This window comes from Dermacentor andersoni, chromosome 3 (assembly GCF_023375885.2).
Source record: "Dermacentor andersoni chromosome 3, qqDerAnde1_hic_scaffold, whole genome shotgun sequence".
NCBI classification, from domain to species: Eukaryota; Metazoa; Arthropoda; class Arachnida; order Ixodida; family Ixodidae; genus Dermacentor; species Dermacentor andersoni.
Window position 1 is genome coordinate 4,109,676 of NC_092816.1, and position 127,825 is coordinate 4,237,500.

Below are 127,825 nucleotides of genomic sequence, written 5' to 3' on the forward strand. Positions count from 1 at the left end.
GCCGAAATCACGGCTTGAGGGTCCTGGGCATTGCAGTTACGGGTAGAGTTGGCGATATGTCTGATAGCGGCATCAAGGCGAGATATGCAAGTTGTACCAGTATATAAATTTCTGGATCCGCTGTGTTTAAGATGCCGGTTGGAAGCTTTCGCATTATTCCGGCCGTTGCATTCGAAGGAGTTTTCTACGTGTAAAAAAAAATATTTTTACATGTTTCGTGCATGAGGCTGTTTCTTTTGTAGCATTCATATAAAAAAATTGAATGCGACTGACACCGATAGCTGCACTCAACTATAGAACACTATCGACGCGTAGGTTAAAAAAACTTTTTTTTTTCTGAAATAATTGTGCATCTGAGCAAAGTCGGCATTTCTACTTATCGACACTTCCCTCATTCAACCTAGTGATAAGGAGTTAACAAATTGAGCAGATTGGTTTTCTACCTCATCATAACATATGTCAGCGGAAAATAAATGTTCACCTGCTACAGAAAAAAAAGTATTTTGATTCTTTTTTCTTCAGGAAGATGGACGTTATAAGAAAAGTTACATAAGCAAAGGGTGAATAAATATTGAGAACAAGTGAGTTCGCTGATGGTCCAGTCGGGAAGGCGCGTTATAACATCTGCTGATTGCTTGACAGCTTAAGGGCTGAACACAACAAAAGTTGGTCATAGATGACGTCCGCTGTTTTTCTTTTTTTTAATGAAAAGCATATTGTATATACACAATCTGATTCAGAACAAGTGGAAGCAAGGTTAACATGTCTAGAGAGTGTCACGGGCCTGGGTGCGGGCTTAGCAATTCTAGACGAGTTCACTGAATCTTTGCTGAATGAAAAAATATCTCATATAAGCTGAAGGATTGCAAAAGAGAAACCAATTGCGACTACGGCGCAGCAGAAAGGCTTTGCATATTCGTTTGCATTTGCATATACATAGACGCTTGTATTATATATATATATATATATATATATATATATATATGTATATATATATATATATATATATATGTATCTTGTGACGCAGCAGTTGACACTACATTTATTCCGAGTCGAAGATGCGGTGAACCGATCACGCCCACAGCACGGACCACACTCGAGAACTAGCGCCACAAGCGATGATAAAGAACCCCATATGAACCCCACATGATGATGACCATGTATAGATGACAAAGAATAGCTTATAAATGGCACATAGTTATAAATGGTTTTCCGAACCAAAACAACCGGGGAAGACCAAGGGCTTGCAGAGGGGCGTATTATGTTCGGTTGGAGCGTGTCGGTGACGTTCTCGTCAATGACTTTCCTCTCGGCTAGCGATACGCGATATGGTCTACGGCGCATGATTAATGTACCATCTGTCTCTATCCGATGCGTCGTAATCGAAGTCTTTCCCAACAAAGTTGAATGCGCGTCAAACGAAGCTTCATGCTTTTGGAACAAAGCAAGCAATTGTTGTGACTGCGAAGGTGTCAGGTCGGAACTGATGGCAGCTGCAAGGGCTGAAGGAGATGCGGCCCGTCCGGTACAAGGAACTTTAGAGGAAGCTAGTTTAAAGGAAACAACAGATATAGACTCCGATTCAGTGGCGCAAGCCAATGTAGTGCCTTTAGGGATGAGAATCTTTTCGGATGTCGGGTTTGTAGCGTAGAGAAGTGCAGAGCCATGATCAAACCTAACAAGCCCTGATGCAAAGGCTATTCCTCTTGCGAGACAGCGTGCAGATGGTAATACGAGCACGTCGCCGCAGTCAATCACATCAGACGTGATAGTAACAATGCTTTGGTGTCGAGGAGGTAGCGCGGTATCTTCTGCAGCAAGCAAGTGAAGTGGTGCGTCATCTGCATGAAGTGAAAGGTCGTGGCGGTCATGTGGAGAACGCTTTGCCCACAGCAGATGGAGGCGGAGGCCGTAGAAAGAAAATCACATCCCAATATTAGCTGCTGGGCACACGAACTTAGCACTGCAAATTGTACGTAATGCAGAAGTCCATCGATGAAAATACGAGCAGTGCACATGGCGATAGGTCGAATGGCGGCCCCTTGAGCAGCGAGTAGCGTAGGTCCTTCATAGGGGGTCGTAACTTTCCGAAGTCGCGAACACAATTCAAGGTGAATGACTGAAACACTAGCACCAGTGTCTATTAAAGCTTCTACTTGTACACCTTCTACTCCAACCAATGTCACATTGCACGGACGCGATGGAGGAATTTCTGTCCTCCCTCGCGCGCGCCAGGTTGAGCCGCGATCGTTGGCTCCCCTCGCGTGATTTCACTCGCACATACAGCATACAGCACACGGCGCGCGGCGACGGTGTTATCGCTCTTTGACTTTATACGGAACACCACGGCGACGGCGACAGCAAAAATGCACCTGCAGTGTTTGTATAATTGATATAGCAATAATAAACGGCTGCGTTTGCTCACAGCTATGACCAGCGGGTCACCTGCGTTTTGGCACGCATGCTCTTGCTTGAAAGTACGCTTATATTGGGTGGTCTAGGCTTAATTGAGAACATTCCGCTTATACTTATACAGAGGACGTTCTGTAAGACTTGACCAAGAGTATAACTTGACATGTTGCCAGTGACGTAACCAGGTAGGAAGCACACCGGGCAGGCCCTCCCCTGTCCCCCCCCCCCCCCCCCCCCCCCGCACATTTTTTTTTTTTTTTTTTTGCCGAGGTGAACCAGGTCTCGGACCAGGGAGTGCCTCCATGTTCCCCTGAAAAAAAATTTTGGCTACGCTATATACTGCATGTTGAGTATAACTGCATAGTATAACTAACTGAGCTTCACATACAGTATTCAATGTGCTCTATCAGCTATTTTTTTTTGTTTTACTATTGCAGCTCCATAAACTTCGGCGCATTCGGTTACCTCGTGGCCCATGAGATGTTGCGAAGTATTATGTTCAGTGGTGAGTGCTCCCCGTCGACACGGGGTTGTTTGTTGTGCGTGTTTGCTAATATATTAAGGTAATCAAAAGGTCGGAAAGCTCCTAGGCTCCTTATCACATATCATGTGCATTAAAACGTACGTGTACCAGTATTTTAAACAAAAAGAAAGACCACTCATGACTCGCCACGGTGCTATTTGCTGCACCTGATCCTGATCGGTTGTCATGTGGTTGTTTTCAGGCAGCGTCATAGACATGGACGGCAGCTTTAGCAATTGGCACCTACGGGACACTTCGGCCAAGTTCCGCATCCTGGTGAACTGCTTCGAGTCCATGCTTCGCCGCACCTTAACAAATGAACTTATGAGAAGGGTACGACACACCTCATCATAATATGGCATATTGTGTGCTTAAGTCGATGCGCATTCTTACGTTTACTTGAGACCACATACTACAGGCTGCGAGAATAGACATTTTTAGTTGGGCGTCCGCTGCAGCTCTGCGTACGTAAGAAATCTGTGGAGGCGACAGAGCGCATGCGCAGCACGCGGGAGCACTCACGGTCTCTTGCGTGCGCCCGCAGCTTTTCAAAAGCTGCGTAGCGTACGCTGCGGGCTCTGTGGGCCTTGCGTGTCCACGAAAGCGCATTTTTCGATACGGCTCTTGCCGAAGATATGACTCCGGCTTATGGTTCGACTTCGTGGCGGCTGATATTGGCTACACAGTTTCAGAAGCTGACATATGACGGCGCATAGTAGCACACTACCGGCGAAATAAGGAAGAAGAATGCGCTTGCTGCGGTAAAGCTAGGGCAACGATATAGCATGTTTTATTAGAATGTGAACATATCTGCCCAGCGGTCAAATTAGGAACCACTGGCCTCCTTGAAGCCCTTAGGTTCAGCGAGAGCAGGGGGAAACTAAACATGTCCGCAATAGAGATTAGTAAGAGGCGATTGGCAGATTGGTGGAAGAAAAGTAGGGAAACGACAAACAAGGGAGGCGTATAAGAACAAAGTTCACACTGGGGGGTTCAGAAAGTTCGGTTATGGGAATTCATCGTGGTTTTTGTTTTCTCCTTTTCTTTTTTAACACAGGTATGTCATTAGGCAATAAAATAACAAGAGCTTGGTGGCGCAAACCACCGCCCCTTTCCAAAGGGGTCGCTCATAACATCCATCCATCCATCCAACCATCAGGCGCCTGCGCGTGCAAGTCAGCAATCCCCTTCTCAACGTTTGCGTCCGGCCAACTATTGCTGTTTCGTGCGCGCGCGCGCCGCTATGTACGCACGACCTCGCGCGCTGCGTACGTGGGTGGTTGCGGACGCCCAATTAAACTGTTTATTGTTTCTTCCATGCACACCGCGCAATCTTGTGCTGTCGAAGGAATCGATCCTGTGACAGCTCGCCGAGCATGAACGCTGGCTTGCCACCATGGGATATCACAGCCCTGATCAGACGCTTTCCAGCGTGGCTGTTGAAGGAACAAGTTTACCGAACTAAGCCACGTATAACATACGAAAACTAATATCGCAAGAACCTCTGGGATGCACATAGCTTTTTTCCGTTTCCGGTATTCACAGAGCGATGCAGCCAGTGCGATGGCCTGATCTCTCTGAATATGCAAATAAGCAACCATAGTCACAATTGACTCAGGTTACTCTTCTGAGCATCGGCGAATTCCACCCTGTCGTCAGATTCTTCAATGACGGCATGTTGGGCCATAGCTGACAAGATGGCGAATTCGACAGTATTCCAGAAGAGGGCCTTCCCAAGCAAACGATAAAAGCGGATTGAAACTTGGCTGTTTCTTCGGCAAGGCATCGTCCGCTGAAAACACGCCTAGAATCAAGGCTAACGGTGACGTCAGAGCTCATGCGCTTTCTGCAGAGATCGGCCAAAAGAGTGTGGTATGAAGCAACTTCCTTTAAACAATCATAGCTTGTTACAGGCGCTTCTTATCATATTATGCAGAATAGCTTGGCATAGTGCCGGTTGACTGACGGAAACCAAATGCGCAGAATGAAGCAGCTTCTGCACGCCTTCGTCTGTTCTGTGCCTCTACTTCACTGCAGGAGGACATGTTGTCGGAGTAGTGGGTGCTTGCTTGGGGAAGCAGTAGTTCGCGCAACGGCATAACCGCAAATGAAGACACGTGAGCACATATCACAGCGCCTAGATATGATGACTCTACGTATCCTTCTTTTCCCCAAATAAGGTGGCCCCCTATTTAGGGCGATTGCAGGAGTGGGATACAAGTACAAGCACAAAATGAAAGAAGGAATAGAAAATAAAGTGCTACAATAAATATGGGTTGGTATATTGTGCACATAATCACTCGAGTGCCTTTACAAAATCTGACAGTGACACTTCACAAACAAAACCGGGCATCTCGTTTGATCACCCGACAACATGTGGGAAATAACTATGCTTGAAGTTGTTTGTGCGCGCAAATAAATGGTTCAGGTTGTGGCATCCATGGGGAAGCACAGACAGGCACGAGGTGTTCATCAGCGGAGATTTGACAAGATAAGTCATATATGTAGAGTATGTTTCCAGTTGAAGAGGGCAGCAAAGGAAATGGAAAAGGGCCAATTACCTATGCTCGACCAGCACACTGATATCTTATCCTTGGACATAGCTTCTGGAGCTACTGAAGGCTTCCTTGAGTTCTGTCGTTCTCCTCAATAGTGTTATGTCCTTGGTTTATTCCATAAGGCGAGTGCTATTCAATCGAGGCAAACCATGAGCTGTGGTCATCGTCGTTGTCTTTGCTGACCCTGATCCACTGATGTGGTGCTGCTACACGATACTAAGTAAACTGTGACATCAGATTTGTAAGTGCTCTAATCAGCAGCACATCATCATCTAAATAATCCTTCATAAAGTAAAACACAGTGTTGTTTAGTATGCGGAATCTCTTCATATGCGTCCAATTCTTCTACTCTGGAAAGCTGGTCTGTCCCCTTAGTGTAGGCTGAGACCATAAGCTTCACATCAAGCACTGCGAGTTCCTCCGTGACATTAAAGCACCGGCCTGCCATCACTTCGTCACCATAATCAAGAGACTCAGTGAAATCTGCCACTAGAACAAGCGGCTTGTCAACAATTTTTCCACTTCAGCACTCTGAAGTACAGGAGATAAGCATTCTTGGCAAAGTTCCAGTAACCCTTTGTCTAATCTTTATTAGCAAGCAACCTACTCAGGTTGCTTGCTCCGCGCCTTTTTGCTGTGCAGTTGTTTTATATCGGCGAATTTCTACGGAATATCTACTACTTATATTGCGACAACCTGTGGATGAAAGGCTACGTCAAATGGCGCACTATCCGTGTGATTTTGCGCTCCCATTACGCTGAGCTACTGCAATGTTTTGGTCGCAAGCTGTGGCCGCTTCATTTCATTTCATTTATTATCACCTTGAAGGCCCAAAGGCATTACAAAAGGGGGGGGGGGAGTAACGTTTCGTTCGTTCTCTGTCCTCGCTTCACCGTTGGAACTTGAAGCTTCTCGGACGATGATCGGCAGTTGTTGATCAAACGCAGGCAGGAAGCGATGAGATCAGATGTACAAGAAATATTTATAGGTAAACTTTTCTATATACATGGCAGGTAAAACAAATACATTACAAACTTGAACAATTGAGAAACAAAGTCTCACTCTTCGACTGTCTCATCGACTGTTAGAGCCCAGACTCGTTTTAACGTACATAGTACGGAGGCTCACTGATCTATCAGCAATCCTGACTTCAGCCAGGTCTGAGGGACAGTATGTCGTCCCGATTTTTATAGCCCAAATATACAAAGAAAAAAAGGCGGTAGGGCCGTTGGCCCGTCCCACAGGTTCAGTTGCCAATCAGAGTCAACCGTTTGTTAAGCCACAACCCACAGGGATGGGCTTACTCTTAAAAATAAACATATTGAAAAACAAAGCTCTTTTCCTTCTTCCCCAAAACTCCGTTGCCCTCTCGTTTCTATGTAGTTAGTGACGGGCTCAGCAAAACACGCCAGGCCCGAACAAGTTATCGCTAGACCGCCTCAAATCCCAACGGCGTCTAGGCCGCAAATGTCTCGGAAGCAGGGGCATCGACACCACGTAGTGCCGCTGTACTCAAAGTTTGGCCGTGTGGGAGACGGATGGCCCTCCTTGTCCTGCAAACTTATTGTCTGCAAGACAAAGTTCTCCGAGTGCGTGTTTACAAGACGCCGCCGTCCGAATGCACTCTTCACGTGTGCACCGCATCCCTACAGCGTGCACTGTAAGCTGGCCTTCGACACCACACAGGCAGTCGCACCCAACAACAAGGCTGGCGATTGCGTTCCGGACGCGCGGCACGGGGTCAAGGTTGCTAAGCCCTTCTTAACCTCGGCGGCGCCTCCAACTAGTCAGGTACTCGGGCGCCAGACCCACAATACCGTATACAGCGGTCCCTTTCAAGGCTGGTCTGTGTGGACTTGTGTGACCGTCGGCGGACTGCCAACACCCTGCGCACAATACCGACTTCCCGGAATCGGCACTCGCCCTCCTGGCGCCTGCCGCGACGCGTCACCCAACACCGCGCGGTCCCAGCAAGCAACTCTCTTATTAACTTCTTGAATAAAATGTTTCTACCACCACCACCACCCCACATAACACAGAAACGGTTGCCCCGCTGACATGGGGGGGGGGGAAGTGCACCCCCTCTCTATACACACAGCACGTGGCCGATTCGTGACACTTAAGAACACGAACAATCAGAGCGACCTTACACGTCCCTCCTAAAGAGTATACTGGGCTCACAATGTGCCCAGCTATCCTACAAGAGCCAAAGGGCGCTGTATCCTAGAATTTAGGCTCTGAAAGTTCCATCAAAGAAAATTGACATATGCTGCCCAACACGGGTGCTGCGGAGTCCGTAAGGAACAGGCAAATGAACTGAAAGGACCACGAAAAAAAAACAATTTTCTCACAGCGATAAAAGAAAAGGGCGAAAGATCAACACATTCATGGCAGTGAGCATGCAAAAGAAATACTCACGTATGTACAGGAACACTCCAACGCACTGCACGGTACAACAGCAGAAAAGTGACATATGCAGGTTATATACATATACAGTATGTCCACAGTCTTATAACCCTCACACACATGGACGACAACAACCACAAAAAGTTCCATCAAGGCTGAACTGTCCCACGCACACGTCCTTCGGGTGAACGGGAACATTCACGCCTGTCCCAGCTGGCATGGCTGTTTTTGTCTATCCTTTCTTTTCTGCTCTTTACTCGATTGGCTCCCATGAACGATTCGAGAGCCTTGATAATGCATCAGCATTGGCGTTACATGTTCCTTTCCGGTGACGCACCGTTACATTGTAGCGCTGTAGTGAAAGCGCCCATCTTGCTAACTTGGCCCCCTGCGGGGTGCTGGTTGTCAAATATGACAATGGGTTATGATCAGAGACAACATTCACCACTGCTCCGAAAAGCCAGCAGTCGAATTTCTTGAGTGCCCAAATAATAGCAAAGGCTTCTCTCTCTATAGTCGACCAGCGCGCCTGTGTCGTGTTAAAGCGATGGCTAGCAAAAGTGATTGGCTTTTCTTTTCCGTCCGCTGACATTTGAGCTAAACAGACACCGACCGCCGTCGCCGACGCATCAGTGAATAACCAGTACGGCTGATGAGGCTCAGGAGTGTTCATGGCGACAGCCTGACAGAGAGCTAACTTTAGACTTTCGAACGCGCACTGCGCATCTTCCGACCATAGAATTGATTTAGGAACCCTTCGCCTTGTCAAAGCTGTAAGCGGGCTCGCCACGTCAGCGTAGTTTGAGACATAGTCCCGATAATACCCACAAAGCCTCAACAGACTTCGCAACTCTTGCTTTGTGTGAGGTGGCACAAGGCCTTCTATGACAGCTGTCTTGGTTGCCCGATCTGTGTCAAAGAGGAGTACTTGGTCCCCGACATTAAATTCTTTAGTCCATGCCCTCCTATTGTAAACGTCAACATATTTGCTCTGGCACTCGGTGCCTGTCAACTCAGCTACACTCGCGGCTAGTTCTAGTTGCTCCCGCCGCTGCTGCAAATACTTGGCAGGTTTCTCTCTCAGAGTTGAGGGCACCGCGATTTCACCCGTCCAAGTTTGTTGCACTATTGATAGGGGCCCATTTGGGTTTCTACCGTACAATAGCCCGAACGGCGCCACCCCGGTGGTATCATGCGGCACATCGCGATAAGCCCACAGAACAAATGGGATGAGCTTGTCCCAGTTTCTTCGGTCCCGCTCCATTACATGATACAACGTATTTTTGAGGGCTCTGTTCCATCTCTCAACCACTCCGTTGCTCTCAGGGTGTTCGGCAGTGGAAAACCTGGGTGAACAGCCCAGTTTTTCTAACATTAACCGTGTCAGTTGAGATTTAAAGTTAGTACCTTGGTCTGAACAGATCGTTTCCGGCACTCCAGTACGACTGAAAATCTCCAGTAAAGCCTCGCATGTGTCCCTCGCTGTCAGGGATCGGAACGGGACATCCTGACTGCGTCTTTCTTCTGGTAGGACCAGTTGTCTGACTTTTGACTCCCGATGGAGAATCCCAATGGTACAAAAGTCCGTCTGACACGAACATGCCAGCTTTGTCGTTTCTCGCATCATTCCAGGCCCTTTTTAGGCTTTCATCGGCAAGCTGAGCAGCTCGAAATTCCTCCCGCTGACTGGGCACCCCAGTGACATCTGGTATGAAACTATTCTCTTGCAATTTAGGGATTTCATCTGTCGTTTCTTCGCAACTTAGACCACAGTCTGGCTCAGTGTTATCGACCATTTCGACTGATCGGACCGCAACGGAATTTGCTACCCGCGGAATATTTTCTCGTCCAAACTCCTCTTTTTCCTGCGCCTGTAGTAGTTCCCAATCTTCCTTTGACAGCAGGCAGTCAACCCCCTTTGCAAGTTCGTCTGTAACCGCGCACACCAGATCGATCCTCTGCGGTTGTATCGAAGCCCCCAGGCGATGCATGCCTACGGGCAGCGTAGCTAGGTTAGCTCGAACGCTATTTCCGAATGCCGACTCGAGTCTTACTGTTCCTGATGACTCCTGTAAAACGACGGGCAACATACTTTTACGGACGACCGTTATCTCACTACCTGTGTCCAACACAGCTTCCGTTGCTATATTCCCGCACATGATAGGGATAATGTCCAGCTTTGATCTCCCTGAACTAGCATTTTGAGCTAAGACTTGTACTCTAGCACTTAGCACCCTTTCTTGCTCTGGTGGAGGTTCTTCACTTACAACAGCAACCTTCTGTACCCTTTGTTTTTGCACAGTCGGCGCCTTCCCCTGCTGTTCTTTATTTGAAGCTTTTGGGCAGTCTCTGGCTAGGTGACCCTGTACCTGACACACGTGGCATTTTAAATTTGTCCTCTGCGGGCTAGCTAGTTTTGCGTGCTGCAGCAATGAGGCTGTTGCGGCTGGCTTAGTTGCTCGTCCTTTTCTTTTAGCTTGCTCGAAAGTCTCGAGCACTTTCGCCACCTCCACTGGCCTAAACCAATCTTCGCCTTCCCGCAAAAGAACATATTCAAGGGCTTCTGAGCCTATACTGGCTTTCATACGGTCAGCGACCATAAGCTCCGTCATAGCTTCTTTTGTGTTTGCATTTCGAGATTGAAGGTAATAGGCCAAGTAGGTTCTAGTGCGGTACGCGAACTGAGCCCAAGTTTCCTCCTTTCGTTTAGATGCCTTTTCAAACCTCTCCAAGTATTTAGCTGGCGTGAGCTTAAGTTCATCTAATACCGCCTTCTTTACAGTCTCATAATCTCTACATTCCTCGTCATTGAGGCCACGCAACAGATAACGGACCCGCTCGGCCAGCGCAGGCATGATCAAATGTACGCGGCTGTGTTCTGGTACTTGAAAAGATGAAAACAACTTTTCAACCTCATCAAACCATATCGGAACGTCAGCGTCACACGACAACCGGTATGCCTTAAGCACTTTAGCACATTGTGATATTCCATCCGTGCTGGCACGGCGGAGATCGCTTCCTTCCGACACCGAAGGCGGCCTGCCCGACTGCTCAAGCTCCACTCTCCGTAGAGCAATGCGCTCGCACTCTAGCTGTAGGCGCACCTTTTATAGCTCCATCTCCAGGCGTCTCACCGCCATGGCCTCTGGATCTGTCGTGCTCGGAGCCTGCGAAGCGCCTTGCGTCTCACTATCCATTTCAGTATCCGACGTCTCAACTCGGTCTCTCCGACGCGTTGTAGTTCCTGCCGTCTCTGACCCTCTCTTTGTTCAGATGCCGTATCAGCGTTTACGTCAGCCTCAATCGCATTTGCTGTTCTGCGCGTGAACACCATTAACCTCACTAAACAACAGCCATGCCAACCTAGACAAAACGCAAGGAATCCCGCTCACCCGTTGCTGCTGGGGGCGCCGCCTGACGTCCTCGTCCAGATGAAGTGCAACCCTTGCGGAATTGGCTGGTGGCCCTCTGATGCCTTGCGCCTGGCTCGCTGCTCGTTGCTCGTTGTGGGGCTTGCCGATACTGTCGTGCTGCGCCAGTAAAGTTTCGTTCGTTCTCTGTCCTCGCTTCACCGTTGGAACTTGAAGCTTCTCGGACGATGATCGGCAGTTGTTGATCAAACGCAGGCAGGAAGCGATGAGATCAGATGTACAAGAAATATTTATAGGTAAACTTTTCTATATACATGGCAGGTAAAACAAATACATTACAAACTTGAACAATTGAGAAACAAAGTCTCACTCTTCGACTGTCTCATCGACTGTTAGAGCCCAGACTCGTTTTAACGTACATAGTACGGAGGCTCACTGATCTATCAGCAATCCTGACTTCAGCCAGGTCTGAGGGACAGTATGTCGTCCCGATTTTTATAGCCCAAATATACAAAGAAAAAAAGGCGGTAGGGCCGTTGGCCCGTCCCACAGGTTCAGTTGCCAATCAGAGTCAACCGTTTGTTAAGCCACAACCCACAGGGATGGGCTTACTCTTAAAAATAAACATATTGAAAAACAAAGCTCTTTTCCTTCTTCCCCAAAACTCCGTTGCCCTCTCGTTTCTATGTAGTTAGTGACGGGCTCAGCAAAACACGCCAGGCCCGAACAAGTTATCGCTAGACCGCCTCAAATCCCAACGGCGTCTAGGCCGCAAATGTCTCGGAAGCAGGGGCATCGACACCACGTAGTGCCGCTGTACTCAAAGTTTGGCCGTGTGGGAGACGGATGGCCCTCCTTGTCCTGCAAACTTATTGTCTGCAAGACAAAGTTCTCCGAGTGCGTGTTTACAAGACGCCGCCGTCCGAATGCACTCTTCACGTGTGCACCGCATCCCTACAGCGTGCACTGTAAGCTGGCCTTCGACACCACACAGGCAGTCGCACCCAACAACAAGGCTGGCGATTGCGTTCCGGACGCGCGGCACGGGGTCAAGGTTGCTAAGCCCTTCTTAACCTCGGCGGCGCCTCCAACTAGTCAGGTACTCCGGCGCCAGACCCACAATACCGTATACAGCGGTCCCTTTCAAGGCTGGTCTGTGTGGACTTGTGTGACCGTCGGCGGACTGCCAACACCCTGCGCACAATACCGACTTCCCGGAATCGGCACTCGCCCTCCTGGAGCCTGCCGCGACGCGTCACCCAACACCGCGTAGGTCCGTGACCCCACATAACACAGAAATGGTTGCCCCGCTGACATGGGGGGGGGGAAGTGCACCCCCTCTCTATACACACAACACGTGGCCGATTCGTGACACTTAAGAACACGAACAATCAGAGCGACCTTACAGGGGGGGAAATACAAACACGTGTAAGAGTGGTTACGTACAAAACAAAAAAAAATGAAAAATTGCTGATTTTGTATGACTATACAATCAAATAAATATTACGAATTTAAAGAAGTCACATGGCAATACATTCGCGAAAAAAAAACTAGGCGGAAGGGTTGACAAGGGTAGACTATTCCGAGTGGTTTTTGATGGGTTCATGAACTATGTACACTGGGAACAGAAAGTTATTCAAAGTGACTTGTTAGCAATTCACGAACTTTTTGGGGGTCGCTACAGGTAACGAAGTTGTCAGGGAGCGCATTCCAATAAACGATTGTATCAGGAAAGAAGGAAGCGGTCATGGCAGATGAGCGGCCGGGTAAACGTGCTATGGCAGAGCTGCGACTTATGCGAGAGGAAGTTCGCAATGGTGGTTTAAGAAGGTAGTGCCTTGAGCGTGGACTGTAAAAAAAGGAGTGCAGCAAATAAAGACGTGATATGATGCGGCGCGACTTCAATGTTTGCCGACCTATTTATTGCTTCAAGAAAGTACCCGCTGTGGTTGCTCAGTGGCTATGGTGTTAGGTTGCTGAGTACAAGGTCGCGGGATCGAATCCCGGCCACGGCGGCCGTATTTCGATGGGGGCGAAATGCGAAAACACCCGTGTACTTAGATTTAGGTGCACGTTAGAGAACCCCAGGTGGTCGAAATTTCCGGAGTCCTCCACTACGGCGTGCCTCATAATCAGAAAGTGGTTCTGCCACGTAAAACCCCATAATTTAATTTTGCTTCAAGGGAGGGACACTATAGTGTACTGTGAATAATGTCAAGTGATGAAGTGGGTAGCTCGGTTTTGAATGGATTCCAATGATGCGGCTAGGTAATCTTGATATGGATACCTGACAGCGGAAGCAAATTCGAGTTGTGGACAGACAAATGTCACGTACGCCAACGTCTTTACTTCTGGGGATGCCTTTTTAAATATCTTTGTAGATACTCGAGTGAGCGCGCAGCTTTGCGGCGTATTGTTTCGATGTGCGTTATCCAAGAGAGTGATGACGTCAAAATAAAACCCAGGTACTTGTAAGATGAAGTGGTGCTGATGTTGACAGAGCTAATGCGATAAGTGGACTGAAAGGGTCTGCGCTTTCGGGTAAAAGACATCGATTTGCATTTCGATGAGTTGAGAGGCATGTACCACTTTTCGCGCCATGACGAGATGGCATCGAGGTCACGCTGCTGGCAAAGAACATCGTCAGAGGAGTTGACAGTGCTGTAAACTACGCAGTCGTCTGCGAAAAGTCGTAGTTTACAATGTATGCTGGTAGGCAAGTCGTTCACATAGATTATAAATAATAAAGGGGACAGACAGGCGCCCTGAGGAACGCCCGAAGTCACATCGGTAAGAGGTGAGCGGCGATTGTTTGTAAAAATGTATTGTCTGCGCCCGGATAGGAATTGTTCAATCGATCTGAGTAAGTTATTGCAGATTCCAAATCCCGATAGTTTTTGCAGTAAGAGCTTGTGAGGCACCTTGTCAAAAGCTTTTGAATAATCTAAGAAAACGGCGTATATCTGCAGGTTCCTGTCCATGATAAGCAGAATATCGTGAGTGAATTCTGCGAGTTGGGAATCACACGATAAGTGCTTTCGGAAACCACGCTGAAATGGGTAGAAAAACTTAATTGCTTCGAGTTTCATTAGGCTTGAGGCTATGATGTGTTCTAGTAATTTTGAGGGGATGCTTGTAAGGGAAATTGGGCGGTAATTGATCAGGTTCGAGTGGTCACCTGATTTAAAGATGGGCAAGATATTAGCTTTCTTCCAGTCACCGGGAACGGTCCCAGTTTCTAGCGATTGTTTGAATAGTACGCATAGTATTTGTGCTGATACATGGGAGGTGTTCTTCAGAAGTTTACTACTTATACCATCGCAGCCAGCGGAAGATCATGGTTTAAGACTATTGATTAGGTTAAATATGCCCTCCGCGTAAATGTCTAGGTCTGGCATAGCTTGCACTGAAGCAGTAAGTCTGGGCAGGTCAGATACGTTAATGGGAGCAGTAAATACAGAAGTAGTTATTTAGGGCGGTTGCGCATTCATCATTAGGAATAGGTTCACCATGGAGGTCAACGAGTTCGATGGTATTAGATCTGTCTTTCGTGGAGAGCATGCGCCAAAATTTATTTGGATTTGATTGAAGAATGGAGAGTAGATCGTGACTGTTAAATTCATCTTTGGCTTGGTGACCTCCTCAGTATACAGTTTTACGCACGCGCGATACCTTTCCCACGCTGCAGTGTTATTGCTTTGATTGGCTTTCCTACAGAGACGTTTTTTTACGTTTAAGAATAGATTTTACGCGTTTAGTGAACCAAGGGTTATTATAATCTGATTTTGTGACAATAGTGGGTATGTACTTATCTTTTAGGTTTAACATTGTTTTTTCTGAATAGCTCCCAGTGGGAATTGGCTGAGTGTGACGAGAAAGTGGTCTGAAAGTACTGCCAAAATTACTCTAGTCCACTGTTTATAGCCTCATAGTCACCTCTCCGGTAGTCAGATTAGTTTTTGGGTAGATTATTTCTTACTCAATGGGTGACGAATAAGAACGTGCAGGAGACAATGATCACTCAAGCCAGGTATCGCGGTAACGGCGGAAATCTCGTCCGGGTGACTTGTAAGAAGTAAGTCGAGTATGTTATCGCCTCTGGTGGGACATGCTATCACCTGCTGGAGGTTGAAATCTTCTGTTCAACAAATTGTGTTGCTTCCGTATAAAAGGTCCCTGTTGATACAGACAGCATACTCCAGTTAATATGGGGATAATTAAAATCTCCAAAAAGAAAAAGCGGTGCATTCGGCAGCTTGTGTTTAATGTTTGCTAGGGACTGGGAAAGCAAATCAATGAAAGCTTGGTGTTTATCAGGTGGTCGGTAACAGATGCCTAAAACGGTTTTTCTCGTATTGTTATAGACACATTCCTATGAAAGTTCAAGGTTACCATCGTGACATATTAGGTAATATGATAATATCTTTCTAACAGCGATAAGAACGCCTCCTCCCCTTCGGTCTTGTCTATCGTTACGGTATAATGTGAAGTTAGAGTTAGACGTCTATGTCCGAGCTCAGCGACGTTTCTGTTAGCAAAAAGATATCCGATTCTGTTGCTAATATAGCGGTGTAACTGATCTCGCTTTGGTACTGCGCTTCGTGTGTTAGTGAATGCATGTTTAAATTCAATAACGTAGCCAGCCTTTTGGGAGCGGAACTTGAGTTAGTATTCTTGAGGCATCATTTGGTCGAGACCGTGGGTGTAGTTACAGCATTTATGGTTCGCGTGTACGCATGACGCATTGATGGTGTGCATTCCTCAACTTTCGAAGACGCGATGTCATAGAAAAAACACTTATTACCGATATGAAGTTGATCGAAACTGAGTTTCAATGCATATTTCTGAGTTCGGGCGAACTGTAATAGTTTGGATCTAGACGCGCGTGTGGTAGCCTCAAAGTCTTCTCTCATAGCGTAGCTCGTATCCTTTAATTTTCGTCCATGAGACAGAATGTTGTCTTTTGTCTTAAAATGGATGAATTTTACAATGATAGGCCGCTTCTTTGATTCGCAAAATTTACCGATTCGGTGCGCTCGCTCAATAGAGTTGGGTTCTAATTTAATCTTTAGATTATCTACGCACAATGCCAGTATTTTATCTTCGGACTCCTTTCATGACTCACCGTCACAGTCTTCTAATCCTAAGAATAGTAGGTGATTTAGTCGCATCCTATTACTAGTATTTATGCTTGCAGGTTTTAGGGCTGCAATATTGTTGCGCATCTGAGTTGTTTGGGATTTTGCAGAATCATTGCCTGGTGTTTGTCTAGTGCATTCCAGCAGTGTTACGCGTGATTGAAGGGACGATGATATCTTGTCTTGGTTTGCTTGAAATGCTCGTATTTATGCCATTTCTGCTCAAATTGCCTGTAACAAAGGGGCGAGATCGGTAGCATCAGGTGGGCCTGGATTCAATTCGACATCACCTGACAATAACAGCATACGTTCCCAAAGCAGTTCCAAAGCAATCATGTCAATACATTAAGAAATCATAACGCGCCAATTTTCGTGAAAGGGGAATCATCATCATCATCATCAGCCTGGCTACGCCCACTGCAGGCCAAAGGCCTCTTCCATACTTCAACTACCCCGGTCATGTGCTAATTGTGGCCATTTTCTCCCTGCAAACTTCTTATTATCATCCACCCACCTAACTTCCTGCCGCCCTGCTACGCTCCCCTTCTCTTGGAATCCTATCCGTAACCCTTAATGACCATCGGCTATCTTCCCTCCTCATTACATGTCCTGCCCATGCCCATTTCTTTTTCTTGATTTCAACTAAGATGTCATTACCTTGCCTTTGTTCTCTCATCCAATCTGCTCTTTTCTTATCCCTTAACGTTACACCCATCATTCTTCTTTCCATAGCTCGTTGCGTCGTCCTCAATTTAAGTAGAACACTTTTCGTAAGCTATGCAGGTTTCTGCCTCGTAGGTGAGTACTGGTAAGACACAGCTGTTATACACTTTTCTTTTGAGGGATAATGGCAACCTGCTGTTCATGATCTGAGAATGCCTGCCAAACGCACCCCAAACCCCTTCTTATTCTTCTGATTATTTCAGTCTCATGATCCTGATCCGCGGTCACTACCTGCCCTAAGTAGATGTATTCCCTTACCACTTCCAGTGCCTCGCTGCCTATCATAAACTGCTGTTCTCATCCGAGACTGTTAACCATTACTTTAGTTTTCTCAACATTAATTTTTAGACTCACCATTCTGCTTTGCCTGCCCAGGTCAGTGAGCATGCATTGCAATTGGTCCCCTGAGTTATTAAGCAAGGCAATATCATCAGCGAATCGCAAGTTACTAAGGTATTCTCCATTAACTCATATCCCCAATTCTTCCCAAACCAGGTCTCTGAATACCTCGTGTAAACACGCTGTGAATATCATTGGAAAGATCGTATCTCCCTGCCTGACGCCCTTCTTTATTGAGATTTTGTTGCTTTCTTTATGGAGGACTACGGGGCTGTGGAGCCGCTATAGATATTTTTCAGTAAATTTACATACGGCTCGTCTACGCCCTGATTCCGTAATTGCTGCATGACTACTGAGGTTTTGACATAATCAAACGCTTTCTCGTAATCAATGAAAGCTATATATAAGGGTTGGTTATATTCCGCACATTTCTCTATCACCTGATTGATAGTGTGAATATGGTTTATTGTTGACTAGCCTTTATGAAATCCTGCCTGGTCTTTTGGTTGACAGAAGTGTAAGGTGTTCCTGATTCTATTTGCGATAACCTTAGCAAATACTTTGTAGGCAACGGACAGTAAGCTGATCGGTCTATAATTTTTCAAGTGTTTGGCGTCCTCTTTCTTATGGATTAACATTATGTTGGCGTTCTTCCAAGATACCGTACACTCGAGGTCATGAGGCATTGCGCATACAGGGTGGCCAGTTTTTCTAGAACAATCTGCCCATCATTCTTCAACAAATCTGCTGTTACCTGATCCTCCCCAGCTGCCTTCCCCCTTTGCATAGCTCCCAAGGCTTTCTTTATTTCTTACGGCGTTACTTGTGGGATGTCAAATTCCTCTGGACTATTCTCTCTTCCATTATTGTCGTGGGTGCCACTGGTACTGTATAAATCTCTAGAGAACTCCTCAGCCACTTGAACTATCTCATCCATATTAGTAATGATATTGACGGCTTTGTCTCTTAACGCATATATATATATGATTCTTGCCTATTCCTAGTTTCTTCTTCACTGCTTTTAGGCTTCCTCCGTTCCTGAGAGCATGTTCAATTCTATCCATATTATACTTCCTTATGTCAGCTGTCTTACGCTTGTTGATTAACTTCGAAAGTTCTGCCAGTTCTATTCTAGCTGTAGGGTTAGAGGCTTTCATACATTTGCGTTTCTTGATCAGATCTTTCGTCTCCTGCGATAGCTTACTGGCATTCTGTCTGTTACTGGCATTCTGAGCGGTGTCGTGCACCACGCAGGCGTCATTTCATTCCCTTTTAAGTAATGTTTGGTACCGTCCTGTGGCAAGTGACGTAGGCGAGGCGTGGTGTTGCAAGACGGGCACTTCCGTGTGCGCTGGAACTGGATTTCCAGAAGAAAAGGTGGCGAAGAAGGGTTGGTTGGTGTTGACGGCTTCAGTTTCGTTGACAGTAGATGGCGTCGGCAATCGTAACCAGTCCGGTAGTTTGCACGGGAAGACAACTGGCCAGCATAGCAGCACCTGGAACGATACGTGCATCAGCATGGTGTGCCGAGTGGTGTCATGCCCCACGCAGGCGTCATTCCAGTCCCTGTTAAGTAGTGCTTGGAGCGGTCCTGTGACAAGTGACGTAGGCGAGGCGTGGTGCTGCGAGACGGGCACTTGCCTGCGCGCTGGAACTGGATTTCCAGAAGAAGAAGTGGCGAACAAGGGTTGGGTGATGGTGACGGGTTCAGTTTCGTTGGCAGTAGATGGCGTCGGCAATCGTAACCAGTCCGGTAGTTTGCACAGGAAGGCAAGTGGCCAGCATAGCAGCACCTGGAACGATACGTGCATCAGCATGGTGTGCCGAGCGGTGTCATGCCCCACGCAGGCGTCATTCCAGTGCCTGTTAAGTAGTGCTTGGTGCGGTCCTGTGACAAGTGACGTAGGCGAGGCGTGGTGCTGCGAGACGGGCACTTCCGTGTGCGCTGGAACTGGATTTCCAGAAGAAAAGGTGGCGAAGAAGGGTTGGTTGGTGTTGACGGCTTCAGTTTCGTTGACAGTAGATGGCGTCGGCAATCGTAACCAGTCCGGTAGTTTGCACGGGAAGACAAGTGGCCAGCATAGCAGCACCTGGAACGATACGTGCATCAGCATGGTGTGCCGAGCGGTGTCATGCCCCACGCAGGCGTCATTCCAGTCCCTGTTAAGTAGTGCTTGGTGCGGTCCTGTGACAAGTGACGTAGGCGAGGCGTGGTGCTGCGAGACGGGCACTTGCCTGCGCGCTGGAACTGGATTTCCAGAAGAAAAAGTGGCGAACAAGGGTTGGGTGGTGGTGACGGGTTCAGTTTCGTTGGCAGTAGCTGGCGTCGGCAATCGTAACCAGTCCGGTAATGTGCACGAGAACCCAAGGGGCCATCATAGCAGCACCTGGAAAGATACGAGGATCAGCACGGTGTGCCTAGCGGTGTCGTGCCCCACGCAGGCGTCGTTCCATTCCCTGTTAATTAGTGCTTGGTGCGGTCCTCTGACAAGTGACGTATGCGAGGCGTGGTGCTACCAGAAGGGCACTTGCGTGCGTGCTGGAACTGGATTTCCAGAAGAAAAAGTGGCGAAGAAGGGTTCGTTGGTGGTGACGGGTTCGGTTTCGTTGACCGTAAATGGCGTCGGCAATCGTAACCGGTCCGTTAATGTGCACGAGAAGACACGGGGCCAGCATAGCAGCACCTGGAAAGATACGAGGATCAGCATGGTGTGCCTAGCGGTGTCGTGCCCCACGCAGGCGTCATTCCAGTCCCTGTTAAGTAGTGCTTGGTGCGGTCCTGTGACAAGTGACGTAGGCGAGGCGTGGACCTGCCAGACGGGCACTTGCGTGCGCGCTGGAAATGGATTTCCAGAAGAAAAAGTGGCGAAGAAGGGTTCGTTGGTGGTGACGGGTTCAGTTTCGTTGACAGTAGATGGCGTCGTCAACCGTGACCGGTCCGGTAATATGCACGGGAAGACGAGGGGCCAGCATAGCAGCACCTGGAACGATGCGCGGATCAGCATGGTGTTCCGAGCGGTGTCGTGCCTCAAAAAAATGTCGCTCCGCTCTTTCGGTGCTAAGTAGGTGTACATGTGCGACACTGTATGTGCGACGCCTTCCCTGCAATTATTACGCCATATTTCAGTACATGAAGGTACGAGACTTAATGCCTACATACATGACGTACATTTCTTCCGCATGATGACGTAGGTGCTGTCCAGCCTTCGGTGCCAGCTATATACGAAACGGAGTTCTTGCGAAAGTATCCCCGAAAATGACAGACCAAGAATAGTGGGCCAAGTTCGTGCGGACCGGTGAACTGGCACCGCAGTTTGTAAAAAGCATTCTTGTTTTGTCCATCGGCTCGGACACCGATACTCGGGATGGCTAAATGAAATTGGGGTCCATGAAGTGGTGTCGCAGAAATACTTCGCGAGGAGAGCATCACGAAAAACGTTTGATGCAAAGGCAAGGTCCAACCACAGGCATGGGTCGGCAAGGTTCGGAACGCACCGACAAGCGAGCGCGTCGCTTCGCGTCGGTTGGAGGAAAAGGGCACGTAAGCACTGGACACAAGCTCTGACGCGCGCCGACGCTAGCTTCTTGGCTGCGGCACACTTGTTATTTGAGCATTTTGTAGTCAACCATCCAAGTCCGGCCTAAAACAGCCTGCTGGAAACTGAGCTTGAAAGAATAAGTTAGTGATCTGGATGCTCTTTAAGATATAAAAAAACACGTTCGATTAATGAGTGCACGCCGGCCGCAACAGTACTTTTTTACCTTTGAAGTAGCAATAGAGCACAAAATATCGGCATCAGCGCTTGCGCTCACGTCATCGTCTGTCTATGAGGTCGCTTTGCAAGCACATGCACGACCATGTCATATCATATGAAAAGCTGTCGCCCGATTTCATTTCTGGTGGCTCATTGCACAGCCAACTGCGTAAGAAAAAAAATTATTATGGGGTGTTACGTGCCAAAACTACGATTTCATTATGAGTCACGCTGTTGTGTGGGAATTCGAAATAATTTGTGCCACCAGAGATGCTTTAACGTGCACCTAAATCGAAGTACAGGGGTGTTCCGCGTTTCGCTAACTATGTAAGAATTAGGCGTGCAAAGTATCATTGAAAAATTTATATTAGAAATGTTGTCACGTAGTAATAACGGTGAAGAATGATACAGAGTCAAAACTTGGAGTTACAAATTGAATTCTTTTTTGTGCGAATGTTTGCCCAGCAAAACAAATAACACTCAGTCAGAAGGATAGCGATGAGCAAATACGGCGGTAGTCGAAAGTCTGATCTGCAGGTCCAGCGCGTCGGCTTTCATATAGCAGTCGTAGAAAGTTCCAGCGTATTCGCTCGTGCCCGCGCGCTTTCCAGAAACTACTGCATAATTCGTGTCGCGTATGCAGTCAGATTGTACAAGTTTTGTCGACAACAGACAATGGATAGAAGCATTGCTGACATTCGCGAAACTTCCGATACGTACGCGCTCAAACGTGCTTCTCCGTTTTTGTACCGTGGCAAAGGCGTCGTGTGGACAGCTATAGTCTCCGTGTTTTCTTGCGCTGTGTTCTGCACCATGCTCTCCCGGATGTTGCTGTGACCAGGTGGGACAGGAGAAACTAAAGCTCGTGAAATGAACGAGTATACAACGCTGTACACAATTTACCGCGACACGGCACTGGCAACGGACGATGGAAGATCCGCTGGAAATTTCGCCCTCTTCGGCGGAATCGTGCTAGCGTACCATCGCAGGCCGAGCCCGATGCGTTTCAGAATCTGTACAATGAACGCCTTGCAGGTCAGTGATTCCTGCTTTTTTTTTTCATTGCGATAAAGACTTGCCCTTAAGGCATAATTCTTGGAACGTATATGTGTATTATATGAGTGCTGTGAGGCCTGTGTTGTGTATGAATTGAAGTAGTGTTTTGTGGAATCTGTTGTCATGTATCCAGCGGTCATAGCTGGTTGTCACACTGTAGCGGAGGCCGGCTTGCAGTAGGAGACGCGAGCGTTCCGATTGTAAACCCGTACATGTCCATATTAGGTGGTATGCGTCTGTTTCCACCACGGGAACGGCGCAGTATGGACACGTAGCACCCAGTGGTAAATGCGACCAAGGTTGTCCACCTTGAGACAACAGCCGGTGTAAGGGCCACCCCGGCCCGAAGCCTCCTAAGATTCCTGCTTTTGACCGCGCATGGTACATTAGCGCCCACGTAGAACGCAGGCTATCCAAGATTGCATAATCCTGCTTTTAGAACATCGTGTTCAGTAACAACTTGCTTTTGTGCATATTAAAACACGTGTCGCTGAACTGTTGCTTGTTTCTCGCAGTGCTCGTGGCAGCACGAACTCTTTTGAATAGAGCTCGCTCGAGGGTCATACAGACCTGCAGAGGTGTACCACAATACACGTGCTGATAGAGCTTTATGCAGAATATGTGCATTTTCCTGCCATCGGCACCGTGCGCCGGCCAGTCGACGCTTCATCCGAGAAGATGAGAAAGCAGTGTCTGCTTTGACTTATTAGGGACGAATCCTCCCTACTGCAGGCGTATCTTATCTTTGCGCGCGAAAAACGCAGGTAAGTGAATGTTAGCGGATGCGCTGCAAGTGAGCAAGGCTCCAGAGAACGTACTACTGCGAACACATCAAACGGCTGTTCCATGGTCGCACATAGGCCGCGTCTACGCGCATACTTTTCTGCAGTGTGCGGCGGCTATCACAAAACTTTGGTTCCGTGAAGCTTCACTTACCGTGGGAAGGCACCGCAGGCCGCAATGTATTCAAGCGTGGAGTCAGAAATTACGTTCTGCCTCCTCGCCGGCGCGCTGTGGATAGTGACGCGCAGCCACCCGAAATTTGTTCAATAAAGCAGGACGATTCCTCAAGGTACAGCAAGAATATGTGCTGGTGCTCATAAACTCCAGATGTATCGCAAATGGGTCGGCGTACGTTTTTTTTTTTTTTTTTTTTTTTTTGCATATCGCCAGAGGTCTAGCTCGCAAGTCCGTCTGAGAGCCCCAGGAACTCCAAGCAGAGAAGAGCAAGTAGAAGGGAGCGATAAAGGTGACCTTTTTTTAAAAACACGCAAGAACTGCGCAGTGGCTGGTAACTGCGCATGATAATAACAGCTTGGTTGGCTGGGCTGATAAAGCATGTTTATTTTGATAAAAGCCGGTAAGAGCAGCGGACTCGACCTCATGGCCCAATTTGTTAAGTTCATTATGAACTTCTTTCAACGTGACTTCGGCAACGGTAATGCGATGAGACATCGCAATGACATCCTTTGATTTAGGATCGCCGCAGAGCGCGCGTCCGATAATGCCGGTTACGCGCAGCACGGCGTGGTTTTGTGAGGAATGTAAACCGGAGAGGAGAACTGGCCCAACATGATGGCGGAGCAACGCCAACTTCCGGCTTCACTTATGCTATCTTCGGCTGGCCGTTTCTGAGCGCTCTGGAGCGCTCTCGCGAGTGGTGTTGTCTTAGGCTGGTTGAAACGTAGGTTGAAAGAGTGTGCGCGTCCTACGTTTGGCTGGTTCTTCTCGATTACACTCCTCCACCTTCGACTGTTCTGAGGCGCTCCGAGCCCTGTCATCGGAGCAGTTGTCGAGATTGAAGCGTTTGCCGCAACGTCTCGAAGCACAGGCAGGCCCCGCAAACTCTCAAGTTCAACAAATGGCCACAGAGGGCGAAAAAATCGACCGCGCGCCGCTGCTAATAAAACAAGCATAGTAGAATCGCTTCGGGATGCCGATGTTCCAATATTTCCCGCTAGAGGCGCCGTAATAAGCGCAATTGTATTTTACAAGCTTTCTCCTACAATTACCGAAGCATTTTATTACATAAGAAAGAGGGCAAAATTATAATTGCTAATTAGATATTGCACCATTTATTAGTAAGTTTATTCTTTCTTTGTCATTGTAAGCGCAAATAGCGTTCAGCATCATCGATCTTTCACGCGACCTCTGGCCTGGGTTTAAAATTTTTACAGGCTCCGAACACTCTCAAGTTCAACAAACGGCCACAGAGGGCAAAAAAATCGATCACGCGGCGCTGCTAAAGAAACAGGCATAGTAGACAAATTAAAAAGGTTCCCCTGTGAGCGCATTATCTCCCGCTAGAGGCGCCGTAGTAAGCGCAATTTTAACCTACAAACTTTCTTTAACAATAAACGAAGCGTTTCTATTACATCACAAGGAGCACAATATTACCATTCCTAATTTTACATTGTACTCTTTATTACCAATTTTGTTGGTTTTTGCCATTTTAAGCTCAAAAAAGCGTTTAGCGTCATCGACCTCCCACGTGACCTCTGGCGCGGATTTAAAAACGTTACCGGTATGCTCGCGTGCACGGTAGGTATGGATTCTTTGGTTCGTACATCGGTTGGTTATTCCGTGCTAAAACCAGCTTATTGCGCTTCGATATCTCGCGTTATTTAACTTGGGGTCTAAGCCCGAAAGCTAGGTTTCAGTCGTGAGCCATGTGCAACACGTATGCATCGAAATGGGAGCCGGATCCTTCTGCGACTGGGGACGGCAATACCGGTGAGTCGTTTAACATCGCTGCTTCGATCGCTATGTAATATATTCGTCTCGTTAACTTACAGGAGGAGGCAAGTTAACAAACTAGATGCTGCATTACATATGGGCAGTCAGGACCCTCCGTTGCTGTTTCCAAAATAAATTTTCAGTTGCGAGGCCATCATTATACACACATTCACGAAAGAGAAAGCGATATCGGAACGCGCGTCACATTTTTCATCTTGTTGTAGCCGTAGCCATGGGTGACTCAGTAGCCTTATCAATATCTTTTTTCCGGGTCCACCGGCAACTTCCTTTGTTCACAGAACCGAATAACCCTTTGATAAACTGAAGCTAAAGTACTGAATTCAATGTATTAAGCAGTTGCACGCATGATAATTCACCCATATTTCGTACCTCTTGGTTCCAAATGTTCTTGCTCTTCAGTTTGGTTTACCTCAGGACATTTCTTTTTGCAGTAGTGAAGCGGTGCATCACGTTCATGCAGAAAAAGAATGCATCATTTCTAATAGCGTCATGCCTTTCATCTATCTGCTTGTGAAACCAGCAGTGTGATTTCTTCTAGTCTATAAACGAGCGCACAAATGTTCCCATTTGTGTTCTTAATAATACTTCAGCTGTTGACATGCATTGTAGTTAAGCAGACATCAATTTTGTGGACAATAGCAATATTTATTTAACATGCTGCTTAAGAACCCTAGAACGGACACTGTGCATTTGTATGTGTTCTGTAGTCGCAAACCATTACAATATATATGTCACACTTTTTGCATTTCATATTGCAAAATATTGCTTTTTCAATTCCTGATGCAGTCAAAATTTCTGTTCAAGACATGCAGTAATCAGGAAGGCACCAGTATAAAGCAACACAGTCCACGCACTGAATAGAAGCTGCTGCCTGCTACAACAAGGCCATTGTGGGGACTTTGGCTGCTACTGCAAGGCAAGCAACACCTGGTTCAGAAATAAATATGCTTGATATATGCTATATTGGCTTGCTAGTCTTGAGATACATGTCATTTGATTGCAGCAGATATGAATGTTTTTTCATATTTATGGTTCAGTATAATTGGTTCAAACATAAAAGAAAACACTACATGAGTTTGGCTAATCTGTGCTGTATTTCATGTGTCACTGTTCTGCCCCAACAGAGTCTATGCCAAACACATTTTGATCACCACAGGAGCTCCCATCTACACCAACAGGAAGGGGCTGGAGCCGAATCTGCAAGGCTTTTACACCATGAACAAAGAAGCGCAAGCAGAAGAATTTAGATTTAAAGTCTGCAGAGGACTGTGTCAAGACTGAGAAGAGCTTCAGCCACCATTCCATTAGCACAGACATTTGGCCGAGTCATCCAGGTAACTGAAAAAGAACTTTCTAGAAATTCTTCGTGTTCAGATGCACCTGCAACTTCTGACCAAGCACCGACGACGCTGGCCAAAAGAGTTCCGTCAGTTTGCCCTTATCTTCCTGGCCATGTCAATTCCCATTGTGCCAAGTGTAATTTTTTTCTATAGATGCAAGCTTTTTAATTGCCCATTCTCGTTAGAGATCATTCATCCTTATCCAAACATAAATGTCAACCGATTCTTCGCCGATACTTAATACCAGTCACTGCCTGGTAGCGTACCATATCTGTAGCAGTATCTTCTATTGTATGTTGTCGGACACAATTCCTCTCTTGAAATAGCTGATGCAGCATCGACATGTGTCTTGCATTAACCTACGCACCGTGTGCCACGCACCATTTTACTTGATGTTTTTAGCCTTCAATGTTTGCAGAGCAGAGTGCCTTCGCTCTTGAATGCAATCTTTCTCATTTTCCATATTCCTAGTCTCGCTGATGATTGCTCTTCTTCCTCAATAGCCTGGGTTTTTGCGCAAGCTACACTGAAATGATTGATCACAGAATCTGGTTTTGCTGCCCCACTTGGTTGTGGTCACCGTGCTACATTTCTCGGATGTGGGGGCCTGGTCAGTTGCCTTGGTAAGCCGTCTCTGGAGGTAAGCATTTGCTCCTGCAGTCCGCACCGCGACATAGACTCCCAGTATACACGCACCGTGACTGGTGCTCTCCGTTCGTTCTTTCCTGCTGCAGCCATGGGCAAATTGTGTTTGTGGCCTACCTCGGCCATGATGTGCTCAGAACGGAGACCAGCATATGTGCTTACATGGTTCGAAGTGTATGAAGTTGATAGCCTCATGGGTGAAAAGGCCCGCAAAAGTGTCTGTCGAAGGTGATGCCCACGGAACCGATTTGTTCATATTGAGACAAAGTGGGGCACCAAGTGCGAGCCACACGTTAGTGGCACCCGAAAGAAAATCAACGTTCAGGTTGGAAAGGATTTAATGCTAAAATACCGGGTGTCAATGTCACTGTGTTGGTTGCGGCAGCAGATGCCTGCGCCGCAACCAACACTTGCGCTATGTATTCCAGCGTCCTTGTGCCATTCTTGCGCTATGTATCTCACTTTTTATGTATCCCACCAACACGCCCAAACTTCTTCCCTGCATCACCCGATTGCTTCGCAATGCAAGTTGCTCATCTTCAACGGCAACTGTCGGTTCAAACAGATGCGACGCTCTGTCCAATCTGTTTGTACTGCTGGTTGTCGCTCGTTACCAGAACACCACGTGCGACGAAGGCAAGCATTATGCCTGTAAGTAGGCGGCTGAATGTATCCTAAGAAACCCGTGTATGTGAATGCTCACTATTGCCATATGGTTCGTAGCCAATGGATAATGTAGTGTCTGAACACTATGCGTGAATGATTGCTGTTTAATCTCGCTGTTATCTCACTTGGTTATGATCGACTTGTGATGCTACTCGAATGTGGCGGCCTGGTCAGTTGCATTGGGAAGCAGTCTCACGAAGTAAGTATTCTCTCCTGCAGTGTGCACAGCGACATAGGCTCCCAATTTAAACACACCGTGATTCGTGCTCCCCGTTCACCTTTTCCTGCTGCAACCATGGGCAAATTGTGCCTCCGACCTTTTTCAGCCGCGATTAGGCATGAACGGAGACTAGCATGGTTCGAAGTGGATGAAGTTGATAGCCGCATGGGTGGAAATGCCCGCAAAAATGGCTGCCGATGGTGACGCCCACGAAAGCGACTTGTCCATATTGAGACAAAGTGGGACACCAAGTGTGAGCCACACATTAGCGGCCCCCGAAAGCAAACAAACGTGCAGGTTGGAAAGGAGTTAACGCTAAAAGGCCGGGTAGTCCATGTTGCTGTATTGGCTGCGGCAGCAGATGCCTGCATCACCCGATTGCTTCGCAATGAAAGTTGCTCGTCTTTAACGGCGACTGCCGCGGCAAACAGGTGGGACACTCTGTCCAATCTGCTCGCGCCGCAGGTTGTCGCTCGTTACCAGACCGCCATGTGCGACGACGACGGTGAGCCGTTTACGAGCTCGTGTCAATGATTGCAGCGTATCTCGACATGCAAATTTTATTTCTGCTATTACACGAGAAGGCACACTGCTTGTCTTCTGCCAATAAAGTTGCACGTTCTGTTCACTCACTGGTGGCTTGTTTGTGTATGCGTCAGTAGAGGCTATTTGGTCTCCTGGCACTTAGAACGCACCAGCTACGCGGCAGCCAAGGCACTGAGGCATGCGGCATAGCCGGCAGGGCAAGCACGGAGCGTACCAGCGTACGCTACCGGCAAAAAACGGCCATAAGGGATTTTGCTCTAAAAAAATGCACTTCCGTTTCTGGATTGAGCAGCGCCATCTGGCATCCACCTAAGTAAGTTCCACGTGCTGCCTCTGCTTATTTTCGTACCACTGCGGAAGGTACAGTTTCCTTTCTCTTAAGTTGCTTCTTTATTCTATGGCACAGCTTCGCTGCTGCTGGCGACGTTCCACCGTAACCTAGGCAACCTAGGCCACAGCATGCTGGCGTCTCGACGGAAGCTCTTCCCATCCGCGCGTCCGCCAGTTTTTCCGGCAGCGCCGCGGGCTTTGGATAGGCGAAACATTGGACGTTAGTAGTAGTCCCGTGGTTATGCATTTGCCATTTCTTCCTCCGAGAGCTATTCACGCTTTCGGCTTGCGCGCTTGTCCTCTACCTCCAAGTTCGTGGAACGCCGGATCTGCCCGACTCTGCTTCGGGGGATAGAAGCGACCAGTCGAAGATACCATCAACTTCACAAAGAGTGACGTCAGGGCCCCTCCTCAGGTTTTTCCTTTCTCCATGACCACGGTCGTGTCCATGACCATAACAAAGCCGCCATTGTGGCCCGAGTACATGGACGCTGCAGCAAAAGAAAAAAATGAAAGGAAAATAAAAAGAACGAAATACAACGTGACTTCCTCCACACTTTCCTCCACACCTAGCGCGCAGAGAGGGTAGGACATCTCAGTTTTAACAGCGGAGCTGTTTAAGCTTTCGTTCTGCCGTCGAGCGTTACCAGAAAACTCAGCCCAGCTCTGCGCCACCTCGCGTTGCCTAGCAACCACCTCCGCGAGCGCCGGCACCTAGCCACGTAACTTCCACGCGCGTAGGGCGGAGTTGTGCCGCCATAGGCGAGTCGGGCCGGCGCGGGGGCACACCTCTCAACCGTTCTTTATTCTATGTCTCAACTTACAGAGTAAAGCCCGCCCAGACACGAGGGGTGCGAACCGGCCAATTCCAGCGCGAATTTCTGGGCATGAGTTTGGGCACAGCTGTCACGTCTGTGACCTACAAGGAAGCCCGGCGCACGGCTCAGCGGGACTACGATCGACGAAGGACAGCCGATCCTGCCCATCGTGCCGAGGCCGCCGCCGGCAAACGCCGTCGCCGAGCCGAGGATCCCGAGTTTCGGGCCACAAACAGTGAACGCTGCCGACTGAATGCTCGGCGCCACCAGCAATCGGTTCCGCGCCTGCGCGGCACCGAGAACTTCCAACACCAAGCCCGCAAATGCGTGGGAGGTGCCGACGGCCGCTTCCAGCGCGAATTCCTCGGCATAGAGTTCGGGCACAGCTGCCGCGTCTGTGATGGGCTCTGGTTCGACGTGAATCACGGTCAGCTCGGTGCGGAACTTCCAACAGAAGAGCTCTGCCTTGCAAACGCTTCGCGAAGCCTTCCCCGACGCCACCGACCACGACGACGACCACGATGACGATCGGACGTCGAGGACGAGGACCGGATCGACGATGACGACTGGTACTGAAGCACTGTACATAATAAATTGTCATGCACGTACTGTGGCTTCCATGCGTGTGACTTGCTGGCGCTTGTGTGGCTTACCAGCTTGGCCGTGTATGACGTCGCAAAAAACTTGGCGACGCTTAGTATGAGCATAGTTAAGCCATGCATAACCTCGTAAGACAGAAAAACCTAGCAACCCTTGGTAGGAGCCTAGACGAGTCATGCATGCCTATATTTATTTTCCTTCCTCCATGTTTTTGACGCATTGGCGCGCACGGAAGCGTGCCGACGCGTGCCAGTGGTTGGGCCTTAAGGTAAACAGAGCCCTTACTGTCGTCCTCACATGTGTCATATATATATATATATATATATATATATATATATATATGCCATATATACGCAGGTTCGTGCCAGCAGCTTGGCGCTGTCGCAGATGCTCATCCGGGAGCTCGTCATCGGTTCGACCGCTCTGCCAGCCGCTTTCAAGGTTGGTTCACTCTTCTCGCTGGGCCATGACGTCATCTCATGGCGCAGGGTAACGGCGTTATTCTCAAGTTGAACCTCGCGTCACGCAGGTCATCTTCTAAAGTGACAGATCGTGCAATGTTTGCCCGAGTCGCAGGCTGCGCAACTCGTAGCATATGATGTTATACTGCACACTAAGTTCCACACAATGCCCCATTTTGGTGGCGATGGAATGCGTTTATCCATACCGCGCATTTTTACAGCGAAGCTGTGTAGCTCTACCCCCCCCCCCCCCCCTGCATTTGTCGTGTCCGTGGGTAAAAATAAACTCTTTCGTTGGCCGGTCCCGGAGGTAGTGCAATCGTAGGCGATAACTGAAGTGTGCATATACTTCCGAATAACACATACAGTGTGTACTGTAGCAGTTGGGGTCGGGCATGTAAAAACGAGTAGCTGGCCCATGCCGTCGTCCGACTCATCCACACTAGGGACGTCTTTGAAAAGAGGAACATGTACTGGGAACGAGTACTGGGGTCATTTACAGTATCTACATGAAGAGTGGAGAACGTAACGTGTCATCAGTCTACCATGAATGAAGTAAAGCACACCGAGGAGCAGAAAAACGTCTCCTCAATAACCCTGTGTCCTCCCTAGATTCCTAAACTAGGGTGTCTAGAAGGGGCACCCTACCTAAACCAAGGAAAATGCCGTCCAACCTTCGTCCAAGTGGAGCGTCCAAAGTTGTCGAAGGACCCGCGTTGGGAGAGCGAGGGTTCACACACTCACTCCTGCACCTTTGTTCACTGCACACGCAGAAAGGAGGGGAGCCTCGTAGACAGGGGTTGTCACGCTTGACTCAAGCTGGCGCGTCTTGGTTCCTGGGGTGACCCCGCAGTTAGCTGGAGCGTTTGTCAAACGACCGTGACGGTTACCGCTGTCCTCGAGGAATCGCCTTAGAACACCTTTTCCCGGGAGTTTCTTTCTTGCTCCCATTGGTCCTTGAAGGCGGCAGTGAACCAACAAACAATACTCGGTCCGCCAAACGTGCCTCGCCTCGCTGGCGCCGGTAGTCTGTCCGAGGGAGACGCATCGTTAGCTTCACGAAGCGATACGCCAAAGCGGGGCGGGAAAGGCTAGAAGGTCACTATTCTCGCTGGCCGATCGGAACAGCTCTTCCATGCCCCTGAAAATCTCGAGTAGCTAGTGCTGATAACCGCTGGGCAGGAAGAGAACGGCTGGTGGCAAGGGGTATGACTTGGCTCGCAGCAAACAGGGGGGGGGGGGGGGGGGGGGGGTAAGTCCACCTAGTGGACTGTTCATTTCGGCCGCTGCTGATTGGATGCAGCTGTGCGAGAGAGGAGCAGACGAGCGGCCCTAGCCAATCAGCAGCGCCCGAAATGGACAGTCCACTAGGTGGACTCTTACAGTATACACCCGCCCCCCCCCCCCCCGCCCCCCAGCTGCGAAATGCTGACATACACTCGAAAACATCTCACAATGACATGATTACAAAGACGGCGCCGAATAAAACAACACACGAAGAAAGGAGACACGAGATAAGCACTTAGGCGCCTACGTGCTTGTCTCGTGTCTCCTTTCTTCGTGTGTTGTTTTATTCGGCGCCGTCTTTGTAATCATGCTTAACCAACTAGCCCACCAGCACATGCTCAGTCACAATGACAGGCAGCAGCAAAGCGAACCCCACAACACGGCTCTGCGCAGCGATAAAGTAGCGTGAATCTCGCTTTAGACCCGCTAGGCTTCATCGAAAACATGAGTGAAGAAACAACAAACACTGCATTTCACTATGCAAATTTACAAGGAATTTTGTGCCGACAAAGTTAGCAATCATGGATGGAGTCCTGTGAAATGAAAGGGGATTGTCTTGGCTTAACAAAATAAAACAACAACAAACCTTTCTTCGGGTCTCTAAATTTAATGTTTCAAATCAGCCTGCTCAAGCCATCCGCATTGCTATGCAACTTTCCCTTCTTATATCTAATAGAGAAGTTGCACTGTTCGAGGATGAAACTCCATCGGAGCATGCAACCATTTTTTTTTTACATTTTATTAAGCCATGTCAGAGGGCAGTGGTAGGTCTCGAAGATGAATCTCGCTCCGTACAAGTAACACGACAACTTCTGGGCTGCCCAAACCAAACAGGCACATTCCTTCTCTGAAGCGCTACAGGCTTCCTCTCTTACAGTTAGTTTACGGCGGGAATAGAGGGTAGGATGTTCCTCATTATCATCGCCGACCTCTAAGTACCGCCCATTCCCATGACGCTTGCGTCCCACTGAACTATGAATTTCTTTGTATAGTTTGGTTCGTATGAATTTCTTTGCACAAAGCAAAGGACGGGAAACTAAACTTTTTCAAACCTTGGAAAGCGTTCTCTCTCTTCTTATCCCAGTGCTCCTTACTCAGTGCTCCTTTTTGGAGTGCGTTCGTTAGAGGACTTGCTATTTGCGAATAATTCGGAATGTACCGTTGATGATACCCAAAGAGCCCCAAAAATGAACGAAGGTTTGTCTTTGTGCGCGGCTGTGAAAAATCTCCAGTCGTAGCTGTTTTCATCTCGGCCGGCCGTCTCGTGCCCTGGCTGACAACACGGCCCAGACCTGCGAGAAGCCAAACCTACATTTTCTGCCTTCTTCGTTAAGCCTGCTTACCTCAATGGCGAGAACACCGGCTTGAGGTGCGATGCGTGCTGTTCCAGCTGTCAGACAAAATTGCGACATCATCAAGATGTGACAATGCGAACTCCTGCAAATCTTTTAGGACAATATCCATCAGCTTAGAGAAGCTAAACGGCGTGTTCTTCAGCCCGAGCCTAAGAGCGAGAGGGCGAAAAGTGCCAACAGGTGCAGTAAATGCGGCATAGCGACTGGCACTATCTAACAGGGGAACTTGCCAATAACCCCGCACGATATCTGGAGTCAAAATGTACTTAGCAGCGCTGACACTTTCGATTCGTTCGTTAATGTTATGTACCGGGTACAACTGATCCCTGGTGAGGGCACTTAACTTTCTGTAGTCAAAACACGGACTAGCATCCTTATCAGCGGTTTCCACAAGTATTAGCGGTGACGTGTAGTCACTTTCATTTCATTTCATTTATTTCATTTCATTTATTTTACCCTCAAGGTACATAGTACATTATAGAGGGGAGGGACTAAAAGAATTCAAAGTAAACATCGGTAAAAGTAACTCAAAGAAAAAAAATAACAGCAGTAATAATTCCAAATATTGAGTTGACATCTGATGATAATAAACAGAGGTACAGAAGATACAAATACAAATGTGATGTACACAATGGTAAAGAGATTCAAAAAAACATAATATGTACAGTAGATTTACAAAATGCATTGTTAACTTTTTGATCATGATGCTGATGAAAACTGATGAAAACGCTGCAATAGAGAAAGATACATACACATAGGCAAGACAAATGGTAAGTATATTACAAAAGTTCGTTTTCAAGTACGTTTCTAAACATAAGTGGATTAATTATACCTGTTAATGAAAGGGATAAGCTGTTCCAGTATTTGCTAGTCATTGGTAAGAATGAATTTGCGCCCATGATAGTATTGAAATGAGATATGCTTTCTGATTATGATCACGGTGAGAAGAAATGAAATGTGCTGGCCTGATCCAAAGAGTGTGTAAAAAGGTGTTATGATAATAGATTTTGTGAAAAAGAGAAATGCGTGAGTGTTTTCGGCGGTTGGACAAGAGAGGCAGGTTTAATAAACATTTCACGTGTGTTACGCTTGCTGTCCGATTGAAGTTATTTAAAATTAAACGGGCTGAACGGTTTTGTATAGCTTCCAGCGTATGTATTAGTGTTGAATGCCAGGGATCCCATATTGGTGAAGCATACTCAAGTTGCGAGCGAACGTAAGTGGTATATAGTAATTGTTTTAATGATGATGGTGCACGAGAAAAATTTCGGCGCAGGTACCCTAAAGTGCGGTTAGCTTTGGACACGATGATATCAATATACGATTTCCAAGACAAATTGTTAGTTATGGTCACTCCTAAATAACGATACGAGGTGACACATGCAAGGGATATATTAGTGAGAGAATAATTTGGAGAACTAGAGTTAGTACGAGAAACCCTCATAGTTTTGCACTTCTTAATGTTAAGTTGGATTTTCCACGTGCTGCACCAATCAGTTATTTTATTTAAGTCGGTTTGTAGAGCTGTTACATCGCAGTTATTGGAAATTTTGCGGTATATCACACAATCGTCTGCAAATAAACATATCTTTGATGAAATATTAATAGGTAAGTCAATGATGTATATAAGAAACAAAAGTGGGCCCAGGACAGATCCTTGAGGGACGCCTGAGCCGACATGGGCTATAGAGGAAGTACATTCATCAGCAGAAACAAACTGAACGCGCGATGTAAGAAAGCTACAGATCCACTTAAGTAGTGTAGGGTCCATGTTTAAAATGCTTAGTTTGTGTAAGAGTAGAGCATGACACACCTTGTCAAATGCCTTAGCGAAGTCCAAAAAAATACAGTCCGTCGTGAAGCCTGCGTCAAGGTTAGAGTGTAAATCGTTTGTAAATGTGAGAAGCTGTGTTTCGCAAGAGAAGTTTTTTCTAAACCCATGCTGGTGAGGAGTAAAGAAATTATTGTCGTCAAGGAAGTTAATGAGATGCGTGTAGATTACATGTTCTATAATTTTACAAGGTACTGAGGTAAGAGAAATTGGTCTATAATTAAAGGGATTATGAGTGTCTGCGCAAAGATAGCTGGAAATCTGACTACCAGACTGTGTTAATGCAATCTTATTTCCACGTTTGCATTTTACTGCGCTCCAAAAGCGCTTTGGATTGGCTTTTAGTAATAATGGCAGGGTTTTGCTAAAATATGTGTGCTTAGTATTTTTAGCAGTAATTGAGTAGTTAGAGGCAGCGTTTTTATATGCAAGGGAATGTGCAGGCTTTTTCGTCCGTTTAGCGGTGCGAAAAAGGCGTCTCTTCCTATTTGAGAGCATATTAAGAAACCTGTTATACCAGGGGGCTTTATTATCAGAATAAACGCGCTGGAGCGGAACATGCTGACGGACTAATTCTAAAATTTTATTCTTGAACATACACCAATTTCGTTCAACTGATCGTTTAAAAAACTGCGGTAGGAAGTCGTCAAGAAATGAACATAGGCTTGAGTTAATGCAGAAAAATTGGCTCTTTTGAAGTTTCTAATTGTCTTTAGTTGCTTGCATTGATACTGCTGGGGGAATTAAGCGTGAAGTGCAAAATGTCGTGATCACTGAGACCAGGTAAGTGGGTTATCGATGAGACGTTGTCGGGTGAAGATGTGAGCACCAGATCAAGCAGTGAGGCTGAGTGCCGAGTTATTCGCGTTGGTGAGGTGACCATTTGTGAAAAACCGAAGTCAGAACAAAGTGTAATGAACTCATTACATTCAGTAGATGAGGGCTCAGAAAACAGACTGATGGGGGACCATACGATGTTTGGAAAATTAAAATCGCCCATTGGATATATTGGCACTACAGGATAGCGTATTGTTATCTGGTTCAAGTTGTCATACAGGTCATTGCAAAAGGACAAAGGACTTGAGGGTGATCGGTAACAAACCACTATTAGTAGTTTCTTAAATTTTATTATAAGGCAGCACCAGATAATTTCTAAATCTTAAACAACCGGCACACGAAAGCCCTCAAATCGGTCACTGATTGCAAGAAGCACACCACCGCCTACTTTACCGGTGCGATCGCTTCAAAAAACTGCAGATTTATTTCTGCAAAAAAACAACTCAGAATTGGCTACCCTAGATGACAGCCAGGTTTCAGTTAACGCAATGATGTCAGCGTCACAGTCATCAATAATGGCGCACAGTTCGTCCCTCTTTGGCAGAAGACTACGCATGTTCGAGAAGAGCACTGAGCAAGAACACAGCTGAGAACCGCCTCCCCGTTCGTTCCCCTATATTTCTTTTAATGGGAATTCGCGTCCAGAGCGAAGAGTACGAGGGCTGAGGTCGTTCTGTGTGCTATCGAATGCTTCTATTTCAGTTACAGTATTATGAGCTTCATTGTAAACATACGTTTTTCCACCGATAATCAATTTATTGTAATGCAACTTGAATGACTTTTTGTGTTTTTTCCAAATTCGATCAACTTCTTGCAGCAGTGTCTTGTTGCTGGGCAGTAATCTTCGCTTAGGGATATTTTTTTTTTTTCATCCTTTAAAACTTGGCGCTTGGAGAGGACTAAGTCCTTACATTTGTATGTTTCAAATTTTACTATTAGTGGCCGTGCCTTCCCTGTGGCAAATCGCCCGATTCTGTGCGCTCTGGTTATGGTGTTACTTGAAATATCCACTTTTAAAGTGTCGGCGAAAATTGTCAGTATTCTTTCTTCCGACTTGCAATAGGTTTCATCAGCGGAGTCAGGCACATCGTAGAACAAGTTATTCCGGCGAGCGCGGTCTTCGGCGTCGTTTAGTCTTGAGTGGAGTGTGCGCGTGGGCTTTTCGACGCGGACTACGGAATCCCGCACGTCGTCGAGATCTCTCTGCGTTTGCTCAATTGCAAAAGCTTGCTGTTCAACTTTTTCCAATCTGGCTTTTATGTCTGATATCACCTGACAAACTGATTCCTGCTTTTCCTTTAGGTCTGATATTGACGTAACCATAGATTTCTGTAGGGTTTCCATTCTTATAGATCGCTCGTCTAGATCCTTAAGCGTTTTCAAATTTTCCGCCACAGCATTCGAAGATTGCGCTTTTTGCGAACCTGTACTGGGACCGGGATTGCTCTAACGTCACTACCTAACAACAAAAGCAAAGAATAAAAAGGATCGACCAAGGCTTTTGGGCATGGAAGCACGACAAGGAACAGGTCATCAGATTTAAAAGAAGCGTGAGGTAGTTCTGGGAACCTACTAACCTGCACAATGAAGAAAAGCGTACGTAAGCCCATCGTTGTTTTCCTTGTCGTACCACCATGCCCACTGAAAAGCGATGCAGCCGGGCCTGGTGTTATATCCTTCGCCACCAATGCTGTACACGATGTTGCAGCTGCGCAGTCGTGAACATTGTGCACGTGCACGAATGTGCGCATGTGCTGTCTGCCTGTCGGTAGAATGACGGGTGAAAGGTAGGCGAAGTCGTTCTCGCTTTCCAGAAGAGTCGATGCGTTGCCGATGGACGGACCCTGGTGCTGGAAAGCCGTAGTCGAGCCGCACTGCCGTGCAGGTACCCAAGAACTGAAGAACTGCACAATGAAGAAAAGCGTGCGTAAGCCCATCGTTGTTTTCCTTGTTGTACCACCATGCCCACTTTCAGTGGGCTCAATAACTCCCAACTCTAGCATGCGCTCTATCACGGCATCCGTAGTTTCTTTCTGTCGTGGAGACACCCTGTAAGGCATCTTACGGGTTCGGTTGATGTTAGGTCTATTTTATGCGTTATTAGTGTGGTTCTAGATGGCCGATTTATGAATCTATCATGATATTCCCCTAGCAGCCCATTTAGCGCATCCAGCTGCTTGAGTTAAAGAGCGTCCGGGCTTACCGAGGGTTCTACAACTTCTTCCAGGCTGATTTCTGAGCCGGAGGTCGTCTTATATCCGGCTCCTTGATAGAAACAACTCCGCTCCGATCCACGTTGGGCTTCACCAAGTTGCAGTGGTATGTTCTCACCTTCCTGCGACCGGGCACTTTCAGAGCATAATTAGTATGTGAAAGCTTGTGCAGCACTTTAGCGAGTCCGTCCCAATGAACTTCACGCTTGTTCTTTCTTGAAGGTCTGAAGATCATTACTTGGTCCCAAGCGTTAAAAGTTCGAAGCCTCGCATTCCTGTCGTAATAGACCTTGGTGTTCTTTTCTGCCACGCCCATGTTCTTTTCGACTTGTTCTTGTGTTGTACTTAGCTGTTCCAGCAGATTTAGACCAATTTAGCACCACTGTTTGACTCTCTCCTCTTTCCTCCCACATCTCTCAACATTCTCAGTCGGGAATGGAGTGTCCTCCCATACACTAGTTCTGCTGTCGAGAACCCTGTAGCCTTATGAGGAACCGTTCGCAAAGCAAACAAAGTAGCCGGAAGACGATTCTCCCAGTCCTCCTTGTGCTTGTAGCAGAGTGCCCGCAAAACTCGCTTATGAACTGAATGCCATCTCCCTACACTATCTGACTGAGGGTGATAGACGGAACTGAGTGTTAACTTTACCCCGCACTTTTGTAAGAACGTAGAAGTCAGTTAGCTTGTGTATACTGATCCTTGATCCGCCTGAATTTCGGCCGGAAACAGGACTCCGGCGAATACTGTCAAAAGCGAGTCTACTACTTCACTGGAGCTGAGTTCTTTGAGAGGGATTGCCTCCGAAAACTTTGTAGCTGGACACAGCATAATAAACAGGTGCCTGTAACCCGACTTTGTCTTTGGTAGAGTCCCTACCTTGTCTATGACAAGCCGTCTGAAAGGTTCTGACATTAAGGGCACTACCTCTGGTGGAGCTTTCCATGGTTCTCCTGGTTTATCCGAGCGCTGGCAGGCGCCGCATGACCTCACAAAATTGTCTACGTCTTTGAAACAGCTAGGGCAGTAGTATTCCACAAGCAATCTTTCTTTCGGTTTGTTTATGCCTAGGTGTCCAGACCAGTCATTGCCATGACAGAGACCCAAAAGGTCCTTCCCTGCTCTTAGTAGGTATGACTAACCGATCCAGAATCTTGCCCTTTCGGTCTCTGTAGCGCCGATATAACAATCCTCCTTTCTCGTGCATCGTGACATTGCGCCTAGAAATGCCTTCTTTAGCTGTTACATGTAATTTAGCTACGCTGACGTCATTCTTTTGCTCGGCTGCCAGTGATGCTCTGTCCACGTAAGAGCCGACCAGTTTTTTGACACCGGTGAAAGTAAACACCCTGTCTCGCTTGCGAGTGCGCCAGCTGGCGTTCCCTGCAGGCGTGAACTTTGACACATGCCTTGCGATACGCTCTCGTTCAGCTCAAGTGGCAGGATTTCCTCAACCGCTGTTATTGCGATAGCAATTATATTGACACTCCAGGCGGATTTAGGCTGTCACCGTCGCCGTCAGGTTCCGTATGAGTGAAAGCGTGTGAGGGTGCGCCGGCGAACGCGATTCACTCCCGCGTGCGCCAGCGAGGAACTCGGTCCAAATGCGTGCCCTCTCCACAGCACACGTATACAAACTTAGAGAAGGGAAACTGTACCTTCTACAGTGCTACGGAAATAAGCGTAGCGGTGGCGTCGTGAACTAAACTATGCTACCACAGGTGGCGCTGTACAACAGGAAGCGGAAACGGGGTTTTGCACAGTATGGCCGCTCTACCAGGTGTTCTGTGGCTTTACTCATAGAGTTTCCTACAAAATTTTGTAGGAAACTCTATGGCTTTACTGGGTTTTTGGCTGCTGCGCCTCGATCGTGCTCCCGCCAGCTTAGTTGCTGTGTGGCAAACGTAGCGCCTACATATATGTAGGCGCTACGTTTGCCACACAGCAACCAAACTGGCAGGAGCACGATCAAGGCACAGCAGAATACATGTAGCGCTGAGTCATATCGAGTTAAGGCACACTCTGAACTGACTTTCAAGGGCATCCCGAGCGGTTTTTCGTTTATTACGCCGCCGTTACCACGAGTTGTGCCGCCGCGCTCCAGCTGTTGCATTTCGTGTAGGGCTACTGACAGAATGCGGTTTCCAGGTGGCACGATGGCCTCGAATTGAATAAACGCACACGACACCAAAGATTGAGTAAGCCTGAAAATATTTTATTTGCATTCTACAAGTACAACAAAAAGCACACGTCTACGCATCCACACAAACGCGGTTACATAGTCAAGAAATGGCTCATTAATAAGGGTAAAACAAACGCACAAGAAAGAAGACCTAAGCTACAAAACGTACGGTCGGCTGCTAACTATAATAATTTCCCTGTCACCGCGTGTCACTTTTATACAGCATCTTTACAGCACTACCATGCCGGGTATATAGTTTGCCGGAAAGAACTTAACAGCTTCCGGCCGTCAGCTGCCTCTTCCTTACGGGTGTCATAATTATCCTAATCTCCGCATCAACGTCGTGCAAGTCCGCATACAGGTATCTGTATCTGAACCATATGTGCCAGCTTAATACATCTGTAGTGAAATTATGATAACCACTGCGTCTTATCAAACGTATTGGTTTTACAAATGCGCATTACAGCTGACGGAACGACATACTGTAAGTGAAGCACAAGAGAACAAGGACAAAAGGAGGATACAACACTTGAAGAAGAAATGAAGAATTAGTAGGCGTACAGCAAACAAGCGATGACGGAGAACACACAATGATGCATCGGGTGTTCTGTGACATCGGTTTGCGTACTTACTGTGTTATGGAGATCAACGGCATAAAAACGTACCTTCAAGCGTACTCCCTCAACCTCCGCCACATTCATTATGATAATCAACGCCTAAACAAAATGAGGCACTATTTTTTGCCAAGAGTAGACCTTTTACAGCAAGCCTATGTAATGACTCGCAGACGAAACCAGCATGCTTTCGAAAATGTTCTACCGCCGTAGTATTCGAACGCCAACGGCCAGGAAACACATCGATACCATTAGGCTGTCGGCTGTCGGTGGTTAATCAAGTACAAAAACCTTGACGCTATGACTAAAAAGCAGCTTCAACAATCAAATTAAATAAAGATCAACTGTCTATTTGCCTGAGGTAAAAAAACATCCTTACACAGCTCGATTGTTTATGTCAATGGTTTGTGTAAAGTAAAAAATTCAGCATGTTCAGCGCCCCTAGCAGAAAAAGCACAAATTAATGTAAGCGACAAAATTACAGTAGCTCCACTAGCGCGCTTACGCTGAAACACGCCTCGATTGATTTTTCGCCCTCTGTGGCCATTTGTTGAACTTGAGAGTGTGCGGGCCCTGCCCTCTCCTGCAGCACGCGATGCACGGGGGTCAGGCGAGGAAGTAGGGGCGTTCTTTTCCGGCGGCTGCTACAGTGCCTCGATGTCCTCCTCGCCTGCCGCTCCGTGCAGAGCAGTGACGACCACGGCGTCTACTACGGCGTTGGCCATGCGAATCGTGGAACTTTGGCGGACGCCTTAAGGCTGTTTCACATGCTGCGACTGCAACGACGAAAATCGGTGCTGTCGCACGCGTCGCAATGCGATTTTTAGAGGGCTCATTTCACATGATTGCGATTTTAACAATGCGACTGGTGCGACGCCCAGGGTTGCTGACTGCCAGGTTTCGTGGCACACGCTGCATAATTCTTTTATTGTAGTGAATAAAACGTTGACACTATAATATCATTGACTTCTCTTGATAAGAAGCAAATAATATGTACGTTTACTAATTTAAAAACGTTAGTTAAGATTTGTCTTGGAATGCGCGACGGCGGTTTCTGTAGTTCAGTGCGACATCGCGCACGTAAACAGCTGTTCGCAGGTGGTACAGCGCTGTGTGTTGTCTTATCTACCTTCTATGACCGTTTCGTTCTGCCTGCGCTACAACAATCTACAACATGACCTATCGACAAGTTCATATAGCTACCCTCACCGCTTATGCAGTATTCGGAATTCGGCTGCCACGAGGTTCTCGTGTCAGCCCAACAAGATCCTCGCGCTACTCGTGCTCGGCGTCAGCTCCTGGAGAAATGATGCGTGTATATTGCCCGTAATTGCGCTTATGTGGTGCCTGATTCTAGCCATATTCTTGCGCCAAAAGCAACAAGAAGCACCAACCCGAAAGCCCGCGTGTGCCCCTGAACGAAGCCTCAAATGATCTGTGTGATTACTGGACGTGGAATGAAACTTGTGTTGTGAAATTCAACCTTAGCGCTAGCCTGGTTCATCCATCGCCGTGCTTGCGCTGCGAATATATATATGGGAGCCCTCTCTAAACATTTCTAAAGGCGCAAAAGCCGACGCATCAAATGTTTCGAGCAGTTACCGTCACTTTTGTAGAAACCTGTACGTTGTAACACAGCATTATAAAAGACACGCTTCTCGTCCACTTTGTGTCTCGCGCTGGTAGTATACTCGGAACTTCTAACAAGAAGACCATATCAATACGCGCTATTCTCATGCAGGATCCTAGGCCGACGGTAGGCGCACTTGCCGTAGAATTTTTCGGCTTTCTGCTCAGCCTCGCACGCCGCTCACGGTTAGCCTGTCTTGTGGAAATAAATATTATTATTACATTATTAATGTTATAAAACATTATAGTTCCTTCGCAGTAATTTATAGCAATCATCCAGATTTCTTAAGCTAGTCATGCATTTAACATGTATTAGATCAACATTGTTACGACATGCTTATGGGAGTCATTTCAAACTAGGTTGCTCAGCCAGAGAAAGTACAAATGCAAGTCTCAATGTTTATTCCAATTTAATATTCCTAAACAGATTATAGTGGCAGAATTTTATGCCTGCTTGCACTTCCTGCAATTCAATGTTCAGAGCTGGAAAAACTGATTCCTTTTCTTGCTGTTGAAAGGCTGATTCAATGTCGATAGCAAGCTATAATTATTCATTTCGAGAGTGCTAAGCAATTACTATATCTCTAAGCTTATCAATGCGTTTTTGTTCCACGAACACAATTAAGTTTTCTCTCTCCCTCTCATTGACAGCCATGGAATGAAACTGTTCACTTTCATAAGTATCCGGATGCAAACATTCTAGAGTTTGTCCTGAGCATTTGTCGGCATCCTATAGTGTGCATGTTTGTATCAAGTTCTGGTGTTACAATCGCAGTGATCTACACATATTGTTATATTGCAACAAACAAATTTATTTAACTTTGTTTTCAAATCTGCAATGTGGCCATGCAGTAACGACCACATTAATAAGCAAAAAAAAAAAAACTGCAGATGCAGTGTACGTGTTGGAATCTATGCGAAGTGAAGTTTTTGTCAAGTGGTCAATTAAATGCTGTTAAAGTAACTGCAATATATACAATTTGTCTTATTTTCAACATCCAACATGTCATCTTTTGCAAGGTTTGCTTATGCACCGCATAGGTCACAACCTTAATGTCATGTAATCTTTATGCATTACACTGTTCACAAACCATACCGAAATGCAAACGGCAGTTAAAGTACATGCACGCTGCGAGACATCAACACAGTGACGTTTGTTGAGCAAGGAATGGTGTGAGGTGTATGCAGATGAATGAATGACGTGCTTATGTACTTATTTATTTATATACCTCGCAGGCTGCAAGGTTGGAGTATTATGCAAGGGGGAATAAAAAAGTTGTTACAAAAGGAAGAAGGGCACAACATTAAGACAAAAAACAGCAATAAGAGCAGTACCAATACATTGCACCAACTAGCCCAAAGTGTTTTACTGGCACAACATTATACAATACTTAACAATCAATAACAGAAAAAGTTACTGCCCATGCACCCTGTACAGACGGTAAACCAGCGAAGCTGAAACGTGCGGCCCCGGTGTTTATCACTGGGTTAATTCCAATTGTTTATTCAGGTCTTTCTATATTATTGGTTATGTCTGTGTTTCTTAATGAGTTTATGCACATGTTTGGCATGGGTTTATCACATTGTTTATTTGGAATGCCACACATTGCACTTTGCAAGATCACCATCATGGAAAGTGCAATGAGTGGTTCATTGTGTTAATCCAGCGGGCCCATCAAAGTCTTTCTGAATTATGTTACGCACTTGCGTTTTGTAATGCGTTAATCATAATGTTTATGACTCAGTTATGCACTGTAGTTACCAAGTGACACACCGGGCCTGCACATTTCATTTAATTAAATACAGGGACACATTTTCGAACCTATTGGGAAGTCGGAGAGAGACTGCTGCACGCGCGCTCTGCTGCTAGAGAGAAACGACGTCACTATCGGTCTAGCCAATGGCCCACCACACCTTTGCTGCGAGATAATAATGACATCATGATCTTGTCTTAACCCCATCCCTCTCTGTGTCCCTTCCCTGCAATAATACGCAGATAAATGTATGTTTGAAATGCATAAGCATTTCTATGTCTACCCAACATGAAATTTCTCTGTCCATCATGCAAGGCGAATGCAATGGCTCACACCCCCTTAAACAATGGCTCATACCTCTACAGTAGGGTTTTTGGGATCGGACCACGAGTGTTTCGCCTAGGCATATACAGCTTCACTGTAAAAAGAATGAACACCTTTCTGCTAGAGACCAAGACAATCATGAGGTATATAAACAAATGAAAGTTTATTGAACATGCCGAGTAAATGCTGGTTGACAAGCAATAAATCGAATTTACACAAAAAGCAGAAGCAAGATCTGATGTGTGTCCATACTGATCCCAACAGGAAACGCATCCATCTCTGAAAGTGTACCAGCGGCCATGCTGACACAAGATTCTCCCAGTGTCTTTGCATCTACAGCTTCCATGATTTCTCTAGGCAGCCGATCTCCACAGAATGCTAGCTTCTTCCTTTACAATGCACTCTCCACATCTGAGCGTGCATTGTAGAGGAAGAAGCTAGCATTCTGTGCAGATCGGCTGCCTAGAGAAATTACGGAAGCTGTAGATCTAAAAATGCTGGGTTAATCTTGTCAGCACGGCCTCCGTTAGAAATGGATGCATTTCCTGTCGGGAAACTTTTTGCTTCTCCTTTTCGTGTATGTTCAGTCTATTGCTTGTCAGCGAGGATTTACTCGGTGTGTACATTAAACTTTTGGTTGTTAGATCATCTCAGTTTTCTTGTTCGTCCTATGTGTTCTCTGGTGCCATTTGCAGCCAGGCTATTCATATTTTTTTTAGACTGCAACAAGTCACTTTAATGGCCCTCATGATACCTTATAAAATCTTTTATTTGGCCAATGAAGCAAGACTGTACAGTGTGAAGCAGTAAGAACAGGGTACGTTAACTTCTAATTAAAAGGTTTATTGTGAAAATGCAGTGATCTATAAAGGTTACCACAGAGTAGTACAGCAATAAAACCTGATAAAGACTAGTGCTTGATGAAACCAAACATAAAAGCAGGAAAGGGAGAAAATACATATAGATATACAAGTCCAGGGAAAAAAAAACATTGTGGTCACCAAGTGTGCATGTGGCTACCTTCCAGGAAACTCATTTTTTTCCCAATGGCATGGAACTGGAAGAATGTGCTTGCATCAGCAAGCTGTCAGTCTGTCTATTGGAATAACAACAGTGTTTCTTGAAAGATGCTGGCATGCAGGATTGGCAATTGTAATGATTTTTTCCTGCACTTGGAATTTTTCTCTATTTTCTTTCTTTTAGCATTTTTATTTATGTTTGGCTGCATCAAGCACCAATCTTTATCTATCCTTCAAAGATGTATTTCTTTTTCTGGGGAAATCTGTTGTGCTTTAGTTAATAATGAATACACACAAACTCATCTAGTTTTCAGTTATTATGTCGGGCTTATAAGCCCGCTTGTGTCCTGGAATATCTGCATGGCTATGTATCCTGTAATTTAATTTCTGGCCATGTGCTTGCAAGTCGCGTGTCAATCTCCTGATTTTCCTGACAATCTTGTATGATGTGCAGGCCCAGACAGTTTCTGGTGAATCCATGCAGGGTGTTGTACAGGGTGTAATCTGCACTACAAGCGCTGCTTTGAATGCTTTCATTTCAGTTTTTATAGGTGTAGGATGACCTCGAGTGGTACTCACTTATATGGGGTTTAGTTTTATGTAGTGTCATACTACTGTTACACTGCTATTGCCAGATCAGTGTACTATATGTGCCTTATGTTTGCTTGCATCTTCATGATTAGCAACCTCCTCTGTGTGTTTGGCAGTTGCATATAGTCTCCTGGCCTAATTTTTTGCCCCCATATTTCATGATATGGGCCTGTTGTGTTTCAAGTTCAGGTACTCCCGCGGTTGTGTTTCTGAAGGGAGGGGTAGTCATCTTTGCATCTCATATGCTAGTTGGCATAGTATGTTGGGACGAGGTTCTGAGCTCTTGAGACAAAGAATTTTGCTGCAGGCTACAACTCTACTCTGTCTAGGTACTTGTTCGTCAGCTCTTTCTCATAGAGGTCTTCAAGCATGGTAAAGTTGGAAAGACCTATTATTACTACCTGATGCCTGTATTCGATCAGTTGTCTTTTTTTGTGTGCTGCTGGTAATTCATACCGTACTATACCTTGGACACAAGCACAGCATCTGTGATTTTCCATAGTATCCACTCGTACACCCCCATTATTTCGAGATTATTCTTTTCACCAGGTGTGGAAGTTGCGTCCAGGCATTGCATAATTGTTTCACCCACGTGCTGGCTCTGCCGTCATGGGCTTACACTAGCTGAGGATTTGTAGATGTTGACTTGCAGGCATATTTGTCCAGCTATGTGGATCACAATGTGTAATCTGGGGCAGTTCTTGATTCTAGTCTTTTTTTTTTCCGCCGTCGATATGAGCTGACTTATCAGTAAGCGAGAGGCCAGACTGGCCAAGAAAGTCTGCAGTGTTGTTGAGGGCTTGTTGCATCATTCTTGATTTCTGTATAAGATAGCTTTCCCACAGACTGTAATACACCATAGGCTGTAAAGTTTCTTGTAGTATGCCCGCGTTGTTGGTGTGTGTGGGCCAAATGTACCTCCAACTCTCACCTGGAATTTTCTGTCTTTCAGAAATTTACTGTTTAAGTGCTCTACCAGAAATGTTTTTGCTCATCGTTCTTCTTATTAGAGTAGCATGAGGTACTGCTGTTAAAAGCCTCTTCACTCGCTTCATTCCTTCATAAGCGGTATTACACAATGTCCTGCAATAAAGTTTCTGCTGCTTATGGCCCACTCATATCTGCCAGAAGGGACAACCCTACTAGAAAATCCTATTTGTTTTCAAACGGGTTTCATCAAATAGGGTTATGGAACGGGACCCCGTTTGATCCTGTTCAGTCCTGACCTGTTTAAATCCTGTTTATTCCTGTTTAAACCTGACCCGTTTAAATCCTGTTTAAACCTGACCCGTTTAAATCCTGTTTGATCCTGACCCGTTTAAATCCTGTTTAATCCTGACCCGTTTAATCCCGTCCTATCTAACCCAGACCTGTTTGCCCCTGTTCAGACCTATATTTTGCTGCATTCATACCTGGTCCTTTCAGAATGGATTGATGTTGCTTAATATAATTTACTCTTAAACCTATTTTGTACATTTGTGTATTTGCGATCAGCATTGAAGAGAAGTAGATCTGCATTATGTTTGCAACAAGAATGCCACTTTCACATGTAGGTTTGCCTGGTACATTGCTTGATACGAAGATAAACACAATTTTCGGCATAAATTGATTAGCACTACCAACACTGATGTGATACATCATGAACAAGTTTTGTATGACCCACGAGTACGTTCTCTATGTATGACCTACAAGAAAATGCACCCTGAAGAAGACTGTACCTCATTTTCATATTTACTACTAGTATGCAAGTGTAATTCTTGCAGATTTAGTATTTGTTCGATTACTTGTACTCGTTTTAATGCAGTGCTTTTTGTTGTAATGGTTTGTTCACAAATCCACAGTAAAGCGTAATTTTGGGGTGAAAAATGTCAGGCAAAGTATTGGCATGTACTTGTAAGTGAAAAAGACAAGTATACTTTACGTAGGTATTTCTGTACACCAACTTGAGCTTTCATTAAGCCTGAAGTCATCCGGCTTAAAAAAAAGCATGTCATAAATGTCCCAAGCACTGTTTATTGGACCTTCTAACGGTATTTCGATGCATCCAGTCTGCCGAGAGAAGACCGCTGGAGTGGGTTGCTTGGGTGACAGCGAGCAGGGCACCTGAAAAAGTAAAGCCAATAATTTATCTTGACTCATGCAACAGGTTGGCACATAGGCAAATTCGCCTATGTTCCCACAGATAAGAAAGGTTCAGCATTCCGGTCATAGGAGATAATGAATAAATCTTATTGAAAAATATGTGGTTTCATGCAATGCCTATGTTTCAAGGGAACATGGAGTACTGTGGGAGAATAAGCTGTCATAATTAGCAGGCGATTGAAGCAAGTGTTATAGGAAAAAGATGGACACATCGTTTGATTAGCAATAATTACTAGTATTGAAGCAACAGAATACAAACACGAAATACCTTTAAAAACAACACCGACAGGTTGAGATAATAAATTATTCAGAAACTAAACCCTTCTGCCAGCAAAATACCGTAGTGTACTGGCTTTGACATTGCGCTGCTCAGGCAGAGGGCGTGGGATTGAATCCCGGCCACAATGGCTGCATTTAGATGGCAGGGAAATGCCAAAACCCCTATGTAAGGTCTATTGGGTACACGTTAAAGGAGACTAGGGATCCCGCCAACTTGAAGTTATAAAAACCGGGGTAAATTTCGAGATAAGCAAACTCACAAAAGTAGAAGGCGCTGGCCATGCGAAGACCATATAAAGCCTTTTGAGGTAGGTGCCAGCAGCCGCAAAATTTCTTGCAAAAGCGAAATATAGCAGAAGCGGTATTTTTCCGTAGATCACTTTTGCAAGGTATTTTACAACTTGACACCCGACATGTTGGGCATCTACGGGCAACAGCAATTCTTGCACAGATCATAGCAAACACTGTTGCACCTAGGTATACATAGACACATAGGTATAGGTACAGTCGCCGACTGATTTTCCGGACTCCGAAAATTCGGACTTGATTACTCGGTCTGCTTCACGGCACCGCCATTCTCCCCATGAACCATAATGTATAACAACTTCCGAAAGTTCGGTCGCCTTGCAACCTCTCGTCTGATTTTTCGGACACTCCTTGAGCCAACTTGATCGAGAGCACCATGCACCGACTCTGACCGTTGCATGGTTCTACTTGCTGAACGACATTTTTGTTTTGAACGGAGCCTCCTTGCTGCCCCACGAAGTGGCGCTACTGCAAATCCCTGCTCATCATCATCGTCTCTGCCTGGTTTGTAGCTACAGCAGTTCCGGTCTCAGCTTAGTATGCCATGTCAAGACAATCCAGCAGCTGATTTGTTTGTTTCTTCGTGCACGACGCTGCGAGTAGGCCAGGTTTTTTGTTTGTGCAACTGATGTCGGCGTGACGATGTTTGATGAAGCAAGATGGGCCAATTCATTCCACTAATATCTAGAATAGCTACCTGTAAGCACCACCTACCTTTCAACAACATTTGCAAAGCAAAAAACCTCATCCTGAAAAGTCTGCACATGACGACATCGGTAGCATCATCAGCGTGGGGCCTCAAGATAATTCGGCAAGCCAAGAAATTACTGACAGCACGAGTGCAAGCATGCCAACAGGAAATCAGTGGCTGAATAATGCACCTTCTACCAATTGGTAGACAGTGCATTTTCGCAATGCCCTAACTATAGCAGATCATTGTTCAGGAGTTCCCGAATGCACAACTCTATGCCATTTTCACACAGACTCTAGGGAAGCACCTCTGCACAGTTGCAAGAAAAAAAGCTAGATGCCCCAAGAGAAATGAGCCCACTCAAGCCATGGAAGTTGTGTTTACCTTGTCTTCCTACAACTACTCAAAACCTAGGACTGCTGTTTTGCACAAGGGAACAAACGTCAACATTGGTGCCTCGCCCAACACAAGTGGTCTGCGCTGTAGAAGGTGCCATAAGTCAGCCCACAGATAAGGCCCACACCAGTGCTGTCAGTGTGCTGTACAAATTGCAGAAGCACAGCCTACAAGCTTGTCTGCCTTAGTGTGATCGCACCAATGAACGAAAACTAACGAATCAAGTTTGTTTCGTGCCGAGAACAGTTGCCTCATGCTGGCTTGGTTTTTGTGTAGGCATGTAAATAATGAAAAGGCCTGCATCACTATCTCTGAAAAAAAAATCATGTAACAAAGCACGTACAGTACACAGGTGCAGTGTCTATCACATACCATTTCGTGCAGTAGAGGCTACATCGGATAAACCGGCCAATGTATAAATGACTGGCAGCGTGACCAAGCAAACTTGATGCATGGGTCAGTTAGCAGTGGTAGTGCACTGCTCTCGGCGCACATGCACCTATGTTTGAAAGCTGCTTGATCGTGACAAAATATAAAGACAAAAGCGCTGGAGAGATATCTGAGGCTTTTCTTATATGTATGACGAGGAACCTAGCGCTAACTCCCCATGCAGAGAATTACTAGACAGTGAGACTGCTTCTTATCATTGTAAAACAAGTGTCACGCTCACCATGTTTCTGTGCGAACAGCATGTATTCAGATCTATTCTCCCCCTTTCACCTTTTGCACAATATCACTGTGCGAGCAATAATACTGAACTGTTAGTAGCACTCTGTCCTGTTGCCTCCTTTCTTTCCTTGTGAATTGTGTGCTAAATAAGGCTTTTTTTGGTGAAAGAGTGCTAGTTTAACGCATAAACTAGCGCCATGGCACTTTGCAATAAAGGACTGTTATAATTCTCTAAAAATTTGTCCATGCAGAACAGTGTCAAAAGAACACCTTAAAGAAAGAACATGAGTGTATCTATCATAAAGACCAATCCTTGTCTTTTTTCCTTAACATAATTTTCAATACCGATATTGAAGTACAAGCTCACCATATTATATCACCTTGTCAATGAAGCAAGGCACAATGGTGCCCAACTGTCGCGGGACCAACTTGAATGTGGAGATCAGCGCAGATCAGCAACATAGCATGATCTGCTTACACTTCTTCTCCAGGTCCAGCCATACCTACAGCAGCTATAAAACAAGTGAGCTTAGAATCACAAGCGAAACAATATAAAAAGTGACACTGAACAAAGCAACTTTCGTTAAGCATAAATAGGATCGAAATGCTGACATTATGCCCATAAGTAACTTCACTTTGAGCAACAAAGCATCCAATTTAAGAAAGATTATATGTATCAGCTATCTATGTGAGAAAGATTAATCGAACGCCCTCTATTTGCCATACCCCTCCCCTTATGCATGGATGTCTCCCTGACTGAGTGAGCTGACCCCACGTATAGTGTAATTAAAGGTAGTCACTTTGTGGGCCAATCCCGATACCATTGCATGACTTGTACAATAATTTTAATGTGTTGTAATGCTGGCCATCCTGCAGGCACTGCAACATTATAGCACCCATAAGGCTAATGGTGTTACCTGATAAGGTTAACTAATAGGTGTCCCCAGAAGCATAACTCGGCATGTATACTCGGAGGCCATTATTATAAGAGAAGCAATGGCAGAGGTGAAGCTTTATCCTGTGCCATATGCAAAATGGCCGAGCACGCCCAGCTTCTGGTTACATTCTCACTTGTGACCACTGCAACAGGCTGACTGACATGCGTAACCAGCAGTTTGTAGGACCACATTTTCATACCCTGCAATTTGTTTTACATCTGAAGAGATCAGCCTCAAGCTCCATGATGCGCTGCACTCAAGAAGCATTATAAACTGGCAACATTTAAATGCTATGCTGCATGGTTTGTTGCATGCTTTAGGAATTTACTTATTTATTATACACATAGCTCATAGGCTCCAGTTGGAGTATTGCATGAGGTGGCAAGAAAACAAATTCTGAACAAGGAGAACATTCAACAAAACAAGTCAGACCAAAGAAGAAAAAATAACATACTCTCCTAATGGGACTATGTATCTGGCAGCTAGCTTCTAAAAAAGACAATTAGGAATCTTTTACTACTGGTAGCGCTTTAGGGGATGGAATGTAGAATTCCAAGCTTCATACACTTTTAAGCCACCTTTCGTGGCTTTTTGTTTTGAACTCCTATTCTCTGTACTACTATAGAAATGAATACCCCCTCCAAAATAAAACAAAGAAAAACATGTAATGCACAGTAATGTAACACAATAATGTAATGCACAACAGTGAATACTTAGAAAAATGTAATTAAGAACATGGAGTCTATGTGGGCACAGATGTTAGAAGTCTACATGAAAGCATAATAATAAAGGTGGGCAAAGCATTTATGCTTTTGTCGGGCAAGCTGCAGCAAGACATACAGGTAAAGCATGCCTCACAACACAGTCCCTAAAAATATCTGTCACAATACAGTGCGTAGGTATATCATGCATATCTACAATAGCTCCTAATTATATTTAACTCAGAGGGGGCTACCTATGTAACTTGATCAAACTGAAGGTGGGCCAAATTCTAAATATACGATTCAAGTAGACAGAAAATGGACGTTATGAAAATGCATCTACAGCAAAAGTGTTGTACATTATTGTTGTACATTATGTCATACCTGCCAACCTGTGAACATAATATTTTGTAAAAATGCTGCAGACACTAAATTCTTTGATGGGGACATAGCACACATTATTTTAAAGCTTGCTCTCAGCACCCCCATTGTTGCATACACACACACACACATTATTAATAAAGGGAAAATCGCACATCTACCCGCTTGTAGCAATTGCTACAAAAGAAACCCGTACGGATTCCTCGAAAGGAAAGCCTCACAATTGAAAAAAAGAAACCGTCCAGGTCTGGGACTCAAACCCGGGACCACCGCCTTTCCGGGACAGCCGCTTTACCATCTAAGATAACCAGGCGGCTAGCAGATGGCCGGGCCAAGTCGAATTTGTCGACAACATGAAGCAAAGGCAAGGGTCTGACGTAATAGTTCTGCGGAAATGCGCAAGGTGTAGAGAAGTAATTAATAAAGGAGAAAAAAATATGTCAAACCCTTGCTTTTGCTTCGCGTTGTCAAGTAATTCGACTTCGCCCTGCCATGTGCTAGCCAGCTGGTTATCTCAGATGGTAGAGTGGCTGCCTCGGAAAGGCGGTAGTCCCGGGTTCGAGTCCCGGACCAGGACGAATTTTTCTTCAACTGTGCGGCTTTCCTTTTGAGGAACACATACAGGTTTCCTTTGTTGCAAATGGTAAGAGCGGGTGGATGTCTGATTTTCCCTTTATTAATTACTTCTCTCCACCTCGTGTGTTTGCGCAGAACTATTACGTCACACACACATTATCAACCATTATTTAACTTGTCGTGCAGCACGAAAAGCAGCAGCGAACTTGAAACCAGTAACTGACAACATTTTTTTTTAGATTACAGAGCTTTACGCTGCTTCAGGAATTTATCTGACTAAACTTCCTAAAAGCACGTGCCCCTCTGATGTTCTCGTTAGAGATATTGCATCGCTAATAATAAAGCAGTACAAGTACCATTATAATTAATTTTTTACATGCATTTTAACAATGTCATACCGTCAATCTCTCAACAGCTTTAAAACATCTTAACCAACACAACTTCATTGTCTTTCTAAAATGACATTAATAAAATTGTAAAATGAGCCCACATTTGTAAACCCACGAAAAATTCAGGAGTTTCCAAACATGGATGATACCAACAAAATCTGCAGCTCTTGTAAGTGGCAGCAACTGCTTTGCACACACCTTGTCACAGCATGCACATCAGGTACTTTTCCATGCTGTTGAGGCTGCAGAAGTGCCGCAGGTGCATATGTGGAGGTGCCTCTGGTTCACAAAATCTTGCCATCCCTAAACAATAATAAATACTTATTTATTGTAATCCCTGCTGAAACTGCAAACTTGTGATATAAAAAGATCGTCATATTTTGAAAAAAGTCTCATACAACCAGTTACATGAAGCTGCAACTGGTTGTGCAAATATCTGATTGTAACATCATAGGCGGTTAAATAACACGTAAATCGAACTGTAGAGAACATGAATCTACTATGAAAAGGTTCACACAAACGTACAGCTGTATAACGTGAAATGTGAATTGTACTATCAAAAAATTCCTTAGGACATGAAAAGCGTTCCAAAACCTAACTTGTCTATGCGGCGCAACAAAGCACTGCTCCCAAAGGACGATGCGCTTAAAATTACAACAGACCACCTCATTTCTGGAGAGACAATACAGAAAAGAGAAAGATTTTTCGATTAAAAAGAAACATTGCTTATGTAATTTCGGCTTCTCTGCTAGATCGGAATCCTTTACAAGTACACGAAAACACACAGGACACTAATACACGTCATCTGACGACACACTATAAACAGAAGAATTTCCATACAAGCTAAAAATCTGGCCATGCGTCGACGAAGAAGCGTCGACGAAGAAATCGGGTGCTATCTCGCGCAGCTGTTAGCTGTGACGACGACACATCGACGTACTACTTCTAGAAATGACTATACCATTTCTTAATGAAAAATTATGTACACAAACAGTAACTTTCTTTGCTTGAATTTTTGTGCCCATTTAGATCAAAGAACCACCCGCGCTAGCGTGCTTCATAGGTGAAAGTAAATAAACCACAGATAGAGCTGTTGGTAACATGAATACGTTTTAGGGCAATTTCCATGGAACTTTTTGCTAAATGTGCACTGCGATATGAAGAACAACCATTTGAAAAGCACATTTATAATTCTTGCTGCTTTACAAATCCGGATCCGGTTGTTGTACGGATCTTGCGATACGTACAACAACGCACACTTCACGAACCATAGACAGGAAGAATGCGCGCAAGCGCCGGACTTACCTTTCTAGGCGTACTCGGAAAACGCTCCTTTTAGCGTCACAGGTGCCGCGGCATCGACTGCACCAACGGTCCTTCCGGCGCACACACTGTTGAATTGCGGATCAACTACAGGACGTAAGAGCACAACTTTCACCAAATTCTTCCGTACAGCGCGATACGATGCGACAGTGCCAGAGGAGGAGATCCTGTTGATGAGCCCGGAACAAAGGAAGCGCGAAGGGTCATATCTTCGACATCGGCGCACCACACGAAGGATACTGCGGGCTACATTACGCGGTCCCAGGGGTTTTGTGATTCTCAATGCATACAAAATGCACCACAATTTCTCTCGGCACAGCGTACACACGATTAAACAACTACATCGGACGGCGTCAATGCAGCAAGCACTCACATGTGGCGACAACTGAGGACGGCAAAATAATATCACCTGTAACTTTACCGGCGCTACCTGTGCTGCCATCTGTACGCCGCCACCGAAAGCGACCGTGCTTTCGGTGATCTCATGGATGGTGACGGCGTTGTATTTCGATGTTATGCGAGTCGTACAGCGTCTTGTACGACGTGTTTCAGCAACGTTGCTTTTAATAGAGAGGACAGCAATCTGCGTATACGCCGTATAGACGTCTCACCCACTTGAAAAACACAACAGCAAATTTTCAGTCTGTCGTATTTTGGGACGTTGTGACTGTCGTTCTGTTCTCTGTAGTGTGACGCCCTGTAGTCGAAAATTCTGTAGTTCCTGATCAATATTTGATTAAAAATTGACAGAGGTCATTTTAAGGTTATGCAAAATTATTAATACGAAATAAAATAAAAAAATAAAAGTAGAAAAAAAAATGCCTTTTGCCTAGGATTCGAACTTTAGACCTGACGGTTCCGAGACAAGCATCTTACCACTGCACCACGCCGAACATCACTGCTGCCGTATGTTGAAGCTATGTCAAGAGTGTAAATTGCTGTCTGGGTTGCTGTTTACATTTGCATTTTAAAAGCCACGATGCGCTTTCACTTCACCGCGTCAACTGCCGCATCTCTAGATGAGCAAAAGTGTTGTTACCATCGCCAGGTACATCGTGGAGTGCTAGACCATCGATTTTGCTGTAACGATATCCATATTTCATACGAAATTCAGAAACAGACAACGGTGACCGGGGACACTGAGGGTTGTTACTGCTAATTTCGACAGTTGTCTCTTGCTCTTTACACTTTTGAGCTCGCATATAATTCGTGTGTTCAATACAATATAGCTACATAAACACTCGTGGGTGAGTCTTCATCTCGACAGAATACTGGCTTCTCACGGCAGCGCTGTACCAGATTAATGAGACCCGAGCGAGACAACTTTTCACGCAACTTTGTGGAACAATCCAAAACTTCTTTCCCGCTTCGCATATGCTTGTGCAATATTTCTGGGAAATTAACTAATGTGTCAGTGTAACCGCACATGTAAGTCCACAGGCCTGTGTGCCCCATCTTACCAAATAAAACAAAGCGGATACGCAGCCATTCCCGCAGATGGTATGATTTTGATCAGCGGCCGATTTTGAGGAGGCCGGTAGGGCGTTGCTGGTGCCGCGTCGTCACGGCACAATTATAACAATTGGCAACGTCGACTTTAATGCCGGTGTCGGTGCTATCAGTACTGCCGGCTCCAAAGAAGCACGATTGAATACCGCGCAAGAAAAAAAGTACAGTGTACACCACCGATGCGAAGCTGACATTTTAAAGGGCCGCGACGGAAAGTGCTTCTGTTGCGACTTCAGAACTCTTGGCCGTCGCGACCGAATGTTTCTGTTGCGACGTCAGAATCGCTGTCGTAACGTCAGAAATGTCTGTCGCAACTTCAGAAACGTTAGGAACTTCTGTCGTACAACAGAAATTGCTGTAGTTGCAGCAGGAATTCCTGTGTCTTTTTCAACTGGGCAGGACCGGGAATCGGTTTGAAATTCGCAGCTAGCATATCGCAGTTTGGTCTGTGAATGTTCCGAGGTGGTCACGCAATTTCTGTAGAGCTTGATAATGGCCCCAATTTAGCACTAGGGGCTAAATTGTCAGGATGTCGAACAATAAAAAGTTCCTCCCCAGTTCTATTCAAGCATTAAACTCGTATGCATGATACCATTCAGTATGGTTGCCACAAAGCTCCAGAATAAACCAGCTTTTGTGCCAAACAGGCGACCCTATATGGTGCCACTGTGTCCAGTATAAGCCAGTTTAGTTGCAAACAGGGCCCCTGTTAAGACCCATTTCTGCTTGAACTGGTCGTGCCTATACCTGCTTGCATGCCAAACGGGACCCCGCTCAGCCCTGTTCATGTGTGAACTGGTCCAGTTTATACCTGTTTGCATGCCAAACGGGACCCCGTTCAGACCTGTTCGTGTGTAAACTGGTCCAGTTTATACCTGTTTGCATGCCAAACGGGACCCCGTTCAAACCTGTTCGTGTGTAAACTGGTCCTGTTTATACCTGTTTGTTGCTAAACAGGTCCCTGTTAAAACCAGTTTAAACCTGTATAACCCAGTTTGAATTTAAATAGGATTTTCCAATAGGGAACTCTTGAAAAAGGTTTTCTTTGTGCTATGTGTGCGACGTAGCATGAGCATTCATGCCTTGACATTTATACATCTGTAGAACCAGCTTCCTACTTGCTATACCTGAGCATGCTTATTTGTGCAGTGCTGTTGAACAATACATATTGATCCAATGAATATTTACACACTAGAATTATCACAAAAGATGGTTGTTTTACAATTCTGCCCTTTGCTTTCTATTGGTGCATAAGCATGCCCCCCTATGCAATAGTATTTTGAAGTGTAAGGGTTCAGTGAAAGGTGATGAACTAAATCTAAGTGCAAGAGCTTTTTTTTTTCACCTATGACTCCCATCAAAATGCGACTTCCATGGCTGGCAAATCAACCCCTCGCCTTGTGCTAGCAGCAGAATGCTATAGCCGCAGTGGCAGGTGAACAAATTGAAGAACGATATGTCTGTCTATAATTTTTTTTCTTGCCTGTATGTAAGTAAAGTTTGGAATAAGTTTGTCACTGCAAACAAGCCCAGTTTGTGGTCTTTTATTGAATAAACCACATATTGTGTATAGTTGAAATGCAGAAATTTCTAAAATCCTCGGGTGATATATGTTCTTGCAAGTAGCATGGTATTTCATTACTTATAAAGATAGTAATCGCAACGGATATCGTTACATGGGTTTACACACTAATATATGTGATCACAAACTTATTAGAAACTTGCTAGAAACATGTAAGGCATGAATGTTTCTGCACACTTGATCAGCTGTGAACGTGCAAGAACTGCTTCTACTGGCTGACTTCACTGCACAGTTTTGATTTACTTTTCTTCAGCGTGTCGTTTTATACTGTTTTATCCTCACAAGAACAGGCTGTTTGCCTGGTTTTCCCATTGTTGCACTAGTTCTACATGATTGTGCAGGAGGGTACGTTGTCACTGTGCCACTATAGCAAGCAATTTACTTAATCTACTAGCTGTACAGTGAATTACGTTGCTGAGCAAGTGTTCATACAGATGCAGTAAGGATACAAAGTCCGCAACATAGTCAATGTTTATTGGTTTCTGTGCAAGGAAAAAAAATTCTCCAGAGAAGAGGTGCAACTTAACGCGCATGTAATATTTTATTCAAGCCACGGATTTAATGCTATCGTAGCAAATTCATTACGACAGCTTACACTTTTGCTCTGTCAAATTTAATAAGAGGCAAGATAAGCTTTCAAGATGCATCGGGAAATTCATGCTTGAAAATCGACAAGAAAATGCAACTGAAGGGTACCGCGTTCAGCGCAACGTTGAAACTTCGGGTACTTTGCTGTCTTGTCATTTGCCCTTGCCGAGGTTGAAATAATTCAAGCTGCTCCGTAAGCGCGATTTTTGCATGCTACTCAACAAAAGAAAATTGTGACGACCTCGTCGTCTGCTGGGGATCGAACACCTCCTAGCACTGACAACTCACAAAGGCGTACGAAGCAAACGTGAAAATAAATGAACTTTATTTGCTGCGTACCGTGTCGACAAATGTACATAAATGGGAGAATCGAATATGCGGTACAAGTTTTTTATTCTCCCTTCGCGTACGTACCGAATTCGACAATCCACGTCTCCGCGCATTGCACTTGTAGTGCCAGACGCCATTTTCCAAAACAAACCGGCGAAATAGCTCCGTTGACAGCTCTCCGCGCAATTTCGACGGAAAATCGCAGCGATCGGTGCGACGGTGCGACTGTGCGACCAACCGGTTGGTCGCAGCCGAAAATCGGGGGGTCGGCACTGCGACTGCGATTTTCATCGCAAACGACGGAAATCGCACTTCCGGTGCGACGAAAATCGCATCATGTGAAACAGGCTTTAGGAACGCGTTGCCGGCGCTAGTGTGTCTTGAAAGCGGTCCGCGACGTGGCTAAAGTGCGCGCCCGCGCGGGCCTCATCTTCAAAGCGATCTTCAATGTTTGCATAGAGCGCGTAGTGCCGGTAGCCTCGTATACGCTGTGGTTTCGACGTTTCATACGCGTTGAAGCGACAGATAGACGATGGTCAATTAGCTCGCGGCTGCTGCCGTGATTCCTGACTCCAGCGTTTTCACAGACAGTTTCCACTGTCGTGGAGCGATGTGTGTTCCTGTTTACCTGCGCGCGCATGACACCGTGCTGGTTCATTTAGCTAAAACACGTTGACGGGATAGTTGGTTTGAATCCATGATAGAATGTGTAAACGTGACTGAACAAGGACGTAGAAAGAAGCAGGCACAAAAAGACAGCGCTGTCTCCATGTGTTTGTTTCCTTCTACGTCCTCGTTGAGTCACGGTTATGTATTCTATCATTGTTAATTTAGTTAGTAAGCGAACGTTTACAAGTTTACACGGCCGATAAAACTACTATCCTTACTTCCTACAGATATCTACTAATTTGCTACAGCAATCGATGTTTCGCCTTTCCGGCGGAATTGCGAATTTCTTCGTGCTCTTTTTGCACGGTTTCGCCATTTGCTTATTCTCGCTGTTTTCTGGCGTCCTTTTCTCTTCGTCTCCATGCTTGGGTCGTTTCATCTGCGATCCTTTTTTGAACGGAAATTGTTTCGGCGGTCCATTTCAACCACCCCAATTTCTGTCCTCAGCGTTCAGCATTCTACTCGTTGCGTACTCTTCGGCTAAATGGGACACCCTTTCCACACGTTTCCTAGATATTGCACCCATAGCTTCACAGATTGTGGCATGATTTTGTAAAACTTCTCTAGACACATACATTCAATAGTCATGTCTCTGCTCTCGTATGCTTCCGCGCTTTTCAACCACTCGACTAGGTTTGCCTTTAAGCCATATGCAAACTCCTGATATCCCTCGCTGTCCTTCTTGCCCGTGCTTCGAAACCTTTGCAGAAAAGCTTCGGGTGAAAGGCGGTACTTGTTCAAAAGGCTAGCTTTAACCTTCGCATAATCATATGCATCTTGAGCACTGAGTGGGGATTACATCAGCGGCTTCACCCGGCAACATAGGCAGCAACCACTGTGGTCATGTAATTGGAGCAAAGTTCATCATCTCGCAAGTCCTTTCAAAATTTCCTAGGCACATCCCTTTCTCGTTCCCAATTTCAAATGGCTTGAACAGCCTGATCATGCGGTATGATTCTGCCTCACTTGATCGTTCCAGAGCCCATTCACTCGGTCGAGAAAACATGAAACGTTTACTTTCAAGGTCATGTTGAAGTTTTCTTAACTCGCGATGTCCCTCGTGTTCTTCGGTCCTGTTCTTTTCTCTCTCTATGTCCCGCTTCTCTCTTTTCCAAAAAAGTTCTAACCCAATTCCAATGTTCTCCTCACTGGCCTGTTCAGAAATCAGCTTTAATATTTTGAGATTTTATCATTTCCTTGCGTACTTCTAGGCCCAGTTCCTCACCGACAATCAACAGTTCGTCTCTCATCAGTCTCCTCAAATCCATGACTGCTGCTTTACTGCCTTGGTCCTGCTCGCTAAACATAACCAGGAAAACACACTGAAGTGGAAAGTTTGGCGACTGGTATACATTCATAATGGTAACAGCGCGAACAAATCGACCACGGCGTGAAAGGACACAGTAGGAGCGCTGACTCACGACTAAGTTTACTCAGACGCACATCAGGAATATAAGCGACACAAGCGATCACATGGTCAATCGAGGAACGCTCAACAAGGCCACGGTGATACAGAGCATCTGTTTCCGTATCGAGCTATCTAGGTAAATTAATTTCTGCTGAGAAAGCTCGATCGAAGGCTCGCTAATGCACGACGCCCCATCTCGCACAATGTGGGCTGCTTCCTCGACTAATCTGGTGGATACATCAGTATGCTTAAACAAATAATTGTATCTTTGAGGAGGCGCTTACACTTACATTGCCGGCAATGGGAAGACACATGCGCATAATGATGCTTGTCCAATGACAATTCATGCTCCGTAAGTCTTACATTGATACGCCGGCCGGTTTGCACTATGTGCACTCCCGCACACTTGAGAGGGAGAAAATAGACTACATTGGTAGTGCAGCCCACATACTTATTAACCTGATCCACTTTGCACCATACATTACAATCACATTCTGCTCCACTTTCTCGCATTTCGACAGCCGGCCAAATAGCACTCAATTTTCTAAGAGCCGTAAAGACAACTTGCACCCCATAATGACCTGCAACGTTCTTCAGACCATGGGACAAGCGCTGTGCATAGGATATAACTACCACATTCTTCTTCCTGCTTTTTCCTTCGGCCTCCTGCCTCTTCGAGTTTTTTGCCCACGTACTCGACTTCTCACAACTGCCCGTTCTTAAGCTACCCGGGTACCCAGCTTCTTCCATCCTAACTACCTGACGTGCGAAGGCATCACCCAATGCATGCCCACATGTATTTGCCAGGGCAGCTCGAAGTACGAAGATGTAAATTGTATTTTTGACTACTTTATAATGACCTGAACTGGAAGTTCAACAGGGGCTTGGCCGAACGGGGAAATTTTCCGAAGAGACATCGTCGTCTAAAAAACGTAGTCTAAGGTCAAGGTATTTTTGAACATGTACAACCACTCCTCTCTGTAACGCCGCAATGGCATTGAGAGTATTTAAATAAATATTGTAGTTTATCGTCTTTTCGTTGCTCCGAGGTAAACCTCAAACCCTGACCAAGCTCTTTGAAAAGACCTATTATTTCGTGCACCTAGTTGGTATCGTCGTATCTGTCAATTAGAACTAAAAAATCATCATTGAACGTCTTGATGGCCATCCCACAAAGACGCCGGTCTAATGCCACATCTATCGGCGCCAAAAAAATGCTGCTCAGGGCGGGAGCCATTCTGGATCCGGTACAGATACCAGCCTTCTGCATTAAAAGCAAGTCATTTCATCCAATCATTGTCAACGTCAGGTAACATGTCAAAAGTTCAAGGAAAGTTTCAACAGTAAAACTCCTGTCGCACGTCCGCACGTGCGACAGGACGTACGGACGTGCGACATGGCGCACATCCTGTCGTCTGTCATGTCTCTGTCAATCCAGCGCCATGACTTCAATTGATGCAACGAACCAACTATCCCAAAAATCTGCACTCCTAGTAACACTACATTTTTAGACAAACAGCATTTCATCATTCTGCTCGGTAATGCATGCCTTGACACTGCTCATTAGTTGTTTGTGAGGCATAGAATAAAAAAAATCCTCTACGTCCACACTAAAAGCGGCACACCTTCCTGGATTATTCGACGAGAGGTATTCAACAACGCTATCAGAATTCAGGAAGACCAGGGGATCGACCAGATTAAGCGAGGTGTTGCAATCGCACCGCTGGCACGAGTTGTTGCATCTGGGTCGCAAGCCCAAAGGGTAGCGTTGGCCTGGCGGCCTGGCGCACAACTAGAAGCACCGAAGGTGCTGGCCTCCGTTGTCGCGATCCCACCGCTGCCACCAGTTGTTGCAATCCCACCGCTGCCACCAGTTGTTGGAATCTCAGCGCTGACACCCGTTGTTGCAAATGGGTCGCAAGCCCCAAGGGTAGCGTTGGCCTGGCGGCCTGGGGCACAACTGGAAGCATCCGAAGGTCCTGGCAAAGCATGAGTCGACTGGTAACAGAACAACTTGTTTATTCTAGCATCGCAAAAGAGCGGGCGGTCAGGTCGACCGAAGTGGAGAGACGGGAGAGCACGTAACTCAACGGAAGAAATCGGAGCCTCCCTCGGCGTCCGGGGCAGCTGCTTTTATACTCCCGCATTCGCGGGCAAGAAGGAACGTCTCGTCAGAGGCGCACGTGACGGGGCACGGACACGCTGAGAGACAGGTTGAGACGAGTGTAATGACGCATCCGCCGGGCCGGCGCCGGTCAGACCTCCTCGCTTCACACTTGGGGAGCTCCTCTCCCCGGCTGCCGCGCTTTGACAAGCGTGGGCACCAATATGCACACACACACACACACACGCACACACGAATACACGTGGCATTGAAACATGTCTGGACGCGCTTGGCAGGAGGCGTTACGGCAGCGTTGAACGGGCCAAAATGTCCGCCGCTTTGAATGAAGCCCCGGCGTCCGTTGCATCCGCGCCGGCTATACCGCGCGTCGTAGGCGAAACGTAACAGAGGCAAGGTGGCCTTGTAAATACGTGAAACTTCGCTTTACCAAGTGTTCCTTTCAGCCACGATGACCTGGAACGGTATCTCCCTGTCTGTGGCTCTTCACAGAGAAGAAAACCTTCAACTGTCCCTCTTTCGCTTTCTCATCAGGCTTGTGAAGGCCTTGTAGGCTGAAAGCATCAAGAAGCGCCACTGCCTTTTCCTTCACTTTGGCTTCATCGTCTTTCACTTCTTTAAAGTACTTACGAATAGCCAAACTTGCCTTTTCCTGGTAAACCACCATAAAAGAGCATTTATACAGCGACCTTAACCTCAACCTATTGTTAACTAGACAGTCCACAGTCGTATCCAACGGATGGGCTTTACCGCCCTTAGTTTTAGCCTTGGCGCACACATCAATGTACTCCGACACACACCTTGGCTGACCGCTTTCATCGTCCCTTCTTAATAAAGATCTAGCAAGTCCCACCTTTTCAGTCGGCACCAAACGGGGTTCAAAAGTTGGAGCTCGGCCTGCTCCTTACAGCATTTGTCGAGGGATCAAATACATGCGTAATAACTGCATTGCCATTGCCAAAGATGCTGCAATTGAATTCTTTGACGCTACGCACTGTCAAGACAAGTTAAATATATATTTCTTCATTAAAGAATATATTCGTATGTCCCAAAAATTCTGCCATTAACTAATATCAATGCTTCCACGTTTTTTTATCTATTTATTAAGTAAAGAAAATATCGCACGAACAGTAGAACTATATCAGTTCGAAATCAGCAAAGCAGTGCACGCTGCTGATATGATAAATGTAAAGGCCGTGAAATGGACGAGTTAAGGACAAAGATTTTAATGAAACTTTGTCATTCAAGAACCTTGTTTACTTTTTTTTACATATAGAACGGCCAGGGAAAAATCTCATTGACGCTGTCCTTCGTTTCAATGTATTGCGCAGGAGCAGTTGTCACCAGTCGTGTATCGTAATTTCACGGAAATTATAGTCGCAACAAAAATCAAATATAAATATAAGGAGTTCTGCAAGATATACATGAGAAATGCGAAGATACATTGGAATACACAAATGTGAGGATAAAGCTTGATAAAGGGCAAAAAAAGTGTCACTGAAAACAAAGTTCACTACAGGTATCCACAAAACCTCGCAACAAGATATTAAAATATACTTCTCCAATAGATCTACTGTATACAGTACTCAGTAACTGTATACAGGGTGTCTCAGCTAACTTTAGCCAGAGTTTAAAAATATGCCGATGCACTCACTCTAAGACGGGGCGACCAAATGCACCTTGCTTGCTTTTGTATGCAGTGCGTCACGCTATATTTTTTATTCATGCTTAATTAGCTTTTTAGTCAAGTATAATTAACCAACTTCTGAAGTAACGAAGCTAGGAAAAAACTTCAAATTAGAAGGTTGCAGAGCGGTTTGCAAAACGTTCGAATGAGCAATTTCTGTCTTTATACCCAGTAAGTATTAGTGTCTTTCAGCTTACTGATGGTGCTCGCGAAATACAGAACACCATGTGAGATGCCCGCTTACACGTCGTGATTGCACTTCTCCCAAATGTTCCGCGCACAAGCAGCCATAGGCGTGCTGCCGCTTAAAAGGCGATCGGGCAGCGATGTTGGCGTTGACTGTGCCATTTACGCCAGCGATGGGCTCCCCTCGCGACAGTTCATTACAGCGATAAGCAAATGCAGCGGTTATCGCTTGTGCTTCCGGAAGCAACAAGTCCGTCATTTCGTGATAGCTGTAAGGAAATTGAACAACCCTAAATAAAAAAAGCTCAGTTTTCAGAAGCTGAAAATAGTAGAATAAGAGCATCTTAAATGTCCAGACACCGTCTTTCACTGAATTTACTTTTATTTTTCATGCGCTTTCCTAGAAAGTGGTCGAAGAGGTCACCTTCTGTAGCGATACAACACTGGGATCTTCTGAGAAGGCTTGCTGTCTTTGTCTTGAGCACCGTAGGTGAAATGCTGTGGCAGACTTCAATTATCTTCTCCTGCAAGGCTTCTGGAATCGTCGTTTCCGTCGTATATACGTGATCCTTAATATGTCCCCACAAGAAAAAGCCAAGAGGGTTGAGGTCGGGTAACCTTGCCGGCCACAGGACAGGCCCGTTTCTCCCTATCCATTGCTCTGGAAAGGTAACCTCAAGCCATGATCGTGCTTGACTGCAGCTGTGAACTGGGGCCCCGTCACGCTGATACCACATTGTGTCAAGCCAGGCTAGTGGCATGGTGCAGCGAAAGTCTTCAACCGGCTACTGTGAGGAGCTGACTTGCATACCGATTGCCGGTCAGAGTGTTGTTAAAAAACACTGGGCCAATGACTGCATTGTCATATAGTCCGCACCAAACGCTAAATGACCACTTATATTGGTGGCGGGGTCTTCCTAGCCCGTGGGGATTTCGCTCACTCCATTAGTGTGCGTTGTGGATATTTACTTGGCAATTTCGGGAACAGTTCGCCTCGTCAGTCCAGAGTACCTCGGTGGAATCCTGCTCCTCCTGAATCGAAATCGTATTCGCAAAGTCGAGTCTCTTTTGGGGATCCCAGGCATTGATGCAACTGCAGATGATAGGCGTGCAGTGCAGCTGTTTTCAATATCCTACAGGTAGTTGAGTTGGACACACCAAGCTGTGCGCCACGCTGCGCCTGCTAGCGGGTGGATTAGCCGCCTTGAAAGACAAGACGTTGGAGTGAACCTCATTATTTATGACTGAAGCTCTCTGCCTCTTTCTTGTGAAGCTTTTGGTTTGCTTCAGCGACTCGCAGGTGTTGAATATTGCCATCCGGCTCGGTCGCGTACCCGGGTGCCAGCTTCGATATATTCTTGCAGCCTGCCGTCTCTATCCGCTTGCAGCTCTCGTAAAACAAGGACCATGTCTGCTTTTTCCTCGTTGGAAAAAGGGATCACGAAATCGCTCGCGCTCTAACAGCCGTTGCACGATAGTCTGTTTATCGCTGTCTGGAACTACCACCACCACCACGTCCGTCAGTCGCTTTACGCAGCGCAAGCGATTACGGTTGCTAGCTTAAATTGAACAACCAACGCTTGCGTCGCGGCCCTGTCGCTTTTTAAACGGCAGCGCACCTACGGCTGTTTGTGCGCAGAACGCTTGGGAGCAGCGCAATCATGACGCGCAAGCGGGCATGTCACGTCGTGTTTTTCTTTATTATTTCACGGGCATCCGCAGCAAGCTGAAAAACACTAATACCTGATAGATAGAAAGACAGAAAGTGTTTATTCGAACGTTTTGCAAACCGCTCTGCATCTTTCTCATTGGAATTTTTTTCTTTGATTCGTTGCTTCAGAAATTGGTTAATCAATCTTGGCTAATTATCTAACCAAACAACATACAAAAATGGCGTGACACACTGGATACAGAAGGGAGCAACATGCATTTGGTCGCGTCGTCTCAAAGTGCATCGGCATATTTTTAAACTCTGGCTGAAGTTCGCTGAAACACCCTGTATAATGCGTCAAACAAGGCAAAGAAACGTGTTGCGCAATCACAGATCACATAATCCTAAGGCCCACAGTGATGGCGGTGAGGGACCATTGCTTCTTTTTCTCGTCGGCTAGCCAGAAAGCGGTTAAAACTCTGTGAGGCCAAAATCCACTCGGTCAGAGAAAAACGAACGTGCACCGAAGTGCGCCGCGCGTTTGTCAGGGCAACATGTGAAAAACGCATGACCTCTTGCTGGCTCTGGCAGCCCGCGGTTAGAGAGAACAAGAAAATTGATGAGCCTCAATGTGTCCTCGCGAATAAAAGTTAAAGTACAAAAAATAAATAAGAACGTAGTTACCTTTGCTGGCTTTATCTATTGCCTCGACGTGGATACTTTGGCGCAGGTGAAAAAATGTTGATATTTTTTTCTGTGACATAACGGCCCAAATGAACCATCACAACGCTTCGTCTCATCGGACGTCGCTGCGTGCTTTGTCAACTTGTCTGACGATGCGTTGATTCGGCTTTTCTCGTTGTATGGTTCAATGTACGACTTTTGCATTGACTTTTCTAAAGTCAATGCATCTTTGGCGTCAAATGTTTATGAGAACATTATACCCACTAAGATCCGGAATTGAAAATCCAAAGCACTACTTTGGAAAGGTCAATGCACCTTTCGCATCAAAAGTTTATGTGATCTTTATACCCATAAAGTTTCGGAATTGAAATCCATGCTCTCCGTAGATTCCGTGGCATCCGCGAGATGCCGCGACGAGCCCGCTCGCCATCAAAACGGCCTGGAAACTTTGTGCTCGGATGGGACTCTTTGCGTTATGTGGCTCCAGGTGCATGGGCGTTGCCACGAAATCCAGCCCGAGTTCACAATCTTCACGCCGGAATGACTTTTCGAACGTGAAAAATACATTCTACACAAAATCCAGAATGATTTCCGGCGCCGGGGGTTGTTTTGGTCGGCGGTGCCTGACAGCACGAAAAAATTTAGGATCCCCCCCCCCTCCCAGGTTACACCCCTGCTGGTGGCAATTACCGTGGTCCGTGAGGGAACGCTTAGAACACCCTTTCCCAGGAGTTTCTTTCTTGCTCAAATTGGTCCGTGAAGACGACAGCGAATCAGTAAACAATACTCGCTCCTGCAAGGATTGACTGTCGGGCTAGTTGGTTCATTGTCACAGAAATAACAGCGCTTCAAGACTGGACCCAAAGGAGAAACCACATACACACTGCGCTGATTAACAACTGCGTGTCTATTATCTTTCTGAGCCTTTTATACAGAGCAATAAAGGCAGTGTCAACAAGACCATGAAAAGCGCACAGTTCCATGCACTTGCATTTTCATTGCAGACCATTAATTCCCAGTTATATTAGAGGGAGTAGAATAAGTCTCTAATGTCAACAGAAGAACATCTGAGGCCTTTTTTAAGGTTGCCCTTAAGGAACCTAATCACGTGGTCCGAGTCGGTAATTAAAAAAAAAGGGTCGCCGACAGTGACAATGTTTAGCTTAGCTAGTAGAAAGCTGGAAATCGCCCTCTGCCAGCTGCCTTTCTCAGACACTATAACACGAATCGGACAACGAACTTTGTCGGTCTTAGCGCTAAAAAACATTGTGAGAGACAAACCGTCATTCTTATCAATAGAGCGAGCTAGTGCATCCATTTTAAGTTCCTGGCACAAGCGTAGTTCCGTTTTTTTTACCTTAGCAAGTGAAACGTTGTCATTCCTCGTGAAATTTGCGTTAATTGCCTCGGAAGCTTTTGACCTGTATGCCTTAGCAGGGAGTGCAGAAAAGCCGCCTTCTTTATCCGCAGGAACTAGACACAACTAATTAATCCGTAGGTAAGCGACCGCCTTAGAAATTACGAATTCACTACCCCGTTGTGTGGGCTGCCTAATGACATCGACACCGTCCGAGATACATCGGTCACACAAAGAGTCCGTAGCATTATCACTAATCTTTCTCACCATGGCGAGTAGCTCAGTTTCCCACTTCTTAGGTTCGACTGAAAACTTTGGCCCTTGGGACAGGACACTGCACACATCGTCAGGTAGAACGACATCTCCGACAGTGTGTACATAGCTGTGCTTCCCGGGCGGCCTCGGTGATAGACACGCACGAAGCCTTGGTAGGGTTTGTTGCCATAGGAAGTCCGTCGTCCGGTGGATCAGGCAGGAGTACTGCATCAAGTTTGCTGTCGCGCAGCGGGGTTCCATACTGTTCCATAGGCATTCTCTGTATAAAAAGGCGTGTCGTTGCCACTCAGACCTCAGAAGTTTCCAGACCCTTCCTGCGTGGCCGGCCGAAGAGTAGAAACCGCCGAACATCAAGTCTTGAATGTATTTAAACGCTGTTCTTTCTGTAATACTCGGTCCGCCAAACGTGCCTCGCCTTGCTGGCGCTGCTAGCACGTCCGAGGGTGACGCATTGTTGGGTTCACGAAGCGAGTCGTCACAGCGGCGCAGGAGAGGCTGGAAGGTCACTACCCCCACCGGCCGATCGTAACAATACCACATAGGTCGCTTCGATAAAACAAAGCATAGAACATGTCTGCTGGCACCATGATGCTTGACAGAAGGTGGTCGTTAGCAAAGGGAAGCACAGAATGATTGATAACGACCCCCGTATAACAGGAGCCGTGACTTCAATGCCCATATAAAATGTAAACTAAAGTGCAAGTTTTGACAGCTCAGTTTCTAACACAGAACGTGACGTCCCTACATTATATATATATATATATATATATATATATATATATAGGGCCCGCCTAGTAAGGCATGACAGTGCTATGGGAAGGCCACGTATAGTGAGGACTCCTGAAGGGCAGCGCCCATATGAGGAGCGGCGAAGAGAACAGAGACAACAATGTGACCAACGGCGTCATGGTCGTGCCACGGATGCACATCGTGTGTAGGACGCCCAGCGCCCAGCGCGGCAGGCTGATGATTAATGTTGTGAAGCCGAAAACGCGGCCAAGCGACGAAGGTACAATGTAATCAATCGTTTCAATGGGGCAATTTCTAAATTTAAGAAGAAATTTATTGGCACAGAATTTAGATATAGTTGCTCCGTGTGTGATCGACTGAGGTTTCAGGTTAAGTGTATTTCGCCTGTCTCTGATCGACTCTTTGTAAGTGCACGCAGTAGCGAAGCAAACCAAGTCTAAGGTCGTTGAAACGTCCTTGGCTAGTAATTAGGTAAATTGCTTGAGAATGTCGCCATGTGAGTACTTTCAAGCCACGTCGCAATGGGTATTGGTTTTAGATAGGTGTTGTTTACGGCTTCGCTGTCCAACCACCTTCACAGCGTGGATTGGAGCCCAAGTTTCTTTTTCTTTATCATGTTTTTTCTTGCGCGCGCGTTTAAGACCCCAGATGGTCGCCTCCGCTGCTTAATAGCCCCTGTATATGTTTTTTTTTAACTTCGTCAGTGAACTTACGCAGCATAAGGCTGGCGTTTTAGTTACGCACATAGTTTCTTCCTTCAATACAGATAGCCACTTAAAATCCTACGACACTACACAAATAGTATAACGCTTTGCGTCTATAGCATTTCCCCATTTGTGACTCACATTGATCACACAAGTTGAAAGCAACATTCGCTTGTTGCAAACGGCCAACATACTTTCAAATGTGTCACTTTACAGCAGTGCCCATCCGTCCCTTGCGCAGGCATACCGCACGTTCATGGCCCGCTACGAGGGCGAGTCTGAGTTCAGCTCGTTGCCCCGGGTCCGCTTCTCTCAGAACCAGCTCTTCTTCCTCTACTTCGCCAAGGTATTTCGTGCGATATTGATGTGGTCGTGCGGTTCGAATAGAAGCCAATTAATTAAACAAGCTCAACTAATTACACCTTACACTTACTGGACAATAAGACGAAAGTTGCAGCGATGTACAGAGCGCGCTTTCATACAAGGTCGGGGCCATGGCGGCCGCATTTCAATGGAGGCGAAATGCGAAAACACGCGTGTACTTAGGTTTAGGTGCACTTTAAAGAAAGTACCCCAGGTGGTCCAAATTATTCCGGAGTCCTCCACTACGGCGAGCCTCATAATGAGGTCGTGGTTTTGGCACGTAAACCGCATAATTCTTTCTCGCAGGCTCGGAAACCTCGGTACGCCGCGTCTATGGGCGAAGAAGTCCACAACCCAACTCACTTGCAAGAACTGACAATAATTAGGGAAGGGACGCAAATTTAGACACACGCACACGAAGTACACAGGACGAGCGTCACTGCCAAATGTATTATTAGACCTCGAAACTTGCTTGTATGTATTGCGCACACAATCTCAAGGACATGCGCTGAACCGCATTAGGAAACAGATAATGTTTTTCCGATTTTCATGCCACAAATTTTAATAACGCTTCCTCGCCGATACACGGTTACATATATCTCCATTTTCTTTGTGTGATAAGGTTTTAAAAGATTCCTCGCAATTTTTTTATTGCTTTCCCCAAAAATCTCTATATCTGAGAAGCACGGCTCACATCTGCAGGAAACACAATGCGCGTGCGAGTTCGCACCCTTTCGATTCGCACTACTAGCGCACGTCCCCTTGCACAGTCATTTACGCATCGGCCATAGCTTGTAATATGGAGGACTTGACACAATGACAGAGGTACACGATATTGTCCCGTTGTAGTGACGATGAATCATCATCATCATCATCATCATCAGCTTATTTTATGTCCACTTCAAGACGAAGGCCTCTCCCTGCGATCTGCAATTACCCTTCTCCTGCGCCAACCGATTCCAGCTAGCGCCTGCGAATTTCTTATTTTCATCACCCCACCAATCCTTCTGCCGTCCTCGACTGCGCTTCCCTTCTCTTGGCACCCATTCTGTAACCCTAATGGTCTACCGGTTATCTAACCTACGCATTACATGACTTGCCCAGCTCCATTTCTTTCTCTAAATGTCAACTAGAATATCGGCTATCCCTGTTTGCTCTCTGATCCACACCGCTCTCTTGCTGTCCCTTAACGTTATGCCTAACATTCTTCGTTCCATCGCTCTTTGCGCGGTCGTTAACTTCTCTTCGAGCTTCTTTGTAAGTCTCCAAGTTTCTGCCCCATATGTGAGCACCGGTTGAATGAATTGATTGTACACCTTCTTTTCAATAATAGTGGTAAGATTTTAAGGCAGAAAACTGGGCTAGTTGGTGGTTATTAGAATAAGGGGCATTGCACTAGCCCCTAAAAAAAGACACAGACAGGTACATGAAAAAGACATACCGAATGCTAGGTAAGCTTCCAGTCAGGATTTGACAATGCCTTCCGAATGCGCTCCAGCCCATTCTTATTCTTCTGTAAGTTTCCTTCTGATTATCAGTCTCCCCTGTGAGTAATTAACCTAGGTAAACGTACTCCTTCACACACTCTGGAGGCTGACTGGCGATTCTGAACACTTGTTCTCTTGTCCGGGTATTATTCATTATCTTTGTCTTCTGCATATCAACCTTCAACCCCCATCTTATACTCTCTCTGTTAAGGTCCTCAATCATTCGTTGTAACTCGCCCCCAGTGTTGCTGAACAGGACAATGTCATCTGCAAATCTAAGGTTGCTGAGATATTCGCCGTTGGTCTTTACTCCAAAGCCTTCCCAGTTTAATAGCTTGAATACTTCTTCCAAGCACGTGGTGAATAGCATTGGAGAGATTGTGTCTCCTTGTCTGAGTTTTTTTTTACAGGTATCTTCCTACTTTTCTTCTGGAGCTTTAAGGTATCTGTGGAATCTATATAGATATCTTCCAAGATATTTACGTAGGCATCCCGCACTCCTTGCTTACGTAATGCCTGTATGACTGCTGGTATCTCGAGTGAATCAAATGCGTTTTCGTAAATTTATGAAAGCCATATAGAGAGGCTGATTGTACTCTGCGAATTTCTCGATTGCCTGATTGATGACATGAATGTGATCCATTGCAGAGTATTCCTTCCTGAACCCAGCCTGTTCCCTTGGTCCACTGTTGCCCTTATTCTGTTGGAGATTAGTTCGGTAAATATTTGATATCATACTGGGAGTAAGCTAATGGGCCCATAATTTTTCAGTTCCTTGACGTCTCCCTTTTTGTGGATTAGTATATTGTTTGGGTTCTTCCAGTTTTCTGAGACCCTTGCAGTCAATGATACTTCGTATAAAGAGCCGCCAGTTTTTCAAGCATTGTGTCTCCTCCATTTTTGAATAAATCGACTGTTATTCCATCTTCTCCTGCCACTCTTCCTAGTTCCATGTCTTGCAAGGCCCTCCTGACCTCATGGCCAGTTATAGGAGGAGTTCCTGTATCCTGTTAATTACTACTTTGAATGGGGATATCGTGGCTGCTTTGGGTACTGTACAGGTCAGCACAGACTTCTTCAACTCCTTTGCTATATCTTCGAGATGGCTGATGATATTACCCTGTCTATCTTACAGTGCATGAATTTTGGTTTATCCAATGCCTAGTTTCGTTATCATTGCTTTCAGGCTGGGTCCATCTTTTACTGCTTCCTCAGCCTTTCTCACGTTATATATTCAATTATTTCTTATTTTCTCCTTGTTGAATAGTTTTGATAGTTCCGCGAATTCTATCTGATCTCTTGAGTTGGACACTTTCATTCTTTTTCGTTTCATTATCACGCCTGCTGATACTTGGGAGGCCTAACCTATTGGTTGCCTTGGTGCCTTACCTCCTACTTCAATTGCTGCTTCTGAAGCCAGCCTAGTTACGGTTTCATTCATTGTCTCTATGTCGTCGTCATCTCTCTGTTCTAAGGCTGCGTATTTCTTTGCAAATGCCAACCTGAATTGGTTTGCTTTTACCCTTACTGTGTCTAGGTTAGCGTGTATCCTCTTGACCCATTTTACTCTTTCTCTCTTCAAATTGAGGTGAATCCTAGCCCTCACTAACCTATGATCACTGAACTTTACCCTCCCCAACACTTCTATATCCTGCACTATGCTGGGATCGGTAGAAAGTATGAAATAAATTTAATTTCTTCTTTCACCATTAGGGCTTTTCCAGGTCCACTTTCTGTTGCTACGCTTCCTGATGGAGGTGTTCATTACTCGCAGCTTATTCCTTTCCGAGAATTCTACCAACATCTCTCCTCTGGCGTTTCGAGAATCGACGCCGTAGTTGCCAATTGCTTGTTCACCAGCCTGCTTTTTCCCCACTTTTGCATTGAAGTCGCCCATGACTACAGTATACTCAGTTTGCACTTTTCTCATCGCTAATTCAACTTTTTCATAAAACTGATCTACTTTCTCATCGTCGCGGCTGGATGTTGGAGCGTAGGCTTGTACTACCTTTAATCTATACCTCTTATTAAGCTTGATTACGACTACAGCTACCCTCTCATTAATGCTGTAGAATTCGTCAGTCTTGCCCGCTATGTCTTTATGGATTAGGAATCCTACCCCGTATTGCTTCTTATCTAGGAGACCTCTGTAGCAGAGGACATGTCCATTATTCACTAATGCATAAGCCTCACCAGTTCTTTAGTTTCACTAAGGCCGATGATATCCCAAGCAATGTGTGATAGTTCCTCAAAGAGTCCTGCTAAGCTAGCCTCACTCGACAGAGTTCGCCAATTAAAGGTTGACTTGGTCAGTTTCCATTGGCGGCCTGTCCGGACCCAGAGATTCTTAGCACCCTCTGCTGCGTTACAAGTCTGACCGCCGCCTTGGTCAGGTGCTCCGCAGGTGCTGGGGAATGAGAGCCATGGGTTAATTGTAGAAATCATTCGGGAGGTAGTGGCCGAATACTGGAGAAGGGAAGCCAATTCCTGTTCTGGTGAGAGAGTGTCTTTGTTGAAGCTTAGTGGGCCTTCCTAATTTGGTTGTGCCTGGATTATTAAAGCCCCACTCGCTCACGGCATCTTTTGCCGGTGTCAGGCGTCACTCCAAGCCCAAACCTGCAGATGTTGTGCACTGGAGGAGGTGAATTTCAAGCTCACCATCGTCAAACTAAAAAAAAACTTATAGAAGAATTCGAACTTTCGACTATGGCAACCGAGCATTAGACATAGCTCAGTCAGATAATACCATAGGCGGCGAGGCTACCTTATCACCGACAAGTGCAGCTTAGAGGGCCGTATCTGCCTAAAAACTTTGATTTATCCGCAATAGAGGATATAGAACGATTTCTAAACGGTTCTGGCCTTGTAGTTCCAGAATATCATGTGTGCAGGCGGACGTGAACTCGGCTAGGCAAATCATGCAGGCGTACCGACAACCTTTCACCGTTGCGAATGCAGTGTGCTATAGCAGAGGACGTGGCCATTAGTCAGCACTATATTAGCTTCACCCGTTCTTCTAACCTCAGTAAGGGCAATGATATCCCAAACAATGCCAGATAGTTTCTCAAAAAGTCTTTCTAGGCTAGCTAGCTTTACTCGAGAGGATTCGGGTGCTACGGTGAAGAACACAGTACCAAAACTGTGAATCACGAGACTGTGCCCACAAAAGCTAGTGACACTGAAAGCACAACGATAGCGACCAGCATAGTCGGCGATCGTGGAAAATCTGATCGGCGAATGAGACGTGTCGACTATTTATACATGGCTCAATCAACCTTCTAGCGTAATCTCTGGTGCTCACGTAAGTTCTAGAATGTATATACACCAGTATTCGTGTAGCGCACGGAATATGATTACACGAAGCTCGTCTAAAACATAGGCAGCAAATAGAACCATCGATAGCACTCGAAAAACTTCCGACAAGCCTGTTTCACACCAATTTTCATCGCACTGGAAGTGCGATTTCCGTCGCATACGACGAAAATTGCAGTCGCAGTGTGGACCCTTCTTCAGCTGCGACCAACCGGTTGGTCGCAGCGTCACACCTTCCCAGCGACCGCTACCATTTTCTGTCGAAATTGCGCCGAGAGCTACTTCGTGGTTTGTTTTGGGAAATGACGTCTCGCTCAACAAGTGCAATGTATGGAGACGTCGATTGCCAAATCCGGTGCGTACGCGAAGGGAGAATAAAGAACTTGTGCCGCCACATCCGTTCTCCCATTTCTATGCATCTTTGACACGATATGTAACAAATGAAGTGCGTTCTCAAGTTTGCTTCGTACACGTTTGCAATTTGTGAATCCTACGAGATGTTTGATCACCATGAGACGACATGGCTTTTTGGGGCCGTCACAATTTTCTTTTTTTCAGTAGCCTACAAAAATCGCGCGTACGTAACATTTTAGATAATTACAACCTCGGCAATCCCAAATGGCAAGACAGCAAAGTAACCGAAGTTTCAACATGTGCTGAACGCGGGACAGTTTAGTTGCATTGAATTTCGTGAATTTCCCGATGCATGTTGAAAGGTTATCTTACCTCACCTACTTATTAAATTTGACATGCCAAACGTTCAGGCTATCGTAATGAATTTTCTGCGGCAGCATTAACTCCATGACTTCAATAAACAGCGTCATCAGTTTGTTTTCGAATATTTCATGCACGTTAAGTTGCATTACTTCGATGATGGAGAATGTTCTGTTTTTCCTGCAGGGAAATCGGTAAACCTTAAATATGTGTCGGACTTTGTATCCTTACAGCGTCTGTATTAACCCTTTCTTCAAACGGTAATTAACTATACAGTTAGTAAAAATTATTGGCTTGTTATAGTGGCTCAGTGACAACACATCCTCTTGCATCTTCGTGTAAAACTCGTGCAACAATGCGAAAAGCAGACAACAGCCTCTTCTTATGTAGATAAAACAGTAGAAGACACGCTAAAAAAGTAAATCAAAACTGTGCAGTGAATCCAGTTGCATCCCTTCCTATGTATCTTTGCATCTTTTAAGTATAAAGGGTTCTTGCACGTTCACATGCTAATCAAGTACGCAGAAACAATCATGCCTTAAATGTTTCTAAATAAGGTTGTGATCACAGTTATTAGCGTGTAAACCAATGTAACGATATCCTCTGTGATTACTTCTTTTATAAGTAATGAAGTACAATTCTACTTGCAAGAACATTTCACCCTGGGATCTTAAAAGAAATTTCTGCAGTTCAACTATACACAATATGCAGTTTCTTCAATAAAATGCCATAAATCTTTTTTTTTTTCTATGACACACTCATGCCATTCTGCTGCTGACACAAGTTGAGGGGTTGAATTGTTAGCCGTGGCAGTCGCATTTCGATGCGAGTCATAGGTAAAAAAAAAGCACTTCCATTTAGGTTTAGTCCATCATCCTTAAACTTGAACCCTTAAACTTAAACCCTTAAACTTCCAAAGGCTGTTGCATAAGGCGGGCAAGCACCCTGCACACTCTCGCTGCGCTTCCCTTGCGTAATTCTTTCCAATATTTGGTGAGGGATGTCAATGTTAGTGGTATGCATGCGACATGTAACATGTTTCGAAACTAAGGCTCCCACAAGAGGAGAGACACCCGAGAGCGTGCTGTAGGCGGATAAAGAAGGGGTGCAATTGACTTCCTGTAAGAGGATGACATCAGGAGAGTTCGTGGATGTGGCGATATACTGCTGTAGGGAACCTCGTTTGTGGCGGTATCCCCTACAATTCCACTGCCACACCACTAGTTTATCCGCGTTGCGCGGCGCCATCACCATGAGAGAAAGCAGGAGGTCGTGCATAGGGATGCGGGCGCCGGGTGCCCACATTTGAAGGTTGCGACCGAGAGCCTTGGTAGGAAAGCCCGCTTTCGTTGTTACCGCTAAGCTGAGGAACTTGCATGCGTGCGAAAGTGTACTCTATACATGATTTCACTTGCTCTGTAATTCCTATTCGAAGGTCCTCCATTTGGCGTTCTATTCTGTCCAAAGCCGCCTGCATACTAGTGCTCTTGTCTGCCACCAGCGCGTCCATTTGCTTTTGCAGGCGCTCAAGGCGCGCCTCCATGTCATGACGTAGGCGGGCTATTTCTATTAGAGGATCGGGAGTTGATAACGAATTGGTAATAGGGGAAGGGGTAGGGAGAGATTTACAGCGCGGAGCGAGCTGTGGGGGACCATATGCCCGACCTACCTCCCGAGGCGCCTCCATTGCTGTTTTCTTCTCCGGGGTCCGCTGCACCACTGAAGGGACCAGGGTCACCTTGGCTGGGGCGTTGGTCTGCAGGGCCTTCTTGTAGGGTTGTTGGGAAGATGGGGAAGGAGGGCGCTTCTCCATGAGTCGCACCGGTGCCTCGCGGGATCGGGACCGAGACTTGGAGCGTGTCCGTAACTTGCGACGGGATCTCGAACGGGTCTCCGACCGGACTTGTTTGGTCTCCTTGGTTGGGGCGCGTGACGTTCGGGTCTCCGCCGTATCTGTAGTTATAGTCGGGTCGCTGGAGGGTTGGAGTTCACGCTCCTCTTTGTCGAGAGCTTTCCGCACCCAAGCTTTGTTCAGTGTCTGCCTAGCACGCCGCGGGCAGTTTGGATCCGTTGTAAGGTGGGTCCCGTCACAGGATCAGCAGTGTGGGGTGCACGGATGCGACAGGGTGGGGTTGTCAGTCCCGCACGTTGCGAAAATGACCACGAGCGACGTAAGACAGTAATCAGCCCAATGGCGGAGCTTGTGACACATCTTGCAAACCAGTTGGCGGGGCCGATGGGGGTAGCAGCGGAGTTCTGCCCCATAGAAACGCACGTAGCGAGGCCCTTTAAGTCCTTCAAATGTTACCAACGCAATGTTGGTTTGCCCCATGATTCATGCTTGAAGTATTTGAGTTCCAGGAGCCAAAATTCATCCACTAGCTTGGAAGACGGTGTACCGGGCAAAAAACCAGGAACAATTCCCTTGCATGAGTTGTCTGGGGCCGCAATTTATGTTGTGATGGGACAGACCCGCTGACCACGGTTCAGCTCCCTCACCTTGTACAATGCGTCGGCTACGTGTGACTGGGGTGTGCTGATGATTGCCAGGTCCTGCTGAGGTCGCAGTCGGAATATGATGTCCTGACGATCCTCGGTGGTCAAGCCGGCTGCACTCCAAAGAACACTGGCGAGTTCTGGGCGCATCCACTTATCGAGACAAAGTCCTGCGTGAGGCCGCAGAATTATCTTTTCATCGTGCAAATGAAGTTGAGGCAGGTTCTGATTCCGACTGCGCTTGCGTACGGTAAGCTGACAGGCGTCCGGAATGCTCAGGATGTTCTCGGAGGGTTGCGTCTTAGCGTGCGTTTGACCGATGCGTCGCCTATGTATGACTGTCTTCCAACAGCCACCTGCGTCGTCGTCAGTTTTGTCGTCGTAAATGTTCCGGGCAGCATCTTCCTCCATCCTTTCCCCTCTCGGAGTGTCCACCTCTCGTTGTTGGGAGGGTAAATTGGCGACGATGGGATCGGCGGCCAGTCCCGCAGTATCCACCTCGGGCGTCTTCGTTGTTGCCGAGGAACGCGCGGCGGCGTTCTCCGTCAGCCGATTGCGTCTCGTGCACGTTGGAAAATGACGTTGCGGTAGATAAATGCTCCATCATAACAGAGAGGTGAACTGGCCGCAGGCCCTTTGCACGCCCGTTTAGAACGTGGGCATCGGAAGAGCTGGTCGCTTGGCGCTCTTGGTTCATGGTGTAGAAAACACGCCAAGGAAGCTATGGCCCCGGCAGGGACAGCCGCGTTGGAACTGCTTCAGAGCTGTAGAGGCGCGGGGAGCGACAAAAAGTCTCGGGAAAAAGGCGGTCGGTGGGAAACGGCAAGAAAGGCGCTTCCCATATGACTCCCGGCGAAAGCGGCCCGGGTAAGGGCGGTTGGGGAAGGATGCATCGTCTCTGTGGTTGCAGAGCGCGCCGACGACACGTCCGTTCCCTTCGGCTGACTGATTGGAACCCGGGGTCTTCTAAGATCTCTCTTAAGAGGTGAACAGGGAAAGCCTACTCTCCCTCCTCTTATCATTCGCCTCTTTCTCATTGCCCCTTCTCTTTCTCTTCTTTCCTTTAGTCATTACTGCTCACTACTAAGCATTTTTGGTCATTTGTAATCAATTATGGTCATTAAAAGCCGTCGTTAGACATGTTGGTCATATCCTAGTCATTTGTAGTCATTACAACTCATTTCAGTCATTATTAATCATTACAAGTCATTTCAGTCATTATTAGTAATTACTGGTCATTACTAAGCATTTTAGTCATTTCTAATGAATTGTAGTCGTTAGAAGTTGGCGTTAGACATAGTGGTCATTTCATACTGTTAAGAACGGCCCACTGAAGTGCAAGTTTTGCCAGCCAGTTGCGACAGCGGCGGCAACTTTTCTTGGAACGCCACCGTTACGCTCTAGCCTCGTCGCCATTGTGACCGAATGCGATCGGCGGACCAACTATTGTTACTGAGCCCGCCACCGCCGACCTGGTCTGCCGCGAGTGGGGGAGTGCCCGCGGGAACGTCTACAGAGGCCTCTTCCCACGCGCCGTTCAAGACGCAGGACAATGGACACCACGGCGGCCGCGCTGCGGGGGTCAGCTCCGAGTTCTACGAAGTCCGTCTGACGTCGGTTCCGGACCGTGAACCTACGCGGAAGTGTGTGTGTGTGTGTGTAAGCCCTCGCGCTAAGACTTTTTCTCACCTTGGGATCGAGGGAGGACCGAGTGTTTATAAACCGCTGTTTTGTGCGGTTGCTCAGTGCACTTTCTCTCGCAGTCATGCTAGGCTGATGAACTGCAACGTCCTTATGTAGATACTGTCAATAAACCCATATTCCTCGTTCTCGACTAGAAGCAGTCCTTCCCTTCAACAACGTCCTCAGCGCGGATAAGTTGGACGACGGCATGGGCCAGCTACCTTCTAATTCATGCCCGACTCCAATCTTGACAACTGATTACGAGCGATGGGATTGAGCCCCCAATCCTAACAACTGCATGTCAGCGCTGGTATCGCCCTACAACTCTTACGATACTCATCACTAGTCATTAGAAGTCATTTCAGTCACTAATCGTCATTACTGCTCACTTGTAAGCATTTTTGGTCATTTGTATTCAATTGTGGTCATTACAAGCCGTCGTTAGACATATTGGTCATTTCGTAGTCATTAGTAGTCATTACAAGTACTTATTAGTCATTACTAGTCATTATTAACCTCTGCCAATCTCTATTATTACGTTATCTTTCACTAACTGTCACTATCAATCATTTTTAATTCTTTAAGTTATCTTTAATCTGTCTTCATATGGCGTGATGACGCTTCGGTGGACACTCCGGCGATCAGGTCTGCTGGCTCACTGCAACTTCACCATGAGCCTAGAAAGGCTTTCGCCTTAAAAAGGAAGCTTTAGCTCGGGTGCTCCTATCTAAATACCTGTAAAAGGAGAATTCGTTTTTCTCGGCAACCACTGCACCAAATTTCACGAAGCTTGTTGCCTTTAAAAGAAAAACTTAAAATCTAGTGACTGTTGGTTTCGAATTTTTTATTTATATCCTTAATTTTTTATTAATAATTGGCAACAATAAAAAATGTTCAGAAAAGTAACTATCAAGTTTACAACTCTGTAACTCAGCAACAAAAAAGGATAATACAAATCTGTGAATTGCATCTAATAGCACATCTAAAGCGCACAAAATTGATATGCTATACATGAATCTAAAAAAATTTAGTATTATGGAAATATAGCTTTTGCACCACCTTTGTAACCAACGTAACAAAATGACATACCAAATTTGTCCGCTTTCAATGTTCTAATGGATGCCGTGTACAGAACTGCGATATCTGTTTTTTATGCAGAATTATGAATTTGTAAACTTCCTTCTATTTTTTTCGAACGTCCGAATTTTTGAACATTCTTTTAACAATATCCACGACCTAAATCGAAATTGCGCTTCCAACAGTCACTAGAATTTAACTTCTATCTCAAATGCAACAAATTTCATTAAAATCGGTCCAGTGGCTGTCTCAGAAAAATGTTTTTGCGTTTTACATGTATTTGAATAGGCCGCGTTGGAGTTGGGCCCGAGCTAAAGCTTCCTCTTAATAATTGCAATATTGCTCAGAAGTGGCGCATACCCAGGGTCAGAACAGCAGCTAAAATGAAGTAGATCGAAACAGATGGCAATCTGGCGAAGCCACGGCCTCTGACTATTGTGCACACAAGTGGAGAGGCGCATGAGTGGTGTCAAGTATGTCAAGTGGAGGCGACTCACCTGCGAACGGGCATTGATTGTTGTTATGACTGACATGAATGCATGCGTGGGGAATGTGTGCAAGTGTGCAGACACTGAACTAGCTGCCACTGTGGTACTTATAACATTGACAACGTACTTTTTCTAACATGGACCTCAAAAAAAATATTTCACATCATCAGCTTGATGTAGCACTTGTCGGGCCGCACAATCTTTGCAGTACAGTATTGACACGTGGACTTTTACGGTTGAGCGCTACTCACCGTCTAACGAATTTTACCGCTCAGCGCGGGATGCGCCCGCTTGTATCGGAAGTTTCTCGAATCTCATCGATGGTTCGGTTGTCACCGAAGCTTGCTTAATCTGGTTGCATGTACGACGCGAATTGTGCACAACTTTCTGGAAGACACGCGGGCACCACCAACTACTCAGGAACCTTCGATGACTCGTGTATAAAAGCCGACGCGCTTGACCGGCAGATCAGATTTTTGACGATCGCCGGCTGTGTTCGCCGCTGTCGTTCTTCCTTGAGTGCAGCCTGTTTTTGAGGGCACAGGCTCACCCAATAAAACGCTAGTTTCATCGCTCACAGTTTTGCTGCCTTCTTCACCGTCGCTAGCGCGAGACATCTGGTGCAGGCGCTTTTCGTTCATGTACCGGACGCTCCCGACAAGCCGTGATCCAAGCCCGGACCGCAAAGGCAACGCCTGCTACAACATTTGCCACCGGAGCACGGAGTTCTACCCGAGATGACCAAGAAGATTGTGGCCGCCAAGACAGCCCCAATGTCAGCCGCAGCGTCCGCCATCATTCTGCAACAGCCCAGGGAGCCCCCGACCTTCCGCGGATCATCGTTTCAGGACCCGGAAAACTGGCTGGGAACATAGGAAAGGGTCGCTGCTTTCAACAACTGGAACTCCGACGATAAGCTGCAGCATGTGCACTTCGCCTTAGAAGACGCCGCCAGGACGTGGTTTGAGAACCGGGAATTGACCCTGACTACTTGAGACCTGTTCCGCAACGGCTTCCTGCAGAGCTTCACGAGCGTCCTGCGAAAAGAGCGAGCCCAAGCTCCACTCGAAACCCGCATGCAGCTGCCGAACGAGAACGAGAACACCGCAATCTTTGCGGAAGAAATGGTTCGCCTCTTTCGCCACGCCGATCCCGACATATCTGAAGAAAAAATGTTCGGTTCTTGATGCGAGGTGTGAAAGAACAACAATTCGCCGGATTGATACGCAATCCACCCAAGACTGTCGTTGAACTTGTTTCGGAGGCCACAACGATCGAGAAGGCGCTTTAAATGCGTACCAGGCAATACAAAAGCCGTGCGCTCACAACAAACGGCACCGAACCTCAAGCTCTGGGCGCCGATGACCTGCTCGAGGCAATAGGAGCGGTCGTACGGGAAGAGCTGCAAAAGTTGTGCCTCAAGTCGCAGCCTCAGGTGGCCTCGATCACTGACATAGATAAAAAAAGAGTTTCAGCTGTCACTAAAACTGCCAGAAGTTCCGGCATCACCGCATCCCCAGCCGGAAGCGATCACCTACGCCGCCGTCGCCTCCGTCAAAGACCCCTTCAGCGAACGCGCCATGGCCCCGCAACGCCGCACTTCCGTCATCCACCGCCGCCGCCGCCGCCGCCAGCACGCCCGCCCGTCGACCAGCAACGCTACCCGAGGAAGACAGACATTTGGCGCGCCCCCACCACCGCCCGCTCTGCTATCATTGCGGGAAAGCCGGACATGTCTACCGCCGATGCCCATACCGCGAAATGGGAGGCGATGGTTCGCGATCAACGCTCCGGAGGCCGCAGCAGGGTGAATGCCCTCGTGATATCGCCGACTACCTCGCCGCCACTCAGTGGAGCCCTCGATGACCGTCCCGTTCGCCGTCTCCAGGCCGCTACCTGTCACCGCAGCGCCGACCATACACTGGCCCAGCCTGGGGCCGGTCCGTCAGTCCATATCCGGAAAACTAAAAGCAGCAACCCATGGAGGTGCGGTTCCTGTTCGTTGAAATGCCGAAGATCCTCCGCTGCCGAGGAAGACGCCGAAGACACTGCCTAGATGACATAACGACACGCCGCCATACCGACGAAGCCTGGAAGCAAAGAATGCACCGACCTAGGACCTGACGACGCGGCGCACCAGTCACATGTCGACGCGACGCAGCCGTCATCCGACACCAAGACGTAACTGCAACGCAAAATAAAGAGCCACGGACCTCGACGTAATGCTCGACGGCCACACAACCACTGCGTTAGTAGACACAGGAGCCGACTACTCCGTCATGAGTGGACCCTTCGCCGCCAAGTTGAAGAGAATTAAGACTGCGTGGAAAGGCCTCCAAATTCAGACCACTGGAGGACACCTAGTAACGCGGACTGGAATCTGCACTGCAAGAATTACAGTTCCTGATCGGACCTACACTGCCACCTTCGTTATCCTGCAACAGTGTTCACGAGACGTCATTCTCGGCAATGACTTCCTGAACCAACACGGCGCAATCATCGACCTGATCTCAAAGCCAATAGCGCTATCCGAAGATCAAGCGGTACCGCTGGAGAGTGCTCGCAGTCGTCATGCCTTGAGTGTACTTGGACCAATTGAGCATCCCGCCTAGCTCCAGCATTGTCATTTCCTAGGCAGTGGAACACCTGCAGACGTAGGCGTCATCGAAGGTGATCAACGTCTACGGCTCGACCGTGAAGTTAGCACCGCAAGAGGGATCGCTCGACTGCACGGATGGAAAGCGAAAGTGATGCTGACAAACTTCAGCCAAGAGTTAAGCACATAAACAATGGCACGACGATCGCATACATCGAGAAAATTGTGGAAGCCAGTCATGCATTTGTCCTCTCAGATTCTGCCGCATCTACCCCGAAGACTATAGTTCCCGAACGCGACTTCGACATAAATCCAAGTCTCCCCATGAGCAAGCAGCAACGGCTCAGAAGTATTCACCGACGATACAAAGACTGCATTTCGACGTCATCGAGGATTCGACATACACCACTTGGAAAGCATCGCATAATAATCGAACAGTGCGCTCAACTACTCTGCCAGAGCACTTACCGAGTTTCGACGCGAGAACGTGAAGCTATACGGCAACAAGTCGAAAAAATGCTGCACGACGTCATCCAGCCGTCGAAAAACCCGTGGGCGTCTCCTGTAGTCTTGGTGAAGAGGACGGAATCCGGCATTTCTGCGTCGATTATCGTCGACTGAACAAGACCACGAAGAAGAAAATATACGCCCTCCCACGGATAGACGACGCATTGGATCGGCTCGGCAACGCAAAATACCTCTCCTCGATGGATCTCAAGACGGGCTACTGGCAAATAAAAGTCGACGAAAGGGTTCAAGAAAAGACCACCTTCATCACGCCAGACGGCCTCTACGGTTTCAAGGTCATGCCATTCGTACTGTGCTCGGCGCTTGCAATGTTCCTGCGCTTTATGGACAAGGTACTAGCAAGATTGCAGTGGCAGACCTGTCTTGTCTGCATGGATAATGTCGTCGTCTTCGCCTGCAATTTCGACGATCACGTTGGCTGCTTGCGACAGTACTAGAGGCCATCAAGTCATCAGGGCTCCCTCTGAAGCAAGAAAAGTGCCGCTTCTCTTACGATTAGCTTCTGTTATTGGGCCACGTCATACGCAGACATAGACTCCTCGCCGATCGCAGAAGACAGCTGCCATCGCAAAGTTCCAGCATCCCAACGACAAGAAGGCAGTGCTTAGATTCCTTGACATGTGTGCCTACTACAGGCGCTTTGTCAAGGATTTTTCACGCACCGCTGAGCCGTTGACACATCTAACTAAATGTGATGTCGAGTTCAAGTGGGTAATGCCGCAGGCCGACGCACTTGAAGAAAAGCGACGCATGCAGTCGCCGCCGGTACTTGCGCACTTGGACGAGTACGCAGATATAGAAATCCCCAATGGCGCCAGGAGCCTAAGCCTCGGTACCGTCCTAGTCCACTGAAAAGACGGACTTGAACAGGTGATAGCTTTCTCTAGCCGGTCGCTGTCTCAAGCGGAAGGAAATTATTCCACGACCCGAAAGGAATGCCTCGCACTCATTTGGGCTACAGCAAAATTCCACCCTTACCTAATGGCAGGCCGTTCAAAGTCAACGACCATCACGCGTTGTGTTGGCTAGCGAATTTAATGGACTCTACAGGACCCCTGGTGCGGTGGAGCCTGCGACTGCAAGAATGTGACATCACTGTAATCTACAAGTCCAGACGAAAACACCATGATGCCGGTTGCCTATCACGCGCCCCGCTTGACACGCAACCGGAAGATGTCGAGGGTGACGACTCTTTCCTTGGAATAATAAGCGCGGAAGACTTCGCTGAACAGCAAAGAGTAGACTTGGAGCTAAAAAGCTTCGTCGAGTATTTGGAAGGGAGCACCGACGTTGTCCCTAGGGCACTTAAGCGAGGATTTTCTTCGTTCTCGCTTCAGAACAATCTACTCGTAATGAACTGCTTACCAGTCCGCGCCAACTACCGTCTTTTTGTTCCCTCAGTGCTGCACACTGAAGTACTACGCGCCCTACATGACGATCCAACCGCTGGGCGTCTCGGATTCTCCCGGACGCTATCGAGAATACAGGAAAAGTGTGACCACCGACGTCGCCCGTTGCATCGAGGCATGCCGAGACTGTCAGCGACTCAAGACACCACCAAAAAAGCCGGCGGGATTACTACAGCCAATTGAGCCTCCTTACCGACCATTTCAGCAGATCAGGGTTGATTTGTTAGGACCCTTTCCGACGTCAACATCCTGAAATAACTGGATCGTCGTAGTGACGCGCCACCCTAACCCCTTCGCTGAAACGAAAGCTCTGCCGAAAGGTAACGCAGCCGAAGTGGCGAAATTCTTCGTCAAGAACATTCAGCTGCGACATGACGCCCCAGAAGTCCTCATCACAGACAGAGGAATGGCCTTTACAGCGGAGCTCACGCAAGCCATTCTGCAATACAGCCAGACAAGCCACAGGAGGACAATTGCGTTCCACCCGCAGACGAATGGTCTTATGGAGCGCCTGAATAAGACCCGTGCCGCTAACAATATACGTCGACTTCGAACACAAGACCTGCGTTGCCGTCCTGCCGTACGTAACCTTCGCTTACAACACGGCGATGCAAGAAACACAGATCAAGGTGGTTTACGGCAGGAACCCGACAATGACTCCCGACGCCATGCTGCTGCGCGTCACCGATGAAGAGAATCTTGACGTCGCCACCTATCTCCAGCACGCCGAAGAAGCCCGACAGGTCGCCCGCCTGCTGATCAAGAACCAACAGAGAGCCGACAGCCAACACTGCAACCTTCGACGGCGCTACGTCCAGTACCAGCCCAACGACAGTGTTTGCGTTTGGACCCCAATACGCCGCCGAGGACTTAGCGAGAAGCTTTTGCGCCACTATTTCGGACCCTACAAGATCATCCCACGCATTGGCGCACTCGACCATGCGGTCGTGCACAGCGGCGCCGCTCACGACCTGAAGTAGTCCATGGTAGTAGAGTTAAGCCGTTCTACCGGCGGTGACGAAATTCGGGACTTTGCATACCTGAACTTTGGACTTTCTTCTTGAACTGTGTTACTTTGGACTTTGTTGTTTTGTTACCTTTATTTAATAAGTGTCCTTTTGTGTTTCGTTCTCCTGTTATGTTTGTAGCATTGGGACGATGCTTTTGAGAGGGAGAATTGACACGTGGACTTGTTCATCTTTTACGGGTGAGCTCTTTTCACCGTCTAACGAATGTTATCGCTCAGCGCGAGACGCGCCCGCATGTACGGGAAGTTTGTCGAATGTTATCGATGGTTCAGTTGTCACCGAAGCTTGTGTAATCTGGTTCCATGTGCGACGCAAATTTTGTAGAACTTTCTGGAAAACACGCGGGTGCCACCGACTACCCTGGAAGCTTCGATGACTCGTGTATAAAAGCCGACGCGCTTGACCGGCAGATCAGATTTTCGACGATTAAAAAAAAAATTAAATTATGGGGTTTTACGTGCCAAAACCACTTTCTGATTATGAGGCACGCCGTAGTGGAGGGCTCCGGAAATTTCGACCACCTGGGGTTCTTTAACGTGCACCTAAATCTAAGTACACGGGTGTTTTCGCATTTCGCCCCCATCGAAATGCGGCCGCCGTGGCCGGGATTCGATCCCGCGACCTCGTGCTCAGCAGCCTAACACCATAGCCACTGAGCAACCACGGCGGGTGATTTTCGACGATCGACGGCTGTGTTCGCCGCTGTCGTTCTTTGAATGCAGCTTGTTTTTGATGGCACAGGTTCGCCCAATAAAACGCTAGTTTCGTCCCTCACAGTTTTGCTGCTTTCTTCACCGTCACTACCGTGTAAAATAAGATAGATAGATAGATAGATAGATAGATAGATAGATAGATAGATAGATAGATAGATAGATAGATAGATAGATAGATAGATAGATAGATAGATAGATAGATAGATAGATAGATAGATAGATAGATAGATAGATAGATAGATAGATAGATAGATAGATAGATAGATAGATAGATAGATAGATAGATAGATAGATAGATAGATAGATAGATAGATAGATAGATAGATAGATAGATAATAAAATCGTGGCAATATGTAATAAGGACCCTGAAATCGTTGGATATGCGAAAGAGCTATAGACAACTAACATACTGCCATTTAAGAACAAATATCGCTAAAAAACCAGCTCTTTTTTCATGCAAGAAGGTATGATTAGTGTACAGTTTTATGACAGTTGTGCCAAAAGTAGAAATGCCTGTAAGCCGAATTTGGGGCTATTTGGTCATATGTGCGTGTGCGTGCGTGCGTGCGTGCGTGTGTGTGTGTGTGTGTGTGTGTGTGTGTGTGTGTGTGTGTGTGTGTGTGTGTGTGTGTGTGTGTGTGTGTGTGTGTGTGTGTGTGTGTGTGTGCGCGCGTGCGTGCGTGCGTGCGTGCGTGCGTGCGTGCGTGTGTGTGTGTGTGTGTGTGTGTGTGTGTGTGTGTGTGTGTGTGTGTGTGTGTGTGTGTGTGTGTGTGTGTGTGTGTGTGTGTGTGTGTGTGTGCGCGCGCGCACGCATGCCATTCTGTTTTATGATGATGTGTCCAAATTTCTCTGTTCATAGTGTCTTCTTTCGTGATCAGATGTGCCATACCTCTCCGAGGTGCGGCATGGTGAGATAGCCACTTATTGCATACCTTTGTGAGCATTTCTCGATATGTCCGATTAAAAAAATTAAGTGTCCTGTGGCTCTTCTTTTGGGCAGAGCTGGTGCCACACCAGACGTCGTATTTACGAGTCGTACTACATCGAGGATGCCAATCAACCACCACCCGAACTCAGGTGAGAGGCCCAGCTGCCTCCAAGTGCAACCGGTTTGGAAGCAACTTATTACATTTGAAAGAAGTGATATGTCTAGGTCCTCGACGCTTTTAAACACATATACAAAAATCAGTAAATTAAGAAGAGGACAGCTTAAAAGTAGAGACGCTTTTTTTTCGTATTTGCTCGAGTGTCGTGCGCGAATTGCGACAATGACATCTGGGGACTTTCGTTTCGCGGAATCTGCCTTTCCATGGGTATTATAGTACCACGGAGGAGAACGCGCTTTGCTCCGTTTGTCCCTAACCGAACTACACTAGGTGACCATGGATGAATAGTGTGGAATAAGTTCTCTCTCCGCTTATGTTTCGTGGTGGCGTTCACTATCCGGTTCTCTTCAGGAGCGAAAGCGGGATGGCTTGCTCCGTGCAAGATGCTTTTCTTGCGATAGCAATTGTATGGACGCTCCATTTATGCCGTGGCGGTCGCCGCGATGTTCCGTAGAAATTAAGGGCGACAACACCGTCGCCGCGTGCCCTACGCTGTATATGCGAGTGAAAGCTTGCGAGGGGAGCCGATGATTGGCGACTCAACCTCGCCCGCGCGATAGGGAGAAGAGGGGAAAGGAAGCGCGCCGTCTTCCGTCGCGCGCAAGACACCCAACGTTGCGAGGCACCAGGTGGCGGGGAGGGAATGAGGCGGCGTTCTACTCCAGCTGCAACTGCTTGTGTAGCGGCTACGCGTGGTCGCGCGGCCGTATCTTGAAAGCAATCAGCTTTGGGTAGACGGATGGTAGAGTTAGCTGCGTCGACGGCTCGTAGCTTTGTGCGTGCTGCGTTTTCTCGGTGCTTAGTTTGCGTTGAAGCACTACACAGCGCGAAGGTGACTTCGCTCGCTGCTGCTGCCGCGCTTGCTCACGCTAGCCTTTCGACAGCGAGTGTCCGCGGTCGTCGAGTGTGATGTGTTCATGTTCGCTGTGCGCGCTGACACCATGCCTGTTAATTTAGTTAGCAAGCGAATATTTACAAGTTGATACGGCCGTTAAAGGTGCTATCCTTACTTCGTATAGCTGTCTGCTAGTTCGCTAACGCACTCCATGCTTCGCCTTTATAGCGAAACTGCGCCTTATGTCTCTACCGGCGGCAGCCGAGATGTGCGCAGCAATGGGGCCCAGTCGGTCTACCGGTTTGTGCTGCCACAGGTGCCTTCACACAACGACACGAAAAACTGTTTTTGCACTGCGATGTTGCCTGGTGACCGTACCGCATTGGTGATTTTCAAGCACCGCTGGCGAAGCTCACTGTCCAAAAGGTGAGTGGGATTAACCCCTATCAGATGGGCCACGTCTAGCTGGAGAAGCTCCGCATCGCTCATGCTAAGGAAATGTTGGTCCGAGCAGAAGGTGTTGAAGTGAAGGGACACTACTGCCCGGTGATAAGGCCCGTGAGATCACCGCAAATGTTCATTGGATCCCGTGCCACGAGACCAATGAAGATCTATGCAAGGCTTTAAGTGAGTTTGGCAAACTGACTGATATCCGTCCCGTAGAGCGGGCTGCTGTGGTCATCAGGCTTGCGGAATCCTGTGTCGTGCGGATGGTGGTTCGAGATAGGGCCACCCATGAATCGCCACAAGATGTGTTAAAGTTTAGTGAAGGAGTTGCGCTCCTGCTTGCACCAGGTCGAATTCCGACATGTTTTCGCTGCAAGCTCAAGAGACACATGCGTCGCGACTGTCGAACGCTGCAGTGCAACAAGTGCCGCCGACTGCGTCCCACTGTACGCAAGAGTGGCTGGCAGAAACGAAGCGGATACAGCCTCCTTATGGACAAAGAAGAGGCAGAGAACACAACGAACTCACCGCAAACACTAGTCCCGCCAAGACGACAGAGATGAGCCGAGCCAAAATGGTAGACTGCGACACTGCTCGAGTCACTACGGCCACTACACAGGTAGAGAAGAGGAAGTTCGTGAACAAGACCCCAGCAAGATGCCGGCAGCAGCCGAGGTGTCAAACGGCGTGATGGGTGCCGAACAGGCCACGACAAAAAAAGGGCGCACTACCTGGCCAGTGGCGGAACCGTTCGGTGCACGAGTGGCAAGTCACAGTCGGGAAGAAAGGGAAGTACGCTACCGTCTCCTGGTCAGCTTCGCTTCCCCACGCCGTAGAGGACTCTACGCCAGGGCCTTCGGGGCTCGTTCCGGGTAGGGTGCCTGAATACCATGTCTCAGCGCTGGCATCGAGGCAGTAAGCGCGCCGCTGTCCGTGCGCTTTCGCATTCACGATGGCTCCACTTTGCAACTCCCTACAAGTTGCCACACCTAACGTGCGAGTGCTCGACAGCAAGAGACAGTTGTAAAAGGCAGTTGCTCGACAGGTGCTAAAAGCGCCTTGTCCTGTCTTTTGTTCCTTCTTAGTGTGTCGTTACCGTTGGCGCTTCATTATTTGAAAGATTTGAAGGCGATAACAGCTGAAGCGGTTGATGCTGGAAAGGAGTTGGGCATTGTAGCCGTGCAGGCAACAAAAGTAGAATGTGAAAGCAAGACCGAAGGCATATTGTACCTTTCTGCGAATAGTCCAGCGTTTGTTAGCCACGTGGTCGCAACTTTAGCAGATTGCGTTTTATTTTTGCGAAAGAGTAGGCAAGGAAGCGGCTGGGCGGATGACATGCCTAATCGTACAGTGTTGGTTAGGCAGCTATTTTACCAAAACTGCTGCTTTCCTGGTCCCATATTTGACACCCCTGCTGATCTTTCCGGCTTTGACGATTCGACGCGCCACGCAACCGCAACAATCCCAAAGCCACATTCGTTTTCACCGACTCGTGACTGCTAGCTGATGGACGGCCTTGTCACGCAAGCGTGTGACAGCCTCAGCGCATGCGACAGCCTGCCTATCGGTGCACTGGTCGCTTCGCGTTTTTATGACGTCACTTGTAATGATCCATTCATGGGTAGTCACTGGTCCGTGACGTCATTCATCGAATGCATCCCCCCCCAATTGTACTTACCGCGGCACACATTTTCAGTGAGCAACACAGCGGCTGGATCGACAACATGCCTAATCGTTCTGTTGTTTACGCAGTTACATTGCCTGAACTGCTGCCTTCCTGGTCCCGTACCTGAAGCCCATGTTACTCTACCTGGATTCAATGAGAGAGAGAGAGAGATTATGCAGCCCTTAAGAGAGCACGACTCAGCGCCTTCGGGAAGGGGAGGGAGACATAAAGAAGAAAGAAAATAGAGGAGAGAGTCGGTCGAGGCGATTGCAGAGCCCAGTACTAGGTACCGCTGTCAACGGTAGTCATGCGGCGCATTCACAGTTTACACGACAGCCCCGTATCCTCCAGGAGCGTAAGAAGGTGTCTTAGGTTGGAGCAGTGGTGCCGTTCGGGAAACAGCAGCTGGGATGCCGAGACCACTGGGAGTCCGAGGGGTCAGAATGATACGTAAAGAGAAGCGCTCCCTTCGGAGAAGGCGGGACAGGAACAAAGTATATGGTCAATTGTTTCGTCCTCGCCGCACGCTGAGCAGGCCGGGGATGAAGCCAGGCCTTTGCTGTACCTCCGCGACGCCGTCCAGGAGCAGCCGATCCAGAGGCGCAGCAGGAGAGACCGCTCTTTCCTTGTGAGGCCGCGATCAGGAAAGGGACGGGGATGGCGACCACTGGCGACGCGTCAATCAGGGTGGAGCGCCGTTAGGTGCCTCTGCAACGTGTGCCTTGCATAGCCAAAGGCCGTTACAGCGATGCTGACTGGTAAAGTGGCATGGTGTGCGGCCTTTGCCAGGGCGTCAGCCTTCTCGTCGCCCTGGACGCCGACGTGAGAAGGAAGCCACTGTAGCGACAGCTTCAAGCCACCCGAAACAAGGGTGCGAAGCTTTTCCGCCAGCAGGGCAACGCCAACGCCCGCGGTCTCTGGACGATGAAGAGCAAGGAGCGCCGTTCGCAAGTCGCAGAGTATCACAACCGGGGATTCCAGGAGCTCCTCCGCCAGCATGTCTCCAGCCTTGATGGAGGCCAACCACCTCAGCAGTGGTGGAGCTTGCCGTGAAAAGCAGCCCGAGCGCCTAAGGGCAAGCATCACGCAGGAGGCAGTGGCAGATCCAGAGTCTGCATGGGCGGAGCCATCCATGTAGATGTGCAGATGTCCGTCCAGCCGGTCCTTCACAGGAACGCCGACGCCTGGTAGAAGGCGCAGGTGGGGATCATCCTTTCGTGAGGCCCTCCTGCGTAGTTGAGACCTCCAATGGCTGATGGTGCGGAGGAGGTGGCGCGATGGCTAGCGTGGGAGGATCGCCGACAACATCCTCGTACAGCTGACACAAGCACCCCATGCGTGAGTGAGGTCGATTCCGGAACCTAGAAAGTAGAGCCGCGCTACCCGGGGCGCAATGTAGCCTGTCAACGTGATGGACGCCACGCTGTAGAAGAACCAGGGAAAACGGCCAAGTCTTTGCCTCGGCTAGGGTGGCAGCGATGTGCGAGGTGCCTGGCAAGCCAAGAATCATCCGGATGGCTTTCCGGTGCTGGAGCTCCAGGCGGTCTAGGCGAACCTGTCGGAGGGCCACGAGAGAGAGGGCATAAAGAAGCCTTGACGTAGCCACAGTGGCGTATAGATGGATACGCTATTGGGGTGTGCATCCTCTGCCGCGGAACATCAGACGGCCAACCACCTTTAAGACCTCCTGCACTTGAGCGATGAGCGCCTTGAAAGCTGGCGCCCAGGAGAGCCGGTTGTCCTTCTGCAGGCCCAAGTACGTCACAACCAGTGGCGTAGCCAGAAATATCGTCCGGGGAGGGGGACCTCACTTTGCAGCTCAACCTCCTCCTTATAGAATTTGTCGAAGGACCAAGTACATTAATAATTACTGCATTGTCACTGTCAAAGATGCTGCAGACGAATTCTTGAACGCTACCGGCTGTCAATGCAAGTAAAATATGTCATCATCATCATCATCAGCTTGGCTACGCCCACTACAGGACAAATGCCTCTCGCATGCTTCCACAACTACCCCTGTCATGTGCTAATTGTGGCCATCTTGTCCCTGCAAACTTCTTAATCTCATCCGCCCAACGAACTTCCTGCCACCCCCTGCTACGCTTCCCTTCTCTTGAAATCCAGTCCATAACCCTTAATGACCATCGGTTATCTTCCCTCCTCATTACATGCCCTGCCCATGCCCATTTCTTTTTCTTAATTTCAACTAAGATGTCATTAACTCGCGTTTGTTCCCTCACCCAATCTGCTCTTATCCAACGTTACACCCACCATTATTCTTTCCATATCTCGTTGCGTCGTCCTCAATTTAAGTAAAACCCTTTTCGTAAGCCTTCAGGTTTCTGCCCCGTAGGTGAGTACTGGTAAGACACAGTTGTTATACACTTTTCTTTTGAGGGATAATGGCAACCTACTGTTCATAATCTGAGAATGCCTGCCAAACGCACCCAAGCCCATTCTTATTCTTCTGATTATTTCAGTCTCGAGATCCGGATCCGCGGTCACTACCTGCCCTAAGTAGATGTATTCCCATACCACTTCCAGTGCCTCACTACCTATCGTAAACTGCTATTCTCTTCCGACACTGTTAAACGTTACTTTAGTTTTCTGCAGATTCATTTTTAGACCCACCCTTCTGCTTTCCCTCTCCAGGTCAGTGAGTATGCATTGTAATTGGTCCCTTGAGTTACTAAGCAAGGGAATATCATCAGCGAATGACAAGTTACTAAAGAAGGAACCCACAAGACAGGCGCGGTACACAAGAGAGCCGCGGATCCGCGCCTGTCTTGTGTGTTCGTTCTTTGTCCCTTCTTTTGTGCGGTTACATGATGCATTCCAATCTCGAACACCACCTAGCCGCCTATCCCTGTTAAATAAGTTACTAAAGTATTCTCCGTCAACTCTTATCCCCAATACTTCCCAATCCAGGTCTCTGAATACCTCCTGTAAACACGCTGTGAATAGCATTAGAGAGATCGTATCTCCCTGCCTGACGCCCATTTTTATTGGGATTTCGTTGCTTGATGGAGGACTGCGGTGGCTGTGGAGCCGCTATAGATATCTTTCAGTATCTTTATATACGACTCATCTACACCCTGATTCCGTAATGACTGCTGAGGTATCGACTGAAACAAACGCTTTCTCGTAATCATGAAAGCTATATATAAGGGTTGGTTATATTCCGCACATTTCTCTATCACCTGATTGATAGTGTGAATATGGTCTATTGTTGAGTAGCCGTTACGAAATCCTGCCTGGTCTTTTGGTTGACAGAAGTATAAGGTGTTCCTGACTCTATTTGCGATTACCTCAGTAGATACCTTGTAGGCAACGGACAGTAAGCTGATCGGTCTATAATTTTTCTAATCTTTGGCATCCCCTTTCTTATCGATTAAGATTATGTTGGCGTTCTTCCAAGATTCCGGTACGCTCGAGGTATGAGGCATTGTGTATACTGGGTGACCAGTTTTTCTAGAACAATCTGCCCACCAGCCTTCAACAAATCTGCTGTTACCTGATCCTCCCCAGCCGCCTTCCCCCTCTGCATAGCTCCCAAGGCTTTCTTTACTTCTTCCGGCGTTACTTGTGGGATGTCAAATTCCTCTGGACTATTTTCTTTTCCATTATCGTCGTGGGTGCCACTGGTACTGTATAAATCTCTATAGAACTCCTCAGCCACTTGAACTATCTCATCCATATTAGTAATCATATTGCCGGCTTTGTCTCTTAACGCATACATCTGATTCTTGCCTATTCTTAGTTTCTTCTTCACTGCTTTTACGCTTCCTCCGTTCCTGAGAGCATGTTCAATTCTTTCCATATTATACTTCCTTATGTCAGCGGTCTTACGCTTGGTGATTAACTTTGAAAGTTCTGCCAGTTCTATTCTAGCTGTAGGGTTAGAGGCTTTCATACATTGGCGTTTCTTAATCAGATCTTTCGTCTGCTGCGATAGCTTACTGGTATCCTGTCTAACGAAGTTACCACCGACTTCTCTTGCACACTCCTTAATGATGCCCATAAGATTTTCGTTCATTGCTTCAACACTAACTTCCTTCTCCTGAGTTAAAGCCTTTTTTTACCTGTTTTGTAGCTTGATCCGGAATTAATGTATTTTCCCTGTTAACGCTAACTCATTGCCCGGCTTCTTATGTACCAGTTTCTTCCGTTCCCTCCTCAAGTCTAGGTTAATTGTAGTTCTTACCATCCTATGGTCACTGCAGCGCACCTTGCCGAGCACGTCCACATCTTGTATGACGCCAGGGTTAGCGCAGAGTATGAGGTCTATTTCACTTCTAGTCTCGCCATTCGGACTCCTCCACGTCCACTTCCGGCTATCCCGCTTGCGGAAGGAGGTATTCATTATCCGCATATTATTCTGTTCTGCAAACCCTACTAATAACTCTCCCCTGCTATTCCTAGAACCTAGGCCATATTCCCCCACTGACTTGTCTCCAGCCTGCTTCTTGCCTACCCTGGCATTGAGGCCGCCCATAAGTATAGTGTATTTTGTTTTGACTTTACCCATTGCCGATTCCACGTCTTCATAGAAGCTTTCGACTTTCTGGTCATCATGACTGGATGTAGGGGCGTAGACCTGTACGACGTGCAATTTGTACTTTTTATTGGGTTTCACAAGACCTGCCACCCTCTCGTTATAGAGTTCCTGGTTGTTACCAGCTATATCCTTATTAATCAGGAATCCGTCTCCCAGTTCTCGTCTCTCCGCTAATTCCCGGTAGCACAAGACGTGCCTGCTTTTCAGCATTGTATATGCTTCTTTTGTCCTCCTAACATCTCTGAGCCCTATGATATTTCATTTACTGCCCGATAATTCATCCAATAGCACTGCTAAACTCGCCTCTCTAGATAACGTTCTAGCGTTAAATGTTGCCAGATTCAGATTCCAAAGGCGGCCTGTCCGTACCCAGAGATTATTAGCACCCTCTGCTGCGTCCCAGGTCTGACCGCCGCCTCGGTTAGTTGCTTCGCAGCTGCAGGGGACTGAGGGCCGGGGTTTGATTGTTGTATTCATATAGAAGTTTGTGGCCAAGTACTGCACCAGGGTGGCCAATCCTGCTCTGGTGAGGGAGTGCGTTACTGGTTCTGGTCACCGGGATCCGGCCGCACTCCAGGCCCGTTTACGCAATTTTATCAACACGCGGATTTTTTTAATCCGGTGGAAAATTGGGCGGCACCGGGATGTGAACCACGGTCCTCTTGCACGCGAGGCGGATTCTCTACCTCTACGCCACCGCGCGGTGGCGTAGAAGGTGCAGTAAAACATGTATTTTTCATGAAAGAATATACTCGTATGTCTAAAACATTGTGCCCGAAATACTGATATCAATGCTTCCATGTTTTCTGCCTATTTAATAAGAAAATATCACACGAACTTCAGAACTATACCAGCTTGAAACCAGCAAAACAGTGCACGCTACTGATATGAAAAATGTAAAAGCCATGAAATGAACAAGTTGAGGACAAATGTTTTAATGAAACTTTGTCATTCAAGAAACTTTTTTACATTTTTGTACATATGCAACGACCGGGGGAAAATCTCAATGACGCGGTCCTTTGTTACAATGTATTGCGCAGGAGCAGCTGTCACCGGTTGTGTATTGTTAGTAATTGCAACGAAATAATAGTCGCAACAGAGAGCATATATGAAAAGCAGGAGTTTTGCAAAATACGCGAGAGCGAGTCAAATGAAAGTGAGCGAAGGCGAATATATGACAGACGGGGTACTTTATAGTAGTCTCCATGAGTATTTAGACATTTGTCCCACTGGCTAACGAGTCGCGTGATTCCCGTCTCATAAAACTCCTTGCGTTCCTGCTTCAAGAATGACTGTTTCACGTCATCGTCCGCCACGAATCTTGTTGCCTTGAGCTGTTTTTTCAAATGCTCCAAAATGTCGAAGTCTCTAAGCTACAGGTCTGGGCTGTATGGCGGATGTTGCAGCTTTTAAACATATTTAAAATACGTATGTCTCCAACAAATCTACGTGTCAAAGAAAAGGTCACTATATATGATGCGTCAAACAAGGCAAATAAATATGTTGTGCAACCACAGATCACAGCCACCCCCCTAAAGGTTGCCACGCCCCTCTGTCCACTCCCTCTGATATATCGCGCGCGACTGGAGGCGGCGCGCTTTCTCCTCGTTTTTCTCCCATGCACACACAAGACTGAGCCACCATCGTCGGCTCGCCCATGCCACCCTCCCCTCCCTCCCCCCCCCCCCCCCTCTTTACGCTTTCGCTCGCACATACAGCATGCGACTCGCGGTCCGATGTTATCGCCCTTGGAATTTACACGGAACATGAGGGCGACGACAGGAATGCACCTGGAGTGTCCATATAGTTGCAATCGCAATTATCTAAATGTATCCGGCAACTGAAACGTCCCGTGGCCCATTACGTTCAGCAAAAGAAGTAACAAAATCGAACTTTCACCGTGCGACCATTTGCGGTAGCGCAACAATCTTTTTTTTTTTTTTTTTGGGGGGGGGGGGGGAGGCCGGGAATGAAAAAAAAAAAACGCTAAGGAAAGCATGTTGGCCACAATCGAATGCCCACATTGGGCACTTAATGTGGCTACAGAAGAAATATCGAAGAAAACGTGAGATGCTTGGTCCAAAGAGAACCACACGCGTACTGTTTGGTATCCTACACCGGCGAGACAAAATTTTCCGGACAGGTCGCGCTCAGGCGAACGCGTTACAATCCTTCGAGTCCCCGCAGCGATGACGGCGAGTGACCCTGCATTGTTTCTTTTTCTCGTCTGCTAGCCAGAGCGCATCCAAACCTCTGCCAGGCGAAAATCCACTCGGCCAGAAAAAAACGAACACGCATCGAAGTGCGCGCGCGCGGTGGTCGGGGCAACACGAGAAAAACGCATGCGCTCTGGCAGGCTCCGGCAGCCCGCTGGTAGCGAGAACAATAAAATTGAAGAGGCTCACGAGGGTTGCAATGTGGGCTTGTTGGTAATGCATCTTCAAGGGGAGTATGGTAGCGCGATTCAAAGACGGGACAAGAGAAGACACAAAGGGACACACACAGCGCTGTGTGTGTCCCTTTGTGTCTTCTCTTGTCCCGTCTTTGAATCGCGCTACCATACTCCCCTTGAAGAGGCTCAATGTGTCCTCGCGAATAAAAGTCAAAGTAGAAAAATAAATGAGAACGTAGTTTCCTTTACTGGCTTTAGTGTCTTGACGTGGATGCTTTTGCGTAGGTGAAAAAAAGAATGCTGATATTATTTTCTGTGACTTGACAGCAAAAATGAACCACCACAACGCATCGTCTCATCGAACCTCGCGACAGAACATCTAACTTCGCTGCGTGCTTTGCCAACTTGTCTGATAGTGTGTTGATTTGGTTTGTCTCGTTGTATGGTCCGATGTACGAATTTAGAAAAGTCAATGCACCTTTGGCGTCAAATGTTTATAACAAAAATAAACCCACAAGATTCCGGAATTGAAAATCTAAAGCACGACTTTGGAAAGGTGAATGCACCTTTCGGATCAAAAGTTTATGAGACCTTTACACCAGTAAAGTTTCAGAATTGAAATCCATGCGCTCCGTAGATACCACGCCACGGCCACTGCGAGATGCCGCGACGAGCCCGCTCGCCATAAAAGCGCCCTAGAAACTTTGTGCTCGGATGGGCCTCGTTGCGTTATGCGACTCACGGTGCACGGGCGTTGCCGCGAAATCCAGACCGATTTCGTTATGTTCGCGCTGAAATGTCTTTTTGAGCGCGAAAAGGTCATTCTAGACAAAATCCAGAATGATTTGTGGCGCGGGAGCTTGTTTTGGTCGGCGGCGCATGATAGCACGGGAAAATTTCGGGTAGGGAAAGCTGAAGCCCCATAAGCCCCCCCCCCCCTCCCCCCCTGGCTACGCCCCTAGTCACAACCTGCTTTCATGGTATGCAGTTGCCACCCAGCACCATCGGGACTGCTCGTCGGCGTATGCCCATGCTGGGGCGGACGAGAAGGGAGGGCCTCCCTCCGTCTTTGAGAACGATACGGAGAGGCCCATTGTCTGGAAGTAGGCAACCTGCTCGCTGCAAACAGGACTGAACGGCTGGAAGGCTTCTAGTGGGGCACCTAGTCCACAGAACTACCTCATCCGCTCATACGTAGATGTAGATGCGATGTTGGAGGTCTGCTGGGATGGCAGTAGGAAGAGAAGCCAGCGCCATGTTGGAAAGAATTGGGCTTAGGACGGATCTTTGCGGCACTCCGGAACAGACTGCCCGTGTGGAGTTCACAGTCTTTCCCACCCTTACGCAAAGGGAGCGAAAAAGGCCGTGAGAATGGCCGTGACGAAACGTCGGAGACATCCCGTAACCCCAAGATCGTCCTTAGAGCGCTGAATGACCGGGTAAGGCAAGCCATCAAAAGCTCTTTTCACATCAAGAAGCACAAGGAGTTCTTATTCGCGAGGCCCTCTCGCGTCCTCCAGGGATGATACGACGTCCGCGATGGGGTCAGCACTGCACCGGTAACGATAGAACCCAGTCTGCTGTTCCGGGTTGAAAGCTCCGGAGATCCACTCGAGGCGCGCCAGTGCTGCAGACCTTGCAGGCCGCTGAGGTGAGGGACACGGTCGCTAGGAGGTGAGCGCTCTGGCAGACTTTTTCAGTTCCAAGACAACGACAGCCATTAGCCACGCCTCTGGAAGGCAGCCAGACCGCCAGATGTCGTTAAAGTAGTCTAGCAGCCGGTGCTTCTCTGGGTGAGCCAGGTTCCGCAGCATTTGGAATGTGATGCCATCCAACCCCGGTGCACGGCGTCGCTTCATGCGGCCCAGAGCTCGTGGCGAGTGATCGGCTGGCCACACAGGGCTGCAATCTACTCCGTTGTCCAGAAAGGGCTCAGCAGACAGCAGGAAGTTCTGGTTTGGGGTCTGCTCCGGTCCACCAATGGAACAAGAGTCGACGGGGACCGATATGCCATTAACTTGAACATACCGTAATCTGTTATTTAAATAGTTGTTTAGCAAGTCAGATGCAATACCACGTATGCCATTACTGTTGAGCTTGCGTAGCAGGGTGTTGTGATAAACGCAATCGAATGCCTTTCGGAAATCTAAGAAAAGACCAAAAGTGTACTGTTTCATTTCGATATTCTTAATAATTTTTTTTTACTGTTAAAAGCGCCTGCCCTGTTGATTTGTTTTTCAGAAATCCATACTGCGAGGAAATAATAACACTGAACTTATGGAAAAAATTCTCGAGACGAGTATTAATGACATCTTCAAAAACTTTTGATAAGACGGGTAGAACAGAAATGGGTTTATAATTCGATATGTCATTCTTTCCCCCACTTTTGTAAACTGGACATACATGTGCTATGTTCAGTTGATCTGGGTACACTCCGCTTTCTAACATACGATTACATTTCCGGATTACATTTATTAGTTAAAAAGGCAATTTCACGCCAAACTTTTCTTCTGTCAGAATGTACTTTGGTCAACTGATCAATATAGTAAGTATATTTAGCTATATTAACATCCTGGTTAGGTTTATTTCTGTATTTTCTAAATTCAATGAGGGTATTGGCATCACGGCTCTTGATAAACTTGTGATACAAATGGTTCTTCGTTTTAATTCTTTTGTATAGTTCCTGAGTCAACCCTTTTTAAACTTTTTGCAAGTTTTAGTTTCCTTTAGTGGAAAGGCAGTGTCGTAGCACCAAAGAAACTGTTTAATAAATGCTATATATGCTTTGTTTACGTCAGTTGTATCGTACACATTATCCCAATGTGAACTTTCGACTAATGTTTTGAACATACTTATCGTGTTAGCATTAATTACTCTGTATAACCGTGGGACCTCCACATCTGTGTCGTGAATGACAGGTAGGAAGCAAAAGATTGGCAAATGATCGCTGATGTAATGGGACAGGACACCAAAGAGAATGTTGTTAGACACCAGATTTGTAATATATACGTCTAGTAGACTACTTGTTTCAACAGTTACCCTTTTGGGTAAAGATATGCAATTCCAGCAGGCAAATGATGCAACGGTATCATTGAATTGCGTTGCACATGAATCGTTAGACAATAAGTTAATATTTATGTCACCCATAATAATAAATACGCATCCGGTAGAAGTGAGATACACCAGTAAATTTTCAAGGAAGTCGAAGAAGTGCCGTTTGTTACCGGTGGGAGGTCTGTATATTGCAACGACCACTACATTTCTAGTACATGCAGTAATGCATTCCGCATTAGAAAGATAGTACACTGCCGGGCCGACTGGCGGCGGAGGTGAAGTAGGCGTTAAGCACTCCCCATACGTGGGCCGATCCCGAAGATCGTGCAACTAATGCCGGGCTGACCCGCGCGGAGGTGAAGCAGGCGTTAAGCAGTCCGCATACCTGGGCTGATCCCGGAGATTATGCAATGCTGGGCCGACTTGCGGCGGAGGTGAAGCAGGCATTGCCCAGTCCCCATATGTGGGCCTATCCTGAAGATAGTGCGATGCCTGGCCGACCCGCGGCGGAGGTGAAGCAGGCGTTAAGCAGTCCTCATACGTGGGCCTATCCCGAAGATAGTGCGATACCGGCCCGACCTGCGGCGGAGGAACTGTCAAGCAGTACCCTTACGTGGGCCGATACCGAATATAGCGCAATTCCGGGCCGACTTCGGGTGGAGGTGAAGCACGCGTTAAGCACTCCCCATATAAGGGCCTATCCCTAAGATAGTGCAGTGCCGGGTGGACTTGCGGCGGAGGTCAAGCTGGGGTTAAGTAGTCCACATATGTGGGCCTATACCGAAGATGGGGCAATGCCGGGCCGACCCGCGGCGCGGGTGAAGCATGCGTTGAGCACTCCCCTTATGTGTGCCTATCCCGAAGATATTACAATGCCGGGTCGGCCCCTTAGCGGAGGTGAAGCAGGCGTTAAGCACTCCCCCATACGTGGGCTTATTCTGTAGATTGCGCAATGCCGGGCCGACTTGCGGCGGAGGGGAAGCAGGCGTTAAGCACTCCCCATACGTGGACCGATCCCGAAGATAGTGCAATGCCGGGCCGACTTGCGGTGGAGTTGAAGCTGGGGTTAAGCACTCCACATATGTGGGCCTATCCCGAAGATAGGCCAATGCCGGGCCGTCCCGCGTCGTGGGTTGTAGGATTTGGCAGTCGTAGATGTAGGAAGGAGCTTGACTCTTCGTCGGGACTTAGGAGAGCAGGATTTATTTACATTATTTACATATTAAGCATTTTAAGCAAGAGACATCGACAGTCTAGCGTGACTCCCAAATGGTGCCCGCAAGACGACGCATGCAGCAAACAGCTTACGAGCACACAGCTCACTAGTACATTTCGAGCATGAAACGAGCACACAGCTCACTACGACGAGCACGACAACGAGCACTCAGCTCACTGCGACGAGCACGCTCTCGCAGCCGACAACCGCTGCTTATGAGCACTTGTCCCCCCCTTGATTCCAAGCGAACGGAAACATTCGTCCAGTCATCGTTTGACGTCACCGTTCGACGTCACCGTTCGACGTCACCGAAGATGACCCGCCCTTTTGGAGCAGGCTCACAAACACGTGTTGCACAGGTTTCAGTGCCGCACACACACACAGGTGTAAAGGTCCGGAGCCGACGTCAGAGGGGCCCCGTAGAACTCTGCTTCGTCCCGGGCGGCGCGGCCGGGCACCACATTCCTGAGCTGACCCCGCGGCACGTGGCTGCCGGTTTATTCGCAGTTCTCTGAAGTGCGCCCCGTCCGGTTGGTTGGGAACACGTGCAGCGGGCTGAAATAGCTGGCACGTTGTCACCCCGTACGGCCATTTCTAACAGGGTGAAGCAGGCGTTAAGCACTCCCCATATGTGGATCTATCCCGAAGATAGTGCAATGTCTGGCCGACCCGCAGCGGAGGTGAAGCAGGCGTTAAGCAGTCCCCATATGTGGGCCGATCCCGAAGATAGAGCAATGCCGGGCCGACACGCGGCTTATGTGCAGTTCGTCATAAAGTGGCCCATATACACAGCTTCGCTAGTCATCTTTCTTCAGAGTGGAAGGGCACTTATTTTTTCTACTTACCGGCTCCAACTTGTTTCCTATACGCAATAGTTACCAATTGAGTAAAATTATCTCCAATACTTAGATTTAGGTGCACGTTAAAGAACCCCAGGTGGTCGAAATTTCCGGAGTCCCCCACTACGGCGTGCCTCATAATCAGAAAGTGGTTTTGGCACGTAAAACCTCATAATTTCAATTAAAATTATCTCCATGTGTTGCCTACTCTGCAAAGCAGCTCTCAGTACACTAGTGCTAAGCAATGTGTTGGCGAGAACGGGAGCCGCGATGCGTAGGGAATTTCGCAGGTAGACAGCCGACACCGACCGTCTGATCGAGGCTTCGTTTGCACGACCGTCCCTCGCATTAACGGCGCCGAGTAGACAAACTGTACTTCATTACGGGCGACGCAAGTGTAGCGATAATGGTGTTGGCAAGCGCTCTTCCACGAACTCGTTTTGGATCGCAAGGGCCGTCGGCCGCGTCGGCCACCGAGCTGGGCCTACCTAGTCTATCGCGGACTGTAAGCGTAGCCGTATGTGAAAAATGCGCCGTTGTGAAGTGTTTTCTCGTTGTGTAGACATAATTTTATTGAATATGTTCGCCTGAAGCAAAGCATCGTTCTGAAAAGTTGTTTATTTTGTACTTAGACCATGTCCTCGTTTATGTCTCTACGAGGATATCAAGTCTACCGAGCGTACAACCTGGGGTGCTGGATCTGAGCACTAAGAAGCACATAAGAACCCCTCTAAGCAATTAACGACAACCGCAGATGCGCCAGTTGCCGATCGCCGCCTTCTACATATTTGGGAAAGTAGGCGAAGGCTTACGAAAATAGGTAAAGACAAAAGCTTACCTGTAAGCTCCTGAAGAATCACGGTCATTGCAGAGCAAGCCAATGAGTATGCGTGGAAGCTCGAGGCGGAAAGCTGGGTTCGTTTTTGTGACTCCATTATAGACACACTAAATTCGTCTAAGGTCTGGGCTATAGAACGCAGCATGCTAGAACCGGATAGGACTAAGATGGCTACCAACCGCACCCTTGAAGAAGAGCAGCGATTTCGGAGGAACGGACCAAGAGCTTTTGTAAGCACTACTTTCGCGATATATCGGAAACGAGAAGATCCCTCTGTGCAACCTCGAATATAACGGACGAGAAAACTAAAAGCTAGATGCATCAGTAATGAAGGGGACGCTTTTCGCGGCAGCGCAGGCAGCAAAGTGGAATACAGCTCCAGAAACTGGTTCAAATAACAAACGCGATGCTGATAAACATGAGTTATCAATTCTAAAACCAACTAACAAATTTCTTTAATGAGGAAGTTTGGGAGCCCGGCACACTCCCACAGACCTAGAAGGAAGCTAAAATAGTCCTAATTCCGAAACCAGGCAAAGCCCCTGCCCTACACTCCCTGCGATCAGTATCTCTAACATCATGCATGGTAACACTCTATGAAAAAGTAATAAATTCGCTACCAAGCACCCACATGAACGAACAAAATCTGCTTCCCCGAAACATGTTTGGCTTCAGACAGGGCCTGTCCACCCAGGATGTTTTGCTCTTACTAAAGGAAGAGGTCATGAACAACATAAGGAGGAGTGTACCTAGTCCTGGCACTAGATCTCGAAGGCGCTTTAAAATAGAGGCGCAAGACGCCATCCTGTCAGAATTAAACGAGATTTGTTGTGGCATGAAGATCTACAACTATATCAAGTTCTTTCTAACTATTCGCGCAACCACCATCAGCTTTTGTCAGACGAGATCTAACACAGTCGACATGCTCAACAAAGTCCCACCGCAAGTCGTAATACCATAACCCCTCCTCATCAATCTAGGCAGGTGGAAACTCGCGAAAGCCTCAGACCAAATAGACAACCTAGCGTATGGTATATATGCCGATGACATTACGCTGTGGACAACATCCGGCTCCCTCGACCAAAAAGAACAGACATTGCAAGAAGTACCAGACTTACAGCCTCGAACTTCACCCTGAACAGCGGCATGAAATGCGCCCCGGACAAATCCAAGATATAAGACTCCATGGACGAGGATACGAAAGTAACGGCACCGTATAATCAACTCTGTATAATCAACTCAAAAGCCAAGTCCAGAAAGCAAGGATTCTAGGATTCTGACTAAGGAGCAATGGCAAAGGTGATCACCCCATCAATTATAAAACAAATATCCCGTATGATACATAGGACCGCCTTCCATAGGAAAGGCTTTCAAGCAACCTAGACGCTTAGACTCACACGCCCTAGTAGTGAGCCGGCAAACATATAGTCTACCATATATCCACGCAGCTCAGTAAGGATGAAGAAGGCCAGGTAGACGCCATGATAAGAACATTCTGGGACCCCCATGGAAAGGCTACAAGCTCTACGCTTACATAATATCTTTGTTGAACTACGGGCGGCAGTGTGGATATCGCAACGGAAGCGCCTCAGCAACTCCCAATCGGGGAGAAAAATCTTAAGCAGGCTGGGCTGTCCGCAGTACACCAACGAAAACTTAGAAGGCAACTCCGGCGATTTTTTGATGTCCGCTGATCTTAATAAAACTTTGAATATATGTTCTCTTTTGCATTCTGATTATCTGGGCCAAACTATACGGTTGCAAGTTATTTAGTTCTCCTGAAATTGAATTTTAAAGATTGGTTGCGCCCCCGACTCATGACTTTCTACTGCCCACCCTGTGTTTGTGACGTCAGAGACTGCACTGCCGCTGTCGCTGAAATCCTCACTTTAATCGCCGCTGTCTAGTTCGGAAACTCTGTAAAAGCTCGCTGTGCCGCCAGGAGACATCATCAGCTTTGGCTTTCGCACCACGTGTACTGTGTGTTTACATTGTGGTAGTGTAGGATCTGATGTCAGTGACTCATCGTGACTTAAAGCATAGCATTTGCCCGTTTTGGTTTCTGTATCTCGTTTATTGCTTATTTAAAATGATTGATGAATGTCTAAGCAAATTGAACCACACTACCGGTGACAGGACTGTCAATGCCATTTGAAAATGACAATATCCTAACATGGTTAAACAAACGCCGGAGTTGCCCTTTGACGGATCTACTAAATGAAGTGCGAGCGAACATAGTAGTTGATCCCATCACCCAAAACATGAGCCACAAATACCAGCAAGGCCACCGACAAGCGGGAGTCCAGAATTTACAAAAGCAGTAAGCGAATAGTTCCGAGCTGGTCTTCAGCGACACGGTATGCTGTGGCAATGCATCATGTAACCGCACTAAAAAACAAGGGACAAAGAAGGAACACACAAGACAAGCGCGCCTGTCTTGTGTGTTCCTTCTTTGTCCCTTGTTTTTTAGTGCGGTTACATGGTGCATTCCATTAACGACCACCAACTAGCCCGCTTATCCCTGTTAAATATGCTACTTTCTAGTTCAATGGGCCTTGTTCTCCCTGCCTTTCTATTTCCGCGCCTGTCTTGTGTGTTCCTTCTTTGTCCCTTGTTTTTTAGTGCGGTTACATGATGCATTCCATTAACGACCACCAACTAGCCCGCTTATCCCTGTTAAATATGCTGTGGCAAAAACAGATGCGCACTAGCGGTAGCAGGTGACGAAACCGAAACGGGTATCATAACCTGCGCAACTGCAACCACCTACTCGTAGAATACGGTAGAGGCGATCGCCCTGGCTTACCGTGCCAAAGACAAATTAGGCTCACCCTCGGTAGAAATCACACAATCTCAGGCAGCATGCCGGCTTCCAACGCTGCCTGCAGAAAATCCTAGGGAATAAGATAGCCCACCAGCCCAAGCTGATTCGGTGCCCGGGTCATGAGGGCCTGACAGGAGACGAAAGAGCAGATAGCGCAGCTTAACCACCGAGCTTCTACTCCATTTCAACCCCGATCCCAATACCACTTTCCCGACAGGCCGCGCGACATCCTCGAACACGAGCGTCATGCGCACTCCTCCATCCAGATCCGGCAGAGAAGGAAGGCACAAAAGAAGACGCCATCAGATCTCTGTACCACGTGCATAAATAGCCGCACAATGAAAAACGCGCACAACCGCGGAGAAGTTTTGGCGTTATGTCCACCCTTCCACGAGACCGCTATCATCGGAATCCAGTGGCCAGTGCTGCAATGGAAGCTGATCACTCTAATTGTTATTTTACATCCGTTTTCGATAAAGATAACGGTCATACACCTCATGCTGGCAACACGCCCGTTAGACCACCTAGGGCAGACATTGAAATCAATGAACAATGGGTTTTAAATCTCTTGCTGAATGCTCATGTTCAGAAGAGCCCTGTCCTGATGGCATTCCAAATTAGTTTTTGCGTAGATATCCAGTCATCTGTTGATAGTGGCTGCTTCCCGGTAGCTCGGAAACGCAAAAAAATTATAGCTATACACAAAAGTGGCAGCATTGCGAATGTGTCAAATTGTAGACCATTTTCTATTACATGCGCGTGTTCTAAACTCGTCGAGCACATTATTTAGAAACAATTAGTTTCTTACTTCGAAAATAGCACTTGTTTTTTTTTTCTTTGACAGCGTGGTTTCCCAAAAAAGCTATGCACAACCACCCAGCTCTTTGAAATTGTCCATGACCTCTCTGAAACGTTCAACTCCTGTAGTCCAACAGACACACTCTTCATCGACTTCGCGAAAGCATTCGACAAAGTGTCTCATCCAAACTTACTCACAATAATTATTTCGGTCTTCCAAAGCCCCACAATCACTCGCTGGTTTTCATGTTGCCTTTCTTCTAGAGAGCAATGCGTTGATTTCGGGGGGTGCACATCTCGTCCTTCTTGTGCTGTGTCTCGTGTTCCGCAAGCAAGCATGTTGGGTCCTATTTCATTGCGATAGCAATTATACGGACACCGCAAGCGCATTTCTGTCGTCGACGTCGACGTGAGGTTCCGTATAAAGTCCAAGGATGATAAAATCGTCGCCGCGGGCTGTGTGCTGTTTGTGTGAGTGAAGGCTTCCGAGGGTGAGCCGGCGAACGCCGCTCGCTCTCATGTGTGCGAGCTAGGAAGCGCTCCTTCCTCAGTCCCGCGGGAGGCACGGGGGTGAGGCGAAGAAGGGGGGTGAGGTGGGGGGCCGGCGTTCTTCTCCGGCGACTGCTCAGGTCCCTAAATAAAACTAAAGGGTAGCGACATTCCTCCTCCCCAGGCCTCTCCTGACCTTTTCGCAGCTCGCTTTCTCTGGTAGCTCGCCCTCGCAGTTTGGTTGCCCATAGGGTGACACTAGGTGAGACATTAAAAATTTTGTTGGGTGTTTGGGCATGAATTTTTACCGTATTTAAGGCTTGATTATTGTCTACTGTGCCAAGAGCGATGATGGAATGCTATGCAACTGGCAGAAACAGATATTCTTTGTACTTTTTCGGCGCATAACTTCGCGCTTGTTTTATGGCTTCGGGTTGGCTACCTGCTTCCAGTTAGAAGAAGACTTTCGAAGCAAGTTTGGTGGACAAATTCCTTCTAGGTGTCGAGTACTGGCACAAAAATCAGAATTATTTGTCTCTCCAATAATGCATACGTAATGTACACGATGTTTATATACGAGGGTCGTTCAAGTCAATCCGGGACTTTTTAAAAAAACAAATAGAAGAAAATATTCCACTGTGGAAAGTGCATTTATTTTTCCACATAGCCTTCACGTACAATTATACATTTATCCCAGCGTTTAACAAACGCCCGAAATGCTTCCGCATAGACAGATTTATTATTACGACGGAACCAATGTAGGACACCATTCTTCACTTCATCATCAATGTTGAAATGTTTTCCTCCAAGGAATTCCTGCAGGGGCCCAAGCAGGTGGAAATCACTTGGTGCTAAGTCAGGGCTATAGGGGGGTGTGTGGTAATATCTGCCGGCAAAGTTCCTGGATTGCTTGGAATGTGCGTTGAGCGGTATGCGGTCGTGCATTGTCTTGCAAAAAGACCACATCCTTTGTGATCAAACCCGGACGTTTCTTTCGCAAACTCTTGTGCACATCACGCAGAACACGGCAGTAATTCTCACTGTTAATAGTGACACCATCGGGCAAAAATCAACGTGAATAATTACCTGTTTATCCCAGAATACACTTCCCGTGACTTTACCAGCAGACGCAGCTGTTCGAAGCGTTCGAAGCGTTGCAGCGGTGGCGTAGAGGTAGAACACCCGCCTCGCGTGCAAGAAGTCCGTGGTTCGAATCCCGGTGCCACGCAATTTTCCACCGGATTAAAAAAATATCCGCGTGTTGATAAAATTGCATAACAGGCTTGGAATGTGGCCTGATCCCGGTGACCAGAACCGGCAACGCACTCCCTCACCAGAGCAGGATTGGCCACCCTGGTACAGTACTTGGCCACAACCTCCTATATGAACACCACAATCAAACCCCAGCCCCTCAGTCCCCAGCAGCTGCGAAGCAGCTGACCACGGCGGTGGTCAGACCTGCGACGCAGCAGAGGGTGCTAAGAATCCCTGGCTCCGGACAGGCCGCCATTGGAATATGAACCTGGCAACGTTTAACGCTAGAACATTATCTAGTGAAGCGAGTCTAGCAGTGCTATTGGAGGAATTAGAGGGCAGTAAATGGGACATAATAGGGCTCAGTGAAGTTAGGAGGCCAAAAGAAGCATATACAGCGCTAAAAAGCGGGCACGTCCTGTGCTACCGGGGCTTAGCGGAGAGACGACAACTAGGAGTCGGATTCCTGATTAATAAGAACATAGCTGGTAACATACAGGAATTCTATAGCATTAACGAGAGGGTGGCATGTCTTGTTCTGAAACTTAATAAGAGGTACAAAATGAAGGTTGTACAGGTCTACGCCCCTAAAGCTCAGTCATGATGAGCAGGAAGTCGAAAGCTTCTATGAAGACGTGGAAAGCAAAATACACTATACTGATGGGCGATTTCAATGCCAAGCTAGGCAAGTAGCAGGCTGGAGACAAGGCAGTGGGGGAATATGGCATAGGCACTAGGAATAGCAGGGGAGAGTTATTAGTAGAGTTTGCGGAACAGAATATTATGCGGATAATGAATACCTTCTTCCGCAAGCGGGATAGTCGAAAGTGGACGTAGAGGAGCCCGAACGGCGAGACTAGAAATGAAATAGACCTCATATTCTGCGCTAACCCTGGCATCATACAAGATGTGGACGTGCTCGGCAAGGTGCGCTGCAGTGACCATAGGACGGTAAGAACTCGAATTAGCCTAGACCTAAGGAGGGAACGGAAGAAACTGGTGCATAAGAAACAGATCCCATGAGTTAGCGGTAAGAGGGAAAATAGAAGAATTCCAGATCAAGCTACAGAACAGGCATTCGGCTTTAACTCAGGAAGAGGATCTTGGTGTTAAGCAATGAACGACAATCTTGTGGGCATCATTAAGGAGTGTGCAATAGAAGTCGGTGGTAACTCCGTTAGACAGGATACCAGTAAGCTATCGCTGGAGACGAAAGATCTGATCAAGAAACGCCAATGTATGAAAGACTCTAACCCTACAGCTAGAATAGAACTGGCGGAACTTTCTAAGTTAATCAACAAACGTAAGACAGCTGACATAAGGAAGTATAATATGGATAGAATTGAACATGCTCTCAGGAACGGAGGAAGCCTAAAAGCAGTGAAGAAGAAACTAGGAATTGGCAAGAATCAGATGTATGCGCTAAGATACAAAGCCGGCAATATCATTACTAATATGGATGAGATAATTCAAGTGGCTGATGAGTTCTATAGAGATTTATACAGTACCAGTGGCACCCACGATGATATTTGAAGAGAGAATAGTCTAGAGGAATTCGAAATCCCACAGGTAACGCTGCAAGAAGTAATGAAAGCCTTGGGAGCTATGCAAAGGGGGAAGGCAGCTGGGGAGGATCAGGTAACAGCAGATTTGTTGAAGAATGGTGGGCAGATTGTTCTAGCGAAACTGGCCACCCTGTATACGCAATGCCTCATGACTTCGAGCGTGCCGGAATCTTGGAAAAATGCTAACATAATCCTAATCCATAAGAAAGGGGACGCCAAGGACTTGAAAAATGATAGACCGATCAGCTTATTGTCCGTTGCCTACAAAGTATTTACTAAGGTAATTGCAAATAGAATCAGGAACACCTTAGACTTCCGTCAACCAAAGGACCAGGCAGGATTCCGTAAAGGCTACTCAACCATAGACCATATTCACACTATCAATCAGGTGATAGAAAAATGTGCGGAATATAACCAACCTTTATATATAGCTTTCATTGATTACGAGAAAGCTTTTTATTCAGTCGAAACCTCAGCAGTCATGGAGGCATTGCGGAATCGGGGTGTAGACGAGCCATATGTAAAAGTACTGAAAGATATCTATAGCCACTCCACAGCCACCGTAGTCCTCCATAAAGAAAGCAATAAAATCCCAATAAAGAAAGGCGTCAGGCAACGGATATACGATCTCTCCAATGCTATTCACAGCGTGTTTACAGGAGGTATTCAGAGACCTGGATTGGGAAGAATTGAGGATAAGAGTTAATGTAGAATACCTTAATAACTTGCGATTCGCTGGTGATATTGCCTTGCTTAGTAACTCAGGGGACCAACTTCAATGCATGCTCACTGACCTAGAGAGGCAAAGCAGAAGGGTGGGTCTAAAAATTAATCTGCAGAAAACTAAAGTAATGTTTAACAGTCTCGGAAGATAACGGCAGTTTACGATAGGTAGTGAGGCACTGGAAATGGTAAGGGAATGAAGGGGCAGGTAGTGACTGCGGATCCAGATCATGAGACTGAAATAGTCAGAAGAATAAGAATGGGCTGGAGTGCGTTTGGCAGGCATTTTCAGATCATGAACAGCAGGTTGCCATTATCCCTCAAGAGAAAAGTTTATAACAGCTGTGTCTTACCAGTACTCACGTACGGGGCAGAAACCTGGAGGCTTACGAAAAGGGTTCTACTTAAATTGAGGACGACGCAACAAGCTACGGAAAAAAGAATGATAGGTGTAACGTTAAGGGATAAGAAAAGAGCAGATTGGGTGAGGGAACAAATGCGAGTTAATGGTATCTTAGTTGAAATCAAGAAAAAGAAATGGGCATGGCCAGGACACGTAATGAGGAGAGAAGATAACCGATGGTCATTAAGAGTTACGGAATGGATTCCAAGGGAAGGGAAGCGTAAAAGAGGGCGGCAGAAAGTTAGGTGGGTGGATGAGATTAAGAAGTTCGCAGGGACAACATGGCCACAATCAGCACATGACCGAGGTAGTTGGAGAAGTATGGGAGAGGCCTTTGCCCTGCAGTGGGCGTAACCAGGCTGATGATGATGATGATGCAGCTGTTCGAAATTTCTTGGGAGGTGGTGATTCCGTATGCTTCTACTGCATCGGTGCTCTTTTGGATTCTGGAGTGAAATGGTGAACCCATCTTTCATCGCATGTCATGATGCGATTCAGAAAACCCTGGCCATCCCTTTCATAACGTTCCTTCAGTTCTCTACAGACTTCAACTCTTCTCTGTCTGTCAAAAGCAGACAGCTGCTTTGGGACCCAGCGTGCACTCATTTTTCGGAACAACATATGATCATGAATTATTGTATTCACTGTTCCTAACGACAGATTACACACCCTTTCAATTTCATGACAGGTTATGCGACGATTGTTTACGATCAGCTGCTCCACACGCTGAATGTTCTCAGGAATGACTATTGTGGGCTGTGATCCACCACGATCGGGATCGTCTGTAATATACGGCCATCTTTGAAATGCTTACATTATTCAAATGTCTTACTGCGACTAAGTGTCACATCACCGTACTGAGCCTGAAGTCCTCTGTAAATTTCAGCAGGTTTTACGCCCTCTATCACTAAAAACTTCATCACAACACGCTGTTCCACGTAGACGTTCACACTGTTGTCCGCCATATTGAATAAGAGTCTATCTAGAAGCGCGGGAAATGAGCGCCATCTACCATTAACAGGACGCAGGTGCCAGTTTCCAGTGCATACAAAACCTCGAGCCTAGGCATCTAGTTAAACCAGAAAAGAAGTCCCGGATTGAGTTGGACGACCCTCGTACATGCCCGAGCTTTGAGTGTTATGTTGTCCTCGGCCATGCGTTGTACTCGTAGGCAAAAAGATTGTTGCGGCACAAATCAACCGGCTTCGCGAGTTATTTCTATTGCATTGATCAGATTCTTTATTTGGCTTTCTAAAGACACTTGCCCGGCGATGGAGGTTTCGCCGGTACCCGCCAAACGCGATGTGCTTGCGTGTGTGCAGCACTATGAAGCTGCCGATTCAACAACTCGGGTGCGTTTACGCTGCTCGAAGTGTGTACGTGTGTACTTGGGTGTACCCAATATACTGCCGTGTGTGCAGCTTGTGCAGCTTCATAATTCAATCATCTCAGTACCATGATGACCGAACGCAAGGCGCGTGACATATTCGCCTGAATAACGCGAGCGTCATGAAGAAATCTGCGCGGTCAGCGCGGAGCATCTCAGCTATTCTCGTCGTTTCGTCATGTCGCTAGCATCTCTTTATGCAGTGAAACTGGTCCTATGCTTTCATGCCAAAGTGGTGCCGCTGGCTCTCAAGCGCAAAGATCACAGTGAAACCTGTACTTCATTTGTGGACAAAGAGTATGCAAGGACGAAAGTTACACACAGAAATGGTTCCCATCGATGAACACTTTCCTCCTTTGCGCAGTTCCAAGTCAATGTGAGCCAACAAACTCGTGCACCACATTATCCTGCCGAGACGGCGAAGCGGAAAAAGCCTACTCACAATAGTCAAAATCATTTGCACTGATAGTGAACAGCTTGTTCTCGCAAAATATATTTGCAGCGCCTAACAAAAGCATGGACTCTCAGCACTCTCAGCACCAGAACAATAACACGTCTTACGTTTCTATCACCATATATGACAATATATGACAGAGCACAGCCTATGCGTTCCATAGCTTCATACGCCTGTTGACGACAGCGCGATCAGGAAAACAAATCTGAACGAGCAGCGAAAATAGGACCCGTGCATCAGCTTACCCATGCCTGAGCTCCGTACCCCTAAACAAAGAAAAAAAGCTCCGTTCGTACATGTTTGCACCTCCAGTACTGTTAAAATCAATCCCTAACACAAAACAAAAACTGAGTTCTTCAATGACGCGGTTAGCCACGAAACTGGGCCAAAACACCCGAAATCCCTTGCGAAAGCTTTGCCGCGGAAACTCGACGATCAACTGTCATGAGGGCGAGTGCGCCGAGACGTGGAAAAGAAGAAATTGAGGAAAGGGCGCAAGAATACAACCTGACGGCGCTCAATCGATTGGGAGACGCAGATCCTGACTCCTCGCATGTTCCGCGCAGCAGGGGTTACGGCGCCGACGCCGCATCGTGAAAGCGATCTGCGACGTGGCCAAAGTGTCCGCCCGCGCTGACCTCATCTTCAAAGCGCGATTTGCGATCTTTGCAGTGTTGCGCATAGTGCCGGTACCTTTCTATTCGCTGTGCTTTCAAAGTTTTGTTCGCGTTGAAGCAAGAGATGCACGAAGGTCAATTCTATCGCAGCTGCTGCTGCGATTCCTCACTCCAGCATTTTGACTGCGAGTCTCCGCGCTCATCGAGCGAGATGTATTCGTGTTCACCTGTGCACGTGTGACACCGTGCTTGTTAATTTAGTTAAAACACGTAGGCGGGCTAGTTGCTTTGGATTTACGATAGAATGCGTAAGCGCGACTGAACGAGGCCGTAGAAGCAGACAAAGAGACAGTGCTGTCTCTGTGTGTCTGTTTCTTTCTACGTCCTCGTTCAGTCGCGCTTACACATTCTATTATCGTTAATTTAGCTAGCAAGCGAATATTTACAAGTTTATTCGGCCGATAAACTACTATCCTTACTTCGTATGGATATCTACTAATTTGCTATCGCAATCGGTGCTTCACCTTTCGGGCGAAACTGCGACTTCTTACTTCATCATTAATGGTCATTTGTTTTTCGACGAACACAAATATTTCAATATCTTAACAAATGAAACATACAGACAGCGCCATAGCCAGTAAATTACACCACCTCAAATCAGAAATGACTTTTTTAAGGCTAGCTTTAGTCTTAGAGGTATATAGCAATGGAATGCACTCCCCGAGTCGGTCGTATACAAGCCTCATACGTCGAAAACTTGTTGCAACGTGACGTTTACACGATATACTTTCTGGCGGTAACTAATATGTAAATCTGAATTTTTTCCATGAGTATAACTGTTCATTTTATTTATTTTTAGATTTGTTTTTCTACTGTATTCATCGTACGTGTTCGTACTTTCCACTCCTTTAACGGCCCGCGGGCTAACGGTATTATTAAATAAAAATAAAGAATAATTACAATCTGACCTACGCTTTACTGCGCAAACCCGAATCCAGGCTGTGCTGTCGAAAATGTGACCGAGCATCAGAGCGCTCCTAGAGTGCCGACGTGTACCAAAGACCAGCATTTCTTGCATTAACCTTCTGAATTCTTGGAGCTGCTTTGTCGTGTTTCGGTTGAAAGAAAGTTGATTTATTATGCAAATATTGTGCCAACGAGCTTTGTTTTTAATCCAGCACGTTTGCTTGGTTTGGTAGTGTTTGTCGTTACCATGTAGCCACTCCTGTGATAGCCCTGCTATAGGGCTGCAGTATGCAAAAAATGAATGAATGAATGAATAAATAAATAGCTAATTCTGCATTTACTCCTGTAGGGTAAACCACATCCTAATGGACTTCGAGAAATTCGGCAAGACATTCGACTGCCAGCTGGGTGATATTATGACGCCCCACTTTAAGTGCAGCACGTGGTAGAAAAGAGGCATAAGCGACAGACGGAGAAGGAAACACGTCGACACTGCTCTCAACAACGCATGGAAAGAAGGCTACATTCGTGAGATATTATTATAGGCTGTTCAATGCCGACTGCTGGTTGTTTTTCTGACTATGCACATGGTACACAAAGCACGCAAGAGAAAAATTGTGTCCCCCCTTTCACCCAAGAGGAAATGATGACGCTCATTAGGGCCCAGGACCAGACCTCTCGAATCCTGGCAGTCCAGAGGGCTCGCGAGAGGGCCGTCAGGTTCACCTGATGGTCCCCGAATGGGCCTAGCCAGGTGACGTTTAGTTTGCTCGCGTCTATTGTGGGCCAAATAAAGTTGTTTCACTCACTCACTCACTCTCCCATGTATACCCAATTAAATAAAAAAAATATGTGTGGTTCTTTTATCGCAAACACCAGAGACCAGTGGAGCTGGGTAAAGGCCAGTAATGTAGTGCCAAATCGCACACAAGACACACGAGCGCCGACAACGCGTCCCTCCGACGTCCACCAAAAGCGTCTACTACGGCGTCTGCGATTCGCGTGGGCAACGCCGTAGTAGATGCCGCGGTTGTCTCCACTCTGTACGGAGCGGCGAGAACATCGGGGCACCCTAGCAGCCGCCGGAGAAGAACGCCCCTCCTTCCTCGCCTGAAGGCTGTTTCACGTGCTGCGACTGGAACGACGAAAATCGGGGCAGTCGCACGCGTCGCAATGCGATCTTTAGAGGGCCCATTCACATATTGCGATTTCAACCATGCGACTGGTGCGATGTCCAGGATTGCTTACTGCCAGGTTTCGTAGCACACGCTGCATAATTATTTTAATGTAATGAATAAAGTGTTTACATTATAATATTCTTGACTTTTCTTTATTAGGAGCAAAACAATATGCGTGTTTTGTAATTTAAAAACGTGTTGAAGTTAAGATTCGTTTTTGAGTGCGCAACGGCGGTTTCTGAAGTTCAGTGCGATGAGACACGGCACTCTTAAACAGCTGTTTGCAGCTGGTTGTTCAGCGCTGTGTGTTGTCTCATCTGCCTTCTATGACAGCTTGGTTCAGCCTGCGCTACCACAATCTGCAAGATCACCTATCAACAAGTTCATATAGCTACCCTCACCGCATAAGCAGTATTCGGAATTCGGCTGCCAGGAAGTCATCGTGTCAGCCCAACGAGAGCCTGGCGCTACCCATGCTCAGCGTCAGCTTCTGGAGAAATGATGTGTGTATATTTCCCGTGATTGCGCATATGCGGTGCCTGTTCCTGGCCATATTCTTGCACCAAACGCAAGAACAAGCACCAACCCAAAAACCCGCGTCTGCCCCTGAACGAAGCCGCAATTGATCTGTGTGATTACTGAACGTGGAATAAAAATTGTGTTGGGAAATTCAACCTTAGCGCTAGTCTGATTCGTCCATCGCGGTGCGTGTATATATATATATATATATATATATATATATATATATAATATGGCATATAAACTACATTGTTCAGCCAAAGTACAAATGAAAGCCTCAATGTTTATTACTATTCGGTATTCCTAAACAGATCCTATTTGCAGAATTTTATGCCCGCTTGAGTTGCCTGCGATTCATTGCTCAAGGGTGGAGAAACTTGTCGATAGCAAGCTGTAATTATTCACTTCGAAAGTGTTAAGCAATGATTATATCTCTAAGCTTATTAATGCGATTTTGTTCCATGAACACAATTAAGTTTTCTTTCTCCCTCTCATTAATAGCCGTGGAAGGAAACTGCTCACTTTCATAAGTATTAGGATGCAAACATTCTGGAGTTTCTCCTGAGCATTTGTCCACATCCTATAGTGCGCGTGTTAGTATCAAGTTCTGGTGTTGCAATCGCAATGATGTACACATTTTTTTAATATATTGCAACAAAGCAATTTATTGAACTTTGTTTTCAAATCTTCAAGATGTAGCTACCCAGTAACGACCACATTAATAAGCAAAAAAGTGCAGATTCAGTGCACGTGTTGGAATCTATGAGAAATGAAGTTTTTGTCAAATGGTCAATTAAATACTGTCAAACTAAGCGCGATATAGAATTGGTCTTATTTTCAACATTCCAAGATGTCATCTTTTGCAAGTTTTGTTTATGCATCGCATAGGCCACAACCTTAATATCGTGTAATGTTTATACACTACACTGTTAGTAAACTATACCGAAATGCAAGCAGCAGTTAGTGTAGATGCACACTGCGAGACCTTTGTTGAGGGAGGGATGGCGCGAGGTGAATGCAGATGAATGAATGACATGTGCTTATGTATTTATTTATTTATTTATCTACCTTGCAGGCTGCAAGGTTGGAGTGTTAGGCGAGGGGGAATAAAAAAGGAGTTACAAAGAAAGAAGGGCACAACATTATACAATACTGAACAAGAAATAACAAAAGAAATTACCGCCCATGCACCGCGTACATATGGTAGACCGGTGAAGCTGAAATGTGTGGCTCCACTGTTGATCACTGGGTTAATTCCGACGGCTTATTTAACTATTTCTCAATTATTGGTTACGTCTGTGTTTCTTAATGAGATTACGCACATGTTTGGCTTGGGTTTATCACATTGTTTATTTGAAATGCCACACATCGCGGTTCGCATAATCACCATCATGGAGGGTGCAATGAGTGGTTCATCGTGGTAATCCTGTGGGTCCATCAAAGTCTTTCTGAATTATGTTACGCATTTATGTTTCATAATGCGCTAATCATAGTATTTATGACTCGGTTATACACTGTAGTTACCAAGTGGCATACCGGGGCCACGCATTTCATTTAATTAAATACAGGGACACATTTTTGAACCTATTGCGAAGTCGAAGAGAGACTGCTGCACGCGCGCTCTTTTACGAGAGAGAAACGACGTCGCTATCAGTGTAGCCAATGGCCCGCCACACCTTTGCTGCAAGATAATTGTCATCATGATCTTGTCTTAGCCCTATCACCCTCGGTGTCCCTTCCCTGCAATAATACGCAGATAAATGTATATGTCTTAAACGCGTAAGCATTTCTATGTCTACCCAACGAGAAATTTTAGCTAGCGAATTTAGTTAGTGAACTTCAGCTCATCGGCAAGATTGTGCTGCAAATGGGAATGGCTGTAGCAAGCGCAACGTCCGCAGGCGGGTAAGTCCGTGTTACGTTTGCATGCGCAAACATTGGTTCTGCGGCTATTCCACTTCGTCTGACAATACGTCATGAACTAGTAAAAGCCTTGCAGTGTGCGACATACTTTACGTCCGCGTTGTAGTGTCCTTAAAAATCTCGCGGCCCGCACCTTGAAAACAGGTGGCATGCCGTAGGTTCGAATAAGCGTAGCGCACGTGCGCGGATGCCCAGATGTGTCCGTTTTTTGTTTCGCGACGGCAGAGGAATCAATTAACATTAGTTCAGCCGTGCCGTATCTACAGTGCAATGTATGCATACTTTTTTAACAAATATTGCCTCTCTTGCCCTCTGGCCAGTAGTTACGATAAGCAACACAAACCAGCGTTCACACGTAAAGGTTTCGAATAGTTGCTGAAAGGTATTGGCCTCGAGCTCCACCACTGGAAAAGCTGGCGCCACCGTAGGCGTGACGTGCTATTAGGGATGACGTGGACATAGCGGCCGCGTCGGCTGCGCCGAAGCGAGCTGAAAACGAGTTTAAATTCCCTCGTACGCTGCGGTCCTCATTTATTGGCGAGATTTTCCCGCTTCGAGTGTCTCCTTTACAACACCTGAAAGCGCTACAATAGGTAGTGGCTGCCTTTGAAGGCGCGCAACATGGTGGACTACTGCTCGGTGCCGCAGTGCCGGACGTATGCAACGGAGCCTGGTGTTAGCCTCATTCACACGTAGCCGCAGGACAAGAAGCTGCGTGAAGCTTGGCTCGCGAAACATAAAAACCGACAAACAGTCATCGGCTATAACTCGGGTATGCAGCAAGCACAGACGCGAGGAAGATTTCTGCTACGGCGCCGGGTCTGCGATGTTCGGAAACGTGCACTGAGACGCTCGCCCGATTCCGCTGCCCGACTAATGTCATGACGGTTTGGTTTATGAACTTGTCGATGCTATAGATACTGGCAAGTTCACTGGAGTTTCCACTCCAGGGAGCGGTGAGAAGCACATGAAAAGAAATCCTGGCATATGGTCATGTTTGTGCTATGAATTAATGCACTGGATTACAAAAAAGAAGCAGCGGGAAATCGCACGCTGAGAACACCGTTAAACATACAGTGCGACGCAACTCTAGAAATAATATTGAAACGTCCAAGAATTTAGAAGAAGAAAAAAGATTGAATCGTCGCGACGGCACATCACGTCGAAGTCTCTACAACGAAATTATTTTTGAACAGCTCTGACAGCGCCCACACAACAATGGTTGCTCGTATACTGTCAAATGCTCATATTCTGCGGCCTAAAGCTCATGGCACGAAAACGCGCGCGCGGCGAAAGCGAAACAGTGCGCGGACAAGCATGCAGACGCGCAGTCGGTCGCTGCGAATCTGGGCGATCACTGCATTGAGGCTTCATTCTATTACGCTCCATTTAGGTATACAAACACTATAAGAACGTATTTCACAAAGTTGGCTCTCAGCGTTTGCTATGCCTTTCACGCAAGAAGCCGGTTCGGGAGACTCCATCGCGGCGACCGCGCGCAGTGGCGTTCACTGTACGTATTCGGTAAAGAGATGGCGTCTGCAAACGATTCTGTGCTTTCAGTTTGCCCAATATTATTATTTAGACAGTAAAAAACTTCTCTCGTTTCGAAAGTACTTGCAGAAATGTCCGGGAGAGCTCGTGCATGGTGTTTTCAGTGAGCGCTGACAGCAAAACCTATGAGGAGCGCGCCGCGTGATCCCTCATACTACGCGAGCGAGGCGCTTCCGATAGAAGCCGACTCCGTAACTCCTCGCCGCCAATATGTGCTTAAAACTATCAAAGGTTATTTTCTCAAAATGACTTTTTTGGCTGGTGAGGCTGCTTGTTTCGGCCATATTTTTGTAACCACTCATCAGATACCCAAAGTTTTTTTTTTTTTTATTGTGTATCTGAATAAATTTCTGAGGGCAAGACAAGCCCATTTTTTATATATTGTGTCTGTTATTTGTGATATTTAATCAGACTTTGATTGATAAAATGTTAATCACTAACACTAAATTCGGTGGTCTGATAAAATTTTTCAGCAAGGAAACATAAAGAAAGGCCCTGAGGTATCTATATGGGAATCATAATAGTGAATTTCACAGTTGCAGCACCTTTTGAAAATTCTCCAGGCCTGGAATAAGATAACCATGTGCACCATTCTGACATATTGCCTCTACTATCATTCTGACATATCCCTCCTATTACGCCAGCGAGGCGTTTCCGATAGCTGGCGACTTCGTAACTCCTCGCCGCCAATTGCGAAATTTCGCGGCTACTAACGCCAGTGCACAGAATTCAATCTGCTGCGCATGAGTTCGATTGTCAAGAGCGTCAGAACTTTGTAGCAGTGCGAACACTTTCACGGCATTTACTTGTGAATCAGGTGCGGAGTTCTACGGCGAGAGCCGCTATACGAAGCCCACCTCAGGCCTTTGAGTAATCGAGGCCCGTAGACAGACACATACACATAGACACGCACAGATACACAGATACAAAGACAAAAGGACATGCGCGGCTGAATATGCTACAGCGGCACAGCTCTCGACGTACATCGTGTTCGTCGCAAACGGTTCTCTCCAATCTGCTTCGTTTTCGCTGGTTATTTGCACATCAATATATGACGCAGTGACGCTCCGAATGTTCTGTACTTGGATGTTGCGAGCACAGACATATTTACACATTCAACACCCCGTAACACACACACACGCTACAAGCACGCGAACGCGTCTTGGCAGGTCAGGGAAGATGGCGGCCGTTCGCTGGGTTCCGGAGTATGCGCTCAGCCCACCCGGTTCGAGACTGTCGTGCTCTGGTCTATAGGGGGCACGGAGGAAGGAAACTAAAAAGAGGCCCTGACGTCACTCTTTGTGAAGCTAAAGTGAAGCCGGAAGTTGGCGTTGTTCATGGCGTTGCTCTACGTTGCTCAACGTATCGGGCCAGCTCTCATCTCTTGTTTATATTCCTAGCGAAACCACGCCGCGCTGCGCGCAGCCGTGCTGCTCGGACGCGCGTGCTCCGCAGCAATACTAAACAGTCGTTAGCACGTTAGCACGATTCCGCGAAAGAAGGCGAAATTTCCCGCAGATATTCTTTCGTCCGTAGCCATTGCCGTGGCGCGGTACATTGCGTACAGCGCTGCATGCGCGTTTATTTCACGAACTTTAGTTCCTCCTGTCCCACCTGGACACAGCGACATCCGGGAGAGCACGGTCCAGATAACGCAGCGCAACAAAACACGGAGACCAACGCAAACCTGCCCGCACGGCGCCTTTGCCATGGTACGAAACCTACGGAGCAACACGTGTGAGCGCATAGAACCAAAACAAAGCCGCCATTGTGGCCCGAAAGGCGTGGCCGCTACAGCAAAGAAATAAAAAAACAGCAAAAAAAGGAGAACCTACTACGTCATTTCCTCCACACTTTTCTCCTAGCGCGCGGAGGGGGTAGGGCCTCTCAGTTTCCTTCCTCCTTGATAGGGGGTATGCACATGACGTCATCCGCTAGGAGCGCTAGCAGCATTCGCGGAGGCCGCCATAACTGCGGTCGCAAGTTCGCGCTGCCTACGCGAGAAGGCCTGCGTCGCCAAGTGGCCCACCGATACGCGCGAACCGCCAAACGACCTTTTCTGTGTGCCTTTCTGACTTGGCTATCGAGTAGTACGTCTTAGGTCAACGATGGGCCTAAGCACGTACGTGCGCGGGTTGAGTGAACCAGAAAAATCGCGTTATGAAAACGAAGTGCGCTCGAGCGACTGTGTCGACACACTCGAACTCAAAGATCATCAGCTTTGGCGCGATGTCGGACTACTGCCTCGCGTGCACGTCTCGGATTACACTGCGAATGCAACGAGCTCCACGACCCGCGAGCAATCGAAAGCCTACAAGTCGATGGAAGGCCACAATGATCTGGCGAGCGGCTGGGGCAGCAGCCGCGCGTCAAAGTGCTCGCGTAACATGATCGCCTTCATTACGGAATTTACTCCGCGTCGTCCGCTTGCGTCGTCAAAGGATAGCGTTAAATTTGCTTCAATGAACCCCCCCTCCCCCCCGAGAACTAAACACTGATTTTACACAGTCTTCGTAATTTTTATGTTACGTCAGTTATTCTGGTCTTGCCAAAACAGTCTTTTTTTTTTTTTTTTGCTCTCCCAGGTTTGTCAATCACAATCATTCGATGAAAGATCACTCACACCATGGCTTCTCGCAAAATAAAACGGCGAGGTGCTGGCGGCACACTGCGCCTGCAAGGCAGGCCTGGCAGAGGCGTAGGCCTGGCAGAGGCGTGCTCGCACATAGCTGCTGTGCTCTTTTACATTAAGGTTGCAGTTAAGAAGAGAAATAAGCACGTGTCGAGAGGAACCCAATCGGGACAACATATTCCTAACACCGAGTTTCTTTTTTGTGTGACTGCTGCATCCGAACATAGCACAGTTCACTGCGACACCGAAGCTCAGTTGACGCACGGCCACGCCGGAGCGTAGTCTGTCCGGATACTTAAACATTGTACGTAGACCTGTTCGTAGACGTAGAACAGCACTGCGCACGAGACACAGAAACGTCCTGCTTATATATCAGCGACTGGATAAGAAAACAAGGCGAACGGCGGGCCAAAAGATAGGGATCAGATGTTCGCGCGAGTAAGACCGCTGCCATTTTTTTCGATGCTCCCCGACCGTCAACAAGGCGCGGCTGTCCCAGCGACACTGTCGCCGCCTCGCGGGTCGAGCTCAGTGCATACCTCCTTATAGAAAGAAAGCATTGGGATCACCAACTGCGCATGCGACTGCCTTCCAAGAAACAGGTTTTTTTTTTTCTTTCAGTGGCATGAAACTGGACGATTGTACTTGCATCAGCAAGCTGTAAGTCTGTCCATTGAAAAAAGAAGTGTTTCTTGAAAAGTGCTCGCATGCATGATTGGCTATTGTAGTGATTTGTTTTTTCCTGCACTTGCAATTTTTATCTGTGTTTTCTTTCGGTAACATTTTTATATGTGTTTGGTTGCAGCAAGCACCAATTTTTACCTGCCCTACTTGCTGTCTTTCTTTTTCTGGTAAACTGTGAAAACTGCCTCATTTTCCCGATGAATCTTAGTTAAAAGTTAGCCCTCATACCTCTAGTCTCATCCTGTTGATACTGCTTCATGCTATGCGCCCTTGCAACGTTTATGTGTGTGTATATATATATATATATATATATATATATATATATATATATATATATATATATATATATATACATATATATATATACATATACATATATACATATATATATATATATATATATATATATATATATATGTATGTATATATATATGCATATATGTATATATATGAATGGCCTCACATGTGCAGGTCATAAATACCAGGTTCTCTAGCCGAGTGCCATCCATGCGGTATAACCGAGCTCAGATTGGTCCACCTTGACTGACCAAGTAGGGCACCACTGTAGGTTAAATGAGGCGTACAACTCCTGCGGGACCCGCCGTGGTTGCTCAGTGGTTATGGTGTTAGACTGCTGAGCACGAGGTCGCGGGATCGGACCCCGACCACGGCGGCCGCATTTCGATGGGGGCGAAATGCGAAAACACCCGTGTACTTAGAATTAGGTGCACGTTAAAGAACCCCAGGTGGTCGAAATTTTCGGAGTCCTCCACTACGGCGTGCATAATCAGAAAGTGGTTTTGTCACGTAAAACCCCATAAATTAATTTTTAATTTAACTCCTACGGGTACGGTAGAGTATCTGTCTCCAGTGCAAGAGGACCGTGATTCAAATCCCGGTGCCGCGCAATTCTCCACCGGAAAATACAAAATAAAAACCGTGTGTTGAGAAAATTGCACAAACAGGCCTGGAGTGCGGCCTGATCCCGGTGACCAGAACCGGTAACGCACTCTCTCACCAGAGCAGGATTGGCCACCCTGGTGCAGTACTTGGCCACAACCTCCTATATGAATACAACAATCGAACCCCGGCCCTCAGTCCCCAGCAGCCGCGAAGCAACTGACCACGGCGGCGGTCAGATCTGTGACGCTGCAGAGGGTGCTAAGAATACCTGGCTCCGGACAGGCCGCCATTGGAATCTGAACCTGGCAACGTTTAACGTTAGAACACTATCTAGTGAGGCGAGTCTAGCAGTGTTATTGGAGGAATTAGAGGGTAGTAAATGGGATATAATAGGGCTCAGTGAGGTTAGGAGGACAAAAGAAGCATATACAGTGCTAAAAAGCGGGCATGTACTGTGTTACCGGGGCTTAGCGGAGAGACGAGAACTAGGAGTCGGATTCCTGATTAATAAGGAAATAGCTGGTAACATACAGGAATTCTATAGCATTAACGAGAGGGTGGCATGTCTTGTTGTGAAACTTAAGAGGTACAAAATGAAGGTTGTACAGGTCTACGCTCCTACATCTAGTCATGATGACAAGGAAGTCGAAAGCTTTTATGAAGACGTCGAATCGGCGATGGGTAAAATCAAAACAAAATACACTATACTGATGGGCGACTTCAATGCCAGGGTAGGCAAGAAGCAGGCTGGAGACAAGTCAGTGGGGGAATATGGCATAGGCTCTAGGAATAGCAGAGGAGAATTATTAGTAGAGTTTGCAGAACAGAATAATATGCGGATAATGAATACCTTTTTCCGCAAGCGGGTTAGGCGAAAGTGGACGTGGAGGAGCCCGAATGGTGAGACTAGAAATGAAATCGACTTCATACTCTGCGCGAAGCCTGGCATCATTCAAGATGTAGACGTGCTCGGCAAGGTACGCTGCAGTGACCACAGGATGGTAAGAACTCGAATTAGCCTATACTTGAGGAGGGAACGAAAGAAACTGGTACACAAGAAGCCAATCAATGAGTTAGCGGTAAGAGGGAAACTAGAGGAATTCCGGATCAAACTACAGAACAGGTATTCGGCTTTAACTCAGGAAGAGGACCTTAGTGTTGAAGCAATGAACGACAATCTCATGGGCATCATTAAGGAGTGCGCAATAGAAGTCGGTGGTAACGCCGTTAGACAGGAAACCAGTAAGCTATCGCAGGAGACGAAAGATCTGATCAAGAAACGCCAATGTATGAAAGCCTCTAATCCTACAGCTAGAATAGAACTGGCAGAACTTTCTAAGTTAATCAACAAGCATAAGAAAGCGGACATCAGGAACTATAATATGGATAGAATTGAACAGGCTCTCAGGAACGGAGGAAGCCTAAAAACAGTGAAGAAGAAACTAGGAATAGGCAAGAATCATATATATATGCGTTAAGAGACAAAGCCGTCAATATCATTACTAATATGTATGAG

The 127,825-nt window shown here is 47.0% G+C and overlaps 1 protein-coding gene and 1 long non-coding RNA gene across 2 annotated transcripts; one reads left to right on the top strand and one right to left on the bottom strand.

The window, feature by feature from the left end:
- Positions 1-48,219: 48,219 nt before the first annotated feature.
- LOC140216682 (uncharacterized) lies at positions 48,220-57,173 on the bottom strand. Its single transcript, XR_011893261.1, has 3 exons — positions 55,071-57,173; positions 53,964-54,068; positions 48,220-51,292 (listed from the first exon to the last, which is right to left on the bottom strand). It is a non-coding gene; the product is annotated as an uncharacterized lncRNA (long non-coding RNA).
- A 13,665-nt stretch (positions 57,174-70,838) lies between these two features.
- On the top strand, positions 70,839-117,707 carry LOC129382158 (endothelin-converting enzyme-like 1). Its single transcript, XM_055065659.1, has 3 exons — positions 70,839-70,937; positions 89,486-89,562; positions 117,266-117,707. Exons 1-3 carry the CDS (start codon positions 70,848-70,850, stop codon positions 117,363-117,365), a joined length of 267 nt encoding a protein of 88 aa, XP_054921634.1. The 5' UTR covers positions 70,839-70,847; the 3' UTR covers positions 117,366-117,707.
- Positions 117,708-127,825: the final 10,118 nt, after the last annotated feature.

Coding starts and splice junctions, on each gene's coding strand:
- LOC129382158 (XM_055065659.1), top strand. CDS start 70,848: ATGGCCCGCTACGAGGGCGAGTCTGAGTTCAGCTCGTTGCCCCGGGTC. Junction 70,938..89,485: donor TCTTCCTCTACTTCGCCAAG/GTATTTCGTGCG, acceptor TCTTTTGGGCAG/AGCTGGTGCCACACCAGACG. Junction 89,563..117,265: donor CAACCACCACCCGAACTCAG/GTGAGAGGCCCA, acceptor TTACTCCTGTAG/GGTAAACCACATCCTAATGG.